Here is a 118,902-nt window from a genome sequence, read left to right on the forward strand (position 1 = left end):
TTCTGCTGTGTTGGGAAAAGCTTTGCTGTCTCGCTGCCCCTCCAAAGAAAAGGAAGGTTAAAACCCCAGTGCTGATGGATTCTAGCTCGAAGCGAGTGGGGATAGAGAGCCCAGTGTACCAGGTCCAGGGCGGTCTCACCGTGCTGCCCTGATTCCCAGGCACAGGGCAAAGGAGTCACCCACTGCCCGTGGAAGCTGCTCGAGCCACGGGGTGGCTTCCCCAAGCAAAGGTCTCCCCTGTCCCCCTGGAATGTGTCTGCAGAGACATTTCAGGCTTTGCCTTCCGCTGTGTCTCCTCCAGTTCTCTCTCAGAGGACATTCAGCTGCTTCCACTTGTTTTTCCAACAAAAATATAAGGGGGAGAAGGTCCTACATGAGGATAAAGGTGATCCTGGAAGGCCACCAGGCATTTTTCACAGGCCCTTGTTTCTCTCGGTGCTGAGCTGGGTGCGTGGCTGCTGTCCCGCGCTGCCGGGCAGGACCAGGCTGAGTCCAAATACTCTGCTCCATCCCGCAGTGGGAACAGGCTCGCTCTTCCCTCACCTCGGCTCCTTTGGACAACTGGCCGCCTGCCAGGAGGACGCAGAAGCAGAGTGATCTGGGAAACCCATTTGCTTCTCCGCGGAGCCGCAGGTGACAACCCCAGAGCAGAGGTGGTGGCACTTGTGACCCATTTGTCCCTGCAATAAAGATCTGAGCTTTGTAACCTCTAAGATGTTTTGGAATTCATAAATTACCAGCGAAGCTAAGGGTGTGGGTCAGGCGGACTGACCCCTCAGCAGTTTGTAGGACCTTTTGCTTGTGTTTTTTCTCTCTGAAAGCTTTTCCCTGCCTCAGTTCCCCCCATGTCCGTCTTCTCAGCCTGTCTGTGCCACCAGCTCTTGCCTGGTCCCCAGTGCCAGCTCCCTGGGGGAGGTGGGACCTGCATCCCCTGCAGTGGATGTGCTGAAGGGGACAACGCCGGTAAGGGGATGGGGGCTGAAAATGGGTCTGGAGTGGGGTTGGCAGCTCCCCTGACCCCAAGACCTGGCTGCCCTCTGTCCCCACCCTCTCCATGCAGGGTCCCTCAGGGTTTGGTGTGCCCTGCAGGGCACAGCTCTCTGGCAGCAGAGGAGGAAGGATGGGGACCTTGGCAGGAGGTACCCTGGTCCAGCAATTGCAGAGAGCCTGGAGATGCTGGTGGGGAACCCTCATCCCACCCACCATGACCCCTCTGTCCCCAAGAACTCATGGTCATTGGTGGGGAGGGTCCTGGGAAACGCACAGCTGGAGCCAACGGTCAAAAATAGCTGAGCACCACCAAGGGGACCTTGGCAGAGACCACGGGAGGTGGAGGGGACACCACCATCTCCCTGGCCAGGTCCCCATCCCTCGGGATCGCTGAGGAAGCAAAGATCCTTGGTGATGTTCACGGTTTACAAGAGTTTATTCAACTGGTTTCTGCCTTTAGTTCTACCGAGTGGGTGCTGGACAGTTACAAACTCCTTCGGGTTCAATTACAGCCGATCTAACGAAACAAACAAACGAAGAGGAGAAAAAACAAAAACAAAACAAAACAAAAGAAACAACTTGGAAAACCAATAGAAAATCCACAACTTTTTCACGTGTCATTAAATATATTCATATATAATAACCATAATATATTAGTATGCATTGTAAAGAAACACCGCCCAGAGCAGGGTGCCGGGGCATAACTAAACAACATTTACAGTTCAAGATATTAACAGAAATGATCGAGAAACAAAAAAACGAATCCCAAATGGACACAGGTTTTGGGGGGTGGGTGCGAGGAGGCGGATGTGCAGGGAGAGGGCACGGACACGATGGAACGAACAGAAACGAGACGAAACGACTTCTTGTTGGGTGCTACCGTCGAGCGATGATTGTTTTGGCATTGCAGCTGCTCTCCCAAGCGGTGCTGGAGGCACCACGGCCCCTTCCGTGCCCTGAGGACCTCGGTCCTGTCCCCAGGGACACAGGCAGGCGATGGGTTCCTCGCTAGCTGATGCCCCAAGAGCTCTGCCCTCCTGGCCGTGGAGGTTGGTGCTTCAGGGGGACATCTCATCCCTCTCTGGGCGATGGGCCAGAGGTGTCCCCTCAGATGTCCTCGAGCTGGGGTGGCTGCAGGGAAGAGTCGTAACCTCCGACACCCTGAAAATGGGGCTGCTCTGCCTTCCCCGGTGGAGGAGGGTTTGTACCAGTTACACCAGCTGCTCCAGCAGGTTGAGGTTACTGGGACCGCATGAGGAGCATTATGGACGGAGTGGAGAGGCTTTTTTAGTCTGGTTGGAAAGCACCACACTCCGACAGGGATCAAGGAACAGGGTCCTAGTGGGACAGGGATAGGGACTTCGCTTCTGTGGGTCGCTCTGGTTGTGGTGGGCTCTGAGTTGTTTCACATCTTGTGCAAACTCTGTTTCTTTCTGATTTCTTGGGTTGTGTCAGGGCCTGGAGGGGTCCAGCCATGGGACAGAGTGGGTGGTGTAACTTCTGCAGCCTCCTGAGCTGCTGGGATCAAGGAAGGGGCTGGGCTTGTCCCTGGGTGGGTCTGGGGGTGTCAAGGCTGTGCTGGGAGCATGACTGCAGTGGCCAAGGTTGGAAAATAGAAGTGAGTGTTGGGTGTCCAGGTGTGCTTGGTGGGCCGCTCCCACATACCCTCTTGCCATCCTGTTCTCCAAGTGAAGAACTGGGTTTGGGTTGGAGGTTTTAGGTCATTTGAAGATCTCCTGTGCTTCAAGGACATCCCGACTGACTGAGGACAGGATATCTCCAGCCGGTGTCCCTGCCATCGCTGATGCTGGCAGGAGAGCATCTAAGCTTTGGGGCTTTAAGCCTCATTTTAGACACCTGAGATCAGATTTTATCCTTCAAAACTTGGGGTCTTGAGTCCACAAAACTGTTGGCTCTCCTTGATCTCTGAAGTAAGTTAAAAACAAGTTGATCAGCCTACCTTGCTGTTTAAGGGGTAAAAGCACAGACTGGACGAGGTTGCTTGATGCTCAGGGTGATATTTCTCTCCTAATACTCACACTCAGGCTGGAGGAGCCTTGCGGTTGCAGGGGGAGGCTCAGCTGAGCTGGCTCCCTCCGGGTGGTGTCTCTGGCGGCCCCGGTGCTGGCTGGCGCTTCCGCGGGAGCCCTTCGCTTTACACCTATTTACATGGCTGCCTCGCTTTATGGTGGTTTATGTCATTATATAAATATTGTCGATTGCTATAAAACAAGGCAAAGCCACTGGAAAATGTCATAAAAGAGATGTTTCCAAGTTTCCTAAAAGGAAAAATATCAGGGAGGTTTTGCTTTTCGTAGCGACTAATGTTTGTTTCTCCTCCAGGTTCCCGGCCTGCCCTCCCTGCCTCTCTGCCCCGGCTCTTGCCTGTCTCCATCGATTAGGAGAGCTCCGACGTCCCTGTTCCTCGTGGAGCAGGCGATGCAACATCTGAGTGACAAGCAACTCAGCAGCCAGTCCTGCCCATAGAGTCCCAGGGGAAGATGCTCCAGCCTGTGGGCGTAGGGTGGGAGACGGACCTGAGGCAGCTGATACCTTGTTAAGCACATTAGAGACTGGGGAATTTAGATTTGCTGGGTTTCAGCCCCAGGAGAAGTTGGGGAGCTCCAGGTGAAGCTTAATCATCCAGTCCCTTCCCTTGGAGCAGGTCTCTGCCCTGCGTCGGCTGTGATGTGGCCAAGCCTTGGAGCTCCGCGCTGGCCCTGCTGCCACAGGGATGGACACTTGGCATGTGCCGTCCCACCTTCTGTGTCTCCCAAGGGGGTTTAGCCACCTTCTGCGGGGATGCCAGGGAGCTGCAGCCCCGGAGGGAGCAAGGGCAGAGCTGGTGTGGGTTCAGGAGAGCTGGCAGAGTGCAACCAGTGGCCAGCCAGGAACTCGATGTCATCTGCAGGGATTTTCTACCATCTGAAGGCTCATCAGCCTGCTGGCAGCAGCACAGAGGATCAAGTCCACGAGGAGATCTCAGAGGTGGCCATGGTGGAGACGCAGGGACACTCGGCAAGAACTTTCAGGGCATCCACGGGAACTGGATTCCAACTTATTTGTTTGCAAAATCTGGGGGTTTCCTTGGGGATTCTCGTTGTCAACTCCTTGACTGTGTATGGGTGGCTGAGAGGGAGCCAGGGCATCCTGCGGGCTCACACTCCTTCGGCATCGAGGGGAAAGCGCTTCTCAGGGTGTAGGGGCGAAGCAAAGAGTTATGCCCACATGGAAGTCACCCACTAAAATGGTCTCTTCTTTGCTGTGCCTGACCTGGGATCAGAGCGTCACCGCGGCTAGAGACCTTGGCTGCTCCAAGACACCAGACAGTGGGTGATCATTATGGCTATCAGGCACCAGAGAGTCTTCAAACCACCCATGAGCTGATCTTCAGATCTGCCCTCAGCAAAAGTCTCTGTTTAGTTTGCTCTGTGATAATGGTCTTGTTCAACCTAAACTGAGAAGATATATTTTGGGGGATGGGGAGTTAATTCCCAGCATTGCCGTTGATCAGTTGATCCCAGGTTCGATGTCCCTGTGCCGTGCTCTGGAAGCAGCAGATGTCAGCAGCTGGGAGGCAGTTTAAGGTCTCTGATTTCTTCAGTCAATGGGGCAGAAAGAAGCTGGGGGGTGGTGGGTGCCGCACACCCATGCCCACACTCCTCTTCTTTTAGATTCACATCTGATTCCTTGTGTTGTGTCGTGTTTTATTTTCTCCTGGAATACGAGGTGCAGACCTGGCAGCCCCAGAGCTGCGCTCGCCATCCCTCCCATCCCACCCCGGCAGCACGACGCCCATCGCGCCATCCCCGTTGCCGCTCCCTGCCCGCCCCAGCTCTACACTAAGCAGCATGCACAGTCAGTCTCTTCCTCTCGCGCGCGCTCCGGTGCCTTCTCCTCCTTTAAGCTTTCTTACACTTGCCCTTCTTCTCCCGCTGCTGGAACTTCCTGAGCCGCCGAGCCCACGTATCCCGCCACTGTATCACCAGGCTGGTTTTGTCCGCAATGATGCCGCTCTGGTCGGGAGAGTCCTCGTTGTTGCCCAGCAGCAAATATTTCTTCATGGGCTTGATTTTGGGGCACTTGCATGCTATGTCCTTGGAGTGGATCCACAGGGTCTGGTCTCCGCGCCGTATCCGGTTGCTGCCTTGTTTGTAGACGGAGATGATGTTGACTGTGAACTTCCACCAGTCGGCATTTTTTTCCGCTTTCAGGATGTGGATCTGGACAGCTGGAAAAAAAAAAAACACGGCAAGAGAGGAAAAAGATGTTACGGTTTGAGCTGGCAAGAAGAAAATGAATTTCAAGTCTTGGCTAACAGGCTGTGTGAGAAAAAGAGATGTTGTCTCCTCAGCAGGAGCGACCAAGGGTGGTGGTTGCACTAAAACTGTCCCCGTCCCCAGACATCCACCATGAGCTGGTGCTGGGGGCAGAAGGTCTCAGCGAATGTAGAGAGACCACGATAGGCTTGGGAGACGCTCTCCAGCTCTACTGCCATAAAGATGACCCTCTGGCCATCCCCAGTGGGCATGGACATGGTTATCGAAGGATCACAGCGGCTGGAGGACACCCAGGAGGGGGGCAGAGCTTGAGAGCAGAGGTTGGGAGCAGCTCTCCAGCACCACAGTGCTCCTTGTGCTACGAAACCTGGGAATGATGCAGGGATACCCAGAGCAGTGGTGGGGAACAGGTTGCTTTGTTCTCCTCTCGGTGTGCTAGGAACACGGTTGTGAAACACACAAAGACAGAGCAGCAGTTCCTCAGGGTTGTTGGTGCAGCAGCATCTGCCCCACCTCCTGTGACCTCTTAAAGTGATGGAAAAAAAAATCCTTTAAAATTAGGTGGATTCATGCACAGTGGATCTTGCCTTTTCCCCTGAAGCAGTAAGCATGGAGGAAACCCAGGGACAGCTTGTGCCTCCAGCCCCGGGATGTCACCGGGCGCAGGGCGTTGCAGTGGTCACGGGAGGGAGGTGCCTGTTCCATTGGCAAATCCCCGGCTACGCCACAGGACGTGGGAAGACCCACAGGTCCAGAGAGCAGCACATGCTTCAGACAGAGGATGGGTCTCTGCATAGACCATCCCTCCAGTCCCTCTGCCCTCCCTTCCTTGCTGGACAATCCACTCAGTGCACCTCCACCAGGACTCTGAGCAGCCCCAGGTTTCAAGAGTTGAGTCAAACTCTGGAGCAAAACACTGGGACTGGCTCATATCTCCAAGCACTTGGCGTTTAGAGGTAGGAAGGACCTGCTAGGGCCTCCAGCACCTCTGCTGGGGCCATCATGGGAGACAATTCTCCATGAGCACTCAGCGTCAGAACAGGACGTTGGATGGGTTCCAGCCCACAGGGCTGACATGAAGGTGACTTGGCATCATGATGTGGGAAGAGAGGACTGTCTGAGGGGCTGTGCACAAAGATGCTGGGATGATGATGGACACTGGTTTGTCTCCAGTGTGCTCTGCTTGCAGCTGATTTCAGAAGCCTGCAGAGATGCTGTGGGTTTGTGCCATGGGGCAGCCCCAGACTGCAGCCTGGGGGGCCCTGAGCTTTGAGGGCCTCTGCCAGCAGCCCTCCTCCTCAATCCCTACAGCAGGTGCTGTCACCCTTTCCAGGTGACATCTGTGGACTTGTGGCCAAGAAGGCCAATGGCATCTTGGCTTGGATCAGAAACTGTGTGGCCAGTAGGTCCAGGGAGGTTCTTCTCCCTCTGTACTCGGCACTGGTGAGACCGCTCCTCGAATCCTGTGTTCAGTTCTGGGCCCCTCACCACAAGAAGGATGTTGAGGCTCTGGAGCAAGTCCAGAGAAGAGCAACGAAGCTGGTGAAGGGGCTGGAGAACAAGAGGAGCGGCTGAGAGAGCTGGGGGTGTTTAGCCTGGAGAAGAGGAGGCTGAGGGGAGACCTCATTGCTCTCTCCAACTCCCTGAAAGGAGGTTGTGGAGAGGAGAGGGAATGGCCTCTTCTCCCAAGTGACAGGGGACAGGACAAGAGGGAATGGCCTCAAGCTCCGCCAGGGTAGGTTTAGGCTGGACATTAGGAAAAAATATTTCACAGAAAGGGTTATTGGGCACTGGAACAGGCTGCCCAGGGAGGGGGTTGAGTCACCTTCCCTGGAGGTGTTTAAGGCACGGGTGGATGAGGTGCTGAGGGACATGGTTTAGTGTTTGATGGGAATGGTTGGACTCGATGATCCGGTGGGTCTCTTCCAACCTGGTTATTCTATGATTCTATGATTGGGTTGGAGAGCCGTGTGGGAAAGGGAGCATGTGGCTCCATAGTGTGGCAAGGAATAGGGGTTACGAGCCTCGAGACAGCTCCTGCCATGCTGATGGGCCTCTTCCTGACAGCAGTGCATCAGGGCTCAGGGGTGACAGAGAGGACGGGAGCAGCAGCTGGATGAGGTCGCATCCTCTGGAGATGCTGAACACGTTCTTCCATGCTAAAGATTGGCTTTTCAGGAAAATATCTTCAGTGGGAAGTGTCACCCCAGTCCTAGGTTTGTTTGCTGATGATGGGATGAGAGGAGAGCCCAGCAGCACAGACAAAGGCAAAAACCCAGGTGGTGATGCCAGCTCTGACCAGGAGAGGAGGTGAGGGCTAGTGGCTCTGTGAAGGCTGGAATGGTCCAACCACAAGGTGCTTTTTGACCAAATCCTTGAGCTTTTCCCTTTTAACCTCCCCTTCCCTCCATGCTCTGTGAACTGCCCCTCCACCTGCCTCCCTCATCCCTCCACCTGGTGCCCAGAGCATCCAGCCTCCACTGCATAAATTATCAATACAGAAATTGAGTCCAGAGGAGGCCACGGAGATGATGCGAGGGCTGGAGCAACTCCCGTATGAGGACAGGCTGAGAGCTGGGTTTTTTCAGCCTGGAGAAGAAAAGGCTGCAGGGAGACTTTAGAGCAGCTTCCAGGACTGAAAGGGGCTCCAGGAAAGCTGGGGAGGGGCTCTTGATCAGGGAGTGCAGGGAGAGGACAAGGGGGAATGGTTTTCAGCTGAAAGAAGGGAGACTGAGATGAGATCTTAGGAAGAAATGTTTTGCTGTGAGGGTGGGGAGGCCCTGGCCCATGTTGCCCAGAGCAGGGGTGGCTGCCCCATCCCTGGAGGGGTTCAAGGCCAGGTTGGATGGGGCTTGGAGCCCCTGATCCAGCAGGAGGTGTCCCTGCCCATGGCAGGGGATGGAACTGGATGGGCTTTGAGTTCCCTTCCAACTCAAACCATTCTGTGATTCTTTGATTCTATGTATTTTATATATGTATATATTTCTGTGTGTATATAACATATAAAAATAGATATAGAAACCCAACCCCCCCAGGCAAAACTCTCCCCTTTGCCCTCTAACACTCCGGTTTTACCCTTCTGGATGAGCAGTGGAGGAGCACCATCCTCACTTAACAACCACAATGTGCAACCTGATTTCAAGGTAGGGGAGGACACCAGGCTCCGCAGCCCAGCAAGGCTTTTTAACACTTTGCAAAATATATGTGGGTTGGCTTCTTTGCAGAGCATGGCATGGGCGCCCGCTGCTTTCATTAAAAGAAGAACCCCCCCAAAAAAAAAACCTCCAACACTGAGCTCTGACCATGTATTTCCCAGCCTGGTGTGAAGGTAACAAAATGTGCAGATGAGCCAATTTTTATTTTGTTGGAAACAAATCTTTCCAAAAAAGCTTAAACCTTTGACCTGCCTGGGTCCACGCTGACTGAATGGAGAAAATGAATGAAAAGGAACCAGAGAGAGGTGGTTACAGGAAACTCTGCTCTAAAATACACAGTCTGTATTTTTTTGATGTCAAGGCCCCCGTTCCTTATTTTTTTCCCCTTTTATTAATGAAGTGGAAGGAGTGAAAGCTCTGGTGAAGGCTTGGCTGGCACAGCTGCAGCTGCCTTCGCTCACAGAGAGTTTTCTGCCCATAACTTTGCATCCAGGATGCGCCGTTTCCCCTCAGCCTGGTTGCAGAGCCCAGGTTTAGTGGTGACTCCCCTGGGTGTTTTGGTAGTGGGGTGGGGTCCCCCACATCTCCCAAGGGGCATGAGATGTGCAGGGATGCAGAGAGTTGCCAGGAAGAGGTTTTGGAAGCACTTAAGCTGGTTCCTCTGGGCAAATCCTTGGTGATTTAGAGACTTGTTTCTCATGAAAGTTTCAATTCATAGAATCACAGAATGGTTTGGGTTGGAAGGGACCTCAAAACCCATCCAGTTCCACCCCCTGCCATGGGCAGGGACACCTCCCACTGGATCAGGGGCTCCAAGCCCCATCCAAGCTGGCCTTGAACCCCTCCAGGGATGGGGCAGCCACCACTGTTCTGGGCAAATGCATCCTTAATTGTTTTGGGGTGGTGAAGCTGACTTTCATGCTTGAAGTTGCCCTTCACTTGGCATATCCAAAGCTTGGCTTTGCCTGCACAGCAGTGAACTGCACACACTTTACTGATGTTGAACCTCTTTCCCATGGCTGAGCCATACTCAGAACTGTCCCTGCCACTGCATCCCTGGAAAACATCCTGGAAAGTGTCTACGGAGCAACCACATGCAACAACGTAATGATGGTTGATGGTTACTCGAGCAAGTGGTGGAGATGATAACCCTCTGGCTTTGGTCCCCTGGGACCAGATGGTGACCCAAAGCGGGAGAACAAAACCAAACATGCCACAGCTTTCATGGTGCTGCCACTCCAGCTGGGGCTGGTGACAGCGGTTCCCAGCAAGGGGGGGCTCCGGTCACGATGCTGAGCACAGCGGTGTCTTAGAGCTGCCCACTCACCTGCTCCTCCCTCTTTGCTCAGTGGGCAGCTGAGTCCTGCAGGTGATTTGGGGCTGGCTGCCCCTGGGTACCCTCATAGCACTGGAGATTTTTATCTGATTCGCCCCTCTGTGTCCTCCTCTGCCCCAGGAGACCCCCAGGCATCCAAATGGGTGCTTGAAGAGTGAGGGAAAGATGCTTTTTGGCTTTTCAAGTTTTCACTCAGATCCTGAGGAGTGCGTAGCACAGCCCCATTGACCACATCCCATCTGATACCAACACTGCTGATCCACAAATCCTGCCCAGATGGTGCCTTACCAGCCCAGGCAACGCTTTCAAACGTCTCCCCACATCGTGCTTCTAAGAAAAAGATGGTTGAGTGGTCCCTGGGGTGCAGGAAGGGCTGTGGGCTCCCTGGTCCCCTCCTTCATCCCCTGCTGCAGGGTGCTGAGCGGTGCCAGCTCTGGGATGCTGCCCCGCTCCTCGAGGTTTGGCCAGGAGCCTCCAGCCACAAGAAAGCCCCAACAGTTTGATGTTGGAGATGAAAGCAGAGGGGTGGATGAATCGGTGTTTAATAAAACAAAAACTCAACCCCAAACCCCCAAAACAAAATGTTTGAGGGCGGCCACGTAAGGGCTGAAATAACAGCAACGCCTCGCAGCGTGCAGAGACCATGAGTCAGGGGCCAAAACCATGAGACTGCTGTGAAAAGAGGGGGATTGGAAAAACACGATGGTTTTTTTTGGTTGTTATTTACTTGTGGGGTTTGTGATAAGTCTCCTGATTTGAAGCTTTCCCCTGCCAAGGCTGACCTGGGGCTGGGCACACAGACAAACCTCTGCCTCCTCTGCGCTAACCTGGTTCTGGGAGATGGAGCTTTGTGGAGCTTCCAGCAATGAGAACATCACTGCAAAAAACCCTAAGGGAAAGATCCCATGGGGCGACAGCAGGAATTGAACCGTTTTCTGGGACAGACAAAGGGGGAAAGACAGGCAGATGGAAACAGGGTCTTGGGACAGCAGTTGTAGAGCAGGGATGAAGATGCCCTTGTCTGAGCTGGGGCTTTCCAAAGACCCAGGTCCCTTCTCGTCATACAAGCAGAGAGGAATCCATGTGGATTTTACTCCAGCTGGCAGCAAAATGTGATCCTGACACCATTTGAGTTTGGGAAAGATCTCATGGGACCACAGAGGTGGCAGCGGGAGCAGAGCACCTTGCTGGGTGAGACAAGAGGGTCTTTAATACAGACTGATGGAAAGAGGGGCTTGGGACAGAGTTTGCGGATGCAGAGATGCAGAGGTCCCAGTCTGAGCTGGGGCTTTCCGAAGGCCCAGGTCCCTGAGCTCAGGCTTTCCAAAGTCTTGGGTTCTTTCTCGCCAAGGAGAAAAGAACCAGTGTGAATTGTACTTCAACCATCAGCAAAAAGTGACCCCAACACCATTCAAATTTGGGGATGAAAAGGGCTGGCCCCTCACTGCAGCGAAGGGTTAAAATAGGATTTTATTTTTAACCCCCTCTCTTATTTTTAATTTCTTTGGCTCTGTCTCTCTCTGCCTCCAGTTGCCAATTTCCTACTGGTTTAATATTGGAGATTTATGACCCCTAATCCCAGCCGGGCTGCGCCCTGGTGTGGTCCCTCCCCACAGTGCCAGGGGACCCTTCGCTGCCCCAGCTCATCCCTTGGGAGGGATGCTCAGCACTTCCCTGCTCTGGGAACAGGATTTCTTCACCTTCCAGGGTGGTGGAAGGGGCTGCAAGCCACGGATGGTTCTTCCCCCCTCCACCTTGGGTTTTTCTGTGGATTCAGGGTTTTGTCTCCCCCCTCTCTCCTTTCAAGCTGCCTTCTGAAAACACGGTTTGCTTTTTTCCACCAGCCCCTGCCAAGCTACTCTCGACAAATGGGTGACTAAGTGAAGTCTCTGCAAAATGAAGGATATTTTTTCACTTTCTTTTTCCAAGACAGAGCAAAGCGAGCAGATGATCTCACCTTTTAGACGAGGATCCCACACCTCGCCCTCATCCCCTCCCCAGTGATGCACCAGGGCCAGGGCTGGGACAACAGTGCTGGTCCCCAGCAAATCATCCCAGCATCATTTGGAAGCTGCATCATGAATGAGCCCCAGGGTGGGGCTTCAAGGGGTTTCTTGATGTGGCCTGAAAGAACTCCCCTCCTAGGGGGTCACTCTGGACACCCCCTGCATGGACCCACTGGTGACCACATTGGGAATGGACTCACATCCAAAACAATCCTGGGAGCAGAGGAGGGGGTGGGAGCTTGGGATGCGTTAGAGTTGTGGAAGGATGCTCAAGACCTCAAGTACCAGCAAGGATGGGGATCCCACAGTTTCTCTTGTCTGGAGGCTGCACCGCCCTCTGAACTTGCCTGGGAATCACAGGGGGTGGATCAGGGTGATGGGGAAGCACCTGCTGCTTGTCCCCACAGCAAAGCAGATGTGTGAGATGCTACTGCATGTAGCAGCTGAGTGAGAAGAGTGAGGACATGGTGTCATCGTAACCCAGAAAACACCATGGGATGAGGGCACTATGGACCCTGATTTGGAGGTTCTCCCAGCATCTGCTGGGGCTTGTCTGGGTGTCGGGGGGGAAACTGGTATTAGAAGGTGCTGGGTTTTGTTCACCACAGGCATCCACCCTGCTTGGATGAACTGAACCACACAGAGAGTGGGAAAAGCCCCGAAGATGAGCCTGAAATGCAGCACCTGAGTGAACAAAGGATGTTCCTACATCACCTGGACGATCATCAACCAGACCATCATCACCCACTCTCATAAAATAATTCATAGAATCATTAGGTTGGAAAAGACCTTGGAGATCATCAAGTCCAACCGTACCTGTCCACTACTAAATCAGTTCCCTGAGCATATCATCTACCTGACTTTTAAGCACCTCCAGGCATGGGGACTCCACCACCTCCCTGGGCAGCCTCTGCCACTGCCTGAGAACCCTTTCTGTGAAGATATTTTTCCTACTGTCCAATCTGAACCTGTTCTGGTGCAGTTTGAGGCCATTCCCTTTCCTTTTGGGCCATGGGGGAATCTCCATCCTCAGTGGGGCTCAGCAGGGATACCCTCTACTTCCCTGGGTTAATTTTAACTGCCTCAAACCCACCAAACACCCTCCCCTACTCCTGGTTTTCTGGGAGTGGAGTGATCCCTGTGCTCCCCTATGCAGCCAAAATGAACCCAGAAAAAGCTTTTCTGCTTCTGTTCTTGCCTGCCCCCCCCGTGCCCCCCCATTTCAGCCTCCCAGCCTGCCCTCCCCACACCCGTGTTCATTCCAAATATTTGCACCCAAACCCATCTCGCGGGAAAGAGCCCAATTTAAAATAAAAGGGAGTGGGGGAGAAACGACAAACCTAATAAAAACAAACAGATAAGAAAAAATAAATAAGGGAAAATATCCCCTTTGAATCGCTGAATGAAACGGGGAGCTAAAAAGCCCCATTGAGGGACGTGGGGCAGATGATAGCTTCCCAATTGAGCCTGCAGGAGAAGGAACTCGGTTCAAGCTAATTAGGGCCTTTTAGGACATTCAGCCCAGTGATGCCGCAGAATGGTGAGGAAAAGAGCCTCCTAATTGGCTTCCTGCTGGGGTGTCAGTCCCAAGGTCTTTATTATCCCTCCCCGCACCTTTTCAACCCTTTCTTCACTCCCGACATCGTGGGCTGCCCAGCACGATCAGGCTGTGCCGCAGCATCACTTCATCTGCTGCCTTGCTGGGTCACCTTGCCCTTGAAAAAGCAAATTTGCCATGGTTGTGGGGTTGGTTGGGGCTACAGGGTGGGTTGGGGACACCTCCAGGGGGGCTGGTTGGGGCTACAGGGTAGGCTGGGGACACCTCCAGGGCCAGGAGGGCTCAGCTAGGAGCCCCCCAAACCCATGCTGGGGCAGCCTGCACTCACGCACCCCAAAGCAGCCCCAGCCGGCGGCTTTGGCTCACTAGTGCTTCTACAGAAGTGATGCTGAGTGATAAGACAGAAAAGCACTTTCCAGCACCCTTACACCTTGCTCTGGGGGTATTTACAGCCTGAGACAGCTCATGGGCTGCCCTCATCTCCTCAGGGTCTGTTGAAGCCCACTTTACAGCCTCGAACAAACCCAAGCATGAATTGTCACCCAGATGCCCAAAGAAACATCACCCTGGTGAGATTGGAACAGGCAAGGAGTGAAACCACGCTGGGGCTGCCCCTCGAGCAAAGCCTGGGTGCTGCCACCACCAAAATATCACAGCCCACACCCCAAGAACCTCAGGGAAAGATCATAAAATCATAGAATGGTTTGGGTTGGAAGGGACCTCAAAACCCAGCCAGTTCCACACCCTGCCATGGGCAGGGACACCTCTCATTGGATCAGGTTGCTCCAAGCCCCATCCAACCTGGCCTTGAACACCTCCAGGGATGGGAGATAACACTACCCAGATGTGAAGGAAACTCCAGGTGGGGTGCACAGGCCTTTTTTCCCCTCCCAACCACCCTCCGAAGACCGAGGACCAATTGGGATCAGAACAGGTCCAAGTTTCCTACAGTCAAGCAGCTGCTCTTCAGAGAGCAAACACTCCAGCATAAGCTTAGCTCTTAGAAGATGCTGGAGAAGCCAGGTGGGAAAACAAAGGGATGCACGTACCACATGCGTGAAATGCATTTGTACCTTATTTGCCAGCAGAGAATCCACCTGCATGAAACCCAATGGCTTTAATAGTACAGTGCTCATCTTGCTCCCATTTTTAATAACCTCATGTTCAAGCAGTGACTTTCTCATGTGCTATTAAACCCTTTTCTCCAAGGGAAAAGGCATTCTTTGGACCTTTCCAACACCCAGTGAACCTCTGGCATCTCCTACAAGCATGGCCAGGTTTCGGCACAGCCTCCATGGATGGGGACACAAATGCACCCCAGCCCTGGCAGCTCATCCTCACCAAGGGATGCTCTCCACAACCATTTTGGAAGGATAAATGGGAATGTGACTAAAACAGTTGCCTCCAAGCTCTGTTTCTTCCCTTGGGCTGGTGGGGAGTTGCCAGAGCACAAAATCAGTGTGGAGCATCCCTGGCCCTGCTGGGATGTGCCTTGTCCAGGGACAGGCTGTTAAATGTGAATTCGTTCTGCTCTTGCAAACACTTCCCAGACATGCTGAGCTGCTGTGCAAGTGTGTTTGAGGGAGGACGTATCTCCCCACTCCTGGATGCTTTGATGCAGTGGGGATGGCAGTTTTTTTCCTTGGTAGTTCAGTGAAAATACATATATGTGCACACATAGAAATACATATATAGTCATGCCTATGTGTGTATTATTCCTCTGCTGTGGAGGAAAAGCGCTGGCAGACACTGGGGCAACCACAGCCCCAGTGGATGCAAAACCCCATCCAGCAGTGCCTCATAATTAATTCCCTGGTTGCTCAAAAGTTTGAAGGCTCAGCTCTAAACCATCCTCAGCTGCACACAGCCTGCTCCCCGTCTCTGGCTCAAACCTGACCACTCGTGTTTGGTCCCTCCTGCAGACACTTTTCTCCCCCCTCATTCCAGTCTAGGGTGTGGAGTGTGAGATGATTTCCAGCCCCTACAAAGGTTTAGCAGCATTTCCGAACATCCCCTGGTACAGGGCGTTTGTAATGAGCTCTACCTGATTTTTCCACGTCAGTCTCATTCCCGACACTCAGCTCATCGCAAAAGTGTTGGAAGGGTTGGCAAAAGAGGGTGGTCCTCTGGGCAGGAGCCACTCTGTGCCCGTGGGTGATGGCCAAGCCAGGGTGGAGAGGAGCTGCTGAGCCCCACGGGGGGCTTCAAGGGGTTTCTTGATGTGGCCTGAAGGAATTCCCCTCCTAGGGGGTCACTCTGAACACCCCCTGCATGGATCCACTGGTAACCACATTGGGAATGGACTCACATCCAAAACAATCCTGGGAGCAGAGGAGGGGGTGGGAGCTTGAGATGCGTTAGAGTTGTGGAAGGATGCTCAAGACCTCAAGTACCAGCAAGGATGGGGATCCCACAGTCTCTCTTGTCTGGGGGCTGCACCTCCCTCTGAACTTGCCTGGGAATAACAGGGGGTGGATCAGGGTGATGGGGAAGCACCTGCTGCTTGTCCCCACAGCAAAGCAGATGTGTGAGATGCTACTGCATGTAGCAGCTGAGTGAGAAGAGTGAGGACATGGTGTCATCGTAACCCAGAAGACACCATGGGATGAAGGCACTATGGACTCTAATTTGCGGATTTTCTCAGCATCTGCAAGGGGACACATATTTTCCAAGCAATGTGTTACATCACTTCTCTGCCCAGCATCGCTCCACAGAGTTTTCTCTCCAAACCCAGCAGAAACCATACCCCAGCTTACACCCCAGCAGGGGCTTCCTTCTCCTGGTTGTAGTTGGGATCCAGCCAGCAAACTCTCCCTGGTCTGAGTGGGCTCCGGGATACCTTGGGAGGGAGATGCTCCAGCTCTGCATCCCTTTGCAGCCTCTCACCCTGGAGAGAGATGCTGCAGCACAGCTTCCCCTTGCAAGGTCTCAACCCTGGAGGGAGATGCTCTAGCTCTACATCCCTTTGCAACCGTTCCTGGGAAGCAGCAACAGAGAGGGCGACTCACCATAGTCTTTCTTACAGTACTTCTTCATGTTGATCTTCAGTTTCCCCTTGGAGGCTTTGCAGTATGAGTCACAATCTGCACGGGAGAGAGGGGGAGGGCAAGAAAACATTAACAAAACAAATTAGCCTGAAAATGAATAAAAGGCTGGGGGGAAGGGAGGGGGCGGCTCAAAGCTGCAGCCTGCCATGAATAAGCAGCGTGCCTGTGATATCCATCTGCCAGGCCCCGATTGGGTCGTCTGAGGGGGCATTCAGAAAAACCTTCCTTTCTAAAGAAAGCTGCTCACAAAGGAAACCGTCCTCCCGCCTGCCTCCCCCAGCCCGGCTTCCCTGGGCTGCCTCTGTCTTCCTGGGAGACCCCGGGGCCTCCCTTATTGTGCCACCCAGAGCTTTTGAGAGCCACACAAATTCCCCCTGTTCTCCAGCTCCCAACTGGAGCCTGCAAGGAGCCCACAGAGGCCCCATTGTCACCCCTAACCCGGGCCGGTGTCAGCCTTTGGCATTCATTGCCGCAAAATTCGGGCTGGGGTCACCCTCCGACAATGCGGGTCAGAGAGGAAATTAGCAGCCCATGAAGCATTAGCAAAGCCTTTTGGTGTCCACTCTACTGAAGTGTGCAAATAAAATACCCCAGTAGGAACATTTCATTTCTAATGGGCCCCCACTGCTGGGACGTGCTGGCTTCGCTCGGGCTGGCGGGAGCGCTGGCACGGCAGCCTGGCAGCTCCCAGCATCGCGGGGACGCTGAGCCCTGACGGGGGGCTGCTGCGCCCCAGGGACCTGCTCTGGTGGGGGATGCGGGTGGGTGGCGTGGCACAAACAGGGAGCATCACGGGAATGGATGATGTGATACAGAAGGATGGTGTCATAGAATCATAGAATAACCAGGTTGGAAGATACCCACCGGATCATCGAGTCCAACCATTCCTATCAAACACTAACCCATGTCCCTCAGCACCTTGTCCACCCGTGCCTTAAACACTTCCAGGGAAGATGACTCAACCACCTCCTTAGGCAGCCTGTTCCAGTGCCCAATGACCCTTTCTGCGAAAACTTTTTTCCTAATGTTCAGCCTAAACCTCCCCTGGCGGAGCTTGAGGCCATTCCCTCTTGTCCTGTCCCCTGTCACTTGGGAGAAGAGGCCATTCCCTCTCCTCTCCACAACCTCCTTTCAGGGAGTTGTAGAGAGCAATGAGGTCTCCCCTCAGCCTCCTCTTCTCCAGGCTAAATACCCCCAGCTCTCTCAGTGCCGCTCCTTGTAAGACCTGCTCTCCAGCCCCGTCACCAGCTTTGTTGCTTTTCTCTGGACTTGTTCCAGAGCCTCAACATCCTTGCGGATGGATGGACGGCGTCATGCAGTCACTGCCCTCCAGCCGCCGCTGGCAACATCCCAGCGGCCCCACAGCCAGCCAATGCCACCAGGGGTGGAGATGTGCCGCCCCATGCTGTGTCCCAGAAACAGGGACAGCTAATGGACCTGCTGTCCGTGCACACCCCATGCCTCCACAGCACCCATGGGGGCTAAAGAGAAGCCCCCAGCACCATGGAAAACCCATATTTGGGAGAAAATGAGGGGCATAGTTTAGTGTTTGATAGGAATGGTTGGACTCGATGATCCGGTGGGTCTCTTCCAACCTGGTTATTCTGTGATTCTATGAAAATGGGACATGGCTCTGGTACAGCGATAGCCCTTGGGCATTTCCACCTCTCCTCCACAGCCACCACTGGAGACCAGATGTGAAAACCTGCTGAAATGTCCCAGCAGGCCCCCAGGGCTCTACGAGCAGGGCAGGATGCTGGGCACACAGAGGACACTGCTGGCAGCCCATGGCCAGTGGACACGAGGTGCCCATATCGTGTCCCAGGTCACATTGGCAGGGACAGACAAGAACCACAGCTGCCCACACAGCACCCCAAGCTCCTGGCTTTGCTCTCCCATGGACCATGACCTGAAACCTTGGAGGAGAAGCTGTGCAGCTCCCCGCCATGCATCTCTGCTCAGCATGGCTGTGTGGCACACTGAGGTGGCACATGCCACAGCCTCAGCAGTGATGGAGGCCCCATTGCTCATATACTGCAGGAACAATTGCAAGATGCAGCTCCTTCCTATAGGAGCTTAAACTACCAGGTTGGGAGGGGAAACAGAGACACAGAGATGGTAGACAGCTGCACAGCAATAGCAGCTGTAGCATCTCCTGGTGACAGCTCTGTTTGAAGCTTGCTGTGTACACAGGAATGCGCTATGCAGCCAGCTTTGGGACCTGGACCTGCTGGAGGAGATGGTTTCCAGTGGTAGGTGCTCAAATTCAGGCCAGAAAAAGAGTGCATAGAGGTCTCCAGACAATCTACATGGCGTGTTTTTTTCCCTTGCAGTTCACCAGCCCCTGTGCAGATACTCCTGGGATGGGAGATGTGTTTGGAAACATTCCTCAGGTGGAGAGGAGATGATCAGAGAAATCATATAGACCCCAAACCCAACAGTCCCCATTAGCAGCAGATCCAGACCCAGCCTGAGCCAAGCAGCAGCTTCTTTTTCAGTTGGAATGGGGGAACCAACAAGAGAAGAAAACGCAGGGAGCTGAACATGCACACATCCCAAGATCATCAGGTACCACCTCAGCACCAACACCTGAGATCCATGTGCACCCCAGCTCCTCTCAACACGGCCAGAGTTACCTCATCTCAGCACCACCCTCCTGCCCCACTGCTCCCATTCCTCAGCAGAGCATCCACAGCAATTCATGGCTTCATGGTCTTTCAGTAAGACCTAACCAGGGCCAAAAGATGTGAGATGGGGTGCCTCCCTCCTCCAAGAGGCCCGGCTGATATCTCTGCCCAGAGCCTTTGGAAACCCAGGGACCAAGCTGATGTCTAAGTGGTTCCAGCAGCCAGTACCTCCCACTTGGCTTTTCTCATCTAAGGGGACCTTGAACATCTCAGAGAACTTTAAATGCACTGAGAAAAGAGTGACATTCCAGAAAAATCATAGCTCAGGGAATGAAGATTTGCTAACAAAGCCCAAATCATGCCTATGTGGGATATGGCTGCCTGGTGTCAACAGGCCAGGGGACAGAAATATCCCTGTTTCAACTTGATAAGACGTTCCTGGCCATAAATATTGAAGGAAAAGGTCTATAAAGGAAATAAATGTGCATGCAGTGACCAGGGAGCAACCTAGGGAGGCTTTCCCTCACCAGCTCAGCAGAGCAGGGGACTGAGGAGATGTGGGCTGCTTTGCCAGGGGGCTGGAGGGATTCTGCTGAGCTGCAGGTTGTGGACATTTTCAGGACACTGACATGGTTACATCACAATAATGATTCTCCTCTGGCACAGAAATCCTGCAGTGCTTTAGACTTTTATCCGTGCTGTTGTTTCTCATCCCCGTGCAGCAGCTAATCTGCAGAAGAGGCTGCCACAAGGGCAGGCAGGGAGCAAGCAACTGAGCGGGAACAGCACGTGGGAGCTCTGGGTGCAGGGTTCTCCTCCCAGGAATAAACCCAAGTAATAGAAACAGATGCTGGTGAGCAGCTGGTCCTGAGCACAAGTGACCACAGGAGCGGAAAGCAGCTCCTGCCCACGTGCTCCGCAGCTCAGCCCCGGCATCTGCAAGGGGTTCTCCACCAGCCAGGCTGGCAGAGACCACCAGGAGCAGGTCCTCCTCCAGTCCCAGGAAACAGCAATCAGGCAGACACCATCTCTCTCAACTGCACTCAAGAACAACCTCAAGCCTCTTCAGCAACCTCTCACCATAGAATTATCCCTAGCCTTATCTGAGCTCCCCTGTCCCTGTGCTCCTGCCACGGTATTTCCAATCTGCCCGAGACTACAGACCTACCAGAAAGCCATTTCCCAGCCTGGGACACTGGGATGACGGGACATCCCTCAGCCACCTCCCAGACCTTAAAGGGCAGCACCTCATGCCCCACAGCCTCCGCTTGCTCCTTGTCCACAAACCTGGAACCATGCTTGTAGCACAAGACACCCAAGCTACAGCCCAGGTCCGACCTTGCTTTTACTAACACAAGCCCTTACCTTTTGCCTTGCCTCACTCTTTCTTTTTCTTCAACCCCACAAACAGTGCTAGAGCCTCAGCCGGTTTGAATTGAACTCGATGTGGCCAGAGCCAGCTGGTGTAAATCAGTGTAAATCACCCGACGCCAGGGCTGATTTAGATGGGTGGAGGATTTGCCCCAGTTCATTTCCTTTTTCTCCTACATAGAGAGCTTTCCTGCCTCTTGGGTGACTTGGGGGTCCCCTGGGGCCACTTTGAAAGAGCAAATGAGGTTTCTTGTGTGTGTGTTTGCTGGGAAGCAGTGGAGCACACGTGGGGGGATGCTGCAAGATCAGTGCTTGCTCAGGGCACGTGCAGGGAGGGAATTCTACAGAATGTGATCTCAGTGCTGGCTAACACCTAGCAAAGACCCTGCTCTCGTCCATCGAGTGACATTTCAGCAGTTTAGGCTGTGGGGGGAGGTTTGCTGAGCTGCTGGTGCCCTGATGGGAGGTGACAGCAGAGCCAAGCTCAAAGGCTGGGGAAGGGAAATGGGAGAAGAGGGTTGATTTGTAGCCTGAAGTGCTCTGAATGCTGTTTCAGTGCCTCGTGCATGTGTACAGGAGATACACATGATGTGAGACCCTGGCAGAAGAGTCCCAAGGCGCATGTGCTTGATTGCTCCTTGTCCTGCAGGTCCCTCTTTCTCATCTCTGTGGTGTTGCAGAGGATCAGCCTGGGGTAACCTGTCCGTGGAAGGTCATGCTAGAGCCTGACCATGACACTGGGCTGGGAGTAGAAGGAGGTTGCATGAAGAAGAAGTGGAGCCCACACTGAGATGGGGAACAACCTGGTACTTGAAGCACAGGGTGCTAAGTGTCTGGGTCTTGTCCATCCAGGCCCTACAGACCTGCCCTCAGCCTGCTTGGCCCCAAGCAGGACTTGCCTACCCTCAACACACCCTGAAACCTCTCCAGGTCCCCTCGTAGCCTTCATTTGGCCTGGAAATCCCCCTTCTGAAGGACTCAAACACCCTTGGCCACAGCGCTGTGGCTCAGGAAAACCAAGCGGTGAGATCTGAACGCTTTCCTCCCCTGGCTCCCAGCACTTTCCTCCCAGAGTTTGCTCAGCTGCACAAATATTTCAGTGTAAATCCACATTTCAGAGCTGCAAACCCAAAGCACAGCCAGATCCTGGTGCTTTTTCCCCCCTCCGCACCACCACATCCTAACACCCTGTGACCCGCAGAGGGGACATTCTCCATCTGGGCTGGGAGCAACCGCCTGCCTCCCTGCAGAAAAGCACAAATTTTCTGCTTTTCCCCAACAAACAGAGCGGGAGAGGAGATTGGGAAGAAGTTGGCGCTACTTGTTTGCAGAAGGCTGGGAGCAGGTGGCGGACGGCTGTTCCGTGTCCATCGCAGCTTAGTAAAACGTGTCAGCGTAGCCTTCAGCAGCTTTGCAGCTCGGCCCATCCCCTTGATATCACTAATTCTCTGGCTGAGCAAAGAGTTTTCACAGCTAAACACCTTCTTTGTTTTGTTTAATTTTCTTTTGCAAAAGTGGCATTTGTTTTTTTCTTTAACCTCTTCGTTTTAGGGAATTTTTTTTGAGCCAGGCTGGGCTGCAAGCACGATGCTGAAAGCGATGGGAAGCGGGGGTCCTGCTCACCCACACTTTGCTAACACCGCAGTGCTGATGGGGCTGGGCAGGATGGGGGTGCTGGCAGCTGGAGCTCAGGGTGCTGAGCAGCCTTCCTGAGAAGATGCTGTGTGAGACCATGTCTTGCTGCGCTTGCAGTTCTGCAATGAAGCCTTAAGCCTCTGCGAAAGCCACATGTCGGTAACGGAAATTAAAGGCCCCTTGATTTTGACATGATAGAACGATTAAAGCCACATTTCTTGGCCTGGGTACCAAACTTGAAATGCAGATATAAGGCTTGGATCCCCAAGGGGATTCAGATTTCTAATCCCAATTTATGCAGCTAAATTCCTATTGATTTCCCTCAGGTAGGACTCTAAATACCTTTGTGGGCTGAGATCCAAAGCTGAGGTGTCGTGGCTTAGAAGGGGAGACCCAGCTTTGACAGTTTGGCCTCGGCATTTCAGCAGGTTGAGGTTCTTGCTTGCTTTCTCTGGGCACTCCCCAGGGGCTGCATTTCTTGCTGGGGCTCTGGGGGTGGGGGTACGTGTGTCCCCATCTCCTGTTCACACTAGGTGGGATGTGGAACCAGACTGAGCAGAAAAATGAAGGTGCAAGTCTAAATGTCAAATCATGTGAGCCCATCACTGGAGAGAGTGGGGACGAGAAAATGGGAGTGGGGGTCTGCTTGGGGGCCCACGTAACCTCAGAGCTGGTCAGTTTGGATCGATGGGGACCTTTTCATTTCCTTTCAAGCATGGTGATGAACAGCTTTTCCCTTCTTTCTTTTTTCCCTTCCTCCCTAGCATTATCAGACTGAAATCCTCCTTCAGGCTCTGCTGGTGAGCTGCAGCATCCCTGCACGGAGCTGGTGCATGAGCTGCCCCTTGTGATGGGGCTGTGGGCGTGATGAGCGGTGACGGGGGAGACACTGACAGCACCCAGGCCACCACTGGCTCCAGGCAAATCTGTGCTTGGCAATGCTGACCATGGTGCAGAACAGCCCAACCTCTGCTCTGCAGGCATCCCCAAAGCTCTGCTCCCGTGCTGGTGTTGCTGCTTCCCCTGGCTTTCTAGCAGTTCCTGCAGTTACGGGGAGGGCTCTGACCCTGACTGAGGGGTGCACTGTTGGCTCAACACTACAAAAACTGCTCAAGTGCCTATGGAGAAGGAGCTGAATGTCTTTCTGGTGCATTTTTGTGCGCTCTGGCATTGCTGCAATGCTGAAAGTTGACAAGTGCTGCCTTTGCTGGGAGTCAAGGATTTGCAGCTCACTGCTGAGTGGATGGTGATCTCAAGCAAAACCCCTGTGTAGGTGCTGTCTGCATCATGGGGCTTCTTGAGCCCATCCAGCAACCACAAAATGATTCCAAGTGCTCCAAAGAACCACTAGATCCTGTAGAATGGACAGGACAAAGCATTTAACAGCTTCACAACTCCGTGGGTCAGCAGAGCTTTGCACTGCCCCATCCCCATTCTCCTCCACACTGTTCAGACTGTGGAAATGAATTTCCATCACTTTTACAGGCAGCAACCTGACATCTTCTTGTGGTTGGGAGCATGGAGGGAAAGAATATGGAGCAGGAGGGGTGGATATGGGGAGGGCGGGGGCAGAAACATCAGTCTCTGCTCTGTGATTGAGCAGCATCCCAGCTGGATGACAGAAAATGACTGTTAAGAGTCAGTTCAGCCAGCGCCAGCTCTACTGGCCAAACATGCTCACCTCAAGCTTCTCAATTCTGGCCTTTGCTGATCACACATCTTGGAGTAAGGGGTGCTCTGGAGTAGCCCCTTCCTTGCACAGGGAGCATGGATGGGCTTCTCCCTCTGGGCTGGGCAGCAGGGGCTGCAATGTGGCTTGCAGAGCGCACATCAACTGTGAGGGCTCGATGCTGCAAATTAATTTGGACTGGCCTCCAGCCGGGGTCTTTTTTCTCAGAGCAGGCCTCTTTAATATAAAAGCAAACTTAAGGCAGAGAATCTCTCCCAGTTTATCCACTTTAGCAGCTGGATTGCTTGTCCTGGGCTTTGCTGCTGACTCCCTTCCCTGGTCTAGTAGCTGAATGGAGCAGGGGAGTCTGTTATGATTAAATCGGCTGTTCTCCCCCAACCTGGCAATGCCCCAGCTATTGTGCATGAAGCCCTTTGCAAACAAAACAGGGAAATTCGTGCTCTTCATTTTGGCATTGGCTGTGAGACAACTGGTGGCTCTGGCAGGGTGGCCTTGGCCACCTCTCCAGCATGGTCAGGAGCTGGTAGGGAGAGACACGCCATTTGCAAGCCTTGGGCTTGAGACGAGCTGGGACTGGGCTGCTCCAGCCATGCATCCTTATAGAATGATGCTCAGGTTTGAAACAGTCCCCTTAGCCTATGGGCAGGGATCCTGAGGGCCTGGGTCTGCTTCTTAGAGGGTCTGTGCAAGGTCCTGGTGCACAGCAAGCCTCTGCCAGGGGGTTGCATTTAACCAGGTGGCTGTGCAGCCTTGCTGGCCACCTCTTAAGACAGCCCAGGACATCTAGTCTTGGAGAAGTGGTCCTCACAGGGTGCCCTGGGAGAAGGAGCTGGCAAGGATTTGTCCCATGAGCTGAGACGACCCAGTTGGCTCCTGGGGCAGCCTCAGAGATGGTCTGTAACCATCCAGCTCTGTGTGTGGAAAGCAGAGGGGTCTGCTCAGGCCCTGGAGCATCTCCTGGTCTCCAAAGGTGCCTCAGGAGTGCTTTACACCAACATGGCATGGGGCACTGAGGCCAGCCCTGCCTCACCTGAGCAGGGAGCTGTGCCAGCCCCTTCTGGGCAGGAAATGTGCAGCGAGTTATTGTCACCCTTTATTCTTTGGTGCTCAGCAGACCCTGTCCATTCCCTGGGACCCTATAGAAACTATTGGCAATAGATGACGAACTCTTTTTCCGTGGGAGAGACCCAGCAATCCCTGGTCTCAGAACATCCTGGTTTAGCCTGGAGAAGAGGAGGCTGAGGGGAGACCTCATTGCTCTCTACAACTACCTGAAAGGAGATTGTGGAGAGGAGGGAGCTGGGCTCTTCTCCCCAGTGACAGGGGACAGGGCAAGAGCAAATGGCCTCAAGCTCCTCCAGGGGAGGTTTAGGCTGGACATTAGGAAAAAACTTTTCACGGAAAGGGTCATTGGGCACTGGCAGAGGCTGCCCAGGGAGGGGGTTGAGTCACCTTCCCTGGAGGTGTTTAAGGCACAGGTGGACGAGGTGCTGAGGGACATGGTTTAGTGTTTGATAGGAATGGTTGGACTCGATGATCCGGTGGGTCTCTTCCAACCTGGTTATTCTATGATTCTATGATCCCTGGGACCACCTGGCAGGACTATCCAGCATCCCTGCCTGCATCATTGCCTGCACCCCTTCCCGGCCCAGCAAAGGCTCCTCACAAGCCAGCATCTTCCAAAGCTCCTCGGGCTGCTCCGTGCCTGCCTGGGAGCTGGTGGCAGGGTCTGCGGGGAGCAGGATGGTCCCTGCCAAGGGGGAGGGCCGGGTTTGCAGCCCCGCAGGCATCTCCAGCAAGGAAAACTGCTATTAACCTCTCCCTAGGAACAAGGAGGTGCAAACGAGCCCACAGCAGCCTCCTTTCTTCTGCCTGCGCAAGATTGATTGAAAAACAAATTGGCGCAAATAAAGCATATAATTAGATTAAAGCCTCTCGCCTGGAGCTTGGGGGGAGGAAAGCCGGGGCCGGGCGGCTCCCGGGATCCCGCAGCTCCCGTCCCTCCTCGGCAGCATCCCGGGAACCGGGGGGTGACACCTCGGGACCCTCAGAGGCACCCCGAGCCCCTAGCCAGCCGGCGAGGGGCTCCTGCCTCTCTAGTGCAGGGTTTGGGGGGCAGAGAAGGAGATGGAGTGATTTTTAGCGTTTAAGGAAAGCACCCGTGAGCATCCCAATTTCTTTCCTGGGTATAAAGGGAATGAGAAGGCAAGAGACAGCCCTGGTGACACCGTGGGGACAGCTGAGCTGTGCCAGACACAGGCTACAGCCCTGGTGACACCGTGGGGACAGCTGAGCCGTGCCTAAAGCACTGAAAAACCCAACCCATGGGAGATTTACGATGCATCCACCCCTGCCTCTGCCCCCTCCTCGCACCTCTGCCAGGGACACCCAGGATGGCAGCACATTTCCAGCCTCCTGCCACCACAGCAAACCAAGGGGGATGTGGGATGGGAACCCCAACAGCACTTTGTCCCCTCCCAGCACATCGCGTCCCTGGCCTCCAAGTGCTGACAGTGTCCAGGGCTGCCTCTCCCAGCACCCCGGGGTCGCAGCGGTACCCGAGCACCACAGCCAGAATGATTAAACCCATTCCCAGGAACCCGGCTGTCCTCGGGAGCATTGGGCACCCTATAAATCCCCAGCCTGACAGAAACTCCCTGGCTGAGCTGCACCATGCGGGATGCAGCGTCAGGATGTGACAGGGGCAAATCAGACTTTCCGCTTGCCAGAGAGCTGGTGCTGGGGACAAGGGGGAGCAGTATCTTGAAATGTCCTGGGAAGGAGAGGGAATCAGTTAATTTCACTTCAAAATCATCAGTATTTGTATTTTTTAATGAGTTTGGCAGTGATGCTGGGGTTTTGCGTCTGTGTGCAGAAGCTCGTGGCTTGGCTGTGGTGCCCAGGGCTTGCGGACACCAAGGTTGTGCTGGTGTCAGAAGGAGATCCCAAAAGTGACAACATCCTATAGCTGGGAATGTGAGGATGGGGGAATGGAGGGATGTGGGGGTGGAGGGAAAAAAGGATGGAGGATATGGGGATGGAGGAATGGAGGGATGAGGGGATGGAGGAATGGAGGGATGAGGGGATGGAGGAATGGAGGGATGAGGGGATGGAGGGATGTGGGGATATAGGATGTGGGGACGGACAGAAATAGGGTTGTGGGGACAGAGGGAAAATGGGATGAGAGGGCAGAGGGATGGGGGGTTGGAGGGGTAGAGTGTCAGGATGGAGGGAAATAAGGATGTGTGTATTGAGGGAAACAGCAACGAGGGGATGAAGGAACGGAGGGGTGTTGGGATGCAGAAAGCCCTGGTGCAGTTGTTTGTGAAGGTTATCTGCATTTCAGTAGATTTTTTGTGGTGTTTTATTGTTTTAATTTGGGTTTTTATGTTTTCACAGACTTCCTGAAACATTTTGAAGTGATCAGAAGTTTTGTCCCTGGAAGGCCCTCACCTCTATTGTGCTCATAGCCATTCACTGTGGATCACCATGAGAAACCTCTTTTCAGGAGGGAGGGGGTGCTGTGGCCAATCAATCAGTCAATCAATCACACAGTCAATCCATCACCTTGCTTACAGCCTGAGACAAGTGAGAGAATACCCATGCAGGGCTGAATGAATTGCTCCTTTGGATGGTTACAAAGCTGGAGACCCCTAGACTGAGCCCCAATTTACGCTAGGGTGACTGAAGTGAGAATTTTGCCTCCACAGGCAGCTGTGCAGACCTTCATTCCCAGCCTGTGGGATGCTCCCAGCAGTCTACAGAGCTCAGGCTCACTGTTAACGCTTCCTCGGAGCAGCTAGCTATGATTTTTCTCTCCACCGGTGCAAAGTTCCCCCTGTCCATGCCCCTTCCCTGGTTCTGGGAGCATCCTCACCAAGACACAGCAGGCACGGGCTGTGTCCACACCCTGAACAGCCAGGAGCCCTTCGGGCAGGAGGTGAGCACTACCAAGCCCTGTGCCTGGCTCCAGGCATTCCCTTGTGCTGCTGATTCCCTCCAGATGTGCGAGCACTAACCCAGGTTTGCAAAAACACTCACACACTCCTTTTCACTGAACACCAGAGTCAAGTGATGACCAAGCCATGTTGCTACTTCAAAAGTGAGAAAAACCTAAGGCCAGCTGACACCTTTCTTGCAATTGCCATTAAGACCTAAACCAATGGCAGGAGGTGGAACCAGATGGTCTTTTGGGTCCCTTCTGAACCATTCTATGATTTCTGTTGTTGGTCTTGAGAGAAATCTGGTTTGGTGTCAGACACCTCCTAAGGTTTTTCCCTTTCAATACAAATCCATTGGCAAAAGCTAAACTCTCTCTTACTTCCTTCAATAGAATCATAGAATCAGAATCATAGAATAACCAGGTTGGAAGAGACCCACCGGATCATCGAGTCCAACCATTCCTATCAAACGCTTAACCATGTCCCTTAGCACCTCGTCCACCCGTGCCTTAAACACCTCCAGGGAAGGTGAATTAACCACCTCTCTGGGCAGCCTCTGCCAGTGCCCAATGACCCTTTCTGTGAAAAATTTTTTCCTAATGTCCAGCCTAAACCTCCCCTGATGGAGCTTGAGGCCATAATAGACCCTTTCTCATTACATTCGTGAGGTGCTCCATAACTTAGGGGATTTGTTGTATTTCTTTTAGTTTGCCTATGCTAAAAGGAGATCAGCCCAAGAAGCAGCCACCCCCAGGAGCCTGTGCTCCCTCTGAGCATCCCAGCGTCCTCTGAGCAGGGTGTCTGGGGAGGTGCAGTGCCCTGGGAACACTGCAGTGGCTGGCAGGAGGCTGGAGGAGCTTGGGTGGCTGTGGAGGCTTGTAACCAGCCAGGCAGCCCAACCTGGACCTGCTGGGGTCACTGGGCTTGGGGTTTCTTGTCTGAGATTTGCGAGGTCTGCAATCTTCAATGCATGTTGGCAGGGTTGCTTTGAGGCCATCGATGGGGGAGACTCCAACCCAACCATCACCCCATAGGAGGGTGGGGAAGATGGAGTTTCAGGGGACGTCTCCCCTAGCACAGCCTCCAAGTCCACCTTGGCAAGACACTGTGGGCAAGTGCCACCACCCGAACACAACAATAACTGTCGTACAACCCAGGCACAGAGCTGCTCCCTTCCCTCCCTGCTTGCTCAGTGCTCTGGGAAGATGGGAAGGTGTGAACTCCAGGGTGGTGTGGGATGTGCTCCCTCCAGCCCCCTGAGATCCCACCCAAGCACCGTGCTCACATCCCCAAGCACAGAGTGAAAAGCCAGGTCCTCTCTGGCCAAACCAATGCCACCCATCGCATTTCCCCTGTGGCTACAACAGCAGGGAGGGATTTGCCACTGACATCATCCAGGGAAGAAGCAGGTCCAGAGGTTTGGATAAGTAACTGGGAAGGGGCTGGGGAGCTGTTCTTCGGCCCTTCATCCTGTCCTGACTGGCCAAAATGCCAGTGGCCTGTCCCCAATCTGTCATTTTTCCGAGCAAGCCTCGCACCCCTCACAGATGTTGTAGAGGCAGCTGGCAGCTCACATGGTGTTGACTCCTTGTTTCCAGCTGCTGCAGCTCATTAAAAGGAGCTATGGTACATTTAATCCTTTCCTAATGTCACTTTTCCCTTGAAGCTGTTGCTGCAGTGATGATCACAGTGTTTATGTGGCCATGAGCAGGAGGGACAGTGGTCCACAGCCTCTTCTTGGAAGTGAAGACACTGAGCCAAATCGACCATGGTCCCACAGGGATGTTTGAGCACAGGCTGACTGGGAGGCTGGAAATAAGGAGGCTCCCAGCTACCTGAGCCGTGAAGTACAAGCACAACCCCATACCCATGATGGGAGCAAGTGATTTAACTCCTCTTTGAAAGGTATGTGGTGAGGTTGTGCTGGGGTGAGTAGAACTGAAGACACCCACGTCCATGTCCTCCCATGTCTTCTTCCATGTCCATCTACAAGGACAGCTGTGAGCCCATGGCTGGAATCTGGATTTTGTCCTTCTGCTGTGGGATGCAGAGCCCTGTTCCTGCTGCACTGCCCGCATTCCTGGGCACAGGGGACTCTCTGAGGCTGGCCTTGCTGTGCCCTGCTTCGTCTAGTTATGGACAAGAAAAAAATTAAAGCCTTTGACCTTCAGAAAAAAGAGAAACCTTTTTCAGAGCAGGGCTACTCTGACTGCCAGCAAATGATGCTGAGACAGGAGCACCAACTCATCAGAGGGGCCGCTTTTCCCCATTCCTGGCTCTTGGTGTAAGCTTCTGGCTAAAATCTGGGAATTACACCCCAAAGCCCAAGCCTGTAAGCAGTGAAAACCCAGCCACAACTCAGAAGGATGCATAGCTTCCAGCTCTGCCATGGGATGGGAAGAAATCAGAGGGGCTTCCCAAAGCTGAGACATGGATGTGGGGTGGTGGAGGGGCCGGGAAGCACCCTGGGACTTGCGGGGGGATGTTTGTGGAGGGGGTGTGTGCGTGGGGACACATGTGATGCAGGGGGAAGGTGTGGGTGATGTGGGGATGGTGGCTCATCCAAGGTGTTCCCAATGGTGCCTGGCGTGATGCTGGGGGCTCTGCACTGTGATGGGAGATGCAGAGCTCTCCCCCCCCAAGAATGAATGTTTTCAAGTGAATGTTTTCTACTATTTCCTACAAACTTTCTATTTTCCCGGACTGAAGCCATAACCTTTGCATGTGCTTTTTCCAAGTGAGACACAGAAGCAGGAACAGCCTTGAAAGGCTCAGACAGCCCAGGGGACTGTTTTGGGGGTTTTTTTTGACTTTTTTTTTCCTTTGTCCTTGAGACCATTCCAGATTGTTCCAGAGCAGAAACCTGACTGCCCATCTCCCTTCTCCAAGCTGCTTCCGGAAGGTATTAATCATCCTCGCATACCGTGGCATGCATCCACCTCTGTGCTGGGTTGCCTGTGAGCTCTGGGAAAGCCAAGCTGCTTCAAGTCCGTATGCATCTGAGCGAGCCCGTGGATCATTAAGAGTGGGGTTTTTTTTTCCCTTTTCTGTGCTTACATCTAGACTCTTGCTCACCATCTAGGAACAAAGGGGCCTAGGCAACACGTTGAGCAGAAATGGGCTGGAGAAGGGCTCTTGATCAGGGAGTGCGGGGTTAGGATGAGGGGAACGGTTTTGAGGTGAAAGAGGGAGAAATATTTTGCTGTGAGGGTGGGGAGGCCCTGGCCCTGGTTGCCCAGCGCAGTGGTGGCTGCCCCATCCCTGGAAGTGTTCAAGGCCAGGTCGGATGGGGCTTGGAGCCCCTGATCCAGTGGGAGGTGTCCCTGCCTACGGCAGGAGGTTGGAACTGGGTGGGCTTCGAGGTCCCTTCTAACCCAAATCCTTCTGTGATTCTATGAAATGTCTTTTGGAAAGTCCAGATCTGGTTTTGCAACTGTGGAGGCCAATTTCCAGGGGAAAACCATGCTAAGTCACATCAGTCCAATCACCTGGTTTTGTTTAAGCCCACAAGCTGAAATCATCTACCTAAGATAATAATTTCCAAGCCAGTCTGGATTCAATTCAGATAAGGCAATGACTGACTGGCAGGTTTGTAAACCTTTTCCCCTCGCTGAATTGTATTTTGTATTTTGACTGTGTCCCCTTCTGTATCTCTGGACGGGACCAGAGAAGGATGAGGTTGTAGCAAGAGCTTTCCTTGCCTGGCCATGAAAATGAGAAGCACCTCCTCCTCCTCCTCCAACCTCCCAGCAATGGAGACCATGAATGCATTTCATCTAAACAGTTCAGTTTTAGATCATTTCCTCAGATTGATTTGGACCTTTGAGAGCAAACAGCAGCCAGGCAGAACCCCACACACCAAAGTCGGCATTGTTCTACCCCTTGTACCAGGGCCAGCTTTGGCCTGGGCTCTTTTGAAATGAATCCCTCATCAGCTCAGAGCAGCAGTGATGCTAACTGGGCTCTTGGCGAGGAAGGCACTTTCTGCCCTGTGTAGCTAGAGCAAAGGGAATAAAGCAGCATCTCTCCCAGAACTGGCTGCACCCAAAGCCTCCCACTAATTCTCCATAACCCTCTTGCTCCCATGCCACGGGAGCTCTGGCTCACAGACACACTGATTTAAGGGTTTGGCAAGAAAACTCCACAGATTTCTGTGGGATGCTTCAGGGTGGCTGTTGGGGCCGAGTGATGCTGAGCCCCAGGACCGCCTGATGCTCCCCACCAAGGGGAAGGGATGAAATAGTGAGGGTTCAAGCTCCTTGAACAAGATGGTGCTTTAGAAGTCCAATAAAAATCACTTTGAGAAGAATTATGATCACCCACTGGGCCCATTGGGTTGCTGAGCTCGGCACAGCCTCCGCTGGGCTTTTGTGGGGAGGGAGCGCGAGTGGCTCATGGCAAAATGGATTGGTCCCTAGATGCCCCTCCAGGCTGAAGCAGAGAGATCCAGCCCTCCTGTGACACAGGAATCCAAGAGACGCTGTGGAGTCATTTCTCATAGCTCGCAGGCTGTAAGAATGGCTGACTTGCTCCAAGCCTGCAGACAACCCTCTCCCAGCCTCCAGCAAGGGGTCACTTTGCTGAAGGCATGTCTCTAACCCTGATGAGATGTTCTCAGTTACAGGTTTTATGCAAACCTAACTGGGCTTGGGCAGACCCCTGAATAACCCTTCTCTCCGGGATGAGGATGCAGTCAGTGATGGGGCTTGCTCCCTTCCCAGTGGGGCCGTTTGCTGTGCTGGGCTCTGGGGGCTCAGGACTGGAGGCTGCATCCCTACCAGCAGCACCAGGGAGAGATGGCCCCTTTGTAGCAAGGCTGGAAGGTGTTTCAGACACCTACCCAAAGTCTTGGTCAAAGGTATGGGTCATGTCCTGACCCCACAGCCATCCCCATGGACTCACTCACCCAGGCAGATAAGCGAGTGACAGGGAGCATTGGCCTCTCCCTATCTGCACAGAGACCTGCTCTTCCTTGTCCTGCTCAAGGGTCCGATCGCTGCAGGCTCTGTGCTTTTGCCTTGCCCACCCTGGTCCTGCTCTCTGGCCAGCTGAGGGATCACGGGGGCAAATAGCCCAGCACTGGCCCCAGCCCCCTGCGCACAGTCACCGGTGCCGAGCTGGGGGCCGTGACTCGCAGCCTGGTGCAGCCGCAGGTCACACTGCCACAGCACATCAGCTCAGGGCAGGCGCTGACAGGGCTGTGGCCAATTGAGGTGGCACGTGGAATTTGGGATGGCTGAATGCAGCTGCCCCAGTTGGCATTTGCCCAGGACAGTGCAGGGAGTTCACAGGAATGAGCTCTTTCCTCGGCCGTATTGGTATCCACGTGGCAAACATAGGTGGGGTGTGTGCCACCCCCAAACCAGTCCTCACCTGTGAATTGTGGGGCAGCAGAGCTGGGGCTCCAGCAGCTCTTTCAGCCGGGATGTTGGCTGATGGAAGCGGATAAATTCCTCCCAGCCCTTGCCTGCATCCAGCCCCTGTCATGGTCGTGCTCTGGGAAGATGCAAGAGGACATGTGGACCAGCAGGGGAAATACTCTGAATAATAAAGACTGTACCTCAGAAAAGCCCTTTTGGACTCATGAACAGGAACATGACCAGATAAATGAGGTCTGAAAAGCAGCAAAATAGCATTGATGGATCCCTCTGGTGAGTTCAAACTCGAGGGCACTGCTCAAGTGCCACCTCTTACCACCAGCTCCAAGGCTGGTAGGCAGCTTAGCAGGGCAAACTGCACACAAAGCCAACTTGAGGGATGCGTCCCACCACAGTGATAGGACAGAGTGATTGTTTGCTCACTCTGAAGTGCACCCCGTGCCCTGCAACCTGACCTCAAGCAGGGGAGGAACAGCACCAGCCAGTCCTGCCTCAGGAGAGGGCTGATGTGTCTGTACTAGGTGGAACACGCTCTGGCCCGGGGCAGGAGAGAGCCCAAGGAAAGGAGAGTCCACTAAGGACCACAGACACTCCAGGGTGACTCAGAAGATCCAGCATCTCTTCTATGCCCCTAATGATCCTTAGTGGGTCAGTAGAGTGTGCCAGGCCAGGCAGATGCAGGGTGGCATGGGTGTCCCTGTGGGAAGGCTTCCACCAAGAACAGAGTCCCTGGCAGGGTCAGACAGCCTGTCTGATGCTGGGAATGGGTGGAAAGGACAGGACTGCCCAGGCTCCTGCACTCTCTGTTACACCAGCCTACCCCATGCTGCCAAGCTCACCCAGACAGAATGAGGTTCTGGCTGGGAGGAGCCCAGTGTGAGTGCTGGGACAGCTTCTGCTCCCAGGGGCAGCAATGGTGCAAGGAGACCCCAGCACAAAGATGCTGTAGCTCCACACACAGGGCTTCCCCCCAGCTCTGCATCTCCTTGGCTGCCAAATACCCACATTAGTTGGCAGAGCCTGTGACAAAGCCGGTGTCACCGGCTTTGGTATGAGAGGTCTGCTCTGCCATCCATGCTGCAGGCTGAGAACATAACAGGTTTGGGAGGCTATGGGGGAAGGAATAGATGGATCCTGGTGAGGAGATACCCCATGTCCTTCACAGTCGTGGTGATGCTCAAATACCCCAGGAACCTGCAGGCAGCAGGATGGGATAAGTTACCCATTCCCTCTGGCCCCTGCTGTCACCCCCTGCTCAGACTCGTCAAACCCCAGGGATACTGGAGACAGGAAAGTGCTTTGGTGACATTGTGGGGGCAGGTATTGGCATCTCTTAGGGTGTAAATCATGAGGGGAGGTTGGCGCAGTGTTGGTGATGGAGCATATGAAGGGATGCGGTGAGCCCTGGGTAGGGTTGCATGGGTCAGGGACAAGGGGAGGAGAAATGAGAGGGTGTACACACCCTGATGTGCCCAAGCTTCCTCAGGATGACTGCAGCTTGCATAAATATGGTGACCCAAATCCATCAGGGCTGAGCTGCTGTCCCCAGGCTGCAGCCGGTACTGCGGGACCTCTTCCTGCAGGATCTGCAGCTGCAGGACCTCCTGCTCTGAGCTAACATGTTGACCCTGATCTTACAGTCACTGGCCTTGAGACACCTCTGAGCATGATTGGCCCCAACGATGCCACCAACCACAGCCATGTCCCACCCCAGGGTCCGCAAAGCCAGACACGAGACACGTCACTATAACTCACAGGTCACACCAGCACCTAAGGTTTCCTAGCACCAGAATACAAGGAACTAGGCCAATAAAGGAAATACTCATATGAAGCAGCAAGCAACGCTTAGGCTTTTTTTGTTCTTTTTTGGAGGATTTTTGGTTTTCCAATCATTCTCCACCAGGAAAACTTGGTAGGACTGTTCTCTTACTCTCTTTGGAAAGTAACAGGTGAGCTTCAATAATCAGTGATGCTTTTGAGTTCTTACCTCTTTTCCATCAAACATTGTTCCCACATTGGGAACCCTTGTCTGCTTATAGATTTGGCATCTCTGGGAAAACCTTTCTACATCATAGAATTATAGAACCAGTAAGGTTGCAAAAGACCCCTAAGATCATCAAGTCCGTCTACTCCCATGTGCTCCTAGAAACACCCACCTCTTGGGGTGCGGCGCGCTAGTTTCAAACACTCAGACATTTGGGGCATAGGAGGAAACCACCTGTTCCAATGCAAGCAACAGAATTTACGTACATATAATTCAATGCTGTTTCAGCTCAGGCAAATGACTGCTCAGAAGACCTTTAGCACCAAGATGCTTTAAAAGAAGAGACAACGTACCTGCAGGCTCCTCCGTGCTGCTGGCAGTGGTGGTTGGGGGAGCAGCGGGGATCTCTGTGCAGGACAGCAGGAAGCAGACAGGACAAGAAAGGGAATAAAAGAAGGAGGTATTAGTCCAGATCCCAAAGACCCTTGACCCCTTCCCAACCATGTCTACCAGCAAGGGTTTTTTTCCCAGCTATGTTCTCCACCAAGAGCTGTGGCCCCTTAGAAAGGATGTTTTGCTGGGACACAGCTCTCCTGGGTGCCCAAACAGTGTCTGGCTTGCAGGGCCAGGGCTCACGCCAGCGGACAGCCTTGAGCACAGGCTCCCAGTGCCTGCTTGGATCGTGTGGAAATTCTGTGTCTGTCTTTATTTAGTGCAAAGAATCCCAAGGGAGGTGATGCAAGGAACAATCTATCCTCCGATTTACCATAGCCCTGGGGAATGATTAATGATAAACCTTTGTGCATACTTGCTGCAAAGCATACCCGAGCTGTGACTGCAGCATCGTGGGGAAACAAGCCTCTGGTTTGAACTCTTGCTGTCCCATTGCAACACAGGGAAGAATGACTCTCAAGTGACCAGAAACCACCTTGGAATGCATGTTTTCTTCAGCAGGAGAAGGTGGATAAAGGGTATCTGCCCCAGAATTTGGCAATCTGTGAGGCAGATTCTGTGAGGGGACAGTGCAGGAGCAGACTATGCATTCCCAACAAAGACTTGATTCTTTCAACCTTCACTTTTCTTTACACATTGGGTCTTTTTTCCCCTTTTAGTAGCAAAGAATCAACTTGGAATTTCACTGGCCCAGGTTGCCCAGAGCAGGGGTGGCTGCCCCATCCCTGGAGGGGTTCAAGGCCAGGTTGGATGGGGCTTGGAGCCCCTGATCCAGTGGGAGGTGTCCCTGCCCATGGCAGGGGTGGAACTGGATGGGCTTTGAGGTCCCTTCCAACCCAAACCGTTCTATGATTCTGTGATAACCTTGATGGGAGCAGCTGGCCCTGGGCACCTTAATTCTGATGCTTCGTTTCCTTAGGGCATGTGAAGACATCTCTTGCAAGGTGCATGAGCTACTGAATAATCCAACAAGAGCAATCCCAACAGGCAGCAGAAAGAAGATGAAGCACGCCTTGCCTGGGCAGTGGGTGCTTGACAAGGATCAAGTTGGGATGTGGATGCTTGCAGAGCAAAAGCTGCAGTAAAGAGGCTTTGGGTGCTGTGTGTGGTGCTTGCTGCTGTAGCTTTGAGAGCAGGAGAAGACAGCATCTTTGGAAGGTAAACTAAAGAACAAACCCAAGGAAGCAAACAGCGCACCAATGCATTTTTCTGTGTGCCTTGTGTGAGTCTAAGATCCCCTGTAGCAAGTCAGGTGCTATCAGCACATTACTGTGCTGGCAGCTCCACCAACCCAGTAGCTCCTCTGGTCTGAGCTCTGTGCACAGCCTGATTTGGGAGAGAAAAATCTCTTCATGCCTTAGGATCATACCTGATGCAGTACCCCAAAGCAGTGTGCCCATGGGGCACCTCAGCTCTCTAAAGCGAAATCACAGCTTTCCTTAGGGTTTCTGGTAAACTGGTGTGCAACTGCTCTCACACAACCTCCCCAACATGGCAGATGAGCTGCTTGGAAGAGCAGGGTGAATTTTGGAGAACATGCCCCGCTGCGGGCAGTGTGGCTGGCAGGGGTACCCAGGCAGCTCTGTCCCTAACACCTGCTGGCACGTATTTGGTGGGTTTAGTAGCCACCCAGGCTGGGCAGCAGCTCCTGCAGGTCTATAGAGGTTAGTATCTCTAATCTACAGACATTAAAAAAGTGATCCACCTACTTATGCAGGGAGCAATGGGAGACCGGCTCTGCTGGTAGCCTTTGGCGCATCGATTGCACGTGATGCCGGTGACGCCGTCTTTACAGGGACATTGGCCCGTGGTTTGGTTACAGGTCTGGCCAGCGGCTCCCACAGGATGGCAATCGCACTCTGTGGGGGGAACACACAACAAGAGGGTCAGGGGGACAGCAGAGCGGGTGCAGGCAGCGTTGTGGCATCAGCAGGGAGCAGGGTGAACGCTGTAGGCTGACAGCAGCTCTCGGCATGGCTCCACCTTCTCCGCAGCCAGTTCTGGACCTCCGGCAAACATCGCATCCATCCAGCAACTGCACTGACCTGAAACAGAGGTGGCATTTGGCAGGGGGTGTGCACACGGCTGTTGCATGGGCACAGGGGGGATAGCACGGGAGAGGGGGGATGTGGAACGGACTCGATGATCCGGTGGGTTTCTTCCAACCTGGTTATTCTATGATTCTATGATCTCAAGCAGGACAATGAGTATTCTTCGCTCTAGGGAGGGGCCATGGGGTGCCTGAGACCCTGCTTGAGGAAATCCACCCATAGACACCGCAACCACCTCATCCTGTAGATCTTGTGATCAAGTAAGAGTTTGCAGGGCTTGAAGAGGAGCAGAACAGGAAAAGCAGCACTGCAGGAATAACTCTGGGAGCTAGAGCACCCGCTGTCCCCACCCGAGCCAGCTTCAACCCTCCCTGGGCTTCCTAAAGCAGCAGCGGGACTGTAAGGAAGAGGTAAAAACCCAAGCATTTCATCAGCCTTTCAACACAGGAGATCTCAGACAGGAAGCATTTGCTTTCTGAGATGTTGGGAATTCATTTCACGTGCACTACAAAATAACCCACCACTCTCTTTTCAGTGCTTTTACTCGAGCCCTTCCCTGCTGAGCAGCATCCCTGGCAGCTGGCACTGCGGGCGAAGGAAGGAAATGCCCTTGTGGGATGCAGGCAGGCTCAAGGACCTGCTGTTGCCGGCCAGATGGATGGAGGCTTGTCGACAGAGCTGGGCAGATGTGAAGGGTTTGGCAGGGCATGTAAATACTGCACTTGAAATCATTCACCATCTCATTTCTCACAGTGGGACTTTACCGGCGCAGCTGTTTGTTAAAAAAAGGGGGTGAAAAAGCATCGGGGCTTGTTATCATCACTCTTCCAAAAGGATTATGGCCTTGCACATTTGTTAACAGCCCTGATTTCTAAGAGCTGCGAGCACGGTGCCAGACTGTGGTCTGCCCCTGCTGAGTGGTGGCAGGGAAAGACAGGAAAGCTTTCCTTTTCTTGTGCAGCATCCTCGGGAAGAGCCAGCCAAAAGCCTCCCTTGGGAGCACTGATCCTGCTCTCCTTCTGCCCTTTGGAGGAGCTGCTTGCCAGAAAAAGGACTGGGGGAAAACCTGTCCCACTGCCCAAAATCTGGTCTGCGGGTCAGGACCAGTGTGTCTCCAGGGGCTCCAGAAGCTCAGTTTGGTTTTCAAACACCTCCAAATCACCCAACCTGAGCATATCACTCCCATCAGGATTTGTGCTGGCCTCTACAAGTCTTCTTGATTCATCTTGCACCCCATGGCTCTGCAACACCCTAAATCCACCTCTCTTGGGGATGGTAGATCACACCCCCCATTCATTTGTGCTGGGTGTCAAGTTTTGGTGTTTGACAGAAGCTTCCTTCCAGCTCCCCCCATCACCATCCAACTCTCTGCACTAGCAGCCCCCAATCTGACCTTCACTGGGTAGCAGACCCCAGCTGGGAGCTGCAGTGGAGCTGGGATGATGCCTGGAGCTCCCCTGCACTGGGATGTCCCCTTCCCCCTGCACAGGGCATCCCATCCCTACATATTTCTCCCGCTGCCCCCGGCCCTGCCAGCACTGGATGGGAAGAGACCGAGCTTTGCCAAAACCTGATGATTTTTCACATGGCAGGGAAAAAAAACCACAAAACATTTGCATCTTTTTTCCTCCTCCACTAACATTTTTGGTTTAGGTTTTTTAATTAAAAGCCCTATTGTCCACCCCTACCTTGAGCTGCCTCTGGGAACCAGCTGCTTGCAAACCTGTCTGTACGGAAAACTTGCTTTTTTCTACCAAACCCAGTTTTGATTGGAAAAGTTTTAAGCGCTTTGTTTTAACATTAAACCAGCGATGCTGGTGATGAGTGCAGAGAACGATGTTTAGGGAAAGTCTACATGCTGCAGCCCCAGGGGATGGCTTCAGAATCGCTGGGGGAGAGGAAATGAATAAATATACATTAAGCAATAGCCTAAAGAAGGAGCAGAGTTGAGGAAGAGAAGAGAGGCAGGAGTTAACATGAAAATAAGCAAATCAGGCCAGGGTTACACAAGAAGAGGCAAAGGGCAGGAGGATGGGGAGGAACATGCCTCATGTTTCAGGCGTCCCCTCTGGGGCTGCGCGTGCTGGTTTCAGGCATTGCCTGCAAACCCCCATCCTGTGAGTAATCCTCCCCCATGTGAATGGATCGCATGGATTTCAGTGGGACTGCTTGGATGGGAGAGGGGAAAAAAAAGAGGAAAAAAAAGGAAAAAAGACTTTATGATGAGTAAGATTCACAGAATCAGGCTCTTGGAGGCTGGGCTGCAGAGCACAGAGTGCTCTTTTGGACACCACATAAATAAATAGCGATGATGCTGCTTCCTTCCCTCATGAGGTAATGCCTTGGCACAGCTTGTCCAAAGCTGCTGTGGTTATTTTTACAGCCGTATCTGTCTGAGGTCTCCTCTCTCCCCACACCGGGCTGCTGGGAGGGCTCTGCATCACGGGTGTCAGCCGTGTCTCCATGGGTGACAAGTAGGCAAGTGGCACAGGAGCTGGGAATCACCAGCCCTCAGTCCAGACCCTCACCAGGGAAACCCCTGGCTGATCGCTGAGAGCTCCCTCATGCCATAGGGTAAGCCCTCTCTGGGTGTAGGGATGTGCTTTCTGCCCCTGGTTCCCAACTCTTTGTTGCAGCAGAGGACCCTGCAAGTGCGGGATGACTGTCCTGGCCAGCACCACTCTGGCTCTTCCAACGCCTGACCCGATTCTGACTTTTCTGTCTTCCAGAAAACTCTCCGAATCAGCAGCATCTCAACTCTCCTGGTGTGGGAAGGCAGGAGGTGGTCTAAGCAGTGTCTGCAGATGTACATTTGCTGTCACTGTCCCAGAGGAACTGAACTAGAGCCAGCAATTAGGAGAAATTAAAGGCAATTTGCAGTTCCCTGGCCAGTGCAAACACTTGCAGCCAGCAATTACAGGCTCTTCTCCTTCCCTAACCATGGAGTAGCTGTGCTGCCAGTGATAATGCTGATTTTTCCAGTACAGTTCAAATTCCTTAAGGTTGTAATTCCAAACTGAGGAAAGAGGTCATTAGAGTCGCAAAGTGGGGGGTGATTGGTGCAGACACCCCTTTGGCATCCTTACTGTTTTTCTGATAGGCATTTTTTAAGTCCCCAAACACATTTTCATGCCAGGACTTCCTTGGGTGCTTGTCCGTCACCCACCATGATGCAGAATGTCAGCATCCTCTGCCCTGAGCAGAGCAGAGACCATGGGGGACCAAAGCTGAGAAAACCTCACTGATCAGGAAAGGAGGGTGCGTGGGATATTGTTAGAGGTAATTAGGAGGATAACATCTGAGTCATCCTCTGAACCCTCAATGCCTTGCTTAAAAGGATTGCTCCGTAGAGGAGGAAGATGTTATGGAGAACAAGTCTTATCAGGAGCAGCTGAGGGACCTGGGGCTGTTCAGCCTGGAGAAGAGGAGGCTGAGGGGAGACCTCATCGCTCTCTGCGGCTTCTGGAAAGGAGGTTGTGGTGAGGTGGGCGCTGGGCTCTTCTCCCAAGTAACAAGGGATAGGATGAGAGGAAATAGCCTCCGGTTGCGCCAGGGGAGGTTCAGATTGGAGATTAGGAAAAATGTATTTAGTGAAAGAACAGTGAAGCTCTGGCAGAGGCTGCCCAGGGCAGTGGAAGAGTCGCCATCCCTAGAGGGGTTCAAAAAACTCTGTAGCCGTGGCACTTTTGGACGTGGCTCAGCAGGCACGGTGTGGTTGGGCTGACAGTCAGATTGGATGGGTTTAGAGGTCTTTTGCAACCTCAACAAGTCTATGGTTCCATGTGACAGGAGCAAACAGGAATGGCACTGGTGCAAGGAAACAGTGCGTCCTTAGTCTGTCAGTTCACACAGCATCAGGGGGAAGGAAAATAACTATCATGATTTAGGTCTTCCAGAAAAACTTCAAGGAAAATCTTGCATGTGGCAGAGATGACCAGGAATTCCTAGAAAAAAACGTAGTTATTTCCCACTTACAAACCTGGCTGTGGAGGAGAAAACAAGGAGCAGGAGTACATGGCAAGGTTTTAATGGGAGATGAGAGCAACAATGGGGGTGCCTCTGCCCACAGAAGCTGATTCTTCCTATGTAATAACCATGACCTGGGAAGCAGGGTTCTAACAGCCTCTTTAGGTGACCACCATCAACTTGGCTGGTCCAGAGATGAGGAGACCATGTAGGTCTTCTCTGAGACTTACACCGGCCAAGTGGGTGAGGGGATGGCAGACAAAAACCAGAAGGAAGCATAAATCGGAAGGAGGGAACAAGACGGCTCGCATACGCTGAAGGGTCCCAATTAACTGCAAGCACTCCGGGAAAAGATCTAGGAGTCAATGAAACATCTGGCTGATTGCAACAGAGCTCAGAAGAGCAACAAGATAGCAGGTTGTGTTGTGAAAAGAGTGGAGTAACACTGAATATAATATCATGACACCACAGAAATCAATAGTACATCCTCAGCTGGCAAAGCGGAGTGAAAGGCATGGAGAGGCACCCATCTGAGGGAGACGGAAAAGATGAGAAATGCCTTGCCAAGAGACGATGGAGGGATGCCAAGCTATGTGCAGAGCCGAGAAGGTCAGACAGGTGCTCCTCTTCACTGGTCCTTAAAATACAGGGACAAAGGGACATTCAATGCTTTTAAAAGGCAACCTTTTTCAACGATAAAAGGAAATGCTTCTTTGCACTGCACGTAATTAACTCGTAGAACTCATGCTACGAGACACCATGGCAGAGGCCCAACAGGATTAGATAGGGCTCTGAATGAGAACATCTGTAGTTACATTAGCTGGGATTAATATATATATGGATATAAGCACTCTGAGCCAGCTACTAACTGCCTGCAGTTTGGAAGAGATTTCCCCTGGGGCCACGCTGTTGCAAAACTGCCTGTCGTAGAGTTTTATATCTCTGTCTGGAGCTTCCAAGACAAGACACTATAATATACCCAAATCTGCTGAGGCAGAGCATCATCCACTCGACTGCCTTTCTCTGCTTCAGCTGAGACCTGGCTGCTTTGGGACTCAAAAACACCTGAAATCTTAGAATCAGACATAAAACGATAAAAACTGCCCTGGAAGAGCAGTTGAAGGTGCTGGGATGTCTCCGTCCCACTGAAGGTTGACAAATAAGCATGACAAAAATGCAAGCATTTTCCCACCCCTGAATTTCAGTCAGAGGCATTCCCAGCTGCTCATCTTCCCTCACACAGAGAAGTAAACAGAGGCTTAGCCCTCTTCTACTGTGACCTTTTTTTTTAAAGATACCTGAAAGGACTTGCATTTTTGGAGAATTACCACCTTCCTGGTTTCAGGGAAGCTCTTTCCTTGGGAGAGTTCAGAATGATGAAAAAGCCATTTGACAGAACAACAGACAAAGACTGATTTCACAGGGTGTCCAGATATCCTCTTGTCACATCATGCCTGCAGTGATAACACAGGTCACCGGGCTTCCAGGTTTAAAAGCTGAAAATGTGACCATTTTCCTGATGTCCAAGGCAGTGGTGGCTGCCCCCTTCCTGGAGGTGTTCAAGGCTAGGTTGGACGGGGCTTGGAGCCCCTGATTCAGTGGGAGATGTCCCTGCCCATGTCTGGAGGGTTGGAATTAGTTGAACTTTAAGGTCCCTTCCAACTCAAAGTGGTCTATGATTCTGTGACTTGTGTCTTTGGAGAACCAATTCAAAATGAGTGGTGGTCCTTCCTTTGAAGACCTACCCTGATCATTTGTCCATGGGTGAGGAGAGTTATGATTTGATATCTATGAACCTGAGCTATGTGGAGAGGTTTATGAGGGCTCTGGGAATAGGATTCTGTGGGGCTGGGCGAGACCATATGTAATAGCAGAGCATCTCCACCACAAGAGGAAAAATCCTACACATTCACATCATGGGGAAGAAAAACTGTGGTATTTAATGTGTACCCACCCAGCTTAGTCCCAGCTGGTTTGCTAACCAGAGGCAGAGGTTGAAATGTCGCTGTGTTAACACTGAATACTAATAATGGCTTTAAATATTAACTGTTAACTAATTTGTGATGAGATCGTCGGCTTGTCTGCAATATTGTGGACTGGATTTAGTTCTCCAAAGGATCATGTTCATGCACAATGTCCCCCAGCACATTCTCTTGGAGATTTAAAGGTTTCTTGCCAGCAGAAAATGAATTCCCCCTTTTATCAGGCAAAGCCAAGTAATCTCTCCGTGTTTCACAGTGTCCCTCCTCCTGTGCCGCTTCTCAGGGCTCTCCCATTTCTTCCTCCTGAACTGGCACTCGGGGAAGCCAAGGGCTTTGGCACCCTGCAGTTTGGGCCAAATTTCACAGATTAGACCTTGTCTTTGTCTTCTCTGTAACAAGTAACAGACGGGGCCCACAATGCCTCCACTGAGCAGGAGTCGCCGCTAATCCGGAGGGGGCTTTGAACCACAGTAATAAATCCACTTTTTGGGCAGGCGCGCTATGGGCAGGCATTAGCGATACAGACAATAAGACAATTATGGCAGCATTTTCCAGAATGCTTGAAAATCCTCTTGTTCAAAAATTGTTCATAATTCCCCTGTCGTCTCAGAGCTCCTCTGTTTGGGTGATGTAGTGGAGCCGCAGAAGCCACCAGGGAGAGCAGTGGGGATGCTGGGATACCCAGGGATGAAGCACTGGGAAGTTCTCCCCACATTGCTGAACAGGACTTGGGTTTTCTCATGGAGGATACCATTCCTTCTATTTTTCAGCCCTGAAGAGAAAGACCCAGGCTGCTGGGGAATGAGATTCTCAACGTGATCTGGGAATGTGCACTTGCAGCCCAGAAACCAACCATGTCCTGGGCTGCATCCACAGCCGTGGGACCAGCAGGGCCAGGGAGGGGATTCTGCCTCTCTGCTCTGCTCTGGTGAGACCCATTTGGAGTCCTGAGTTTAGTTCTGGAGTCCTCAGCACAGGAAGGACATGGAGCTGTTGAAGCCAGTCCAGAGAGGGCCACAGAGATGATCCAAGGACTGGAGAACCTCACATATGAGGAGAGGCTGAGAGAGTTGGGGTTGTTCAGCCCAGAGAACAGAAGGCTGCAGGGAGACCTTAGAGCAGCTCCCAGTGCTGAAAGGGGCTCCAGAAAAGCTGGGGAGGGGCTGTTGATGAGGGAGTGCAGGGATAGGATGAGGGGGAATGGTTTTCAGCTGAAAGAGGGGAGACTGAGATGATATCTTAAGAAGAAATGTTTTGCTGTGAGGGTGGCGAGGCCCTGGCCCAGGTTGCCCAGAGCAGTGGTGGCTGCCCCATCCCTGGAGGTGTTCAAGGCCAGGTTGGATGGGGCTTTGAGTGATCTGATGCAGTGGGAGGTGTCCCTGCCCATGGCAGGGGGTGGAACTGGATGGGCTTTGAGATCCCTTCCAACCCAAACAAGGATCTCTGTCTTAATAACTCACACTTTTCATTTTAACATGGTTAAAAACATAAAAGGGCACATGAGTGAGCAGGACTGAGTGTTGTTTTAATGTTCTAGACTAGTTTTCACTCTTGAGAACAGATCCTAAGCAGGAAATTATCTCAACAGAATGAAAATATTTATGGAGAAGACAAATTATTCCTTTTCTTTCTTCTGTCTTGGATATATGCAAAGTTCTGGCTATGGGAATGAAATTTAGCAACTTCTGTTCTTAATCTGGGACTGGTGATGAAGAACTGGGGTTGAGTCTGTTTTTCTTTCTTAATAGGGTGCAAAATCCCCTCTATTGTGTTGCACCCTGCCACTTCTGAAACCCGACATTCCAAACCTGCCCTTCAGGATTGCTTAGGGATATATTTCTGCTGAAAACCAAAACCCTAGCAGTCTGGAAGGTGGTCAGCCCCAGATTTAGCCAGTAGAACTCCCCTTGGGCACCATCATTGCAAGGATGGTTTTTTTCTAAAATCGTAGAATCGTTTGGTTGGAAAAGACCTTTGAGATCATCAAATCTAACTGTACCCATCCCCTACTAAACCATAGCCCTGAGCACATCTCTACCTGTCTTTAGAACACCCCGAACACCTCGAGGGATGGAGACTCAACCACCTCCTCAGGCAGCCTCTGCCAGTGCCTGAGAACTCTTTCAGTGAAATGTTTTTCCTGTTGTCCAATCTAAACCTCCCCGGTACAACTTGAGCTCATTTCCTCTCGTCCTATCCCTTGTTACCTGAGAAAAGAGCCCAGCACCCACCTCACTGCAACCTCCTTTCCAGGAGCTGCAGAGAGCAATGAGGTCTCCCCTCAGCCTCCTCTTCTCCAGGCTAAACAGTCTGAAGGCCTTCAGCTGCTCCTCATAAGACTTGTTCTCCAGACCCTTTACCAGCTTTGTTCCCTTCTCTGGGCACGCTCAAGCCCTCAAGGTCCTCCTTATAGTGAGGGGCCAAAACTGAACCCAGGATTTGATGTGCAGCCTCCCCAGTGCTGAGCCCATGGGGACGATCCCTTCCCTGCTCCTGCTGGCCACTCCATGGCTGATCCCAGCCAGGATGCTGGTGGCTTTTTTGGCCACCTGGGCCACTGCTGGCTCATGTGCAGCCACTATTACCCAGCACACCCAGATCCTTTTCCACCAGGCAGCTTTCCAGCCACAGTTCTCCAAGCCTGGAGCTGCACGGGAATATTGTGACCCAAGTGCAGGATCCAGCACTTTGCCTTGTTGAACTTCATGCTGTAGGTCACAGCGCTTCTGCTGGGGAATCAGCATTGTCTAAATTTTCCTAATAAGCCAGATCATCCAACTGTCTAACGTGAAACTGTGACACAGCTGTGAGAGCTTTATCGCCCCTCTGAAGGTGCTGGGAGAAAGGGTTTTATGCTGCAATGGAGAGCTCAAGGTCCTTCAGAGGCTGAGCCTCCTCCATCCCATGACTTCACTTCCCGGAGCCAGAAACACATCTTGCCCTGACCTCTGCAAGCCCCACACAGTGCTGGCAGGTTCTGCCACAGCTTTTACTCTGGGTCTCTTTATGTGCCTTTTCAGCTCCTCCTTTTGTGGGGCTGTTCCTCCCTCCAGTGCCAAGTGATTGAGGTCTTCCATCCTCATCGTCCAGAGGAGGGCTACAAAGATGATCAGAGGGCTGAAGCGCTTTCTGTAGGAGGACAGGCTGAGAGAGTTGGGCTTGGCTAACACCAATACTGGAGCTCTTTCAGAGGGAGATCTGCACAGCAGCAAGAAGTCCACCCACTTCAAATCACCAGTGGCTACAAACATGAAACTGGATCATGGTATTTGTGGTCCCTAAATGTGTGCCCTGGTGCATGGCACAATCCTCATGTGCTGTGTGGAGGTGGAGCCTCCCTGGGCTGGAGGAAAGGGCTGTGCACGGCTCTGACATTTGGGTTGTTCCTCACTGATGGCTCACATAGATCAGGCTTAATTAGAAAGTCCTTGGCACTGGAAGGCCCATGTGGAAGGGAGAGCAGAGTGAAGGCTGGCACATGGAGCCCCATCTAGCTTGAAGTGACTAGAAACTGTCTGAGTCGTTGGGTTTACCACAGGAACATTCCACTGCTGCCATGGAGTAAACTCTTGCCGCTCTGGCTCACACAAAAGCAGCTCCTTAATTTGCCTCAGCTGCTCACATGTCATTAAAACCATGGATGATTACAAGCTGGCATGGCCAGGTAGATGTGTTGCATTGAGCTCAAGCCTTCATTAAAAGAAAAATCACTCCTTTCCCATGTTTTCGTGCTACAGACTCAAAAGAGCTAAAGAGTTGCTGTAATAATCATGCTCCTTCTTTGGGGGAACCAGCCTGAGCAGGTCAATGCCCTGGGCCGTGGAGATACCAAGGAGGTGGTGGCACTTGGTGGCAGCGGCACTGAACCCTCCTGTGTTGTCCCAGGACACTTCCATGCAGAGACCCGTGTGGGAGGGACAGCTTAGAGCTGCGTTCCTATAAACTTTCTTCGACTGGTTTGTGTGTGCCTGGGGTTTGCTGATGACAAGTTTTAGATGTAGAAATGATAAATCAGTGCTCAGCTCTTTGAATAATATTGATATAAAATCACAGAGTCATGGAATGATTTGGGTGGGAAGGGACCTCAAAACCCAGCCAGTTCTCCCCTTATGGGCAGGGACACCTCCCACTGGATCAGGGGCTCCAAGCCCCATCCTACCTGGCCTTGAACCCCTCCAGGGATGGGGCAGCCACCCCTGCTCTGGGAAACCTGGACCAGGGCCTCCCCACCCTCAGCATGAAGAATTTCTTCCTAAGGTATAAAGGATTATGGGGCAGTGGGGAGAGGGTGACTGAGTCAGAGCCGTGAACAAATGCAGGATAGAAATGCAGCTAGGAAAGTTTTCTGGCGGCAGCAGAAGAGCCTGCCCTGTGGAGAAAACAAAGTCAGCATTTGGCAGACAAGTGCCTTGAAAGTCTGGGCTTCCTCTAGCAATGTGATTTCTCAGAGGTGACCAAGTTTTGATACAAGAACTTGAATCAAGTCCTGCCAGCACTATGACTTGGCTCATTGCTCATGTAAATGGTAGCTCCAGCTGATCTTCAGAGAAGAAGAAAATGACAAAAGGAAGGGAAGGAAGCTTGATAATTAAAGACAACTCCCTGGGGGAATTCATAGAAAGTATTGCTTTGGAGTCTGTGAAACCGCTGAGCTGGACTAGGGATGGGCATCAATTTGAGGTTGCTCTGGGGACAGAAGTATCTCTCTTAGGATGCATTTCACCTCCTCCTAAAGTGGACATCTCCTGCGCTGATGCCTGGCACTGATGGGGTTCCTGCAGTGACGGGAGGGAGCCTGTGGGAACCAGCCAGATGGGATACTTGCTATGGACAAGGAAAAACTGGGGAGAAGAGTCCTACCAGGAGCCACCACTGGTGGCCATACTGCCCCAGGGGACCCCTGATTTAGGGGTTTCATCTCTTGTGTCTTTGGGATATGTTAGCAGTGAACTTGCCTACACTTAGCTGTGGATTGGGAGTGTGGCAGCTGGGGACATCTCCGAGGCTTGGAGGGATCCTGGCCACCGCTGAGACCTGCAGAGATGTACCATGGACAGGATCCTCCTGTCCTACACCAGGACGTGGCCCCTGGGTCACCAACAGTGGGACACCAGGACGTTGGCCACCTAAGCCTCTGGTGTCTACTGTGGGTTTTACCCCGGCTGCTCTGCACCCCAGCTTCCAGAGGGCTCCAGGCAGCAGGGAGAGACTTCATCTCCCCTGGCTTCAGCCTTGTGAAACGAGCTCTGTTCTCTAAGCTGGTCACGCAGCTCCCTCTATAGTCAGTGGAGAGAGGCGGGGGACTCGTCCCACTGTCCCTGTCACCGGGGGCTCTGCTCTCCTCTCCAGGCAGCACAAGGAGCCAAAGGGCTTCGTTCCTCTGTGCTGTTCCCCTGAACTACATGCCTGCAGCCAGGTGGGAAGAAAACCTGCATCCACATCCATTAAATCGAAGACCAAAGGCTGAGCCCATGGGGACAGCACTCACCTTCTCTTTGCTTCCTCCCAGCCTCCAAAAAGCAAATGTCAAAGTCTTTTAAGCCTTTGTGGGTTCAAGCCAGGCAGGCTGGGAGTGCTTTTTTTCCTTTGCACAAGCCATTAAATAATCCTCCAATGCAAATGGATTTGTCTGCCCGGCTCGGCATGGGCACGGGGCTGCAGCAGCACCGGGCAGGCAGGCAATCCCATTTTTTCACCACTGAGTCCTCATGAATGTGACCTCTCCAGGACCCAAATCCTGCCCCTCCACAAGGGGTTTACCCTGGCATCCACAGCACAAGTGCATTCATAATGCGTATCATTTGTCATCTTTTCATCAAAACGTGTGTAAATCCTTTCCCTGAAGTGCAGAGCTGTTTTACAGCCAGGCTATAAAATCCTGCAGAGTTGCTGTTCCAATAGAATTACATTAGTGCCAATAATCTGGCAAATATCAGGAGTGAATTTAATCAAAAGAACTAACATCAGGGCCTTGATCTACGGCAGGCCATGACAGAGCAGAGTGGACGGAGGTTTGCAGGACCCAGATGTGGAATTTCACTTGCAACATCATTTGGAGCAGAGGGAAAGCAGAAGGAATAGGAAAGAGGGCTTCAGCATTTTGGACTCTCAGTGAGAAAACAGGGGTTACTTGCCCTTGTTCTCAGTTTTAAAAGATGAACATCCTTATGCCTGTGGTGCATTGTTTCTCAGGACAGCCCCCACACCTACGGGGCGTAAGCAGGACCCAAGCGTTTGGTATCTGCGAGACCAAAGGGCATCCTGCTCCGGCGCCCACTGGGACGAGCCCAGCCATCCCCACGGCAGAGGAGCTGCTACTATCAGATTCCTCCAGCCTGAGAATCCCTGTCCGAGGCCACGCAGAGATCAGTTTTGCGGTCTGACCTCAAAACTCCTGGGGATCCCAAGCCCTTCCTTGAGTAACTGGTGTCCCTGGGTTTGCCCGACCACCCACTCGCAGTGCTCCCAGCCCTCCTTCAGCTCCCAGCTCCAGCTTGGCAGGCTCTGGCGTGCACCCAGCATTGCCACTTCGTGCAATACCCCTGCTCCATCTGTCATCGATTCCTTTGCATGTGGCTTGCAGGCTCCGTGCCGTGCCCTGCCTGTTGTGTGGCTCTGCGACAGGACATCTCTGAGCACTGACAGCTTTTTGCTCTTTATGTCCCTACAAGAAAATAGCTGGAAGCAAATGCATGGGCAGGGAACACAGCACAGCTGCATCACTCTTAACCATCAGGGTAAAAGTCATCCTTAAAACCCAGCTCCTTATGCCTGCTGAGACAACTTCAGATCATTAAAAACAGCTTTTAATTAAATATTATCATAGATTTGGCTGTTAGAAAACCAACAAGCCCTGAGCATGGGCAAGAGGGCATTTCCCAGCTCCTCTTTCTGCTCTCCTTTTGCTGCCTGAACCTCACACCATGCCCTGCAATACATGCAAAAGCTTGTGGCATTTTCTTTTTCTTCACATTCAAACAGTAGACATTGTGCAAACATTTCTACAATTTTTGCATAAATACCAAACCCATCCAGTTTAAAATAATACAACTCATGCCTCTATAATTTCCTGACCCCAGATGCATTATGAATACATGACATAGTGCATAGGATGGAGCAAGAGATGAGAAACCCAAGTGAGAGGAAAAGCAGTTTAGCTTTAGTCTATTCAGCTGAATTAATACAAAAACATCTTCAGCAACTCTTTCATAGAACATTTGTTGTGAGTTTGCCCAAGCTCACGAGCACTTGCCAGGGTGGTTAAGTGAGCCGCAAGCTTCCCTCTCAGCTCGTGAGGCACCGGTTCTCTGTTATACGCATTCATTTGAATATGTTCCATGCAGGACAATGCATGGAGGAATGGGATGCTTGAAAGAATCAAGTCTTGGAGAGAAAACCCAACCTGCTGGGCGAGATGAGGCAGCAGGCAGTTGTGAGGGAGATGGCAGATGCTACAGGATGGTTAATTCTTTAATTCTAAACACATTCAGTCCAGAAGAGACTCTGAGAGACCATTTCCCATCAGCAGATGGTTTGGAGAGATGATAAATTCATGTTGTTATCAATGGAGAAGTGGCTGAAGTCATTAGATGGGTTTGGTTTTTTAAAAATACATGTTTGCAACAATTATCTCAGTCCCTGAACTGGGAGAGAAAAGTAGAGGGAACATAAAAACCCCTGTGTCATAAATGGAGCTAGGGAAAATGAGTTTTCAAAGGGATGCCTTTGCTGTAGGAAACTTCATTTCGCCCGCCTTTGTATAGGATGATGGATTACGCCAACAATAAACCATTGCAACTACTGTGAAATTGTGCTAATAGCCTGCAAGTCGGGGAGCTGTTCATGCACCAGCATATTTATTACATACCTTTGTATCTGTTAGCTCCTATAGCCCCATTTTTGTTGTAAGCCGTGGGGGGTTGGAGAAGTCTTTAAATTTGCCAATCTCGAATTTCAAGAGCGGGAGCGGTTCAAGAAGACAGGGGGATGAGAAAAGGACGCTTGCAAAGAGCATTTGATAGAGAGAGTGACTGAGAAAGTTGGCCTTAAATCATTGTGAAGGGCCTGGCAAATGCCAGTGCATGAGTTTCTGGGTGCTCGTTTGGGGAAACTGAGGCATGACATGGCTCTGTTTCCCACCTGCAGACATTGCTCATCATCCGGCTGTGCTTTTAGGGTAAAAGTATCATGCTATCGGTCTGCTCCAGCCACGGAGAGGCCAGCAAGAGTGAGAGATCAGGGATAGCAAGGATAAATAGGTGGGAGAGGGGGGAAAAAGGCTTCCTGGCTAGGGAGGAGAGTTGGGAAAAGCAGGAGTGAGAAAGGACTTAGGAAATATCAGCATCAGTTTGAGAGAGGGGGTTAAATGTGAGCATCACTGCCAATGAAGGGCAGGGGTTGCCTTTTCCCAGGATGAAAAAGCTGGGGATGGAGACAGCATGGGATATACCCTAAACTTCAGCTAAGTGTCCCCTCCCTGCCCCATCCACCCTGTGCTGATCCCAGAGGTCTGGGATCCCCATGGATGCATAGAGATCCCATAGCTGGGAAAGAGCCACCCTCTCCTCCAAATCCCACCATGTCCCCAGTTGCCCCCATGCTGGGGAGGCAGCCAGGATAAACCAGTCCTGGAAAGGAATTAACCGTGCCTGGGGAGTGGTGGGAATTCCCTCCGCTGCCTCACACTTCTCAACCCTTTCTGGGGAGCAGGAAGGTAAAGGAGAATCAGGGTCTGGACATCAGCAAACGAGCACGCTGCTGCCTGGGGGTGATGGGTGCCCGCCTGCATCGCTGCCTGGACGCTGCAAGGAGAGCCCACGCCTTCACAATTTCCCTTTGTTTGCCTCAACCTAACACACTGTTACTTCTGCTGCAACCCAGCCATGAAAGGAGAAATATGAACTTTATTACGACACATATCCGCTCGGGACCTGGGGGCAAGGCGCGGTGGCTGCCGGAGTCGGGCTCTGGTTGGGATGCTGAGTGTTGGAGCTGGTGTAGAAGCGGCTCAGCCCCTCTGCACCCCTGCCCTTCGGCTCCTCGGACCCAGAAACCACAGCTTCTCTCCCCACCACAGAGCCATAGGCTGGGGTCATATCCCACCAACCCCATGTTTTGACTGAGGCTCTAGCTTTTTAGCAGCCTCAACACAGGGTGGGTCAAAAATGTCTCATTGAAATAGTTTTTACAAGGTTAAAAAAGGGGGGGAGCAGGGCTGTCTAAAGCAGTGGTTTCTTTTCTGTTTTGGTGAGGAGTGTCTGTTTTCAGTGGAAAAAAAACCCCAACAACCCCATGAAGAAGCGTTTTCATTAAAAAATTGAAAATGCTGAAGACCCATGGCTTTCCAGCCAAAAATACCCAGCTCGGGCCAAAAAGCTTTCCATTTCTTGTTGAAATGAGTCTTTAGGGAGAGAAGAGCTGTGGGAAAGCCCAGTACCTTCTAATCTGGCTTTTGAATGCTTGCTTGATTCCTTTAGCTGCATCTCAGGTTCAGGATTTACCCTTCTTCCAGCAGGCAGCTGAGAGTTAAAAAAGTTCATTTGCAGGATTTGCTCTTATTGCAGCTCCCGCCCCAGCTGAAGCCCTGATCGCTGTGGCCCTTGACACCCACTGCAGGAGAGGAGGAAACCTCAGCAAACTCCATCCGCTGAGCTCAAAATCAAGTTTTTTCCCATTTCCATGTTTTTACCTCATCCTGAGAGTGAAACATTTTGTGCGTGGGTTAAGCATTGCTGGGGGTGAGGGTGGGAGCAGGAGCCAGGCATTTGGAGGAGGCTGAATTACAGGCACCACGTCTAATCCCACACCTGAGATTTTGTGCAGCTCTGCCCTTCCCTATGTGATGGCCACCTTAGCTGTGGCTATTGGAGCAGGTGAAGCACAAGTCATGAGTGATAAAACCTGAAATAATTTAAAATCATCCTCAGCAGTGAGGGCTTTTTCTATTTCGGTGACTTTGTCCTCATTGAGAGGCCGGGGAGACCAGGCAGAGGTGATGGCAAGGAATGTGGAGGGAAGAAAGGAGGTTGTAGAGAGGAGGGTGCTGGCCTCTTCTTCCAAGTGAGGGGACAGGACAAGAGGGAATGGCCTCAAGCTCCACCAGGGGAGGTTTAGGCTGGACATTAGAAAAAATTTTTTCACAGAAAGGGTCATTGGGCACTGGCAGAGGCTGCCCAGGAGGGGGTTGAGTAACCTTCCCTGGAGGGGTTTAAGGCACGGGTAGACGAGATGCTAAGGGGCATGGTTTAGTGTTTGATAGGAATGGTTGGACTCGATGATCCGGTGGGTCTCTTCCAACCTGGTTATTCTATGATTCTATGATTCTATGATTTCAAGGGCTTGGTTTGGGAGAGAGAGAGGAGCAGGAGGAGTTTGGTGAGAGCAAGGGCTGTGGAAGCCGGAGTGGCAGGAAGGTGTTGAAGAACAAGGAGCTGTGTGGTCCCAGACATCCCACCCCCAACTCATACCTTTGCAGGCCTTGCGGTGGGAGATGGGCTTGCTGAGGTCCCGGTAGAAGCCCTCCTTGCAGTAGTGGCAGTGCCGCCCCGCAGTGTTGTGCCGGCAGTTGAGGCAGACACCGCCACTCTTGCGCCCCGACAGCTTGTAGAGCTCCATGTTGAAGCGGCATCGCCGGGCGTGGAGATTGCAGTTGCAGGCTGTGAGAGGGAAAGATCAGATACCATCAGCATCCGTGCCTGCTCAAGGACGTGCCAGCCCCAGAGGAGCCCATGTGCATGGGGCTCAGCAGCCTGGGGAGCCCGGCCGTGGTGGGGATGTCACAGGAGGGGATGCTCTGATGGCATCTCTGGCTATGGGAAGTCAACTGCTAACTCACAGCCATCCTTAACCAGTTCTGTGTGGTAAGACCAGCTCTTTGGAGGGGGAGCCAAAACCTCATTTCACCCTTGTGACTTGAATACAGCTGTCGAGTCTCCCCAGTCGCAGGGCTGTGAGGGCAAGGAGCCCGTCTGTGGCTCTGCCAGTGTTGTCACAAGCACTTTGCCCTCAGGAGCCCTGCTCATCCCCTTCATCTGCTCTTGCACTCCAGTGCTTTGTACTGTGCTACTTCTCACTGCAAAACCCCCCTAAACTGCTCGGACCCCCCTGCTTCCCAACCTCATTGCTCTCTCCAACTCCCTGAAAGGAGGTTGTGGAGAGGAGGGAGCTGGGCTCTTCTCCCAAGTGACAGGGGACAGGACGAGAGGGAATGGCCTCTAGCTCCACCAGGGGAGGTTCAGGCTGGAATTAGGAAAAAAAATTTCACGGAAAGGGTCATTGGGCACTGGCAGAGGCTGCCCAGGGAGGGGATTGAGTCACCTTCCCTGGAGGGGTTTAAGGGATGGGTGGATGAGGTGCTGAGGGACATGGGTTAGTGTTTGATAGGAATGGTTGGACTCAATGATCCAGTGGATCTCTTCCAACCTGGTGATTCTATGATTCTATGATTCTACAATCCCAGAACCTCCCCCCATGTTTCCAACATCACCTGCTCAGCCTTCCCAGTACTCTCACCAGCCCCAACACACATGTGTTTGAGTTCTACATCACATTTCAAAATCTTCCCAGCCAGCTTCTTTCCTTCCTGTGCTTGGTACCCATAGCCTAAGGCTCTGTTAGGCATCTGCAGCCCTGTCCATGCAGATAAAACCTCACCTCTGCCTCCGTATCCCTCATCCCACTGCTGGGACGGGGCCAGCCTGACACCCAGTTAGTCAAACACCAAAAGATCCCCCTCTGCTTGGATTGCATGTGCTAGGACTGAACCTGCCGGGATGTCCAACTCTTCCACCGTATGCAGCCTAATGTCAACACCAGGACTATTTTAACAGGGGGCCTTTGCAAAGGACAACTGAGGGACTTCAAAAGCTTGACCCCTCGCCTGCCTCTACCCAGAGCTGTCAAGGGAACATCAAGAGGCAGTTGCTACGTCTCTGTGCTTTGCCGAGAATTTTACAGCTTGTTTTCTTTTCGCTTTGCTTTTATTTGCTCTTCATCCCCTGAACAATGCATCTGTGCAATGCCAGCCTGCAGCTGGGCCTCTCGGCTCGGTGCAAAGGTGTCACGGCTCTGGGCTTGTCACCTTCCTTTACAGCAGAGACATCTTAATCCCTCATTCCTTCCTGTTTACCTTATGGTGCTTGCCAAAGACAAAGCCATGCTGTATTTGCTTAATCATCAGATTTCATCCTGGAAAATTACAGTGCAGTTCCAGATTCTTTATGGCTGGACTTGATGATCCTAGAGGTCTTTTCCACCCTTAACAATTCTATGATTCTATTTATCAGAACCAATCCCCAGCTAACTCGCAACATCAAAGCAAAAGGGAGAGTGAAACCCTCCACACACGCCCAACCAGCAGGATGGAGGCCACTTTGCAATCTGAATTCCTCTGGCTGACATGGTGAAACCCAACCTCACGTCCCCACCAGCCCCAAACACTGGCAGAGCAGAAGCACCCAGCAATGCACTAATGATGAGAAGAGTGGCCTGGGAGCAGTTTGCCAGCTGTGAGAATGTGAGATTCCTGACACCGAGCGAGGCCACGACTTTGAACTGCAGTTTGCCTCTCCTTAGATCAGCGCTCCAGCCTGTGGGTGAGTTTATCATCTCCTAAAGCAGGAGAGGACCATCAAGGAGAGACACAGTTCCTGCACACAGAGACAATTGCTGCTGTTTAGCTCTGGCTGGTCCCACAGACACATTTAATTGTGGCGCAAGTGCACATCAAGAGCCTGTTTGCAACTAAAAGAAGAGGAACATTCACCAGGCATGTTCTGTGTCCCGTCTTGTATGTTTTTCCCCTTCCATCTTAGCCTCAGGAAGAGCACTTTGTGCTTTACTAGGAGCAGCTCAGTGATGGTAATCTCCTTTCTCACAGTGTGCTGAGCAACCCCTGCCATCATGAATGCTCCGTGGCAGTCAGTGCTATACAAATACGTGATCAGAGGTGCTACCTGCCCTGCAAAACACACAAGCCAAGTTTTCAGCATGGAGGTGGTGGTGTTTTTAAAGTCCCAATTCTTGATTTATAGCAAGGAAACCAAGATGCTGAAATTAAACCCTTCTCTTGGGTGTGCAAGAGGCACAGGGATGAGGGCTGGTTCCTCCATCCAGGGCAGAGCCTTCCTCCAGGCAAGGACTGGCTGCCTGGGCCACCAGGGCTGAAGCATGAAGGATGTCCTCTTGGCTGTAGCTAACCACTAAGGCAACACCTCCATCAACGACCTCAGGACTCAGCCCAGGCAGAGGAAAAATACTTAGGTTCTTCAGTCCAAGCATCTGTCATCCCAGCTGTAGCCTGTGACCATGCAGGCACTTCTCTATCATTCAAAGCCATGAGACTCACTGGAAGTTCTGCCTTTGGTGCTACAAAACATAGGATTTAATCCCTGTTGGCCCACACAAGGAAACACTTCTCCAGGAGATGGCTTGGCCTCACAGAAGACCTAGATCTTTTTTGAAGCTGGCAGAAATGCATGTTTTCCAAAGAGCATGAAAGGTAACTTCCTGCTACAACTTGTAGGAAGGTTTGGGTCAGAAGGGACCTCAAAGCCCATCCTGTTCCAAACCCCTGTCATGGGCAGGGACACCTCCCACTGGATCAGGGGCTCCAAGCCCCATCCAACCTGGCCTTGAACACCTCCAGGGATGGGGCAGCCACCACTGCTCTGGGCAACCTGAGCCAGGGCCTCCCCACCCTCATCGAGAAGAATTTCTTCCTTATGTCTAATCTCAGTCTTCCCCCCTCCAAATGAAAATGGTTCCCCTTTGTCCTGTCCCTGCACTCCCTCATCCAGAGCCCCTCCCCAGCTTCCCTGGAGCCCCTTTCAGTACTGCAAGTTGCTCTAAGATCTCCTTGGAGCCTTCTCTTCTCCAGGCTGAACAATCACAACCTTCTCAGCCTGGCCTCATACGAGAGGTGCTCCAGCCCTTGGATCATCTCCGTGGCCTCCTCTGGACTCACTCCAACAGCTCCATGTCCTTCCTGTGCTGAGGACTCCAGAACTGGACACAGGGCTCCAGATGGGGTCTCACCAGAGTGGAGCAGAGGGGCAGAATCCCCTCCCTCACCCTGCTGCTCCCACAGCTTTGGATGCAGCCCAGGACACAGTTGTCTTTCTGGGCTGTGAGTGCACATTCCTGGCTCGTGTCTTTTAGGAGAGCTGGACTTGCTACCCGAGTATTTTGCAAGACTGCATTGGCAAATCCCTTTTTAAAATTCAAAGCTGAGCCCACCCGAAGTGTGAATGAAAACCCATTTCTTTGGTTTGCTCGATAAGCAGAAATGTTTTTGCAAAGCCAAGAAGCAAAACTCCTGGGATTTTCTGAAGATCTCTGCAAATATTTCAGCTCATCCCACCAGGGGAGAATAAGCAGGGGGTGCAAAGCTGTTCGGAGCCCTGCTTCTGGGATCAGTTTTACATTGCTCTTGCAGGGATGGGAAAACGCAGTGTCTGGAGGATTGAAGAAGCCGAACCTCACAAGAAGCTGTGGAGAGCTCCCCAAAATATTTATCCCTGTCCTCATCCAAAATTAATGACCTAAATATTCTGTGTACCTCAGGATATAAATCCTCCCAGGAGGGACTGAGTGAGCTGGGAGGACATGAAGGCTGGACAAGGCCCTTTCCACGGCCAGCATCCCTGCACTTGGCCTCCCTGCAGGGTTCCCACAAGCACTGCAAGCAGCCAGGGAGCAACAACCACCCCTCCATCATGATTTCTCAGCTTTTGCTGACTCCTCAGCTTGGCCTTGGCTCTAGACGCTCCTTCACCTGCATGTCCAGTGCATCAAAGGTGGTACTTTTCCACCATCCACCCCTCCAGATACACCTGTGTGTGCAGACTGAAGGGGCCAAATTGACCCGATGAGAGCAATTTAAATTGGAATTACTCTCCTGTGCTCAGCCAGAGTGTCTGGGTCCTGAGTGGCTAGTGCTGTGAGCCACTGGCCACTGCCCAGGGCTAGCTGGCAGCTCCATCTGTAGCCTGATGAGTTTGCAGATGCCCAATGGGAGAGGCTTGTTCTGACTGAAGGAAAAGAGCCATCCCTTTTTTTTTTCCTAACAATAGTGCATAGGGATGTCACAATTAGGGCAATAAAATAAATGACCCATCTAGGCGTCAGAAAGTCCTCACTGAGGACAAGGCTGGGCCACCTCATGACGAGGTCCATCACTCTGGTGCTACAGCCTCAGAGCAAATGGGCAGTGGGGGCCTGGAGATGCTGAGTGAGGGCAGTGTCAGCACACGCCGCTGTCACAGGGACCCGGCTGTTAGGCCCAGCAGCAGATTGTGATGCTTTTGGAGCTCTCAATCTGTGCATGGTCCCTGGGTGCCACGGGCAGGGCGTGCGGCTGCCCGGCCACATTTTCCCTGGAAGGCGGTGGTGAGGAGACGCGGCTCCCACCCACCCTCACCCTACGGTCAATCCCCCGCTGTGCTGAAGTGTTTTGCCTCGTTCCTAACATGAACTGGCCTGGCTTTAATTTCCAGCCAGTGCTTCTTGGTTTGCGTTTCCTTACCACAGTAAACAGCTCTTTAGCAACCCAGCTTGTCTTTCTATGAACATTTTTTTTTTTTCATAGAATCATGGAATGGTTTGGGTTTGAAGGGACCTCAAAGCCCATCCATTTCCAACACCCTGCTGTGGGCAGGGACACTTCCCACTGCATCAGGAGCTCAAAGTCCCATCCAACCTGGCCTGGAACACTTTGAGGGATGGGGCAGCCACCACTGCTCTGGGCAACCAGGACCAGGGCCTCCCCACTCTCACTGCAAAATATTTCTTCCTGATAACTCACCTCAATCTCCCCTCTTTCAGCTGAAAAACACTCCCCCTCATCCTCTTCCTGCACTCCCTGATCAACAGCCCCTCCCCAGCTTTTCCTTACCCCTTGTCCTATCACTGCACTCCACTCTTTGTCGTCTATAATAAAAATGTCCTCCCAATATTGGCTTCACGTATGCTCCACACACTTCTCTTTCCACACAGCGGAGAAGCCACCCCAGCACAAGCAGCAAACTGAGGGCAGACCCAGCTATGGATAAAACACATGCCAGGTGCTGAGACCTCTTTGATGAAAGGTTTTTGGCTCCAGTTGCTCATCTAAGCTCAGTGCTGCTGTCTCCTGCTCTCTTCTTTCTCTCGTTTTGCCAAGGACCTCCCTAGCCTTTTGTTCACTGACTTTATTGTGCACAGATGTACAGAGCCGCATCAAACAGTCTACCTGGGCTGCCAGGCTCAGCTATGGACAACCAGATAGCACTGAAACACAGATGTTCAGAAACCTGGAGAAGGCTGGGGCGGAAAAGAGGAAAGCTGTTGTTTGGATCCATGTGAAGAAACCACAGCAGAAGAATCTCTGTATTAAAAAAAGTGACTTGGTCAAATGAATCCATCAAAGAAAGTCAAGGCAGGCAGGACTTTCTATTTGGGAGAAGGAAAGAAGGTAACATGAATGAGTGGTGCAGGCTGGAGCTGTGTGGTGGGAGCCGTTTGTGGCTTTAGTGCTGCCACCGCGTCCCCCAGGCCCCGAGTCCCAGCGCCCTGCATCTCCCAGGACGCATTCCTCTCCACTGTTTTCATTCAGCAATGACAATGCTGCCCTTTCAAAAGACCCCACCCTTCCAAAACTTATATTTTGGCAGTTTTCAAAATGAAAATTGCTTCTAAACAAACGAAAACTCCAACACATTTTGTTTTAATTTTTGCAAACAATAATTCAGGGGAAGGGGGGAAGGGAAAGGGATGGATAGAAGAAGCCAAGGGCTGGAAGTAATCTCTAAATTTGACTTGAATTTATGAATGGTCTCAGACTCCTTAAAATTATTATTTTCCCAGATAAATTTTTTTGCCAGGAAATTGCTAGCTCTGCCTGAACCATTTTTTTCCTTCTGCAGGAGCAAGCCTTGCATGTATGGTCCTGGTCGCTGAGGGGAACACCCTGCCTGTGCCCAGCTGGGGAGGGGCTTTGCTCCCAGGCGATACCTTCAGGGGTATTATCTTTGAGGTCCATATTGGTCAAACAGCCACCCTTAAATCTAAGAGAAGGGACAGCACGTACAGAGCTGTGGGAGACAGGGGAGACCTCTCTGCTTGCAGGAATGGAAGGTAAAGAAAAATCCTCTACAGAGAGAGTGGGAGGGTGTCCCTGGTCCCCTACAGAGTCGTGTCCCTTCAAGCCTGCCGCTGGCTGGTTTGAGGTTTTGGAGCAGCTCAGCATGAGTTGCCGGAGCTGGATGTGTGAGGGATGTGTTTGCGCTATCAGTGCTTGCTGCAGCAAAATAGCAAAGCAGAGAATCATAGAATCACAGAATGGTTTGGGTTGGAAAGGACCTCGAAGCCCATCCAGTTCCAACCTCCTGCCATGGGCAGGGACACCTCCCACTGGATCAGGGGGCTCAGAGCCCAACATATCTGGACAATCTCATCTCAATCTCCCCTCTTTCAGCTGAAAACCATTCCCCCTCATGCTCTCCCTGTACTCCCTGATCCAGAGCCACTCCCCAGCTTTCCTGGGGCCCCTTTCAGCACTGGAAGTTGCTCTAAGGTCTCCCTCAAAGAACTGGATGAACACTGGCCGTGGCAGTGGTGAAGTCCTCCGTGGCACAGAGAACATACATGGCTCTGGAAGCTTGGAGCCACTCGGACTGAGCAGCCGTATCCAGCTCTGCTCATAAGGGCAGGCTGCCCCGCACCCTCCCGTGTGGCTCGGTGCCACCCACCACAAAACCAGCTTCCCGACACAAACCAATAATATTTGCTTGGGAAAATTCATTTGTATGCACTGTGAAGTCTTGAGTAAGGAGGAGGATCGGAAATTGGTTTGGTTTGCTTGAGCTAATCCGCCGAAGGGGAAATCCGTCGGGGTGCTGTGGCTGCAAGGGGGAGACGCAAGGTCTGCACCAGGATCCAGGTTTTCCTGATGGCTGGAGCAAGGAGACGGAGCAAAGTGTGCAGGCGCACCACAAAATACGAGGTTATGGTTGGCATTACCCGTGAAAACAGAGCTGCAAACCTGGTGGGGGGAGAAGGAAAGCCCCATCCTTGCTGACACATCCTAGACCACCCCTCGCCCCGGGGTCTGAAGGCTTTTTGGGCAGCTCCTCACCCTCCAAGCTGCTCCCCACAAAGCCAGATGCCGCTTGCCCCTCTCCACATGCAAGAAACAGCCCTGAGAGCAAGGAGAGGTCAAACTGCAAATGTAGGCGAAGCAAGAGAAAGGAGTCCTGGGGAGAAATGCAATGATAACATCTGTTTGGGGACACAAGAAGGGGTTGGGGAACAGAAGACTTTTCCATGCATGAAAAGAGTTAGGAATGGCAATTCTGTGGAAAAGGTCTAGATAAGGTGTATACTTGCAGTCCAGAAGGCAAACCATACCCTGGGCTGCATCCACAGCCATGGAACCAGCAAGATGAGGGAGGGGATTCCTCCCCTCTGCTTTCCTCTGGTGAGACCTCACCTGGAGCCCTGTGTCCAGTTCTGGAGTCCTCAGCAGAGGAAGGACATGGAGCTGTTGGAGCGAGTCCAGAGGAGGCCATGGAGATGATCTGAGGGCTGGAGAACCTCCTGTACAAGGACAGGCTGAGAGAGTTGGGGTTGTTCAGCCCAGAGAACAGAAGGCTCCAAGGAGGTTTTAGAGCACCTTCCAGTACTGAAAGGGGCTCCAGGAAAGCTGGGGAGGGGCTGTTGATGAGGGAGTGCAGGGGCAGGATGAGGGAAAAGATTTCGAGCTGAAAGAGGGGAGATTGAGACGAGATTTCAGGAAGAAATGCTTTGCTGTGAGGGTGAGGAGGCCCTGGCCCAGGTTGCCCAGAGCAGTGGTGGCTGCCCCATCCCTGGAGGTGTTCAAGGCCAGGTTGGATGGGGCTTTGAGTGACCTGATCCAGTGGGAGGTGTCCCTGCTCATGGCAGGGGGTTGGACTGGATGGATTTTGAGGTCTCTCAACGTAAACCATTCTGTGATAAGATGGTATCAAAGTGAACCAGGGCTTCCTTCGGGGTGCTGCACACCCCACATGCTCTTCACTTCCAAGTCTGCCCAGCTCCCAAACCCCCATGTTCCCCAAGGGCTGGAGCCCTGGCAGGCCCTGGAGATGTCCCCCTGTCAACATTGGTTCTGCAAAGTATAGCAACACTTTAAAATACTGATACTCAGGTTGGTAACAGCAACATTAATGCGTGCCTGAGATTCCCAATGATCAGACTTTCATTTTTCCTTTAGGTAAAAAAATGCCAAACTCACTGTTTGGGCTGAGAAGTTTGAGACTGGGTGTCTGACTCAAGCTGAATAGTTCTGGTCAAGCTCCTGCTAAAATTATTCAGCTACTAATGAGAAACAAGGCGAGTGAAAAATACGGGGTTGTGCCAATGCTAACAAATCTGGGGATTTCTTTCCTTAAGGAAAAGCTATCACCCTTATGTTTGAAGCCAAGGCTTAAAAAGAAATACATTGCTCCCTGGTAGGGATGTTTCTTTTGCTGTCTCTAAGAAGAACTGCTCAAGCTTGGCTGAGTTAACATTGAAGGTCAGGTTGGATGGGGCTCTGAGCAACCTGATGGAGTTGAAGCTGTTCCTGCTCACTGCAGGGCAGTTGGACTTGATGAACTTCATGGTCCCTTCTAACTCAAACCATTCTGTGATTATACGAGTTTCTAAGTCACTGAAAACTGAAGGACATGTTCGGTTGAAGTTGATGGAGTTTTGCACTTAAATTCCCTGAAGATAGAAGAAAAGATTCTTCTTTTCACTGGCCAAACCAAACTCAAAACCAAGCGTGTAGAGACAGGGAGGTTGATGCTTATCCTGCCAGGTGCTGAACACAGTGCTGCTAACCTACCGTGCTCCCTCCTGCCTTTAGTAGGAGATTCATCTTCGTATAGAATCACAGAATCACAGAATTATTCAGTTGAAAAGGACCTTAGAAGTCATCAGCTGCAACCATACCTGCCTTCTACTAAATCATGTCCCCAAGTCACCTCACGGTGACTCAGCCTCCTCCCTGAGCAGCCTCTGCCAGTTCCTGAGAGCCCTTTCTGTGAAGACAGTTTTCCTAATGTCCAGTTGTACATCAGACCTCCACGGCAGTGATGGTTATCACCAGGTCCGTCAGCAGGAAGGGTGGACCTTCAGCAGATGACAGAGAGCGGGGAGGAGAAGCAAATGCTAAACAGCAGAGCTTGATGGATTCAACCTGTGAATGTGTCTTGGGGATTGTTCTCACCCCAGCAGAACACAGGGGTAAAACAGGCACAGCCATGGCAAACCAGTTCCTTGTCAGTGCTTGTAGCCAGCTCAAATACTGGACATCAACACTGGGCAAACAACAGTTAACAAAGCCAACAACTTGTATGTGGTCTCTGGCATGTGGTTTTGTGAACAGATACAGGGAGAAAGTCCAGAGCTGCTCATAGATCAAACCCAAAAGAGGAAAAGAGCAAGTCCCATCAGATCAGCTACTGAAGGCTACTTTGTCAACACTCATAATTATTAAATTTTCTCCAGTGCTGTGAGACCAAAGCTCTTCCCAACAACCTAAGATCCTTTCAGAGAGTACCAGGCAGCTGCTGCAGGTCAGGCATGGTGGTTGCCTGTCTGCTCCTCCAGCCCCTCCTGCCATGAGAGCTGGTTCCAACAGTGACAGATATTACTCATGACTTAACGTGTGAAGTGCTGGAGCATGCGCAGAGGAGGGCAATGAAGCTGGTGAAGGGTCTGGAGAACAAGTCTTATAAGAAGTGTCCGGAGAACTTGGGGCTCATTTGCCTGGAGAAGAGGAGGCTGAGGGGAGACTTCATTGTTCTGTGCAGCTCCCAGAAAGGAGGTTGGAGCCAGGTGAATGTTGGTCTCTTCTCCCAAGTAACAAGTGATAGGACAAGAGGAAACGGCCTCAAGTTGAGCCAGGGAAGGTTTAGATTGGATATTAGGAAAAATGTCTTTACTGGCAGAGTGGTTAAACCCTGGCAGAGGCTGCCCAGGGCAGTGGTGGAATTCTCATCCTTGGAGGGGTTCAAAAAAGCGTGTACATATGGCACTTCAGCACATGATTTGGTAGGCATGGTGGTGCTGGGCTGACGGTTGGACTGGATGAGCTGAGAGGTCTTTTCCAATATTAATGATTCCAAGTGTCTATGATCCTTTGAACCTGTCTGACTGGGGTCTGATGCATGTTTTTATTCATTTCAGGGAGGGAGACATTTTCATAACTGCTCCCCTATTTATTAGCTCCAGACTGGACAGGCACACCGAAACCTCCTTAGGTATTTCCGGACTGTCCACAGGATATTTCTGGCCTCACAGGAAGCATCAGAGAAGAAAAAGCAAGACTTATTCCTGGGAGATTTACAGCTCTGAGATGTTCAGATTATGAGCCAGATTTTAACAATCACTGAGCGGTGGAGATTGCCCCATCGCTGGCCGGCACACGTGTCAAACAGCTGCTCCCAGATTTGTGTATTCCTGCCTTAAACCCTCAGGGACACCCTCACTGACCTACAACGGCTCCTTCAAAGCCACCAGGCAGCTGACTCCCTATCAACAGGCAACAAGGATGGATGAGAAATCCGTGGGCCTGTTGTGTTGCACTGAAATGTTGATATTTGTGGCAGCCTCTCACCCAAGGCATTTTATCCCAAGACAAAAGCAGACTTTCTCAATACAGGATGCAAATCACAAAGCAAGACTAGCCCTGGTGCAGCACAAAGGGTTGTACTCAAAGTGTCTGGAAATGGCCTGGGTGGGGACATCAGCTGCTCTTCAACAGAGACTTGAAGGGGCATCGTCTTCCTTCTAGAGCCTCTCTGAGAGCTGTCTGGAGAAGAGGGCTTCATCCCTGTAGTCCGCATCATGAGCCTGCCTTGACAAAGCCTCTGAGGGGTGGGATGAGAGCTCCAAGTGGACCTCATCTGGGGCTGGCCTGCGGTGCCAGGGTCTCCTGTCCTGCACTGAAACTGTTAGCACGTTGCACCCACATTCAGGCCCAAGCATGGCCAGTGAGTCACAGAATCATAGAAACATAGAATGGTTTGGGTTGGAAGGGACCTCAAAGCCCATCCAGTCCCACTCCCTGCCATGGGCAGGGACACCTCCCACTGGATCAGGGGCTCCAAGCCCCATCCAACCTGGCCTTGAACACCTCCAGGGATGGTGCAGGGAAGTGATGACTCTTGCAGTCACATTCTGTTTGATCTATCTCAAGCTCTCTTCCCTTCAGTAGCTGTGGGGTTTGACCAGGAGATTTTCTCTGCAAATTGGGTGTTGTGCAGGAAGCTTGCAGATAAATGTCAGCCTGAAAGAGCTTTAGTTATTTTTTTGAGAAAGGAAAAATGATGAAGCAGATGCTTTATTTCAATCTGGAAGATGATACCAGGCTTTCATCAGCTTTCTTTATTTAATTGCCCCATCCAAACCCAGCCTCCTGAGATTGTAAATCCTTTAAAATGAATTGTTTGCATCCCGTAATTCATCCAGACGCTGTCCAAAGGCAGGAACTAATGGGAGAGCTCACCCATTATCACGGGTTATCAGAGAAAGCCCACAGCCACCGGCCCCGCTCTGCCCACCCGGGCTGAGCTCTGAGGTGCTCCTTAAGAGTCGATGTTTATTTAGAGTCCGAGGGGAATCCACTTGGGAACAATTTATCCACTTAAGCTCTGGCCTTGTGGTTTCCCTCTTATCTGGTACAGATTTCAGCAGCAGCTTTCCTCCAACTGCTGCGGGGGTGGTGGCACTTTGCAAAGGGGACCTTTCTCCTCTCTCTGCCCCACACCGTGGCACTTCCCTCCTACCTATCCATCCTGCTGACCTCTCCAGATGATTATGAATGGCTGGAGGTTGAGCAGATACTTTTCAAGGTGCCAAAATCCACATCCCATTCCCTGAGTGCTAGATCTCATCAGCGCTTTTGTGTTTCTGTCCTAAAACCAGAGTTCTGCAGGCTCAAAAGGAGGGCATGAGGTAAGAGAGATCTGAGCACTACAACCCTCAAAGTGATGCTCCAGCCCAGAGCAGGGGGCAGGACCCAGCACACTCAGTGTAACGCTGTCCAAGCCCAAGCCATTTCCCTGGAAGTTTTCCTACATCTCTGATGCAGGATTATATCAGCCACACGATTTTTATCAGCCAGGGGTTAAACTGGCCCCAGCCAGGCCCTCTGCCAAAGGGACCTTGTGGCTGGGACCTACAGGGCTGCCACCAGAGCCATCACGAATCCGCACATAACCTGTAGCGGGTCACCTCCCCCAGAACCTTCAGAAACCCCTCCAAGGTGACACGGAGTCTGAGTCCCTGTGCAACTGCATCAGAAACACCTCTCTAAAGGTTGGATCTCATAAGTCTTTGCTGCTTTATCCTCTGAATGACCCTTTTGTCCTTCCCTGGCCATCAGTTTGGTGCTGCCTTCCCTGTTCTCTACCAGGAGCACATCACTTTGTTAGCCCAGGTAGTGCCAGTGGCTGTATCTGTGCATTTACATTCCCCTAAACCCCCCTAACCCTTTCCCAGCGAAGACTAGGGGATCCCAGCCCAGGAACCAGCATCCTTCTTGGGGCCAGGAAAAGATGTTACCCGGCAGGCAGCTCCCACTAGCGACCTGCAGAGCTGCTGTATTACAGGATGGACAAAAATCCTGGGGAGAGGGATCTCCAAAGGGATAGTCCCCTCGGTTTTGTTCCATATTGTGGGCCTGTCTGGGAGATGGTCCTTCCTGTGCCTCAGATGCTGCTCCAGTCCCTGCCTCGTGCCAGGAGATGGAGCATGAAGTGGTTTTGGGAGCACTTGCCATGGTCTCCTCCCTTTCCCCACGAATTACAAGCCTCAGCTTGGCCACTTGACGTGCCAGACAGCAACACAAGCTTGACAGATGACAGCTCTCGGGAAGGGTTTTGGTTTCTCTCTGAGGCCAAGCTGACTCAGGGGAGCAGTTGGCAGTTCAGCGCATTCGTTTCCACCCGGCGGAGTGGGACTGAGCGGCTGTTGTGCCACACAGAGGCTGCCCGTGCGGGCTATTCCCACTCCATGCAACACAGCCTCGACTCGGCTGCTTTGGCTCAGTGGCATTTTCCCTGGCAAAGAGATGCTCCCAGCATAGCTCTCCCTCTCAGCCTGGAAGCCAGACCAGGACAGGTAGAGAAGCTCATCTCTGCCTCTGCTATCCCTAACTGCAACACTCTGGCTGTGTCAAAAAGGACACAAAGGTCCAGAGAAGACACCAAAACCTTGAGCCACTCTAAGCTGCCAGACCTGATATTGAGTCACCCTCTTACTGAAAATATTTTCCAACCCTGTTACAGTAATTAATGCATTTCAAAATAGACAACTGCTTAGTAGGGCTGGTTTCTTTCATCAGGTGTTTTGCAGCGAAGAACCAGTACCTTCAAAAGTAGAGATCAAGCACCATTGATCCAAAATATGTCTTGAATTTCCCCACCTAGAATCATAAAATCATAGAATGGTTTGGTTTGGAAAGGACCATGAAGGACATCCAGCCCAACACCCCTGCAGTGACATCTTCAACTCTATCAGGTTGCTCAAAGCATCATCCAACTTGGTTTTAAATGTTTCCAGGGATGGTTTATCCACCACCTCTTTGGACAACCTAGGCCAGTGCCTCAGCACCTTCAGTGTAAAAAAATTTCTTCCTAGCATCCAGGTTAAACTTCTCCTCTTTTAGTTTATGGTGGGTCCCCCTCTGTTTTTCTGGCAATGAGGTTCCCTAATCACTTTGGGCTGGTTCAGTTCACCAGCAAATAACCCTGAAAAGGGCCTGAGCCCTTCAAAAGCCACAAAGTGCTCTGCTGAGGTGTGTGTGTACATGGCAAATATAATTCCAGGTGCCTGGGGCTAGGCACCAACACATCACCTCCCTGTTATGCTAATAAAATGAATTAGAGAGCTGTAAATTAATTCCCATTCAATCAGTCCTACAGCGACTATGAAAATAGGGGCCACCCATCCCCCCGTGTGTGTCTGGAGGAAGGTGGGAAGCTGATCACTGGCAGATGTTGAGTGTATTCCCTTTTCTCTGCCCTTGTTCCTGCTCTGTGAATACCCTGAAATCTGGTAGCAGCCTTGGTGCCCAAGTAGCCAGCAGCAGTCAGGTCTCCCCTTTTCCAAGCCCACTCCTGCCCACCATTGCCTCCCCCCAGGCCAATGCACGGGCACACATGGGGCTGTCACACCTGGTGACAAATACAGCCTCACCATCCCCTTCCCTGCGCTCTGGCACACCAACAAACTCCATCAGATGCAGAGAAGGTCCTGCAACGGCTCTGCTACGGAGCCCAGTGTATTCCCAGCCAAGCTGCCTAGAATCACAGCGTTATTAATGCTGGAGGAGCCCTCTAAGCTCGTACAGTCCAACCATCAGCCCAACACCATCATGCCAACTAAACTGTGTCCCCAAGTGCTATGGCAACACGTTCTTTGAACCCCTCCAGGGATGGAGACTCCACCTCTGCCCTGGGCAACCTCTGCCAGGGCTTCACCCCTCTGTCAGTGAAGAAATATTTCTTAATATCCATCTAAACCTCGCCTGGCACAAGTGGAGGCCATCTCCTCTTGTCCTGTCCCTTGTTTCTTGAGAGAAGAGACCAACACCCACCTCACCACAACCATCTTCAGGGAGGTGTCGAGAGCAATGAGATCTCTCCTCAGCCTTCTATTCTCCAGGCTAAAAAATCCCAGTTCCCTCAGTCAGCTCTCTTAAGATTTGTGCTTAGCATTATCATGCCTTAATGCCTAACATTACTGTGCCTCAGTTTCCCTTTCTGGAAGTGGGCACGTGCCTCAGAGGGGCCTTGGGATGGTTTTGTTGTGGGAAAGGCTGAGAGCTCCGGGTAACAGGAGCCAGAATTTTTTGTGGGTCTGCAGACAGATGTTAGATGCTCTAGAAAAGTTCAGCTCTAGCTGGGAAACATCAACATAGATGGGTTTTCATTCTTCTTCCAAGCCTTCCAAAATTGAGCAAATGCTGCAGCCGCACAGTCCTAAACACAAATTGCAGCAGCTGATGGGATGAGCATCCACTACCCGCCCTGCGTAAACCCGGACCCTGCACCGGCTCAGGGATGGCTTCTGAAACACCACACAGGTGTGAAGAGCCAGGGATGACTGTGTTTGCTCAGCAATATTTGCACCTTCAAGGCTGTGGACAAAGCTCTCCTTTGTGGCTGCGGCTGAGCCTGGGTAAACAGAGCTATCTTATCGCCAGGATGTTATCAGGGATCTGAGAAAGAAGGAAAACTCCAGCTTATGAGCCTGACCTCCCGATCGGCATTATCATCAGCATGGACATGAAAGTATTTCACTGAGGTGTTGGGACAAGCTTGTCTCCCTGCTACCCCCACTGCAGCGGGATGATGGCTGTCTGCTCAGCGCTGGGCAGTCCTGGGACCTCCCTGCAAAGTGCTGGGGTGTTTTGTTTTCCTACAGATTGGGGTTTTATCGAAAACTGACAAGATTATCCCACCTTATCAGGAGAGCAGTGCTACTGTTAATGGTTTTCTGCAACAGGCTCTGGACAAAAATGTTGATTGCTGCCCAGGCTTAAGTGGGTCAGGGAGGGCAGGGAGATGTCAGGGATGAGCACAGAATCCTCTGCCTCCTGCAAGGAACCTGTGGAAGGCAACTCTGTGTTCCTGCACATGAACAGGACTGGGATGCACTGTCCTTCAATGTTTAACATCAAGACCCCTGCGCCTGTGAACATTAAAAGCTCATAGCCCACCCTTGGCAGGTGACCAGCTCTCAGCTCAGGTGTCCCACATATGTGTCCATCTGGAACGTGGTATTTCATCTTCTCATTTTCCCTCTGATTGCTATGGGATACGTTACAGTTTCCCTTGCCCACTTCACAGCTGACCAGTGAGAGTCTGCACTAGCTGAAAGCTCGTCCCTGAGATGGGTCTGGGTGGCTGCAAGTGGTGGGCTGTTACCTGATCGTTCAGCTGCCTTAGTGCTCCTTAGACATCAGCATCTCATAGATCCTTATGGTCTACATGTGTTCATCCTCGCTATTATCCCCAATTATAAAAGGCAAAACATGGCAATGTTGTAGTGTGAGATCATAGAGATGTTAGGCTGCTTACAGAAAGAATAGATGAGCTGGAAATATAAGTATCTTTGGGACCTTGGGAGTTACTGAACAGCATAGAACTGGGCCATCAAACCAATTCTCTCCCTTAAACCAGTGACTGAGCATAGTCCAGAGGGCATGGACGGCAGAAATGCTCGGTGATGCAGGACAAGGGGAACGGGTCCAGACACACTGCCAGCACCAAAGGATGTACCAGCATCCATGAAGGGTGATACTCTCTGTGTGGCTGGGAGTGATCCCACTGACCCAGCAGCACCAAGGCTGAAGCAGATGGACATCTACTTAATCCTGAAGTCAAGCCACCAGATCTGGCCCTACAACCCTCCTCAGGCAAGGACGATGTACCTGGAAATCAGCAGCACTTCACTGCCCAGTCCAGAGCCCACGGTTACCTGCCCACTTTCAAGGGTGGCTTAGGGCAGACTTTGATGGCGTGAAGTCAAAACACACAGCCCCAGCCTTCCCAGAGCTGCTCCTCTATTGCTCTTTGAGGGATTTAATCCAGATCAGAGCTAGTCAAACACAGTTTTTCTGCTGGGGTGAACTTCCCATGTGTGCTGTGGCCCTAGGACACTGCTCAGCCAGCCTGCCCCTCTCTGTTTCTTTCACCTAGGCAGAAGGGCCAGGAGAGACGAGAAATGTTTGAAGAGGATGATTAATCCCTGAACGTGACAGCTTTCATCGCAACTGGGCAGGACTTTGGAGAAGAGCTTAACATGAACACCCAAACACACAAAGCTACATGTACTTTGGGGCAGCAAAGGCTGTTTTCAGCTGTGGAAACTCTGCTTTTCATTTTAGCCAAGACTTGAGGAATGGATGTGCTTGTTGGTGGGAGGAGGATACTGGCCTCCCCCCTTTCCTAACCCCACATCACCCACACTTCCAAGCTCTCTGCTCTCCACTGTGTTGTCACTATGAAGCCCCTGCCAGCATCCAGCTCTCATGTCCGTAACCACAGGGTCACTGCCAAAACCCACCCTGGGGCAGAGGAGGGACAGAGCAATGAGACCGACATAGCCCAGGCCAGAGCAAAGGTGTTGACAAGCTCTTGAGGGCAGGGGAGGAGGAGGAGGGTCTGGGCAGGGGGTCTAGTGGAGCCCTGGGTGTCCCAGCAGCTGCTTTCTCCACTTGCCTATGGGGAGATAGAGGCCACAATTGGCTCCTGTGCCTGCCAGGCAGATTTTATCAAACCCATTAATTAGCTTATCATGGGCAATTAGCTCCACAGCTCAGATTGCCCCTGGCGGAGTCTGTAGATCTGCATCATTTCAGATGAGGGCTGCAGATGTGTAGACATCCTGGGGAAACCACAGTGTGCCGCAGCAATGCTAGTGACAGCAAAGAGGATGCTCTGAGAAAGGCACGCGCCACTGGAGCCAACGGATGGGGCATTTGGGGCCAAAAATATTCCATTCCACCACCTTGAAAGAAGGCTTCATTCTGCCCTGGATCTGAGCCTGGTCCATGACCATCTCTTCAGTGACAGCAAGGAGGGGGTATGTTTGCATGCTTACGTGGACGTGGGGCAGCCTGGACACAGCAGGAATTGAGCCACATCCCCATAAATTAAGAAGCCAGCCACAAACATATTCCCATCCAGAAATACCCTGAAGTTATGCCTATAGCTTAAATTTAACACACCAGGGACACTTCCTCAGCTCGTGGTCAGACGGCTCTCCTTCCTCCCTCCTCTCCATCACTAGTGCCCTGTGGGAAGGGTTTCTGTGTGACTCCCCATCATTGCTGGAAACTTGAGGAAAGCTGGTCCAGGCCAGCTCTGCACTGAGGACCACGTTGTGCTAATGGTGTGGAGAGTGAAGCTAAGGTCTCACGGCAAGAGGGCAGCCACAGTGCAATGATACCATGGGATGCAGCTGCTTCTCAGGTCACACCTGGAGTGACATAGACTCATAGAATCATAGAACAGTTTGGGTTGGAAGGGACCACAAAGCCCGTCCAGTCTCACCCCCTGCCATGGGCAGGGACATCCCACTAGATCAGGCTGCCCAAGCCCCATCCAACCTGGCCTGAACACCTCCAGGGATGGGGCAACCACCACTGATCTGGGCAACCTGGGCCAGTGTCTCACCACTCTTATGGTGAAGAAATTCTTCCTAACGTCTAGTCTAAATCTGCCCCTCTCCAGTTGATACCATTCCCCCTCATCCTATCACCACAAGCCTTTGTGAACAGTCACATTGCCAGCTCATGTCAAGCTTCTCATCGACCAGCACCCCCAAGTCCTTCTCTGCAGGGCAGCTCTCAATTGCATCATCCCTGACCCAGGTGCAGGACATCTTACTGCTGCAGGATGGCCGCAGAGACGATCAAAGTTCTGGAACACCTTCCCCATGAAGAGAGGCTGAGAGAGTTGAGGTTGTTAAGCTTGGAGAAGAGCAGACTGAGGAGACTTTATTGTGGCATTCCAATACTTAAAGGGGGATAATAAGAAAGATGGGGGAAAACTTTTTAACAGGGTCTGTAGGAACAGGACGAGGGGAATGGTTTTGAACTAAAAGAAGAGAACTTCTAGACTAGATATTAGGAAGAAATTTTTTTTGCTGAGGCTGGTGAAACCCTGGGCCAGGTTGCCCAGAGAGGTGGTGGCTGCCTCATCCCTGCAAACATTGAAGGTCAGGTTGGATGGGGCTCTGAGCAACCCGATCCAGAGGAAGACATCCCTGTTCACTGCAGGGGGGTTGGACGGGGTGACCTCCGTTGTCCCTTCCAACCCAAACTATTCTATGATTCCATGATGAAAGCTGCCTGCCCTGAGCTGGAAGATTAACGCTGTGGAGGGCAGGGTGACATTGCTAATCCCTTCATCCTGGGATTGGGGGGGTTGGGGCTTCTTTTTTTTTAAGCAATCCCCACTTTCCTGTAGTCCCAGCTGCTGTCCAAGGCTTACAGCAAGTCTGTCTTGGTGGGAGACCTGCTCCAGGCTTCAGCTGGAGCTCATGAATTTTGCCCAAGTCTTGCAGAGAGGAGACTGAATTTCTTTGAAGGAAACTGCATTTCCTCTTGTTACAACAACCGCCGGGAGTGAGAAGTCCTGTATTTTAATCCGGCCTCTGCTTCTGAGCCTTGGCCGTTCCTCGGAGCCAAACCTCTGATCCTGCTGCGGTTCATTTTCAGGCGCGTGTGCCCCAGAAACTTTTTTTTATAATTAATTTTTCATACATAATTCTTCTGCTTGATGGATGCAGGGAGAAACTATTGCCCAAACAGGAAAGAGAACCTCCCTCCCCCCACTCCTCTCTCGTGGATGTTTTTAATAACAACATCAATTGTCTGCAAAAGACTTATTCCTTTCTGACCTCAAAACAACTCCTGGTTAGTGCATTCCAGCATGGCCACAAAACGAGACTGAATGACTTCACAGGGCCTGGCAAGAGGCTTTCCATAACAATACATGAAGGGTCTGATCCCAGCAGATGGGAACTGCCTTGGCTTCACTGGGGGCTGAGGATGCTGAGCACCTCAGGAGAGGATTCCAAGCACTGGGGATGAGATTTTACTGCATCAGTGATTTCTCCAGTGTATCTAACTTCAGTTGCTCTCTTTATTTCAAAAGCCTCTACCTATGCAGACATCTCTGCTTGCCCTTTGTCCCAAAGCACCTGTGAGCTGTTTGGATTGAGGAATGCTTCTGGTGTGGGTGATGGGTTCCTCGTGGTCCAATCCTGCTCCACACAGCGTGAGCAGGAGGAGAGACTTCCCAGATCTCCTGCACACACCAAGGAGGGTTTATGGTGGGGAAACAAGGGAAAGGGGTGCCTGAAGCCCTCTGGTGCCACCCATGTGGTTGGATGTGTCCCCGAGCATACAGCAAGCGATGCCACCCACAGCCCAAAGCTACACAGGGTAGAGGCTTAATGCACTAGGGCAGACACAGACCAGCATTTTAACCCAGATCTGACCTGGGAAGTGGGCATTTGGGGATCTTCTTCCATTTCCACCCCTGACTTGAACATCAAGTACCCTTCAATGGTAATGTGGTCACCACAACACCAGCTGGGGATGGGTGAGATGCTGCATCTCACAGCAACCTCCCATGGCAGCAGCAAGGCTCCTGACCTTGGCTAGGTAAAAAAAAATCTTCCATGCCCCGAAGCAGCCAGACTCACTCAGCCCTGGCAGCCTCATGAGCTCCTGGTTAATGGGCTCCTGTCCGGGCATTGCACAATCACAGCCTTACAGCCCAGCTCTCAAATGTGCAGTTCTGCCTGGGTGGACCACAGCAGTCATCACAGGACCCAGACCCACCGGCCTTGAGATCACAGAATCATAGAATAGTTTGGGTTGGAAGAGACCTTAAAGATCATCCATTTCCAACCTCCCTGCCATGGGCCAGAACATGTCCCACCAGATCAGGCTGCCCAAGGCCCCGTCCAACCTGGCCTTGAACACCTCCAGGATGCAGAAATGCAGGAACCCAACCTGGACAGGGGACATTTTCCAGTTAACCCAAATCATCAATTGATTAAAACAGCTTGGGACCAGCTGGAGCTGCTCACAAAGTCACAGCTATTAAGCTGTAAAGAAATGCTGAATTTCCTGTTAGGTCATTGGAATTACCCATCTGGGCACTTTAGAAATGTAGAATTTTGTTTTTCTACAGCAAAAGGACAAAGCCAAGGTCACCACCAGGCAACCAGAGGAGGGAAATGAAGCCACAGACAATCAAGCAAAAGGGAGTTTGGGGGGGATCAGAAAAAATACTTCTATGGACAGAAATCCTGGAGGAAAGGGGGAAGGGCAGTGTGCAGGACAGCAGATGCTTTGGCAAGAAAGAGGAAACAAGCTTGAGCTCAAGCCCACCTCTGGACAGAAACGCTTTTGCCGTTCCCAGCTTGGCCTGAGCCACAGGCGCTCGCCCACTCTCAGCTCCACTCCCCAGGCGTGCGGGGCCACACAGCTACACCCTGGGAAAGGGGATCCCTCCAGCCTAAAGACAACGGCCCAAAACCCACCCTTCTCACCCCAGCAGGATGAAGCAGAGCTGCCTGAAGCAAGCGCTGCCTTTGTTTGCCCCAAACCTGGAGCTCTCTGCGAGACCTGGACACATATGAGCTCCAAAAAACCTGACTGCAGTGGAGGCTGGTGTGCAAAATCCCTCCCATTGAGGTTTTATTTGTCTGGGTTTCTGAGCCTGTTGCTACATGGGCCACCATCCACCTCCCCAGAGAAGCCCCGCTCTGTCCACAGGAGTGGTGGCTGCCACTGTCCCACCTGGACCAGCCTCAGAGACAAAAGAAATGCCCATCCCCACACTACATCCAGACCCAGAGGTGATCAGGGCCCTCCTGTGCACATGGGTTTCTCTTGCCTTCCTTTGGACGACTGGTTTCCCAAACCAAACCTCTGAAGGGTTTGTGGTTTGCCCGTTGCTGAACACAAGACTTTTAGGTACTTGTTTGCCATGGTTTGCATCTCTGGCACAGATTGCCACCGCCCTAGAAATAACCCTGAGCTGAAGCCTGATCCTCATGGCAGGAAATGAACATAATTTTATAAGCGTTAACAGACAGCAAAGCACCGGCAGGAACATGCGGCATTTCCTAGGAACCCAGATGTTTGTGAACCAGTGGGGCTGCGCCAAGCCCGCACTGATGTCAGGGAAAGCTCAGAGCCTAAAGGGATGTTCCTACATTAGGAAACAATGTCTTGGAAACCCTCAAAAACAAGGACACTGGGATTGAGACAAGGAAAACGAAGGCGTGTCACAAACCAAAGGATCACCTTGCTGTCAGACCTGGAGGACCAGGAGCGATCAGGAGCAAATGTTCACCTGGCAAGGTTAGTACAACAAGGAGACGCTGAGTGGCAAAGGGGACTCAGCTCTCAGCCCTGCATTAATGGTAGAAGCTGGTGGGGCTGGGAAGCTGCCGAGCAGAAAAGGACCTGGAGGTGCTGAAGACGAGCCAGCAGTGGCCCAGGTGGCCAAGAGGGCAAAGAGCATCCTGGCTTGGATCAGCCATGGGGCGGCCAGCAGGAGCAGGGAAGGGATCGTCCCCTGCACTCAGCACTGATGAGGTTGCACCTCAAATCTTGGGCTCAGTTTTGAGCCCACCACTCCAAGAAAGACCTTGAGGGGCTGGAGTGTATCCAGAGAAGGGAACGGAGCTAGTGAAAGGGCTGGAGAAGAGAGGTTCTGGGAGCAGCTGAGGGACTTGGGGCTGTTTAACTTGGAGAAGAGGAGGCTGAGGGGAGACCTCATCACTCTCTGAGGCTCCTGAAAGGAGATTGTGGTGAGGTGGGTACTGGGTTCTTCTCCCAAGTAAGAAGTGATAGGATGAGAGCAAATTGCCTCAAGTTGTGCTAGGGGAGGTTTAGATTGGATATTAGGAAGAAATTCTTTACTGCAAGAGTAATGAAGCCCTAGTAGAGGCTGCCCAGGGCAGTGGCAAAGTCTCCATCCCTCAAGGGGTTCAAAAAGCATGTGGATCTGGCACTTAGGGAAATGGTTTAGTAGGCACGGTGGGGTTGGGTTGATGGTTGGACTGGATGAGCTTAGAGATCTTTTCCACCCTTAATGATTCTATGAGTCTAAGCTGTTTTAAGTCCTTACAGGCTTAAATTTGGCCCTTAGCATTTCCTGGATGCCATGTGAGGTGTTGGACTGGGGTCCTGGCAGTTGGCAGTGAGATGGTTGCTGACTCCACTTGGAAAAGGAACCTGTTTTCACCTGAAAGACCTGGCAACCTCCAATCGTGAGCAGAGAAGCAAACTTCTCTTCAAACCAAGCTGGGACATTCAGCCTAAAGCTGGCTCCAATGTCCCCTCCAGGAAATCAGAAGTCTTTTTCACCTATGGCCAAGCAAGTTCCTGCAGAGGGATAAAACCCGTCTTCTGCCTCTGAAAATGGCAAAGCAGATTTGTTCCAGCTGCACCATTTTGGTGAGTGCAAGTGAGAAGGATTTATTCATTGCTTTTGTTGACAAGCTAAACTAAACCGATGCTTGTAATCTGAAATCGGAGCATCTTCTGCTGCCTCGCACTGAGGCGTCTGTGGGTGAGAGCTGAACTGGTGCCATCAGCCGGGTCCAGCTCAGCCCCACCACACGTCCAGCCCCTCCTGGGACAATTCCCCCACTCCCTCAGGACAGCAGGCAGGGCCAGCGGCGCCGGAGTTGGCAGCACGCACGATGTGCTTTGAGCTTTGTTTGCCAGTGAAGGGAAGGCATAAAAAATTGAGTTTTTCAAATGATGCTTTAAATGCAACAACAGATCCCTTCCCTGAGGGTGAGATGGGGATGTTTCTGCCTGGGGACCAGTGTTGGGTGGCTGGGAGTGCTTAGCACAGCTCCTCACTGCGGGCTGCTGCTTGGGCAGGGTCCCAGACTTCTGGTCTCTGGGGTACAACTTTCCCTGGACTAAAATTGATGGCACCCAGAAGACCTCTCCGTCCACCCAGCTCATCCCAAGAGCTGCTCCTACAGACAGGCTGGACCGCTGTGGGTGCAGCGTGGTGCTGGCAGTGTAGGAAGAAGGGCTGGAGCACCCCAAATGTACTGGGGATGGGGCACCTCATGGCATACTGGACACCAGGTAGAAGTCTTGCCCATGCTGCCAATGCCTTCTTGCATGACAGAGGGCATTTCTTCAGCAGCAGCATGGATGCAGACAGGTCCCTCTGTTTGCACAGCTGCATGGAGAGCGTCCCAGCTGAGAAACAAGATTTTAATTTCTTTTTTTTAAAAAAAAACCAAACTTCTGTTGGGTCATTTATCACTGGTTCCAGTCCTGCATCTGTTGACTGTGTGGCTGCAGCCGGCAGTGTGTGGGCAGGAGAAATGCCCCAGGGACTGTGAAACCGCAGCCTGCGCAGCCCTGGCTAAGGAGAGGAGCACGAGCCTGTCTCCACCGTGGGCAGGAGGCTCCCCTCCATCATCACCTGCTCAACAAGGGACTTGAGCAATAGGTACTGCCCCAAACAGGCCATTTTCTGGACTAGGGACTAAGAAGCACCAGCCTTGGTGGGTTGGCAGAGTTGCTTCTCCTGCTTCTCATTTCTTTTACCCTCAGCAGCAGAGCTGCAAGGTCTTCGCAAGTAGATCACCCTAAGAACATAGGATGCACACCTCTGGTGAGGCTTCATCAACAATAAACCCTTGAAAACAACCTTTGAATTTACTGCCATTGTGCTCGCATTCTAATGAACTAGAAAGCCTAATCTTTGAGGTAAAATGTCCCCAGATAAACATCATTCAAACTGGAGTCCACTTGAATGGAAGAATATATTACTTTCAGAATGGCTGAAAGTCAGGAGCACGGACATGAGTCTGGGATCCTTGGGGGGTCTATGGGAGAGGGAACATCAAGTTTCCACCCTGTGATGGCCCTTTGGGATGCCCTCTGTTGGCTTCAGCAACACAGGGAGTGGAGGAGCACTGCCAGCCCCCACCCCAAGGTTCTCATGGTGATTCTATCCCACCTTGTAAGACACAGAGGCCCTGCAGCTGGGGGCAGTGCAGCATGCAGAAGAGAGGCAGCCTGTAACACCAGACCCTGCACCCCGGTGCCCTCCAGCATTTATCCCTTCAGCCGTAATAACATTCACAACAGGAAAGAGGGGCAGAGGGTTTATTCCCATACTGATCTCTAACTCAACCCCATCAACCTTACTTCTCACGTAATTTTCTTTTCCTTAAAAAAGGCAAGAGATGGTTTCCCTTAGAGAGACCTTAAACTTGGTTTCATGCCCACATCCCACTCAAAGCCTCACCGCAGCGAGCTGCCCCTTGGCTGTTTGCAGCTGATAACTACAAGCCCATTTTTAACAAATCCCAGCAGCGCTGGCCCACTGACCACCATCCCCATGCGCCCAACACGTCCCCCTGCTCCACACAATTGTTCGGCTTGGATCCTGCCTGGATCATTTTTAACCTTCGGCAACTTTGGCTTTGGCAGAATGAAGGCTGCTCGGTGGGTAGCCTATTGGAACCAGCGCTGCCTTGTATTTGCCTCTCCAGGTGGTAACAGGCTGAAAAGCTCCTGTAATCCCACTGAATGAACCGCACAGCACTGAAACAAAGTTGAACTCTATTGTATTATGTTCATCTCCTTTTAACACAGGCTGGTTCAGCCACCCAAGATAAAGCAGACAAGGATCTCACAGCTTGCTGTGCTGGGACCCCAAAGGAAGAGGTAGGAAAGGCCTACCAGATGCCCCCATGTCTCTGGGGGTTCTGATTGCAAAGCTGCCAGTGGTCTCGCCACCCTTTTTCAACTACATCAAGAAAAAGGTCTCCTGTCCCGTCCCCTCAAACAACTGGAGCATTTCACCACTTTTCTTGGCAAAGTTCAATCTGTTTTTTCCCTTCCAGCCTTGGTTACATTCCCCATTTAACCATAAACCCTCCCTTTAGGACAGCAGCGCATGCCCATGGCAATAAAGGCACCTGGTAGGCTTTGTCTGAAAGACATTGGTGCATGGCTCTGAGCTCATATTGACCTGCTGAGACAGTGTGTCTCTATGATTTCAGGGTAAATGGTGAGCTTCTTGAAATCATAGAATCATAGAATGGTTTGTGTTGGAAGAAACCATGAAGATCATCCAGTCCAACGCCCCTGCAGTGAACAGGGACATCATTAATACAATCAGATTGCTCAGAGCCCCATCCAACTTCACCTTGAGTGTTTCCAGGGATGGGGCAGCCACTCTGGGCAACCTGGGCCGGTGCTTCACCACCCTCGGTGCAAAAAAATTTCTTCCTTATATCCAGTCTGAACCTCCTCTCCCTTAGTTTAAAACCATTACTCCTTGAAATAGTTCAGCCATCAGTGAATGCAATATATTCTCTATGCCAAGCATCACGTGTATGCCTTGTTTCTTCAGTCCAGGTTTCTATGAAGATTTTAGACAGCAGACTCTCAGTAGTCCTTCTCTGGTTGGTCTGCTTTGTGGATCCACTGCTCTGCACCCTCCCAACACCCCCAACAGAACCAGAGGTCTCTGGCAGATGAGACTTTCCCCAAGGCTGAGAAAGTCTGCACGGCTCCCAAAGTGGGTAAGGAATGCAGAGGGAGAACAGGCAGAGCTGAGCCCCAGCCCCAAGAGCTGCGCACCAGCTGCCTCATGGAGAGGTCATGGTGAATACGGAGGTGGCCCTACATCCAGCAAATCAAGCTCCAGCTTCAACTGCCCTGCTTATACGGAAACTCCTCAGTGTGGTATCCAGAAAAGAGCTGTATGCACCCTTTAACTGTGTCTCTGTGTTAGAGTTAATCCCTTCTTGTGCCCCCCTGCCCACAACAGCAGTGCTCATGCTTGCTCACCTAGCCATGCTTACAAGGACTCACTGTGTTGAGTAGTCAAGCCAGGGATACTCTGCCATCTTTATGCTCAGCTCCTACTCATTTCCAACACCTGCAATGAGTGAAAGCCCTCAAGTAGTAAAATGGGCTCCAGAGCATCCTCTCTGTGCTGCAGCCTGAATTCGGCTCAAACCCATACCAGGGCAGTGCTGGGAATGCTGCAGCTTGGCTTGTCTGCAAGGGATCCTTTGAGCTACTAAGCTGGGAGCGACTGGACTTGGGAGGGAGAGGATCAGGGCAGCCACTGGACTCAACATCAGCTGGGTTGCCCAGTATCAGCCCTGATTGGACCCTGTGTTGGCAACACAGGATGGGGTAAGTTGCCGTGCCTGTTCACACCAGATAAATTCCCAGCTCCAGCATCATAGATTGCTCTGTTCTTCCCATTGCATCTCTCCCCTTCCTCTGCCTCCCCACGAATGGACCACAACTTTGCCTCCCTGACCCAGAGCTGCTCGGGCCAAAATGAACAAGACCTCACCAAAGAAGGAGCCATGAGCTGCGTTCTGTGCACAGCTCTGTTTGAGTGACAACAACTACCCCGTGCCAGTTTAAATACAACTCCCCTTTTCTTACTTATATAACATGGTAACATTCTTTCAACAAATTTGCTTTGTTCCTGGCCCAACAAAGCATTACAGAACCCTTATGTTTCTTGGCCACAATGGCCAAGACCCTTGGAGAAAAGCAAAGCTGTTTGGAGTCAGCACTGGGTACTTCTCACCAGTACATGTCAAGGCTTACGCGAAACACTCTGTGTGTTAAAGACTGGATGTTTGCTAAGGGCAGGAGAAGCTGGCAGGGTGAAAGGACCAGGAGTCTCTTGTCACTGTGGGGCTGGGTCCAAGTAAAGAAATATCAGCTTGTTTCAGCTGCTCATCATCTCCAGGAGTAAGTTCTGACCTTTACCCAGCACACCTTGGGTGGTCCCAGGCATGTCTTCTCCTAAGTAACAAGTGACAGGGTGAGAGGAAATGGCCTCAAGTTGTGCCAGGGAAGGTTTAGATTGAATATTAGGAAAAATTTTTTTAGTAACGTGGTTAGTGGTGAAGCCCTGGCAGAGGCTGCCCAGGGCAGTGGTGCAGCCTCCATCCCTGAAGGGGCTAAAAAATGTGTCGTTGAAGCACTTAGGTACATGGTTTAGTGATCCCGGTGGCGTTGGGCTGATGGTTACACTTGATGATCTTAGAGGGCTTTTCTAACCTTAAGTATCCTATGTACTTGACCCGGTCTGGCAACATCCCTGGTTCTTCCTTTCTGCAGCTGAACACTGGTCTTGGTTTCGAACAGGAAGGGGCAGAATAAGATTTCAGCTTTCGGTTCTCACAACATTTAATCTGGATATTCATCTCGGGACCCTCACAAGATGTCAGGTTTGGCTTGTGTGGAAAGTGGTGGAGAAGGGTTTGGGACAAAGGTAGATCTGCCCATTGCCAAACCCAGGCAAACTGCGTGAGATCCAAGGAGATCCACCTTGGTCCTGCTTGCTGGGGTTCAATGCCTGCTAAGTCAATGGCCAGCTGGTGTGTTAAGTCAGCTGTTTTTTTGGAAAGGCATCTCATTAACCCAGCATTTTCCAAGAACATCAGAGCTTTGGCAGGAGCTAAGCAGCAGTCTGAGGTTAACAAAACAACCTGGTGTAGACAGGCGCTCCAATGCCTTAGAGAAGTCCTCAGTCAGCAGCTCAGTACGTGCTGTGGGGATCTGTGCAGATGCCAAGGATGTCCATTCCACGTCTTCCTGAGCCCTTTCAGAGGTCGGGACAAGCCTGTGTCCACAGAAGGACACTCCATGAGGTGCATCTGGAGAACAAAGTCTCCTAGGCCTGCCAGAGATACAGCAATTGCCTGGCTCTTGCAGGCATCTCTCCACTACAAATGAAGCCTGCAGCCAAGAGCAACCTTCCTGACATCCAACACGCTGTCTCCTTCAGCGCTACTCGTCCTGCAATAGCAGCAGGCGTCTCAGGGGACAAGCCTGGCTGGAAATGTCATTAGCATGTGTCACCTCTGCCTGCTTGGAAGGATTAATCACAACGAGGAGCTCACTTTTTAATGAGCCTTTTCATGGTGCGTTACTGAGGGAGGAAAAAAATAAAACTCCCCAAGCGAAACAGATTTTCCAATAAAATTTATAGAGCATGAAAAGGGCTTCTGGCACTGGGGTTCAGAGGTGGTTGGCCCTGTGCCTTTGGAGGCACCACCCTCCTCCTCCTTAAATGAAAACAAAACAAACAAGATGAAAAATCCCTGGAGCAGATAAGTGAAGTTACATCTTTCGCTGGAATGAGTGAGTTGCTGCTGTCGGACAGTGACCCCAGGATGAGTAAGCTGATCCCTTTGAGGCATTTCTGCCCTGCGTGACGGGATGGGACCACCACCTTGGCCACAGGGGCTCAGCTCCTCCAGGAGCTCCCTGGGACATCCCTGCACCAGGAGCAGACCCACAGGCTTCCCTTGCATTGAAGCAACACTTGGAGAGCTCGGCCTGAGCTGGGCCGTGCTTTTGACTACAGTTGAGAAGATGCTTCTCTTGGAGAGCTTACAGACAAAGTGCACAAGGTAGATAAGGACGCAGTGAAAGCCCCCACACCTTGCAGGCTGTGTTTTGGTAGCCACATGGGTTACACCTGAGCTACGCACTCCAAATTCTCTATTGGAGTCACAGGAGAGAAACAGCCACCTCTGGGGCGGTGCATCCCACACCTGGGCAGGTGTCTAACTAGGTGCAACGAGCTGCTGTCTGCTCCACTGCTCTAGAAGGGATGCTCAGACTTCATATTCCCATTTCTGCCCTGGGCAAGAGCAGAAGTGTCCCCTGGGTATCGTTCGCTGGGGCCAGCAGCACAAGGAGAAGGCGAATCACCCTGCACCAGGCATTTCCGACCCCCTGGCTGGCAGGGAGCAGAGCTGGCTTTGGGCAGCCCTGGGGCAGCACTGCAGCATGCAGGACCTTGGGAGCCAGCATCCAGGGGTAGAGGGCAGGGGGATGGAGGCTGGGGAAGATGGAGTAGGATTTCCATGCCCAGTCAAGAGAACAAATTATTCTTGCATAGTCCACCCTTCCCTGCAGTAGCAAGTAATCCTTGCAACCATGACAGCCACTTCTCTTTACCCCGGAGAGCTGTATAAATCAGTGCAGAACAAAAGTCCTTTGCTGGGAGCTGGGCATGTGCACTGCGTTTCAAAGGCTAGGCAACATTTCTCTATAGATCCGCGTTCTTCAGGGACTGCAACTCTGACAGCAGAGAGATTAAGCAAAACAACCCACTCGACCTACCCTTCTCCAAGATCTCTCCATGGGTGGAACAAACCCATCACAGTCAAACCACAGGGCAGAGCCATAATTCACACTTGTTACTTTGCTTCTTAGTTGTTTAATGGCCTATTTTTCCTCCTTAATGTTTTCAAAGTTTTGAGTAATAATTACATAGAATACAGGCTGCTTTGGCGTTAGAGCTGGAAAACTTAGAAATAATGAGGAAAAGCAAACCAAATGTACCAATTATTAGAGTCCTCGGGGAACCCGCAGAGCTCAAGTGAGCTGGATCCAAACCTTCAGAGAAGCCATTCAAACTGTGTTCCCCGCTGGACTGGTAAACACGCACACACGAACCCTCGCCCACACATGCCGAGGGAAAAGCTTTAAATCAACCCAAAGGTATCAGGAAAACTTTGTAGGTTAAAGCAGCTTCTTTTATTATTAGCAATGCCGCACACTGCAGAACTCCCGCAGGACGGAGCTGCTGACCACGTCTGTCACTCATGGGAGCACAAGCCAGGTAAAAGAAGAGAGGGAGCACTGATTTCCTCCACCAAAAGGTGTTTTCTCACAACTTTTCCAAGTAATCAGGGCAGGAAATTAATTTCTTTTCCCGTTACATTTGCACCAGCAGAGACCTGGGTTTCTGCCAGCTGAAGGAGGTACTGAAAGCGAGAGTCATGGGGAGTTCAAGCTCTTCTGCTCCTCAGGGGTTTCTTGGGAATGGGTTATTTTTCTGTGAGCTCCTAATTATACGGCTATTTACATGGACACCTTTTGGCTTCTGGGTTGTGCCCCATGTGCCTGCTTCAAGGGTTGGGTATTGGTGATGTGTGGGACCATGAATAACAGCTGCTCTGTCTCTCTGCCTACCCCAATGCCAGTATGAGAGGCTCTTGGTTCAGTCTTTGCCTGTTACCACATCCCTAACCTCACCCACATCTCCTGCAGAAGACCGTTCTGGACCCTGCTGACATTACTGGAGAGGAGATTAATCTCTCTGAGGTGGCACCTCTGCAGAGGGCACATACTGTTTTGGTTGGTGGACCTCCAAGATGTCCCTTGAGCTACCTTGGAGCCACCCATCACCTCTGCCATCCTCCAGCCACAGCAGAACCAGAGGCAATAGCAGCATTACAGACAGAATCTTCCTTCATCTCAGACCACTCAGTGGCAGGGGAGTTGGGACTAGATGATCTTTAGGGTCCCTTGCAACTCACACCAGTCTACGATTCTATAATTCTATGAAATGTAAGTGAAAAACTGGCCTGGAAATGTCTTTGACTGAAAAGGAAGCATTAAAGTGTAAAGAAGGAACAACAACTGCATGTGAACATCATTATTCATACAAAGAAATGCCATCCCCAAAATCTGTGCCAAGGAGTCTACTGCCATGAGGTTCCTCTGCATAGGAAATAACAAGGAATTGTGCAACCGCAGTTGTTGTCAGAGCATACGACCGGAGCTGGGAAGTTGAGTTATGGCTTTTGCCAACCTGCCTGGGTGTCAAACCTAAACCCGATCACGCAGTGTCTGTGCTTCAGACAGCAGTCACAGGGCTGACCCTTTTCTTGGAGGCTTTTGGAGGAAACATTTTTGGTTTTCCAATGAAAAACATCTAAATGTAATAGAAACATTTTTTTGGGTTTATTTCAGATTGAAATGGTTTCATTTGGGGTTTCAAAAGCCAAGCCAAGCCAAAAGTTTGGATTTAAAACAAAAAAAGGAAATATTTCTGTCCTGTTTTGAATTGCCTTCCATCAGATAATCAGAAACTTCATGGAAAGGGAAGAGTTTCCTCCAAGCATTCACATCCAATTGCAAACAGTAAATTAAAAGAAGTTTGATGTTTTTAAACAGCTTCCTTATTAGCAGCATTCTAACGTTCTTCCCACCAGCACTGGGACACGACCCCCCCTGCTCTGGCTGCTGTCATCCCACGACGGGTCAGTTTTAGGGTGCCTGGTTTGAAGCTGAATTGGTTCCAGCTGGTTTCCAGGGGGGACCCAGCACCCCCTTTCCCTGCAGCCTCAGCACCACCGGCTCGGCGGGATTTGCCTGGCAGTGCTGTGCTTTCCTTGTGCATCTGACACCCCCTGCCACAAACAGAGGAGCCTGACGCAAGGTCCAGATCCCCCCCAGATTTGGGTTCAAACACAAAGAGTAAAAGACACCCTGTTCCAAAGCATCTCCAGCCTGCAAAATGGGGCTAAATGCTATTTACTCTCTGCAAGCTCTGCATGAAAAATGATAAAATGAAGCTAAATCTCTGCTTTCTCTTTTTTCCCCTCTTTTTAAGGTAGGGAACATAAGACTCCTGAGCCCTGGGGATTGTCTTTATTTTCTCTTTTATGATATTTACTAAAGACTTAAAGATGGGAAGAGGCAGAAGCCTATGGAGTGTATGGGCTGAGATGAAAAGGTCCCGGATCCCCAGCGGGATAGGAAGGCTTCCAACAGGAGGCACAAGCTGCTCGGCTTTGTTTCTCAATTCAAACATGGTACTATGCACAAAAGGAGGCGAATAATATCGCTCTCCTAGGCGGTGAGCCCACGCCTCGCTGCTGGCCATAATAATAATAATTCAAACCAAAAAAAGAGTGCCAGCAAGAAAAATTATTTGGGATTAAGGCTTCCCGTGTCCCACCTGCTGGCTCAGGGTATTCTTCTGCTGAATAGAGCTTCAGCTACTCTAGATTTCGGGCACCCCGGGGCAGGGTCCATCCCTTTCCGGGCCACCATTGACATGCTGAGGGATCAGAATGACTATGGAAAGACTCCTGGGGAGCTGATCGTGTGAATAAGAGGGCAACTTGTCAATGACTCCATGCCGGCACGAACGCTGGAGTTGTGGGGAAGGGGCAGCTCAGGTTTTCCGGCGAGGCAGAGGCTGGAGGGAATGGACAGCACAATACATGCTAATGCCTGAGGTGACCAGGACTGGGCAGCTCAATGCCACCCCAGGAGCTCCCTGTAATCTGCCATTATATCCCCTCTTTGACATGGCTTTCCTCAGCTAAACTGTCCTCACTGGGCTCGGCTCCCGAGGAACAAGGCTGAGCTGGCCACCCTTTCGCCAGTCCCAAGGTGTGTGGACAATGCTCAATTTTCTCCTAACAACACGAATACAATGAGGGAGTCAAGCTGGCCTTAGATATCAATAGAGGATCTAAACCCACCCTTTTTACCCCACAGTCTTCCCTTGAGGCCACATCTGTTATCCAATGCATCCAAGGGTAAGGAGCTCCACAGCCTGCCCAAGGTGGTGGAGAAATGATCTTTCTTTTGACTTGGATCAAGACTTTATCAGCTTCATTTGTCCCCTTCTGCACCAAGTCCCACATGTTCCTACAGATCATCCTGCCCCATTAGCCTCCAATCACCCCTGTGTGGTGGTAGAGGACATGACACAAAGGCTCAGAAATGAACTCTCCGGCTCACCAACCACACAGACTCTCCCTGCACAATTTGCTACACAGGTCACGCTTTGCCAAGTGGGCTCAGGGGCTGTGAGACCCTTCCACCTAGAGCCAGGTTTATATCCTGCTGCAGGGGCAGGACAAGCTGCTGCTGCTGAGCATCCACCATAGTGAGTGGAGGAGCATCATAACTTGTGTTGGCCAGGCTGGAGGAGCACCATCAGCTGCCTTGGTTGGCTGAAGGAACGTCATCACCTGTGTTGGCTTGGGCTGGAGAAGCATCACTATCCACATTGGCTGGGCTAGAGGTGCACCAACAACCAGTGCTGGCGTTTTCCCTTTGGGGCTCTGCCCTGCAAACGCTATGATCAATGAGGATGCTTCAATTAACCCTAGAGAAGAGATTGCCTGTCATCTCTATCCTACATAGAACAAGACCTTAGAAGCCCATAATTAAGTATTTTCATATTGTCTTCATCAAAGCTGGTAGGAATTATAGCTCATTAACAACTGATGTGCCATGTCCTTTGTTTGCCCAGCATATCGCATGAGCATTGAGCACCTAACTGAGCTTCCCACAACTTTACATGGGGAGATGCCTCTTCTGCGCGTGGGAAGCTGTAGGTGACCCACACCGTGAGACCACACAGAGGGGATCCCAGCTTCGCCCTTTCAGAGATAAGTGACTGATGCAGGGAAGCTTCTGCACTGCTCAGGGTACAGGGTCATGGGGCGCCTACAGAAAAATTCACCCTGTGGTAGCTTCAGCACCCAGCTTGGCCCCTATTGCATGTTCAGCTGTGCAGCACACACGGCCCCAGGCAGCTCTTGGATCCAAGGCTCTCCAGGTGGAGAACTGGTATAACGAGGAGTTGGGAAGACCAAGATAAGCCTCTAGCTATAGGAATATATGGAATCAGAGTCATTAAGGTTGGAAAAGCCCTCTAAACTCATCCAGTCCAGCCATCAACCCAACCCCACCGTGCCTGCTAAACCAGGTCCCCAAGTGCCACGTCTACACATTTTTTGAACCCCTCAAGAGTTGGAGACTTCACCACTGCCCTGGGCAGCCTCTGCTGGGGTATCACCACTCTTTCAGTAAAGAGTTTTTTCCCAATATCTAATCTAAACCTAATATATCACAAATCTAATATATCACAAATCTAATGTAATAGATATCTCTGAAGGGAGCTGTGGGGTCCTGCTGGGGCAAGGCAACACAAGGAGGTACAGAGCAATAAAGAGAAGGGCTGAGGAAACACCCTGTGAAAGGAGCAGTGCTGGGAGCAGAAGAACCTCAAAACAAAGGGAGGGAGGGAGCTGATGAACTAGAGTCACTCCTGGCTTATGCCCAGTGTCTGCAGCATGGACAGAGCTGACAAGTGCACTGATTGATAGATGCTGCACTGAGAGGTGCTTTCAGCTGGACTGGGATTTGCTTCCCTAGGAGTGTTGTGGCCATGGGCCTCACCTGTCCATGCAGGAGTGGGAAACACCACAGCCATGTCACCTTGTTACAGACTGACACACAAAGATGCCAATGACATTGTCCCCTCTGCCCTTGCCACCGTTGTTTTCAGCCAAGTCCAGTAGAGACATTCATACTTCCAAGGAGGGGACATCCACAACTTCCCTGGTCAACCTGGGCCAGTGTCTCAAGCACCTCATCGTGAAAAATTTCTTCCTAATATGTAGTCTAAATCTTCCCCCTTCCAATTTAAAGGCATTCCCCCTGGTCTTATCACTCCATGCCCTTGTAAAAAATCCCTCCACAGCTTTCTTCAAGCCCTCTTCAATACTGGAAGTTGCTCTAAGGTCTCTCCAGAGCCTTCTCTTCTCCAGACTGAACAACCCCAACATTCCAAGGCCCCTTCCAATCCAAACCATTTGATGACTCTGTGATTCACCACTATGATGATCAAACCAGCTTCACAAAATGCAAATCAAGAATGAATACAGCTGGAGAAATAGATGCCGAGGAGGGGCTGAGGGTAGCGAACACCCCCAAATTCACAGACCATACTGAGATGGGGTACAGGTGTGTCCATGCTTTGGCTGTTGATTATTTAGAGTGTGTTTTCAGCTTTCTGTGGGAACCCTGTGCTTTGTACAGGTATTCAGCATGCAGAATTTTTCCAATTTCAAAGGTATTTATTTCTTCCATAGCTGTTCTGGGGCTAATGCTTGAGTTCTAGCACTGTCTCTAGTGGTAGCACCAAGATGCTGCTCTTCTGGCAGAAACTTCTGAACCAGCCACTGAAATACAGAATCAGAGAGGTTGCCACACTGACCTAACTCTGCCAAGACTTGCCTTTCCTATCTGCTGAGGCTTTTTGCATAGATACAGAGGCTGTTAAACACCAAAATGAACTTTAGGATTAAACCAAAAGGCAGTCCCCACCACCTGAACCCCACAAGCTCTAATGGAGCCACAGCAAAAGGATCAGTCAAAAAACCATCCCCTGCCCCAGTTTAAAGACTCAGGGTCAGCCTCTGCACTTTCTTTACATCTGCAAAGACTTTCCTGATCATCACTTCATATGGAAAAGGGCAAGATTTGCTGTGCTTCTTTGGAGAGGTGCATCAAAAGGCATTGCAGAGAAGACAATTGGGGGGCACTACTGTCACAATGCACCATGGGGTCATTCATCAGTTAAGTGTCAAAGCCCAGCTGAAACACAGCTTTCAGTACACAGCTGTGATGAAGTGACAGTCTCAACCACATCTATGCAAAAGGTCTGAACCACATTTGTTTTAGTGGGAACTGGGAGCCTCCGGTAATTTTGCTTAATCTTTTGTATGAGGTTCTGAATTTACAAGAGATTCTGCCTGAGTATCTGGCCAGAAAGGGAAACGCTGGCATCATCTGGGTCCTTGTTCTGTGGTGTTGTGACAATCTCTACAGTTCTCGCTGGGCTGGTAATTTTGGTGCCCAACAGGGTGTTGAATTTGGACTTGTCTAGAGGTTTCAGTTCTCTGTCTAGCTTTAGTCCCTCCCGCGGTGTTGAGAATTGTTGTGAGTCTTGTTTTGTTTTGCAAGAGAGCAGTTCTTCACTCCTGTTTGCTTCAGCCTCTAGCTGCTTTGCTCATGGCTTACAGCTATGGGCTGGTGGCCCAAACCCAGGACCTGGTCACGCTCGGTCGTTGCAATTCCCAACATGCCCAAACCCAGCCCTGAGAGGAGAGACCCAGAGCAGGGAGAGGGGCAGGATGGCCTCTCACAGCCCACTCTGTGCTTCTGCTCTGCCGCTGTCTCTCCCCGAACAGGGTGCTTGCACTGGAGGTTCTGCACTTCATCTTGTTCATAAAACTGATGCTAGGCAGGATACTTGGCTCAGCTCGAACGTGACCCACAGCTATAAATCTGCACTGCTCCCCTATTTACTCCCCCATGGAGCTGCTGTCACTGCCCATTTTGAGTTGAAAAACCAAACATGACATTTCCCAGGTGCATATGTGTTTGTCTCCCCTCCTTTCCAGACTTCCTTGGTTTCTCTCTGGTTTTGAAGAGAAAGAGATTTAGCAGACTTTCCTCCTGGATGGAAATGTTGATACAACAGCCGGGCTGGGCCAGAGGAACTGCTCTGACACCCGGAAAAGGCATCTGGCTGTGGCACTCCAGCCACCCCATCAACCATCCAGGCCGAGGAACACGGCTGGAGGTCTTGTCTTACCCCAGGAAGACTCCAGAGGAAGCAAGTTTTCCCTATCCCAGCCCTGAGGCAGTGGGGAGGAAGGGGAAGGTTTCCTAGAGCTCACCGGCCGCGAGAAGGCCTTGGTGGAGCAGAGAAGTTGGTTGTGAGAGGAGGATACTGGGGAGATCAGACAAGGTGGAAACCTAATCTTGAGGCAAGACATGAAACTGAGCTCCAGTGCTTCTGCCCTTCCTGCATGCTCCCCTGCCACCACCAGTCTGGTCTCTGCTGCACAGCACAACAGGCTCTTAAGGGAGATATCGTGATGGGGCCATGGGATAAATGGAATCCTGGAGACCCTACAGCCTCCTGACCTTTATGAAAGGGTAGACAAAACGCGGCAAAACTGGATCAAGGTCTTGACCCCAAATATTCCCAAACACTCATAAGACCTTATCCTATACCATTTAATTCATATAAAGAACTTGAAAATGTCCCAGATGAATGATCTACAGAAGTAAAAGCCATGAAATCACTATTACTACTACTATGTTACTAGAACTAAGTACAACGAAGATATCTTTGGTTCAGAAACCAAATTACAGAGAACCTATCAGCCATCTATTGCCACATGGTTGCCCAAATACTCAAACATCTCTCAGGGAGTCTGGTGCTGCTCAGGTTGGAAAATGGATCCTGCATCGAGAGCTCCTTTCTCCTGACCCATGTGGCTAGTCTAAGGGTCAGATACAGAACCTGAGGATGGGATTCATCCCCACTCATGGCTGGCATTTTAACTGATGACTATTTCAGGTGCCTGAATGCTCTGCCTTCATTACCAGCTGTGAAGGGAGCAAGGATTTTGAAGAAGGAAATTCAGAGTGCAAGGAAAAATATCTTCGCACCTCCCAGTGAACATGTCCATGATTCTGCAGCCACATTACCATAAGCACAGACCAAGGGTGGCAGCAGTAACCTGACAACACACCACCATGAGAGTTTTAGAGGAACATAAGCTGTTAGCTCCCTACTGCAACCCAGGAACTGCAGGTTTGGGTGAAGGCAGCACTACTAAGCAGACACATCCTGTGACTGTTCATAAAACATACTCTGGCTGGCTATGAGCCCCGCCTCCGGCTCAACTGTGGGGACAGAAGTGTTCCAAACCCTGCTCCTGTGGCAGCCCTGTGTGACTTCTATAGCTTATTATCTGCTCAAGCGCCAGATTTTCTTCTATCTCAGTGCTATGTGGTGGGTTTTATTTCTGCAGCTGGTGCTAGAAGACTCCTCTTCAGATTGCACAGTGATAGGAGGTGGCCAGGGCTCTTTATGACATTGCTTAATGAGCTGATGACATTTTTACGAATGAGCAAAGTCCCAAGATGATTAGACTTGTGGATTCTTCAGAGATGCCAAGACTCTCCCCTGACTAACAAACCCCTCTCACATTCTTCTCAGCAGATGAAATCTTTGCAGTACAATTTCTCTTCCTGCTCTCCACTAAAACTGTCCTCTCCTTCTGACCAGCCTGAAGTCAGACACTTGAACTGCTTTCAGTTCTGGAGCCCTCAGCACAGGAAGGACATGGAGCTGCTGGAACCACTCCAGAGGAGGCCATGGAGATGATCCAAGGGCTGGAGCACCTCCTCTACAAGAACAGGCTAAGAGAGTTGCGGTTGTTCAGCCTGGAGAAGAGAAGGCTAAGGGGAGACCTTAGAGCAGCTTCCAGTGCTGAAAGGGGCTCCAGGAAAGCTGGAAAGGGGCTGTTGATCAGGGAATGCAGGAATAGGATGAGGGGGAATCATTTTAAGCTGAAGGAGGGGAGGTTGAGATGAGATCTTAGGAAGAAATGTTTTGCTGTGAGGTGGGGAGGCCCTGGCCCAGGTTGCCCAGGGAAGTTGTGGCTGCCCCATCCCTGGTGGTGTTCAAGGCCAGGCACGATGGGACTTTGAGCCCCCTGATCCAGTGGGAGGTGTCCCTGCCCATGGAAGGGATTGGAACTGGATGGGCTTTGAGGGCCATTCCAGCCCAAACCATTCCATGATTCTGTGATTAATGATCTTGCTTTCCTTTTGGTGGGAAACTTTGGCTTCTCTCACATAGATGTGGGGCTCCCAAAGCAGGAGTGTCCATGGCACTGCGATTGGAGCCTCCCAGGCTGGGATGAGAGAGTGAGTCTGGATATCGGCTGATCTTTCATTAACGTCAGGAGAGGGATTTGGGATGAGGTGTGCACAAAGGCACCACTGTGTATGGCTTTGCAAGAGCCAATCCTGCCTCCTTAATGGATAAGGAGGCTTTAAAAGAGCGAGTTAAGTGTGCCAGGGTGTATGAAGAGTTTGTGAGGGGCTTTTCTAAAATCCCACACAAGAGGCTGTTAAAGAAACCTGGTAACCAGAGGATAAGAGGTGAATTCCCGTCTTAAAACCAGCCCTGGGTAGCAGAGACAAAGAGTTTGCATCCTGAAAAACTTGGCATTTGGGGAGGTGACCAGCGCCTGGGGTGCAGTCATAATTAAAAATAATAACACTGAGCACTTTCAAAGCACTTGGTAAACATGATTAACTAATTAGTCAACTCTTTACTAATTAACCAGTCACAAGACTGGTGTGGCTCAATATGTTTAATGATCCGGAGAGCGATTGAATAGCTGGGGGCAACGTCTGCAGAGGACGCGGTAGCTGCGTATGGGGGGTGGATGGGGAGGCTGAGATGAGCTCACAGCAGGAACTGGGCTTGGGCAGGAGGGGATAATTAACCTGGGCATGGGCTGGGGCTGGACCCTCTGATCATGCAAAAGACAGAGCTGTCATCTTCTCTTCCCCTGGCAATGCCCTCAGCACCTCTCACCCTCCTCTTGGGATACAGGACTCATTGTGCATGTCCCATAGACACCTGGGATTGGTGTTTACACAAGTTTAGGCACAGCAAGAGGCAGATGGAGTTTTTCAGATGCACCTAAAATGAGTCCAGTCTTACATCAGGCTGAGCTAAATGTGAACCCTCTGAAATACTGTGCACCCCAAGCTTCATATTAATATTCCCCAGCACAGCGAGAACAAGTCTCCTCTTCCTTTCCTTTCGGTAAACCAAGAATCGGAGTAACATCGGAAAAAGATCAGGCAAAAGAAGAGAGGAGTATGACTAGAGAATCTCTCTGGTGGCCACTGCATTACTATTTGGTCAGTTCTCCCACACGTGCCCCAGTTTCCCCAGGGTGGGTACTGCCTGTGGGGTGAGATGTCATACTAGATGCCATGCTCACATATCCTAGATCAATTCGGTTTTTGATCTGAGTTGCAGTTGGAAGTGTCCGCACAAACGGATTGAAAATCATCTCCCCAAAAGAGACACAGGACTATTTTTAACCCTACTGTTTGCAGTTGCCCCGAACCTTTCTCTCTCCACGGGAGCGCCTGTCTTCTTCTGCCTGCACACACTAATTCCAGCAGGTTGTTCTTAAAGATGCTTCTGGTGGCACCAGGCTGTTTCTATTGTGTGTGACAAGTATCACACCCGAGGCACAGCTGCTCTTGGCTGGCTGCTCCTGCATATCCCACAGCCCTGCAGGGCACCTTCACAGCCCTACCATGTTCCTGCCAGTGAATGCCATCTTCTGGGGTTGCATTTAAGTATTTCCTAGCTGTAATTTGATAGGTACCGTCCATGAGTCTCAGTATCCAATCTGCTGTGTGATTGAACTCTCTATAACTACCTGAAAGGAGGTTGTAGAGAGGAGGGAGCTGGGCTCTTCTCCCAAGTGACAGGGGACAGGACAAGGGGCAACGGCCTCTAGCTCCGCCAGGGGAGATTTAGGCTGGACATTAGGAAAAGAATTTTCACAGAAAGGGTCATTGGGCACTGGAACAGGCTGCCCAGGGAGGGGGTTGAGTCACCTTCCCTGGAGGTGTTTAAGGCACAGGTGGACGAGGTGCTGAGGGGCATGGTTTAGTGTTTGATAGGAAGGGTTGGAATCGATGATCCAGTGGGTCTCTTCCAACCTGGTTATTCTGTGATTCTATGATTTCACAGCATCACAGATACATCTCAAAGAGATCTGTATGGCTATGCCAGTAGCTGTTATTAAAACATCTCATTACACAGATCCCTCTTCAGCAGCAGCAGGGGGGGGATCTGCTGGGAGTGAAGCAGCACCATCCAGTCCCAGAGGGTTCTGAGCCATCAGTGTCCCAGTGCCATTTTTCCTGGAGTAGCTGGTAAGTGCTGAGATTTCCATGGGGCCTGCAAACCTGCAGCATCCCTGCACTTGCCCCAGCACTGATGGAATCACATGGTTGGTCAGACAGTGTTTTAGCCACCACTACATCCTCGTACAGCACGCCTGCAAGAAAAAACAAGCTATGGAGAAGGTCCAACCTCAGGGCTGTTCACATGTTGCTCTGTTGGCTGCCTGGGTTTTTTCCCCTCACACATCCCCAGCAAGTTGGGGAAGGGGACCTAGTGCTTTGCAGGGAGGACAGAGAACTGGGGCAAGACCTGGTAGCTCTGCATTATGTGATGGTCCTGGGTGCTCTGCTTGTGGTGATGGAGCTTCCCACCATGTTGGAGTCATCACAAAGTGCCTGTTAAAAAACATCCTCTCCATTTTCTCCTACCTGGCCTTTGGACTTTGAGGATGAAAGCCCACCACTGGGCAAGTGGGTCCTGGCTGAATTACCAGCTTGCCGTTGTGGTAGCAGAAGTGTCCAACTGCAAACACTGGATTCTGCAGTTACCAAGAGAGAAAGAAAGAAAATTCTTCCATGCAGAACAGTCTTTCAAGGTCAATAGAGAAAACCCTGTGGCCTGAATACCCAGTCTGGGGAGGCTCAGGAGCCTGGCAGGGAGGCTTGGGGTCTGGGTGTCTGCGTTGCCACACTTGTAGCCAGGTTACCATGGCTCATCTGCAGTGCATCCACACCCGAGGGTCTGCTTCTTGCCTGCATTCAATGGGCTCTGCTCTTCCAGCACTGAGAAGGACAGTTGATTTGCAGGAGAAATGTGAGTCCTTAGTGGTCCTGTCATGTCATCACCCCAGAGGTTCACAAAGAACTGTAGGTGCAGACCAGAAAGGGCTGCCCCACAAACCCCAGCACATCCCAGGACCAGCTGCCCATGGGAACTGTGCCTCTTTCTTTCCCCAGGAAGGGGTGCTGGACACCCACTTTATCTTGCTCACCAAGGCTCAGACACAGCTCGGTCTTCCAGGTGTCCTACAAAGGGGACCTGGAGCACGACAGCAAGAGGTGGTGGCACAGAAATGGCCACATCACCCTAAATCCCTGGTATAACCATGCAGTTCAATCAGCATCACAAGAGCGTCTAGGCGCCTGGACTCTGGGCATAGGGAGTGCTGAGACCTTGATGCCTTCAGAGACATGGGTCTAAAGCCACCAAAGCAGCCAGGAGGGGTTTTAAGGACCCTGCTTTTGGCATTTTCCTCTCAAATGCTTAAGCTGAGACTCAGAGCAGGGTATCTGATGGGGATGCTGTGGTTGTGGGTGCTGCTCAGTCTTCACAGGACACCCCAGTTGCCCCATCCGTCCACCTCATGGATGGGAACCCTTGCTCCTCTCTCGTTTGGGGCTCCCCTCCGCCAAGCCCTGCTGCTGTTTGCTCCATCGGGGCTGGGGGAGGGGGGTTGGGTGCTTCAGCCACATCTGCCCACCCCCCTCTGCTCTTCCCGGGGGATGAGAACTGAAATAAAAGGTCCATTTCTTTAGAAAGCCGTGCCTGACTATGGGAAGGGTCCCTGTATCCATGCAGATCTCCCGGCCTCCCGCTCCCCTGTTTAGTAATCTCACTTCTGGGCCTGAATTCATTCAGACGTTGTGAAGGATTAGCTGACCTTTCTTTCAGCGCTTGGTAAGCTGGGGATGTTAAAGCTTCCCAAAAATTAAACTCTCAGGAGGCTGTCTCCAAGGCTGGGAGCCTGGAGAGCTGCTCAGTGACTGTGGCTGCTTCCTCTGCATTCACCCTGTTGCAGGGACAGACCTGGGGCTGCCCCTTCATCCCCCCAAAAAGCACTCAGGTCCACGCACAGACTTAGCACCTTGCTGCGGGGGTGAAACCAGCTGGGTTTCTCTCCTATGCAATAGTTTGGCAGTTTTTCATCTTTGCCCTATCTGGGTTTCGGCCCCTGCTTTTCCTGGCTTCTCTCTGCTGCCACGAGAGGATGGGCTAAGGGAAGATGTGAGCCCGTGAGCCTGGAATCTGAGGCTTGGGGAGGCAGTGAAAGCTGCCTGAGGATGAACAATGCTGTCACAGCTAACAGGTGGCACAAGCTGCTCTCACCTCTGAGAGGGAACGTTCACTCTGAAACCTAACAATGGCTTGGTTAACATGTTGCTGCCTTAAGTCTCAAGCTGGGACTGAACATGAGAACTTCAGATCTCAGGCAGAGACACATAGTGACACACAAATTACTTCCCACAGAGGTGGAATTGGGCATGCAACGAGGCTGCACTCCCTTGATCAAGTGAATATGATTCTCTGAGCAGCTCTTTGTCGGATGCATAGGAGATGCAGGAAATATCCTCTCTTTTTCCACAAATTTGCTATTAATTTTCCCCTGACATTGAAGCTCAGAGCTGTGGGATGGTGCCTAGGCACAAGCACAAAGGGCAGCACTATCAAAGCAAGTGGTGTATCTCTGTAGCCTGGGACATGAAGCTGTCCCTGGTCACCGGCCACAGAGGTGAAGTTGCTGCTTTTCCCATTCAAGGACCCCAGGAAAGCAGGTGGAGCTGCAGGTAGCTAGTGGCTATGTGTCCCATGTCCCACTGTCCCACAAAACACTGTGGGCTGCCTTTGGGGGAGCCCTCCTGCTGCAAGGGAAGGTTGCAAGGATCACCCCACGCCTGGTGGTCAGGGCAGCCCAACTTCTTGAGGCAGCACCTCTCCTGAATTCTTCAGCAGGAGCAAAGCCCACACGCAGCCAAGCCCGACCTTCTGCCCAAACCCAGACCGGGAGAACAAACGTCGCAGGGAGAGAGCAGGGCTTCATCCAAAACCCTGTGGTGAAACTAGAAATTATTTCTCCTTCTCCCACTTGCTTTCTCTCTCCATCTCATCTGAACTGAAGCTGTTTGCATGCAGAAAGTTGCACACAAATCCAAACACTGCAACATTGGCAGCAGCTGAGGCAGGCGGAAGCCTGACGCAAGCAAACCCAGTGCTGTTCTCCTCTTCTTTGCATCCACTTACACTCCGTTGTTTTACAGAAGCTGAGGTGGGCGAGGGGATGCCTTTGTTATCCATTTAAATTGCTTGTTTAAATGGGCAACCAGCTTCTAATTTTATAGGCACCATAACCAGATGCAAGAAGTTGCTTTTACGACCCTCCACTCCCTCTGTCTCAAGTAGGAGCACGGGCTGCGGCCGAACCCCGGGGAGTGTGCACAGACCTGCCAGTTCACTGGTGGATAAAAAGACATTGGTAATTCACAAAAAATAAAACTGTCTTATGAGATATAAATTAGATTATTGCTTTGGGAAGATGAGCCACTCCGCTCACCCACGGGCTGCCTCTGTCGGAGAGCATCTGTTGCAATTACAGGTTCTCCCAGCCTGCTCAGCAGAAATGACCTCCCAAATATTTGAGCAGCAGCTGGAGTGCAGACAACCGCTCAATGTTCTTTCTATGGCTGAACAGCAAGCACTTGGTCTGTGTTAAATTGCTAGCTGGTGGCTCCATCTCCTCTGAGGACTCAGGGCGGGGGTACGGAGTCCCCTTGCTGAAGGTAACAGGGTCCAGATTGTCACCTTGTCACTGGAGGCTGAGCTGGTCTCTCTCCATGAGTCTGTAAAGTGCACCCTTGGCACTAGATCAGCAATATTAATTGCCCATGAGAGGAAGCGTATAATCAGCCTTCAATGCTGTATAATTACACAGAAATTATGAGAAGAAATTAATTCCAAAAGGTGAACATATGGGCCACAACGTTGCAGCCAAAGCTGGATTTTTGCCTCTGGTTACTGCCACTCATAACTGAGGGCAAAATCTAGGCCAGAAGTGTGTTTGCTAGTTTGTGATTTATTGTACCAAAATGGAGCTGGTAATGAAAACCGTTCTCCACTTAATACACAGGCAACTTCCAACAAAAATGCCAGCAGGAACTCTTTCTTCTCCTTCTTGCATTACAGCTGCCTGTCAGCACAGGATCTACGAGCTCAGCTCTCCTGCCAGCGCGGCCGTGGGGAGAGGCACCGCTGATCCACGAAACCCCAACTCTCGCTGGCACCCAGCTCAGCAGACGGGCCCCTTCCACGTCCCCTGCCAGTCCTGCACCCTCCTCTGCCTCCCCTCCATGTCCCCCCTCCTCTCACACTTCCCTCAACCTGAGCTGGGCTGAGTCTGTATTGAATATTATTTCAGCAAGCAAATAAAACTCCTCCTGAACTGCAGATTATTTCAGCAAGCAAACAAACCTTAGGCTCTATGAGTAGGTATTTCAGCACACTGGTCTCCAAAATAGCCCCCACATATAGGCTCCATCGTGCCAAACCTGTCCCACTGCTGCAGCATTGACCTACTGACTGTATGGTTGGATCCAGTGGGTCTTTTCCAACCTAGTGATTGTATGATTGTATGATTGTATGATTGTATGATTCTGTGATTCTATGAACTCAAACCGTGTGCACCCACCGCACACCCAAAGCTGATGGAGCCGGTTGGGGTGAGAGCTTTGCTCCTTCCTGCTCTACCTGCTGCTTCCCAGCCTTAAAAATACCCTTTTCCTTTTTACTTCTGCAGGCATGAAACAGCAGCAAAGTTCCCTTCTCCTTGCTGAGAGCAGCAGGTGGAGAAAGCTCTGAGGAAGACCAACAACAGCAAACGGACTGTACAGCCCTTCTGACCCCCCCTTGCCAACACGGGGCAACCTGTGGGAAACCGTTGGGAGATGGCTGAGTGCCACGGCAGAGCCCCTTCGCTGCAAACGGGAATTCATTTGCATGCCAAAGTTGTAGTCGGGTGCTTTACAACACGGCGCGAGCATGTAAATGTATCTGAATCTTCAATATCGCCCAGGCATCGCCTGGCAGCACACTCCCCTTGGGCAAAATCCCTCTGGGGGAGGTTGGTGGAAGAAGGTCCCAAAGAAAAGAGACCCAAAGGAAGCCTCAGGTCCCAAAGGCAGAAAAATGATGGAGAGCTGCAACACACCAAATTCAGGCACACGGCGTATCTGCGGCAGAGTTTTCCAGCCAAGCACGTATGTGCCAGCAACTACAGGAAACTCTCGGGCTGGGTGACAAGTGCTGTGGCCTCTCTTTAGCTCTCTTACTGCCTCAATGGGTCCCTGGTGACTCCACCACCAAGGTCCCATTCAAGCCAGGAAGAGTCGAATCTCGGAGATATGTGTTAGGCCAGCACTTTCCACTTCTCTTTCAGTTCATGAACACCTATAAATTTTCCAGGGACAGTGGTACAGTACATGCCTCCGCTGCAGCCACTTCCACAGGCTCCTTAAAAGTAGTCCAAGACTCTGAGAAATTCATTATATTAAGCAATTAACAGTGATGCCTGTGAGTTCATGGCCCTCCTTGCTGCCAAGGACCAGAGTACAAACTACATCACCCCTAGGCAAGGCAAGTGAGCCAAATTATTGGCAATAAATACATTTATTCCAAATGTTGACCCACTTTACATCCCTTTATTTAACACAGCTGCTCTAAAGGAGGGTTGGAATAAAGGGAAAATAAAGTCTATGGGTCTTCACGCCTCCTTGGTTCAGCAGAGCTGGCTGAATTCTTGTTGCTACTATTAGCTTTGCGATTGTTGTTGTTATTATTATTGTTATGATTATATGCATTTTCATTGTCTTTTGGGTAATGAATAATTTATGACTCTGTCTCGATCCTCTTTCAATGGATTCACAATCCGGGGAGACTCGCTGAATAATTTGGATCATTCGTTTTCAAGTGCATGGGCTGCCGACAAATTGTTCGCTTTTCACTGCTGGGGACATTCATTGGTCACCCAAAACCAGGGGATTTCTTTGGTCGCCCCAAGCACGTGATGAGCTGTCTGGGGTTTTGTTGGAATTGGGTTTTTTTTTTTGATTGGGTGAAGCTTCGTGAAGTGGAGACTAAAAACCAGCTCTTTTTGAGGGGCTGGAGAAATCGGATTGCCGAATTTTGCAAAGGCTTGTGAGAAGTGTGTGCATCTTAAATGGTATTTAATTTTTTAAAGGCATCCCTGATTGTCCTGTTTGATTTGATCAATACTTTTATACAGCTGATTATTAAGCTTTTGCTTACTCCCTACTAACCAGAGAAATACCGTGGTGCCTGAAGTGGCTGCTTCTTCACCCAAAATCCTGGAGCAAGTGAATTTTCAAGAGGTTGGGGTTTGGGATATTTTGCCTTAGAATCAAATGAGTGCCTGTATTGACCTGGCTGCATCCACCAGAGCTGGTTTTGGGACTCTGTAATCATAGAATCATAGAATCACAGAATGGTTTGGGTTGGAAAGGACCTCAAAGCGCATCCAGCTCCATCCCCTTGCCATGGGCAGGGACACCTCCCACTGAACCAGCGGCTCCAAGCCCCATCCAACCTGGCCTTGAACACCTCCAGGGATGGGGCAGCCACCACTGCTCTGGGCAACCTGGGCCAGGGTCTCGCCACCCTCACAGGAAAATATTTCTTGCTAAGGTCTCATCTCAATCTCCCCTCTTTCTGCTGAAAACCATTACCTCTCCTCCTGTCCTTGCACTCCCTGATCCCAGACCAGCTTTCCTCTAGCCCCTTTCAGCACTGGAAGCAATGCCCTGATTCTGCACATGTGGTCCATTCCACAAAAGCAGCGTCCGCCGAGCCCCTGGGCAGGCTCTGAGCTCAACAAACACATATCCCTGACCACGCACACGGTGTAGGAAGGATGAACACTGTTCCTCACTCTGATGCTGAACCACTGCATGGAGATTGTTGACACAGCACTGATAGTACCCACGGTTTGTCTGAAAGGTACTCGCTGGGGTAAATCTGAGCAGATTTGCTGCCAAATCCATGAAAATCATGAAGACGTGCCATGCTCAGCTGCCAAACACACTGATAGCAAAGTTGCATTGGTCCACAGACCCTTTTAATACTCCTGCTACTAGCCCAGACCATGTACCGTGCCCCAAAATGCCACAGGCTAAATTCAGATTCACCTGGAAATTAACAGGGCTGTGCATCCCTGTGCTATGAGGACAGGCTGAGAGAGTTGGGGTTGTTCAGCCTGGAAAAGAAAAGTCTGCGGGGAAACCTTAGAGCAGCTTCCAGTACTGCAAGGGCCTCCAGGAAAGCTGAGGAGGGTGTCTTGATCAGAGAGTGCAGGGATAGGAGAAGGGGGAATGATTTTCAGCTGAAAGAGGGGAGATTGAGATGAGAATTTAGGAAGAAATGTTTTGCTGTGAGGGTGGAGAGGACCTGGCCCAGGTTGCCCAGGGAAGCTGTGGCTGCCCCATCCCTGGAGGTGTTCAAGGCCAGGTTGGATGGGGCTTGGGGCAACCTGATCCAGTGGGAGGTATCCCTGCCCATGGCAGGGGGTGGAACTGGATGCACTTTGAGGTCCCTCTCAATCCAAACCACTCCACGATTCTATGATCACCACTCTGGCTCAGAACTTCTTGGCATGACAAGGTGTGATGGGAACTCAGTAGACACAGAACATCCAACTCCCCGCTCCTGGACGGCCACAGAGGACACTGCCACAGTCCCCAGGACCCCGAGCTGGAGCAGCTCGTTCCCTCCCTGCCTGCACTGCCTGCTGCCTGCACTGCCTGCTTAGCCCCAATTTACGAGCAGCGTGTGAAGGACAGACAGTGGGCCGCTGGGCTGAACAATGCGGGAATATTAGCCGAGTTACAAAAACAAACAAACCAAACCCCGCCGGGAGCCCGTTTCATTTATCTTCTTTTGTCCAGTTTTGCTTCAGCGTGAAAGTCGCCCTTTCAAGTCCAGCAGTTGTGTTCCAGCCCCGGCGGGTAGCTGCTCTAAAGCGTTACACTGAGAGCTTCCCAATGGCATGTTTGCACAGTTCAATTCATTTCTAAATATTCAGTGGAGTTTCCCTCCCTCCTACCCTCCCAGGACTTTTTGCCCAAGAGCCGAGGGTGTAAAGTACAGGGCCAGGGATACTGGTGCACAGAGCCTTTGTGTGCAAACACAAGCTGCTGTTTGTATTTGCCTTCACACTGTCAGAGCTCAATTGTGCGCCGTGCAATACTGGCTACCAGGCTGCTTTCAATATCCGCTCGGCCATCCCTGCTGCCAGCGAGACGCTCCCCCTCCCCGGCCGCTTTGAAGCAAAGTGATTTAATTTCATGAGACTTTCGGTAATCACGTTACAATCTCCAACATTAACCAGAACTGACTCCCTATTGCAAAAGGGCGGGCGGACGACCGAGTAAACAGCCCGGCTCGGGACAGCCTGCGACGGCAGAGGAAGGCGAAACACGTAACGGCCGCCTGCCGCGTTCTGGGACTCTTATCAGATGAGGCTGGAAAACAACAGCCGTTTGCGAGCACCAGGAGGGAGCGGCTGGCTTTGACCATCCCGAGGATGCTCTACAGGTTGCTCTTCTCATCTTGGGCACCGCAATGGCTGATTTTTTAAATCCAGACCTTTTTATCCCATCCATAGTTCTACTCATCATTTCCTGTCCTTCTTTCCTGTTCCATTTATAGTTTCTTGATACGTCTTGCACATCCCTCCAGATGGGGTTTGGCTCTGGGACAGGCTCTTTCTGGTTATGCAATAATAAATACTGCAGTGGCCAGTGGTCCAGGAAGACCTGTGACTTTCCTGGATGGGGAATGGGGTCTAGGGAAGGTCTTGCATGAAGAAGAGGAGGTTAAGAACACAGAGATTCAGGTCTCATCTGCTCACACTGTCTCACTCACCTCTTTCTTCCTCCTTGCACACCTCAGCCCTTCCCAGAACATCGCCTGACCAACCACAGTTCATACCCTACACCCTGAAAGAAAGTGCTTCCGAAGCTGTGAGAGCAAATTAAGATGCTGGGCTGGGCTGGGCTGGTGGGTACTGGGCAAATCCCTTCTTCCAGTCAGATGCTCTGTCCTTGCTCTCTCCATCCACTGTGGTCTCACTACCTAAAACTGGGCTATACCCAGATGATTGACACTAAGGGGCATTAATTCACCCCACAGAGCCGCTGTGAAAACAGCCATCCTTGGTCAAAATGAAGCACAGATCACAATGATCCACGCAGCATCGCAGAGCGCACCCTGACAGGGATCTGGGTGATGAATGGCTCTGAAATACCATGAGGAAGACGACACGAACTCCTCATCCATCTTCCTGTCTGTGAACTTGGAGTACACAGCCTTGCGTAAAGATAGTGCTTAGGGACAGAACAGCTGGGCTTCTTGTGGAAGCTGGGAGCTCAGGGATCCAGCACAGATATGACACAGCCCCAAGACGGAGTGCACAAAGCAGGGATGGCTGAGCCAGCAGCCCTCCTCCTGCATTCCTTCTTTTAATTCCCACCTGGGACAGGGGGATAAAGAAATCCCTTCACTCCCCAGCACCCTGAGAAATCAGGGAGCGCTCTTCCCACTCCATCATGCACCACTGTCAAATCTGTGTCTGTTTCTCTGCAGTCAGAAAGCATTTCCCATGCCAGCAGCTCCCCACAGCAGGTCAGAAAGAATAGATTTGCTGTCAAACAAACCCACAGAGCCTGGCTGCTCACGGCCTACATCGGTGCCCTGGCTGCTCCTGCCCCTCACATCATTTTTTCCCTTTTCCTACATGAATTTCAGGGTCCTGGGTGTAGGCTCCTGGCTCTCCACCTTCCTCTCCCACAACGGGGGAGAGGCAGCACCTTTGCCACCCAAGTCTGCTCACCCCACTGGCATTGCCACCCCCCTGCCCACACAACCTCTTTCTTGTTGCTCCTTTTTGGCAAGAGTCTCCTGGGCTCATCCTTTACCATCAACAGCTCCACATCACAGCATCCCACGATACCTTGTGCTCAGCACAAGAGGGGATCCCTCTCCAAGGGACGCCACAACCTGGATGACAACAGCCAGTGGGCAAAGCCAGAGGTCCCTTCCAGTCCATAACTTCCTAATAATTTAGAAAGACACTGTGCTTTCAGGAGTGCCAATAGAGATTTTTTTCTTCCCCAGCCTCCAAAACTCTATCAAGGAAGGAGATGCAGATACAGTTTTCAAACCTCACATCATTCACAAGACACTGAAAAAGCTTGAAAGGAAATCTCCTGCCAGCACCCTCCCTGATCTCTCACAGCCGCCTGTGGAACGTGGAACTGGGATCTTTCCATGTCTATTGCTTTTTTTTGCCTGCTGCACTCTGCAGTGATGCCGCAGTCGCTGTGCGCAGACGATGCATGTCATGAATAGCAGCAGTTTGATGCCGTTTGTGGGTGCAGCTGTGGATGCTTTGGATGCAGCAGCCCCTCCTCTGCCAGCTGAGAGCTTGGGACACCCAGCACCATCCCCACTGAGCTGCAGGACAAAACAGTCTCTCTGGCCATGTCACTCCATCCCTGCTTAAACTCTACTCTCCACTAAACCCACTGCTGTTTGAAATAAAACCATAACAAACTCCCAGCTGAGCTACGTGCCTTCTCCATCCCGACCCACTGCTGATGTGGATGCCTGTGCTCTCCTGGGTCAGAACCTGTTTCTTCAGTATCTACCAAAAAACAAAACAGCACAATTTTTTTATTCTCCACCAATAAATCTGTTTCCTTTCACTCAGCCTAACACAACCTCACAGCCAGCGCGTGGCTGAGCCCCTTTGTGTCGCTGATCTGTGCCGCAAACACGGGCTGCTCCCACCTGGGATGGAGCAAAAGCAGCAGAGCCCCCTGCTCTGCTCCCCCAACGGCCTCCATGGCTGCACGGGCTCAGAGCAGGAAAAGCCTCCCTGTCTCCTTATCAGTCCCCAGGGCATCCTAATCCCTCTATAAATGAAAGCTATTCCACTAATATCTTTTTAAAAGCCCGCCTGTCACTTCAGCCAGGCAGCCCTGCCCCAGCCATCAGGGGGTGGTTTGGAGCATGGTTAGCCAGGGTGAGATGCTGCCACCGGGCAGAGCCAGGTTTGCATTGGGTGAGGTTCTGCTCAGTTTCTTTACGATTTGTTCTTAGATTCCCACTGGAGCCCGGAGCTCTCTCTCCTGCAACGCCGGGCTGCAGGGCCAGGCTGAGCCCCACAGCCCTGCCAGGAGCCCAGCTCTGCCATGTGGGAACCAGCAGGGATCTGGCAGGGATGCTCAGGGAGGGGAGCTCGGGTCACGCAAAGGAAATATCCCCCGCTGATTGCAGCAGAGAAAGCCAAACAGCAGCCACCGCTTGAGAGACGCCCTGGGGATGAAGCAGATGTGACTGCTGGGCTCTGCCACTGCTGAACCCTTTTTCCAGGCAGAAGACGTCTGTGCAGGCTGACCTTGGCAGCAAAACCTCTACCTCCTTTGCCGCTGCCTGAAAAAATCAGAGGGACCTGTTTAGTGCACTCATGAACGTGCCGCAAATAAATGATCCAGGCAGCGCTGAGTCTGGGGGCTGTTGACCCCCTGTGTATCAAGGGCTCAGCTTTGCCATGGCGAGGGCTGGTGTGTCTTGTGCTTCAGTGTCGGTGCTTTCTAGGAAAGGTTGGATGTTGTATTTGTGGGTCCCGGGGCTGGTTGGGTTTATTTCTGCTGTGTGACAGTAACACTGGGCAAAATGATGTGTGCTATGAAGGTCGCCAGCTGGTTCCAGTCATCCTGACCCAAGGTTTCCTTCACTCTGTGTGTCCCCCCGGGCAAAACTGGCTGGGGAAGAAGCTCAACACAGCCTACCAAAATCCTCCAGAAGGTTCCCAGGAAAACTCTGCTTGCATAGCCCAACACCTGCATGCAATAGCCTATAATAAGTGCAAAAGCCTCCAAAAACACTACATCAAAAGGGAGGCAGGAGAGACCTAGAACCCAAGCTGGCAGCAGCTCTCCATGTTCAGAAAGTCTGTCCTGCATCTCCAAGGTGCGCAGGGTGATACATTAAAAATATAAAGACATCCCAGCTGCTCTGACTTCACAGACCAGGTGGGAAAACCAAAACCTGAACCCCAGGATTGTTTCTACAGGCAGGATCCCTACAGGCAGCAGAGATTTAAGAGCCTTCGCAAGCTTCTCGCTCCATCCTTGGAGAGGCAGCACATCCCCCAGACGGTCACGGGGAGTTGGCCGGAGCGAGGCCAGCAGAGGCTGAATAAGGATGACATGCTTTGGCCCAGAAAGAGGAGGGCAGAGATTAGCCGTGGACAAGCTCAAGGGAAGGCAAGTGTCCAACGCAGAGTGCCAAGCTTGGTTTTGTTTTAGCCTCAACTGCGCTTTTTTTGTTTGTTTGTTTGTTGGTGTAAAAACCTTTCTGTTGGAAATCAGTTTAACTTTAAGCTTCCTGAGAATAAAAGCCTGTGAGAAAGCTCTGCCCACGCAAGGCCCGCTTGGGAGGCTACAATGGGAGGCTCAGCAGCTTACGGGCCCATATTTCTATGGCTACAGCACCCATCTGCTCAGCAATACAGCGTTACCACAGCTCGTGCAATCCCCCCACAGAACAACCCACCAGGAGCTGAACCAGGGCTGGAGCGCGAAGGACCTGAGGCTGTGTTGACAGCACATGGTGCCACGAGAGGTCCAGCACAGGGTCTGTTCCAGTCCCAGACTGGTGTCACGTTGCTGGTGAAGCTGCCCCAGATGAAGGGTTTCCCTAGGCACAAGGATGCTGTGATACTGCTTCAGGTCTTTCTTACTCCAAGTCCAAAGTATTTTGCACTGCCCTCCTTTATTCTCTATAAATGAGGAAACTGAGGCACAAGACAAGCCTGAATGTCAGAGATGATGAGTATCCCTAATACCATCAGAAAATAATGGGCAGAATCAGCACACAGCAGCTCCAAAATCCACCCATCAGCCTTGCCTGGCTTGTTCAATCTAGAGAGATTGCCACGCTGTGCTGCCCAGCCCCAGGTAGCAGCACCCATCTCAGATGGGCAAAGGATGCTACACCCTGGGGATCCTGCTTGCCCACACTGGAGATCACAGAGTGGTTCAGATTGGAAGCAACCTTAAATCCTTGCAAATCCTGCTCAGAGCCTGTATGCTCAGATAGGAAATGATGCTGCTTTACAAGGCAAGAAAAGACACTTGCATCCTTCCCCAACCCTCTGGAAGAGATGTGACCACAAGCGGGGAAAGCAATGGGGACAGCAGTGTGCCCAAATGGCCAAGAAGGCCAGTGGCATCTTGGCTTGTATCAGAAACGGTGTGACCAGCAGGTCCAGGGAGGTTCTTCTCCCTCTGGACTCGGCACTGGGGAGACCGCTCCTCGAATCCTGTGTTCAGTTCTGGGCCCCTCACCACAAGAAGGATGTTGAGGCTCTGGAGCGAGTCCAGACAAGAGCAACAAAGCTGGTGAGGGGGCTGGAGAACAAGAGGAGCGGCTGAGAGAGCTGGGGGTGTTTAGCCTGGAGAAGAGGAGGCTGAGGGGAGACCTCATTGCTCTCTCCAACTCCCTGAAAGAAGGTTGTGGAGAGGAGGGAGCTGGGCTCTTCTCCCAGGTGACAGGGGACAGGACAAGAGGGAATGGCCTCAAGCTCCACCAAGAGAGGTTCAGGCTGAACATTAGGAAAATATTTTTCACAGAAAAGGGTCACTGGGGACTGGCAGAGGCTGCCCAGGGAGGTGGTTGAGTCACCTTCCCTGGAGGTGTTTAAGGAATGGGTGGATGAGCCACTGAGGGACATGGTTTAGTGATTGATAGGAATGGTTGGACTCGATGATCCGATGGGTCTTTTCCAACCCGGTTATTCTATGATTCTATGATTCAGATCTCCTCTTTCCTCACAGAGGGATTTACAAAACCACTTAAGTCCTCTGTCTGACTCCCATCCCACCATGGTGCCATGAACCGAAGGGGAAGAGGGTGCAATGGATGTGCCCCTGCCTGACCTGCTCCCTGTCAGCTCTGCTGCTCCTACCCACACTCTACTTTCTACTCTGCTCCAGGCAGAGCCCTCTCTTCCTCTGTCCCTCAGCCAGACCTTTTGCAGATCCCTGAATCACCACAGGAGAGGAGAAGACAGAAAAGGCATCTTCCACCAGCCCAGTCCTTAATGGTCTGATGGGTCTCGGCCACTAGGAATCATTGTCACCCACCGGTGGCCCCAGGACTTGCCTGGACCTCCTCTCTGCTTCGTGTTCCTGGGGTGTCTGAACCCTGCAGACAGGCATGGGGGGTCTGCTCACCCGGCTAAGCAATGGATGAAGTGCCTGGGGACAGGATTTAGCAGTGGACAGGTATGGTTGGAGTTGATGACCTCGGGGGTCTTTTTCAACCTAATGATTCTATGATCCTATGATCTCCACCCAACGTCCCACTGAGGAAGACGGCTACAGGTGGGATGTGAACCGCAAAGGTTTTTTAAATGGATATGATTAATGCGGGCTGAAGAAAAGGGATCACTTAAATTTTATAAGGGACACCAGGAACTCCCTAAGATGAAATCCTACAGTCCTTATATCCCTCTGCAGGACCACAGTGAGAGGAGCTTACTGCAGTGGGAAGATTTGATTTCCCTGGTTGTGATAAGGATGGAAGGAGCCCACTGGCTGTTTCAGCAAGCGCTGCCCTGCAAACACCTCCCTGGGCTGCCGCAGAGATGATAAAGCCCCGAGTCCGTCTGGAAGGAAGTGTTTTATTGGGAGTGTTTGGCAGGCTGCTCTCTCATAGTTCCTGGTCCCCTCCTTGTGTGAGATGAAGTTTCCTTTTAGCTGGAGGAGAGACTTGCTTGCAAACTGCTCTGACATGAGACGTATCCCAGCCTGGGAACCCTACTGCAGAGCACACCGCAGAGCACAGCCTGTCTAACACCAGGCTTCGCACGCAGCTTGTGCCAAATCCCATCTCTGAAAACACAAGATGTTTCCTTTCTCTCCTCGCAATCGCACTTGTTGTTGTTAAACGCTCTCTAGGCATCACAGAGCGCCAAAATCTGAGAGGCGCCCAGCACCTGCGAACACCACTGACGTCAGACACACGTGCAGGTGGTGGGTGCATCTCCCAGCCTGCGGGGAAAAGGGCTGCGAAGCCCCAGAGCCAGCACTGGGAACAGAGTCTGGAGGTCATTCTCAAAGCGCCTGTCAGCAAGCTGCAGCCTGCGTTTGTCTAGTAGCGCTTTCTCCAGCCAAAGCAAATGTGAAGGTATTTTACGCAAACTAAAGCGAGTTCTCAAAAAGCAGCGCCTGTCCGTGCTCATTTCCAGCACTGAAAATAATGCGCCGGTGCACAAGAAATTGTAGAATGGTGTCGATCACATTTTATTGGTGTCACTAAAGCTGGTCAAAGCTTCTGGTTGCATTTTCGAGTGTCCACACAAGCTCACCAGCAGTTGAGCTCTGACAGCATTTTAGTCCAAGCCTTTTCCAGCTGCAATCTCCTCTCACAGGGGAGATGAAGTCTTCATCAGGACAAACTGAGTTGGAGACGTGGGGCTTGGGCTGGACCGATGCTAAGCAAATAGAGTTGGCCCGATGGCCCTGGAGAGAGGGAGGATGGAGAACAGACCTCCAAGCTTGTCTCCAAGCTGTATCCTCCCTAGAGCATGTTCGCTCCCAGGCGCTCGGCCAAAGCTGGACTGTAAGGCCAAGCTCTACGTGGATGAATTGTTTGCCAGGTAAAGTTAATGGGAACCTGAAGCCATGAAAAGCTCCTTCTGCAGGAGCAGGGCCCTGGAGAACATCTCCTGGGGCCAGGCCGTGTCCTCTCCTCATGCTGTACCCGAGCTCTTGCAGGCAGCAAGAAGCGATAAAGAAAACTTAGATCTGGCTGGCAAAAACTGTTCCCGTGGGAAATTTTGACTTTTTGTCAGAAACCCCAGAGGGTTTCTTTTTCAGCCCCAAATAAGCTTGAATAGGAACAAAGATTGGGTTTTGGCAGGGGGAGTGGGCTTACAAAAGCAAACATCCAAATTTTTAAGCAGAGCAGACACGTTCTATCATTTCTCTCATTGGTTGAAAAAAAAACCTCAATTTTCCAGAAAAGAGCAAATTTAGTGAAAAAATCATAATGTGTTCTTAAACCACTGTTGGGGGCAAATTTGGCTAGTTTGGCTGATTCACCTACCCCTCACCATTGTTGCTCAGGAGTCTGGCCTCCTCTGACTTCCCTCTCAAGCGCCTAAAGATCCCTCTAGATCCCACCGGCAACGTCTCCACCAGCTCATCGCTCATCCCCAGCCTCTGCATCCACAGCCCTCGGGTGACCACAAAGCCTGACTTTCTCTCTGGATTTAGGAGTGAAACCAGGGTGGGCTGATGGTCATGAGAGTGGGTGGGAGCTGAATAGGGTTATTGTGATGTTTATCTGGGGGGATTATTCCAGGCAGTGTGGGCTTGGCAGGGCAACACCATGGTTTGGCCATGGTTGGTTTTCCAGACTGATAGGTGCAGCCCCAGGAAATGTGCAGCAGAAATGGGCTGGGAGAAATCATTTTATGGTAGCTTCATCCTTCCAAACATTCACTTCCCAGGAAAGTCGGCACAAAAGCTAAAAACAGAGTGATTTTCATTTGCACAGGTCTGAGGTGGCTACAATCGTGCATGGTCCGAAACGCAAAGCAAGGCGCAAAAGTCACACATTTTACCAGAGACTGGGAACTTGTTCCCTTATTATTGGAAGCAAACTGGAAGGGAGAACGATGTTAAGTGCACAGGATCAGCACAAGAGCTGAACAGAGGCATTTTTCAGGAGCACGTCAGGATGCTGCAGAATAAAGCAAGGGTCCAATAGCACCCCAAGATTGCATCGAATTTTACGGTATTGTTGATAACGGCAACTCCTTCTGCATGCAGGGAGTTTGTACCTGCCTGTGAGACAGCGCTGAGGGATGGGGGGCTGAGACCCCTGGTCCCCTGGCCCTGCTGCTGGGGAAGAGGCAGCGCTGGATTTGCCCTGGGAAATGATGGAGAAGGGGAGTCTCATCCCCGAGAGCTGCTGGGCTCCAGCACATTCCTTTTTCAGCCCCAAATATGCTTAAATAGGAACCAAGATTTTCTTTTGGCAGGAGGGAAAAGGGCTTACAAAAGCAAACACACGAATTTTTAGCAAAACAGACACATTCTATCATTTCTCTCCTGACTGAAAAGAAGAAAAACAAAACAAACAAACAAACAAAAAAAACCCACGATTTTGTAGAAAAGTGCAAATTTGGTGAAAAAAAAAATGTGATGAGTTCTTACAGCAGTGGTTGAGGCAAATTCAGCTGATTTGGCTGATTGGCCTCCCCAGTGCTGGGTTTGGCTTCCCTCTCAAGAGAATGAAGATCTCTCCTGATCCCGCCGGGGCAGAAGGGGAGCAGCTCGCGGAGATAAAAGCATCGAGACGGGTTTGGCACATCCGAGCAGCTCCCACCGCCTTCCCCTCCCAGGAAAGGTCTCTCCCTGCCTCTTCCCCCTCTTCTCCCCGCCAGGTACCCTCGGTGCTGACGGGTCTGGTGGAAAAATTGTGCTCTCTGCAAGGGACACCTCCGACTGAAATTTGGGGGGAGAAAAATAACAAAATAAGGGGTAAAAAAAAAATGAATAATAATAAAAAAAAATTGCCCGACTCCAGCCGCTCGGGGAGGTTTTTTTTTTCCCGTCGTCGGAGCCGCAAATGTTTTGGAAGACGGGGCCGTGTTTTCCGTGTCAATAAAGCGGCGGGTGGGGCTCGGGATGCTCTCGGAAGGGCCGGGGATCCCGGTGCGGAGCATCCCAGCATCCCAACCCCGACACGCGGCTCATCCCGGGGGCTGCGACCCCCAAACTACGAGAGGACGGGGCCAGCAGCGCCCGGAGGGGTCGGGAGTCAAGGGGAAGAGCATCTCAAACCCTCCAGCCTCGGTCACCCCGGGCAGAAGCCAGGGACACCCCGTCTCTCCTCGGGGGCACCCGGGGGGCTGAGGATCGCTTACAGCCAAGCGGGTTTCTCGGTCGAGACAGAGCGAAGCGGCTGCTCCCCGGTTTTCTCAAGCCCTCCGCGCCCCGACACCGGCTCCCCCCGAGGATGCAGCGACGGGAGCCGCGGGTTTTGCCGAGCAGCTCTACCCCAGCGCCCGCCGCCTTCTTCCCCCGGGAAGGACCGGAGCCCATCCCCGTCCCGTCCGGGCACGGAGCCTCTCGCTGAGCCGGAGGCTTTGCGGCGGGGCTCTGAGCCCCGGGAAGGGAGCGGGACCCCGCTCCGGGAGCTGACCGGGACGAGAGACCCTTCCCAGCCAGCCCCGGCTCCCCTGCGCTTCTCCGGACTCGAACGGTGTTTTCCCGGTCTCCCGACTGTCCCTTTTCGCCTCTCTGAGCAAGTCGGTGTCCCCCGCCCCGCTTTTCCGAGCCTCCCGCTGTCCCCTGCTCTGGGTCTCAGTCTCCCCGTCCAGAGCCCTGCGCTCCCGTGTCCCTCGCTGCCTTCAGCTCCCGGGTTCCCCCCGTGTCCCACATTCCTGCGCCTCCCCGGCGGGTCCCCGTGTCCCCTGTGCTGCATTTCGGGGTCCTCCGGTGTTGTCGCCAGCGCTCGCGGTGCCCACTGTCCCTTGCCTTGCGCTGCCTGGTGTGTCGTTCCCTGCGCTTCCCGGTGCCTCCACACCCCCGGCTCCGGCTTCTGGGTCCCTCGCTGTCCCCTTCTTTGTCCTACGCTCCCGGGTACCTCAGTGTCCTCGCCCTGTCCTGCTCCCCGTCTCCCTGCGGGTCCTTGTGCAGCTCTTCGTGTCCTTGGATGTCCCCGCGCTGCTCGCCATGTCCCTGCGTGTCCCCGTACTGCTCGCTGCGTCCCTGGATGTCCCCGTTTCTTTCCCTCCTCGTCCCTTAAGCCCCTTGCTGGGTCCTGGATGTCCCCGTGCCTCTTCCCTGCCATTTTTTAAGTCCTTTTGCAGGGTGCTGGTTGTCCCTATTCCTTTCCCTGCTCTTTCCTGAAGGTCTCTTGCCAGGTTCTGGATGCCCCCGTTCCTTTCCCTCGCTCTCCCTGAATTCGCTTGCCGGATTCTGGATGCTCCCGTTGCTTTCCCTCCGAGTCCTGGATGTCCCCGTGCCTTTCCCTCCCCGTTCCTGAAGTTTCTTGCCGACTCTTGGATGTCCCTGTGCCTGTCGTTTTGCCGTGTCCCTGGATGTCCCTGTGCCTTTTACCTTGCCGGGTCCTGGATGTCCCCATTCCTTTCCTTCCCCGTTCCTCAAGTCCCTTGCCGGATTCTGGATGTCCCCATGCCTTTCCCTCCCCGATCCTAAAGTCCCTAGCTGGATCCTGGATGTCCCCGTTCCTTTCCCTCCGGCTCCTGGATGTTCCCATGTTTTTCCTTCCCTCTCCCTGAAGTCCCTAGCTGGATCCTGGATATCCCCGTTCCTTTCCTTCCCCGTTCCTAACGTCCCTTGCCAGCTCCTGGATGTCCCCATGCCTTTGCCTCCGAGTCCTGGATGTCCCCATGCCTTTCCCTTCCCGTTCCAAAGTCCCTTGTCGGCTCCTGGATATCCCCATTCCTTTCCCTACAGATTCTAGCTGTCCCCGTTCCTTTCCCTCCGGCTCCTGGATGTCCCCATTCTTTCCCCTCCTGGTTCCTTGTCGGATCCTGGATGTCCCCGTTCCTTTCCCTTCGGATCCTGGGTGAGCCCGTTCCTTTCCTTCTCCGTTCCTAAAGTCCCTTGCCAGCTCCTGGATGTCCCCATGCTTTTCCTTCTCGGTTCCAAAGTCCCTTGCCGGATCCTGGATATCCCCATTCCTTTCCCTACAGATTCTGGATGTCTGCGTTACTTTCCCTCCGGATCCTGGATGACCCCATTCCTCTCCTTCTCCGTTACTAAAGTCCTTTGCCGGCCCCTGGATGTCCCCATGCTTTCCCCTCCCTCTCCCTGAAGTCCCTTGTCGGATCCTGGATGTCCCCGTTCCTTACCCTCCGGCTCCTGAATGTCCCCATGCTTTTCCCTCCCGGCTCCAAAGTCCCTTGCTGGGTGCTGGGTGTCCCCGTGCCTTTCCCTCCGGCTCCTGGCTGTCCCCGCTCCTTTCCCTCCGAGTCCTAGATGTCCCCAAGCTTTTCCCTCCCGGTTCCAAAGTCCGTTGCCGGCTCCTGGATGTCCCCATGCCTTTGCCTCCCTCGCCCTGAAGTCCCTTGTCAGGTCCTGGATATCCCCACTCCTTTTCCTACAGATTCTGGATGTCCCCGTTCTTTTCCCTCCGGATCCTGGATAACCCCATTCCTCTCCTTCTCCGTTCCTAAAGTCTTTTGCTGGCTCCTGGATGTTCCCGTGTCTTTTCCTCCCTCTCCCTCAAGTACTTTGCCGGCTCCTGGCTGTCCCCATGCCTTTGCCTCCGAGTCCTGGATGTCCCCATGCTTTTCCCTCCCGGTTCCAAAGCCCCTTGCCGGATCCTGGATATCCCCATTCCTTTCCCTACAGATTCTGGATGACCCCGTTCCTTTCCTTCTCCGTTCCTCGAGTCCTTTGCCGGTTCCTGCATGTCCCCATGCCTTTGCCTCCGAGTCCTGGATGCCCCCACGCCTTTCCCTCCCTGTTCCAAAGTCCCTTGTCAGGTCCTGGATGTCCCTATTCCTTTCCCTACAGATTCTTGATGTCCCCATTCCTTTCCCTACAGATTCTGGATGTCCGCGTTCCTTTCCCTACAGATTCTGGATGTCCACGTTCCTTTCCCTACAGATTCTGGAAGCCCCCATTCCTTTCCCTACAGATTCTGGCCATCTGCGTTCCTTTCCCTCTGGCTCTGGGATGTCCCCACGCCTTTCCCTCCGAGTCCTGGGTGTCCCCGCTCCTTTCCCTCCCTCTCCCTGGGGTCCCTTGCCGGGTGCCATCCCTCTGGCTCCGGGATGTCCCCACGCCTTTGCCTCCGAGTCCTGCATGTCCCCACGCTTTTCCCTCCCTGATCCAAAGTCCCTTGTCAGGTCCTGGGTATCCCCATTCCTTCCCCTACAGATTCTGGCCGTCTGTGTTCCTTTCCCTCTGGCTCCGGGATGTCCCCACGCCTTTCCCTCCGAGTCCTGGGTGTCCCCGCTCCTTTCCCTCCCTCTCCCTGGGGTCCCTTGCCGGGTGCCGGCTGTCCCCTCTCCCTTCCCTCGGTCTCTGGTCCCCCCGGCGCCCCGGGTGCCACTCACCCACGCACTCGTTGGCCTCGCGGGCGGTCGCTCTCTGCCAGGGCCGGTCGTAGTGGAAGGGTTTGCAGCGGTCGCACTCGGGGCCGGCCGTGTTGTGCTTGCAGTCGCACACGAGGCTGTCGTCGCGGTCGCGGACGCAGCGGGACGCGTGCCCGTTGCACTTGCAGCGCCCGCCGACCTGCAGGTCGGAGACGGCGTAGAAGTAGGAGTCGCGGGCCAGCTCGGAGTCGTCCTCGCTCTCGTCGCCGAAGGTGTGGAGGCGGCTGAAGGTGACCCTGATGTCGGTGGCCGTCACCCAGTCCTGCAGCACCGGCGAGTTGTCGAAGTCGTGGGCCGAGGGGCGGCCGTCCAGGGTGCTGAAGGCGATGAGGCCGCCCGAGAGGGGCCGCACGTCGGTGTGCGAGTCGGTGCACACGGCCTCCTGCTCGTTCTGCTTGGTGATGGCGGCGCGGCTGGGCTTGTTGTACATCTTGCGGCACTGCGAGGAGTAGAACTGGAAGGGCACCCAGGTCTTGCCGTAATCCATGGACTTGTGGATGGCCATGGACTCCGGGCGCGGCGAGCAGAACTGCAGGCTGACGTAGGTCACCTCGAACTTCTTGCCGAGCGAGAGGGTGAGGGTGACGTTGTGCGGGTGCTGCACGAAGCCCTCGGACTGCCAGCACGTCAGGTTGTGCGGGTTGTTGAGGTCGGTGAGGAAGGAGGGCGGGTGGGCTCGCTTGGGGTCCGAGGCGTTGCAGAGGTGGCAGGAGCGGACCTGCTCCTCGCCCTTCTCCGCCACCACGCAGAAGCGCGACGGCGGCTTCCCGCAGGTGCTCGACGCCTTCACCTCCTTCCCGAAAGCCGAGTTGACGAAATCCGGGATGCAGCGGCGGGGCAGCCCGTGCTCGTCGTAGCAGGGGTCGGGCTGAGCCGTCTGCACGGCGAACATGCCGCCGCCGCCGTGGTAGCCCCCGCGCAGGGGCTGCGCTAGCCACGCCGCGGCCAGCAGCAGGGCGAGCATCCTGCGAGAGGAGGGCTCCGCGGGGCCACTCGGTGCGGCGGCTCAGGGAGCGCCGAGCATCGCCCGCCCCGCGGCCAGCCCCGCGGAGAAAGGGGAGACGGCACCACAAAAAAAAAAAAAAAAGAAAAAAAAAAAGAAAAAAAAAATAAGTGGGGGCTGGCGGCGGGTCTGGCTGGGTCCCGCCTGCCTCCCGCCCCGGCTCTCGCACGGAGAATGACTGGCGGTCCCAGCCCCCGCCGCCGCCTTTGAGGTCACGCTAAAGGAGTGACATCGCGCTTCAAGGAACAGAACAACGACATCCACTGGCGGCTCAGCCAGAGACACGCACAAGCCTCGGGGAGAAGGGGCGGGGGGGGATGGGAAAGGGACGGGGCCCGCCCCGACACCGCGGTGATGGGCGTCAGAGCCGCCGCCGCGGGGCTCCCCGGGCTGCCCCGAGGAGCCGGGACTGGGGTCTCCTTTCCTTCTTTCCCCCCGCCCCCCCGCCCCATCCCATCCCCTCTGTGCTGGGACATGAGGGGGAGGAGGTGACGGGAGGAGCACACCCACCCCCCACCCCCCGCCTCCCTTTGGGGACGCCGAGAGGGACAGGATCGGGCCCTCTCCCAGCCGCTCGCTGCCGGGGTCCCTTGCCCAGCAGGGCAGGCGGGGTGAGACCCCCTCACTGGGGTGGGAGGGGACCGGGCCAGACCAGCGTCCAGCGCAGGAGCCCGCTGGGACACCAGCCTCCGCCCCTGGGAAAGAAAACTCGACGCCGGGAAGTTTAACTGTCTCGAATTCTCGAGTCCGACACGGGAACTAAGGGGCCCAGCGACCCCCGGCAGGCTGTTTGAGGGGGTTTATCCTGGTGAAGGGGTGGCTCCCCCTTGCTTTGCAGCTTGTCAGCTCTTTCCTTAAAGCGAGGAAGGGGTTAAAGGGCGGCACTTGTCCCTCTCCGCGCTGTGCTCAGCCCCAGGCCCCGGAGGACACTCGGTGCCGGGCGAGCCGCCCCCCGACGGCTGGGCTCTTCCTCCGGAGGGGTCGCCCCCCGGCTCCGCTCCGGCTCCCCCCGCGGTGCCCCCGGCCGGACGAGCGCCCCGAAGGCCGGTACCGAGATGCCGGGAGGGAGCGGAGGGTTTTCCTTCCCGGCTTTCCTTCCCGAGGCTCCCAGCCGCCCTCCTCCCCTCCCTCCTTGATGAAAAGGGCACTTTTATTTTTCCAGCGGAGCTGCCCTCTCTCCCAAGCGTCAGAGCCCTGGCACGGCATCGCGGTCCCTCCCGGTTCGCCCCGTCGGGGCAGCCCGAGGGGCCGGGGGCTGCCCGGGCAGCGACGAGCCCCAGCCCGGCCTCCGCCCCCTCCCCTCCGCCCGCCCCTCTCCCCGCTTTGAATTCCTTGCTACCGAGCTGAATAAAAGTGGTTGTTGTAAATTGAATTAGCGCCTGATTAATCTGCTCCCGGGCCTGCTAGCCCAGCGGGGCGGCTTTGGCAATGCAACCGCCTTCCCTGCAGGGCAGCGGGGGCTCCGCTGCCTCCCTGCCCCCCATCGCTCCCCCTATCGCCCCCCAGCCCCGCCGCAGCCGGGATTTGTTAA

General features: G+C 52.2%; 1 protein-coding gene across 1 annotated transcript; it reads right to left on the bottom strand.

Moving 5' to 3' along the window:
- Window positions 1-1,407: 1,407 nt before the first annotated feature.
- On the bottom strand, window positions 1,408-117,365 carry NTN1 (netrin 1). Its single transcript, XM_069872333.1, has 6 exons — window positions 116,330-117,365; window positions 53,917-54,105; window positions 37,161-37,310; window positions 35,352-35,405; window positions 16,334-16,408; window positions 1,408-5,221 (listed from the first exon to the last, which is right to left on the bottom strand). The coding sequence occupies exons 1-6, from the start codon at window positions 117,330-117,332 to the stop codon at window positions 4,893-4,895; spliced, it is 1,800 nt and encodes a 599-aa protein (XP_069728434.1). The 5' UTR covers window positions 117,333-117,365; the 3' UTR covers window positions 1,408-4,892.
- Window positions 117,366-118,902: the final 1,537 nt, after the last annotated feature.

Source organism: Phaenicophaeus curvirostris, chromosome 19, assembly GCF_032191515.1.
Source record: "Phaenicophaeus curvirostris isolate KB17595 chromosome 19, BPBGC_Pcur_1.0, whole genome shotgun sequence".
Taxonomy (NCBI): domain Eukaryota; kingdom Metazoa; phylum Chordata; class Aves; order Cuculiformes; family Cuculidae; genus Phaenicophaeus; species Phaenicophaeus curvirostris.

Coding starts and splice junctions, on each gene's coding strand:
- NTN1 (XM_069872333.1), bottom strand. CDS start 117,332: ATGCTCGCCCTGCTGCTGGCCGCGGCGTGGCTAGCGCAGCCCCTGCGC. Junction 37,311..53,916: donor CCACCGCAAGGCCTGCAAAG/GTATGAGTTGGG, acceptor TTCCCCCCACAG/AGTGCGATTGCCATCCTGTG. Junction 5,222..16,333: donor GTACTGTAAGAAAGACTATG/GTGAGTCGCCCT, acceptor TTTTTTTTCCAG/CTGTCCAGATCCACATCCTG.